Genomic DNA, 144,179 nt, shown 5'->3' with positions numbered 1-144,179 from the left:
GCCTAAGCACGATAACTGTCGAAGGGAATGAGATATTTAGATGAAACTCGGTGGGAGGATCCTTTGGGTCAAGGGAAAGGTCGAGTTCGTAAATGGGCTCTGTAGCCCTACATTTAGGGGTGGGGATTCAAATTAAGGGACGGACAAAATATTTTTAAACAGCTAATGAGACAGTCGATTATGGGGTAAGAAAACATGCTGAACACGGCAATGCAAACCATCTTGTTGCCGGACTAGTTGTTCGTCCGGAATCCGGCCAAAACCGGAAAGTTTGTTAAAAGTAAATGTTTTATTTGAAGTTGATAAGATGTTCGATTTTGGGGTAAGAGAGCATGCTGAAACCGTATATGACAATCGTTTTTTAGCCGGACATATATTTCGTCCGGAATCCGGCTGAAACCTGATAATTTGTTATACGTATATTTTTTATTTGAAGTTGAGTAGATGTTGGAAATAGGGGTAGGGAGATACGCTCAATTCGTTTCTGAGCTTCAATTTTTCGCCAGACAAGTAGCTCCGGAGTTTCGGCGAAACCAAAAATTGGCAGAAGGTAGGATCGTTAGTAGAAGGGCAATAATATCTCCCACAACTCACCCCTGCTGCCATCTACAATTTAGTCTAACGTTGACAGTACATAATTTATGGTTTTTGTCAGTGAGAATGAAAAAATGGGATTTTACTCACTTGAAAAAACAGGATTTTTGTCACTTTTATGGATGTTTCTTGGACGGTTATGAATATTGGTCAATTTAATTGATGTTTTTCATGGATGTCAACATCAATTTATGTCTGTTTTTATGGTTTTTGTCAGTGAGAATGAAAAAAACAGGATTTTTCTCACTTTGATGGATGTTTCTTGGATGGTTATGAGTGTTGGTCAATTTATTTGTTGTTTTTCTTGGATGTCAACAGCAAATTATGTCTGTTTTATGGTTTTTGTCAATTGATTACATAATATCTCCGACAAGTACAGCAATTTATGGATGTTCCAATGTCGATTTATTTGTTGTTGTTGTTTGGCCAATTGCACGCTAGGGGCGAACGTTAAGATCCAGGAATAGGAAACAGGATCACGTGTCTCCTTTTAGACCAATCAGAGACTCGGTTAAATCTCCTTCTAGACCAATCAGAGGCTCGCTTACATATGGTTTCCCCATTACATAACAATTCGCCCTTGGGATTTCGTATATAATCGATATGCATTGTGATGAAATTATCAGAAAGTATTCTGACACAATGGAAACAAGACTGAGTATTATTGATTAGCTAGAAGCCTTGGCAGCCTCAATTAGCAATGTGAGTTCTGTTTTAGTACATTTTCATTTTTTATTTTCAAAATAAAATTATTTTCCTTGGTCACCCTCCATTATATTTAGGTAAGTTCCCCCTCCCCCTCCCACTATAATCCAAACTCCTCCACCATGCTCTCGTTATGCTCGCTAGAAAACGTAAAATATCTTCTTTTTCCTACCTAACCCCCCTCAAAACCCCCCAATGTTTTTACAACGAAATTTCTCGCGATAGATATAATTCTCTTTTTTCGGTGAATTCTTACTTTTCTGTATTATGATCTTTTCTGTAACTGACTTCTGTCAATTCTTAGACATTATGCCACGATGTTTTGACGTAAGCTCTCCGCGCGAGGTTATAAATAATTTTGGCATCCCATTTTCCTGTTTTGTTTACATTAAGGCTTTTAGCCAATCTAGGTTTTCAACGCATTTGCGTAATTCTGTGTTGACTGAAATAGCGGAGAACAAATTGTCTGCAAAATTAATATTAATTGGCATTGGAATTCTATATTCTATGTAAGAGCGAAACAAGTTATACCCCCAAAAATAATTGCTAACAATATTTTTAGGGCATTGCTGAAAAGGGGGGGGAGGGGGCTTCTTAGTGATAAATGCTTTTCTAGACAAAATTATGGTTAGGTTATGAGTACTAATTTTCCTTCTGTAAAAAAGGGGGGAAATTATTTTGATACTATTTTTTTTTCTTCTTTTTCAAGGCAAATAGTGAAGAATGTATTGACCCCCCTCCATCGAAGAGAGCAAGAGAGGATGATGCAGCCCCTGCAAAGGTGACAGTTAAGCAATATGATCGCTTGCCGAAACCTCCCAAATAAGTGTTGACTGCCCAAGTCCTATCCACGCAGACTCCAATGAAGCCTGTTAGAAAATTAAAGAGCGAGTGGATGGCTGCTCTCCATGGACCTTTAATAGCTGCCCCACCTACGCTAGGTCAGGAGGTTGCCCTCCAGCATGCTATGCCAGGAGCATCTGGTACCCAACTACAGCCGGAATTTGCAAATGTGAGCATTTTCACCTGTAGTTTCTACCTATTTCTTCCATCTTTTTTAGAATTTTCTCTGTCATGCACTCAAATACAGCCGGAATTTGCAAATGAGAGTATTTTTTTTACATAACTTATAGAAATATCTAGCTCTTTTTTTTCTAATCTTTCCTATTTTCTCTGGCTCCCACTGTAGGCATTTTCGATATGTCATAATAATATTTTTTGTTAATTTCTAGCCTGAACTACTAATAGAAATAGATTCTTTTTAAATCAAAATGCTATTTTTCGCTAGAATATTATAGTTTATCGTATACAAGGAGGGGGGACGACCGCTGCGGCGGCCGGGAAGCTAAGCCTACACAACCTGTATTTGGAGGAGTGAAACGAGTTATTCCCCAAAAATAATTACTTAAAAATATTTTTAGGACATTGCTGAGAAGGGGGGGGGAAGGGGGCTTCTTAGTGATAAATGCTTTTCAAGACAAAATTATGGCTAGGTTATGGGCATACTAATTTTCCTTCTGTAAAAAAGGGGAAAATTATTTTGATACTAACATTTTTCTCTTCTTTTTAAGGCAAATTATGAAGAATGTTTTGCGGCCCCTCCATCGAAGAGAGCAAGGGAGGGTGAGGCAGCCCCACAGCACGCCAGCAACTGGTTGGAGAACCCTACTGCCACATCGGTAAAAGAATGTAACGCCGTCGGCCCGTTCACTCTCCATCATGCGTTGCCTTCAAGAGCTGCCCCACCTACACAAGGTCAGGAGGTCCAGCATGCTTCGCCAGGGCCTTCAGGCACTCAAATACAGCCGAAATTTGCAAATGTGAGCATTTTTTTTTTACATAACTTATAGAAATATATAACTCTTTTTTTCTCATCTTTGCTATTTTCTCTGGCCCCACTGTAGGCATTTTCGATATCTCTTCGATAATATTTTTCTTTAATTTCTAGCCTGAATTATTGATAGAACTAGATGCGGCCGGGAAGCGCCACGGGGCCCGGGAAGCTTCCGGGGAAGCGCCACGGGAAGCGCCGCGGTGGCCCGCTGGGCCGGCTCCGAGGGGGGCATTAAATACTGTAAATTGAGGGGGGGGGGAGTTGCTTAAACAAAATCAAAGTGCATTATATGTAAAGCGTTTAAGATCTTATTTCAGTTGGAACTTTCAGAATATCGATTGACTAGTGTATATGCTACTGCTATTAAGCGTGTTTTTAAATAATAATCCAATCTAAAAAAAAACAGTAGGGATGATTTAGATATTTTGAAAATAAGCTATTTTTCATTTATAGGTCGTTCTGGTTCCATGTTCGCCATTATCATCCTCTTCAGTCGGAGAAGGAGAGGACATGCCTATGGGGCTCTCCAAAAATTCACTATTAGATGATATCATTTTACATCAAATTCCAGATAATATTGATGAGTTTTTAACTCATATTATTTAATGTTGACTATAGCGCAGTTGAGCAGGGGGACTTACCTTTGCTGAGTCCAAACACCTTGCAGCTTTTAGATGATTTTACCCGGGAATTAACAGGGAATCCTCCTACTCTTCTAGCCCCCGATAACTTAATTCCACTTCAATCAAATGAAGTGGATTCCCATACCCCTATTATTGAACAATGTGGAGGGGGAGGGGGTGTTGATAATATACAAGATGGGGGGGGTGAGGAGGGGGGTACTGTTCAATTTACAAAATGTCTCGAATTTCAACTAACAAATACAATTTTAAATGCAATAGTTGTCTACACTGCAACTTTCGCGGACCCTTTTAATTCGCTTTTGTGTGGTAATTTTGTGTTTGACCCCGTAGAAATTGTGCATGACAATGTAGATGGAATTCGTGCACTGTTGGAGAACCAAATTCAATTATTCGGAGGGGGGAGGGATTCAAGTAAGGTTTCAATTGTTTTAAAGGTGTTCTATTTAAATAAGGGGAAAAGTGAAGATTACCACCGTTATGTACACTCTGAGATGCGTGTGATTTATACAAATTTAGAAAATTTTGAGGGTGCCTTTTCCGAGTGGATTGGTCATATTATTACGCATCTTGATAATTATAATGAAAATGGGAGCGGTTCTGTAGTTCTTTATGTTGAAAATTTAAGTGTGAATATTTGTAAATTTAAGAAAGATTTTATTTTAAGAGTGGGGACAGGTGGGTATGAAAGGGATACAGTTTTAAATTATAATCCAGATTTAGTAGGTTGTCGTGGTGTCCAGCGGATCTGTTTTGAAACAGGTCATAAATGTTTCAAGTACGCTTTCCTCATATCAGCATTCGAGCCTCTAGCACGTGACGCTACCAAGACGAATTTAGATCACTGGGCTGTACATGGGAAGGAAGGGTCCAATCTTCCCATTGTAGATGTTACTTGTTTAGAGGGAAAATACCCAGTAACACTAAGATCCATTGATATTTTTGAAAGGGCAAATGCCCATTTAAATATCGGCGTTACTGTGGTTCAGTATGAAACTGAATTTGAAGATGGGGTTCGTTTAAAAAAGAAGGGGGTGGTTTTCCCAGTAAGGGGCCCGTCGATTGAATTGGTCAAACACTGGGTTTGGTTGTTGTACACACCACCATCTAGTGACCTAGCCAATTCATTTGGCCATTTTAACCCAATTCCAGACCGCAGTAGAGGTCGGGGGGCGGGTAAAAAGGGGCGGGGGGTACGTTTCTACTGTCCGACATGCCTGTCTAGATTTCGTAGCTATATAAAACTACGGGATCATATGAAGCACTGTAGACGGCATGGCTACCAGTCAGTGGAAACGGTTTCAGGGGATAGGGTCATTTTACGTTTTAAAAATTTTCAAAACACTCTCCTTCAGTGCAACAAAATATCTTTAAACTGTGAGGCTAAGCTGGTGGAAGTGAACGATCCTAATTATCCAAACAAAATCAAACAACATCAAGCTATTGCACTGTCCTATGCCCATGCTCAAAGAGGCAGTTCTAACACCATGCGGCTGTTAGAAATAGTAGAAACGCTGTATGATGGAGAGTGCATGGTCAAAGCACTGACCAAACTAATTGGCACAGCTAATGGTGCTATTTCTCGTTTGAGAAATACGTATTATCCTATGGTGTTGTCTGCAGAGGATCGTCTCGGATTAAAAATCAAAAAATATGTTGGGTATGTAAGGGGGAGTTTGAAGAGGGGGATACGGGGACTAAAGGGAAAAGATGGGGGAGGGGGAAAGTCAGGGACCACAATCACTTGTGGCAGGAAATATCCTCTGGGGGTAGTAATTTTAGAGGGGTAGCGCATCAATCGTGTAACTTAAATGTTAGCCAGCAGTTTTTTATTCCAGTTTTTATTCACAATGCAAATTATGATTTAAAATTTATTTTACCGGCACTGGCACGTAGGCACAGGGAGGGGGGGAGTAGATAGTCCATGGGTAAATAAACCATTTACCTACAACATCAGTATCAAATCAGCCGAGAAGCTGTGTCTTCTCGAGATATAATGACAGGTGGTAAATATTGAACATACGTGTTTGAATTAAATTATTTTTTTAGCTTACTGTATTTTCCTTTCAAAGTCAGTGAGTCAATTGATTCAATTCCAGAAAATCGACAATTTTGATTGTTTTCCTTTGCTTAAACAGCACTTTCCAGACAGTGAAATGTATGACCTATTAACCTGTAAAGGTGTATACGCATACGACTATTACTGTTCTGGCGCTTGCTTATGCGAGGTGTAACTATCTCCAATTGAATCTTTTTACAATTCACTCACCAACAGTGAATACACAGCCGAGGATTATGAGTTTGCCAAGAAGGTGTGGCCTAAGGGGACTTGTAAAAATAGGTGGTAGTATTGTATACTGTACTTGGCCAGTGACGTTTTAACTCTGTTGGACATAGTCTGCAAGAACATAGACCAAATCTATTCAGAGTTCGGGCTAGATATAGGTTATTATTTTTCCACGCCACATTTGGTGATGGAATTGATTTTAAAAATTAGTAGGGAGGAAGTAGGCCTAATCACCGATGTAGATCAGCACCTTTTTGTAGAGCGTTCAATGAGGGGAAGGTATGTTTTTCATGGGGAGCGCGTCTTGTCAACCGATCCGAGCGGACAAAACACCGGTGCAAAGTCAAATGCAGTGTTCTTGGACATGAACTCATTGTACCCCTCGGCAATGTCTCACTACTCTTTGCCGTGTGGGAACTATCAATGGCTTGAGAATCCTTGGGAGTTCCCCGACATTACCACAGTCGAGGACAACGGGCCACAAGGATGGTTCTTTGAAATTGACGGGCACATTCCGTTGGAGCTTCATGATTCAGTCAGAGATTTTGTTTTTCCCTGTATCAATCGACCAGTGACCAGGGACTCACTGAGCCCCTAAAATCGATCATTGGTCGAGGATATGGGGATGCACTGGACCTCCTCTAAGCCAAAACTGATTGCTGATTTGGACCCTAAGAAGAATATCGTTTTTCACCATGTGCTTTTGCACTGGATGGTCAACAATGGTTTCAAGATCACCAAAACACATAGGGTCCTGCAATTCAATCAGAAACCTTATTTGAAAACGTTTATCGACACTTTTGTTGATAAACGTTCTAGGGCAAACTCCAAAGTAGAGAAGGAAATGTACAAACTCATTCTAAATTCAGCGTTTTGCAAAACGTTTGAAAGCGTACTCAACAGATCTCGCTGCGACGTAGTGACTGATTCTCTAGAGTGTGCACGAATTATTGCCAACCCCAATTTTACATCATTCTCGAGCATAGAGGCTGGCATGGTTCTTCTACACAGGAAAAAGAGAAATATGGTACTGAGCAAGAATATAGCAGGAGGTAGTTCAGTACTTGAAATTTCCAAAAAGCTCATGTTGTCGTTTTTTTACAATGTGTGCAAAGTGCAATGGCCACGGGAGGGGGAGGTTCAAGTTTACTATGGGGATACAGATTATCTGCTGTTAAAGGTAAAACCCGAGGATTTATTTGGTGATCTAGAAAAGGGGGAACACATCAGCTCGCGGATGGATTTCACCAAATGGAATCCGTCCCTCTACCCCGAGTTGGTGAAACGTCAAGCCCCCAACCAACTATTAATGTTAAAATCAGAGACGGGGAGTCATTGGATATCCAAGGGGGTGTTCCCGGGTCCCAAAGTTTATTGCGTTGAAACTCATAATGGGGATGAAAAGCAGGCGTGTAAAGGGGTGCCTAAACACTTTGTAAAGAGCAATTTCAACATGAGCGTATACAGAGACTTTGTAGAAAGTAGCCTAGTGCCGAGAGCACAAGTGCTTGCAATTCGCTCTCTACAGTATAGAAATTATACTGTGAGAGTGGAAAAGAATGCAATGTCGTGTATATCTGACAAAGTCTATGTGTTCGAAAATGGTGTAAGTGTGCTACCTCATGGCCACTACCTTATTTCAGATCGAGTTGAATGCATAGACTAGCGCAATCAACTTGGTCTGGATAAATTAACCTAACCAACTAACCCAACCACTAACCACCACCAACCGTTCATAAATTAACTAACCCAACCCTTTCATAAATTAACCTAAGCACTAACCCAACCTAGCCACCTTAACCCAACCTAACCTGTAGCAGCAGTGACGACAACTATTGTACTGTTTCTCCCCCGCGGCCCTGGGGGGCGTAGAGGGGGAATCCCGTCCGCGGCCGCCCCCGGGGAGTGGGGGGTCCCGCCCAAGGCTGGCCTTTGGCCCTGCGACCCTGGGGGGGACCCCTTTTAAATTCATAATGTTCAAATGTGCTATTTTTTTAAGTGTTTTTTTATTATTTTCAAGTGTTGTTTTACAAAAAAGTGTGCTACTGTACTAATGTACATAAAGTGCTCTTGTTGGACAAAAAGTGTTTTTTTAAGAGAATAAGTGTTTTTGTTCATGGTGTTCATGTTCATGTACAAAAGTGTTTTTTTTTATTTATGTTGTACATAAAGTGTCATTTTTATCGTTGTTCATGTTGAACAAATAGAGTTTTCATGTTGAATAAGTATCACTGTGTTTTTTTTGTTCTTGTTGAACAAGTGTCATTCTTATGTTGTTGTTGTACTTGTTGAGCAAATAGAGTTTTCATGTTGAATAAATGACCATGAATATATGTTTTTGTTGTTAACGACGTACTAGATAGATCTATGGGAAAATTACTACTACTACTTATTCACTGGACACGTATGATTTACAGTTAGTTGTAGTCCGACTGTTGTCAACAACAGCAGCAGCAGCATGTATCAATTTAAAACACCCTTCATCTAATGGGGGGGGGGGTTATGTGTAGAATAATTCTAATGGGGGGGGGGGTTTATGTGAAAGTTTCCAGTGGGGGTTTTGAATAAAATATTCTAATGAGGGTTTTGATGATAAGGTTACTTGTTCTTATTTCTTCATATGGGAAATTTCAATTAACTAGTTCAATGGGTAAAATATCAGTTAAACTCTTAGCTGACGGTTCGCGTGTGGCTTACCTGAGTGGAGGCGGAACTTTTTGTGTGGGGAGCTTAAATTAGCGGTTCAAATAGGGAGCTTATATTAACAGCCATACTGAGTCGAAATCAGATTGAAAAGTTTCAGGTTCCCTTGAGAGCGAGTGGAGCCACAAGGACTGACTATCTTGAGAAATGTTAACATAGAGAGAATAAAATAAGAAAGTAATGTGTTTTTTTTATTCACATAATCGTCACAGAGTTTGGTGGTAATATCAAAGACACTTTACAGTCAAATACACTTAGGCAAAATGGTTCACTTGGACAATACAAATAACGTTCAATAAAACTGTTTTTAGGTTTGCATAAACTTCACATAATAGACTGACAATAAGTCTGTAATAAAAACTGGCATAAAACTCTCCTAAGACTGAAAAAGACTGGAAAAGACTGCCGTGCAAATTGCTAAGTTCTGGCTATCTACTCTTTCCAACTTCGCCAGAGGTTACATTCGGGCGTTACTAACAAGTATAATTTACAGTTTCCATTGGTTCCACTATTTGTCCTATATTACTATTGGACGGGTATACACCAATGGGTTACTTGGGTTTAATTAAAGTTTATGACTTTTAGGATATCACTTTGGAATTTTTCTAACAAAGCAAAGTTCTACATTGTAACTTTAATTACAATTTATAACTTTTTATGATAACACTTTGGAATTTTTTCGGAGCGAACAAAGTTTTACACTGTAACATTTTGCTAGCAGGGTGTCGTTTAATTTTAAGAAGACTTATAATTTACTTATGTGAAAATTGGTATAGGATTATACGATTTAATTACATTGAGATACCTAGTTCTGAACCTAGTTTCCAGAACAATGCAACAAAGATATTTTGCATCTTGAGTGACTATTTTTTTTGTATAATAAATTTTACCCTCTTGATAGTTTGGTACATCAAGCTCTTAAGATTCAAATTACATTGTTCGTCGCCTGTCATATAAGATTTGGTCAAACTGATATTTATTGCATACATTGGCGACACAAGGGCGGATTTATTTATTAGGTTTTCTGCGGGAAATATTATTACAATGTATGTTTAAATTAGATACATTTGAAACGCTTGAGACTTGCTAAAAGATTCTTACAATGTATTGTTTAATTAGATACATTTGTTTCACTATTTTAAATTGAAACGCTTGGGACTTGCTCAATCTGTAGGTCACTTGAATTTTCAGATTCATATTTTTGGGTGGTTTTATTTTTTACTTGGGTAAATTTAATTGGGGAATTTTGATGTTTTTTTTAGAATTGATCCCATTACATTCAGATCGTTTCTGTGTGGTCCCTCAATGTCGGGGAAAACAACACTTTTAGCTGAAATAATTCAAAATTGTCAGAAAATGTTTTTGGAAAAACCAAAGAAAATTTATTATTGTTATTGTATTTGGCAGGAGTCCTGCGATCAAATAAAAGCTATTGCCACAACCATACCAATACAATTCATACAAGGACTTTATATTTTCAATAGTATTGAATCGAACTCGTGGCTGATTATTGATGATTTGGCTGAATCCATTGAACAGTTCTCACAGGAAATGCTACAACTGTTCACCGTTCGCTCCCACCATGAACACATTTCCATAACCCTAGTTCTACACAATCTGTTTCATCAGAGCCAATGCATGCGAACCCTTGCATTGAACTGCACCATCTATATTATCTATCGAATTGTTCGTGATTCTAGTTCGCTAATAACTCTCAATAAGCAAATATACCCCGGCGCCCCTAAATTTCTGTTGTCAGCGTACACTCAGGCGACTAATAAGCCCTACGGTTACATTTTGCTGGATCTTAATCAGAGCAAACCCGAGGATCTACGCGTAGTCACCGACATTTTCAACAAAGAAATTACAGTATATCTTCCGGTAAACAGTAGAAAAGGCTATTAGTTGCCATTATGACGCTGAAGAAACTACACGAACAACGGCATTTATTTTCCGTTTTAAGCACTTCAAAACCTCCACTCAGGAAGGCCATACTCAAACATGGTGTCGAGAATAATTTCATTAATCTAATATCTTAACTTTTTTTAAATTTAACCGAGGGCAATGTTCAACTGTCAGATGGTGTTAGACAACATACAAAGCAACATCGTTCCACTGTACGCACCTTGGATTTTAAAAACCTGGTAAAATTTTTTAGAAGAAAACATCTCCTTCAAGCGGGTGGTAGCTTTTTTTACACTTTTACTGCCAATAATTGCAGGACTTGTAAACAGTTTTCTCTAGAGAATGGCAAAACCGTATAAATTGACACCATTTTAACTTGTCCCCTCACCCGTCGAACATTTTGAAGACAATCTAAGCAAATTCATTAATGATGAGAATATTGCCGATGACAAAAACTGATTTTACTTCAAGATGCATTGCGACGTGTCGAAAACCATAGACTTTATCGTGAGAGACCCACCGCTGTTGCCGTCACCGATCCCTCCAAACAGGAAACATCTCCTCAAGATTCTGCAGCAGCAGTGCAATCAAAGGAGAAGGAATTGAATTCGATTGTATCGAAAATTGGAAACCTATTGCCAGTGACCTATCGAGAACAGAGTAAAAGAGTATTATCATATCTCATGTTGGAAACTGGTGATGAACATCAAGTTCAAGTCCACAGCACAGGGAAACGAATTATAATTCAGGGAAAAAGTTAGAATCTAGTTGATTTAATTCGTGATATGGTAACGAATCGTAAAGGACTTTTATCATTTGACAATCATCTATACACCTTTTTAAGTGTATCAAACTTCCCAAAAAGTCTTATTGGCAATAAGCAAATTCTTAAGAAACTAAAAGAATACAGTCCCCCAACACTGCCAGAGCCAACATCATTTAAAAAAGAAGAAGATTCAATATTTGAAAATACTATCAGCAGCAGCAGCAGCAATGATTTTACAACACCTGTGGCTGCTAGTCAAAAGCGAAGACGAATTGATTCATCCACCAATATGCAAAAGGAGAGTGAACATTACACTACTTGTTTACGTTCAAAATGGAGGAAGTTCTGTAAGTTGTCAACAAAAGTTTTGGTGAAGCAGGAAGTTTAAGTTTTCCAAAAACGCTTTCTAAGTTGCCTCTAGTACCACATTTAAAAAAGCAAAATAGTATCTAGAGAATGAACCGAGTTACACATTGTACCGGAATCACAAGCTTCGAGGCAAACAATATCAACAAACTTAAGCCTTTTTCCCTCTGCATATAATGCAAACGGATGTTTTAACTTTAGATACAATTTAACAGTGTCACAATGCATCAAACAAATATGGTTTGGTGGCAGTTAGTGTGTTTATTGGTTATGCCTATGCTATTCCAGTACAGTAAAAGAGAGGCGTTGAAATTACTCTGGTCATTTAAAGTGTTCTTGAGCAAGATGGCTATGGAAAAATTTAATCAGATCGTGGCAGTGAATTTGTTAATCCCCAAGTACAAAAGGTTATATTGAAAAATAATGCAACACTTTATCATAGTCACAGCCCGATAAAGGCTGCATTGGCTGAACGATTAATAAGAACGATTCGTTTATTAATTTCAAGATATTGTACAATGAAAAATATATCGGCTTTTATTCATGATTTAGATAAAATCATGCGGATATACAACCATCGACCTCATCGATCTCTGTCCAACTCAAGCCCTCAGGAATTTCATTACAGTGAAAATACATTTGATGCTTTTCGAAAGCAATACTCGAATGGTGAAAAAGAAAAAAAAATATGAAGAAGAAATTCATTGTTGGCGATACTCTTCGAGTTAATAGAACCACCAATATTTTGTAAAAGAGGAATTATTTGTGAAGCACAAAACTTTTTAAAGCGTCCAAAATCCTAGACGCCGAACCAACGAAATATCAACTGTGAGAGGACAAAGATGACAAGATTTTTAGCGGTTCTTATGAATACGAATTACGAAAGGTTAGAAACGCTAGTGAAATTTATCAAATTGAAAAGATATTAAAGAGACGTACTCGTAGGGTCAAGAAACAGTTGCTTGTTCGCTGGCTAGGATACAACTCAGATTTTGATTTTTGGGTCAGTGCTGAAGATATTAACAATGCCAAATTATTTCTATGTGATTTTCATGTCCAATAATTCGGATCCTCTCTACAATGATCTGAATAGAACAAGTGATTTTTGGACAAAACTCTCTCCCACTATAAAATTCGATGGAAATTCTGAAGTTGCTCTTGTCGATTGTATTCTCAAAAATACTTGCGATATCCTTAGAAAAGATCATAAATATGATATAAAAATTAGACCCTATGATTGACCGTTCATTAGCGATCAATCTGATGATTGGCTACTCGTTAACGATCGAGAAAAAATTGAAAAGATCAATTCATTTGAATATCCATATGTTGTATTACCCTACGAGGAACTCACCTGTATGAATGATTTATGTCTTACTATCAATAAAAGAATTTCCGATCGTAAAAAAGGAGCTTTTCATTTCAACTATTCAAAGGAGGAGGGCAAGATCTACATTAGTTCACCTATTGCCAATGAAAAGATTATTCTCAATGATAATCTAAAGGATGTTCTTGGCTTTAAGCTCAATATAGTCAATGGTAAAAGTGCCGGAAACACTAATTTCATTTTTGCTGACTATCCACCTGCCTTCTCCACGGACACTTGTATATTTCTCTACGCTTCATTTGTGGAAACATCTCGGGTTGGTAATTCAAATGCTCCCCTCCTACGAGTTCTTGAACGAAAAACCAATCAAGAACATATTCACCACTACAATATAAAGCATCTTCAGTATATTCCCTTAAACACTTCCTATTTGGAACTCTGTCAGTTAACACTAAGAACTGAAATAGGTGATCCTATAGCAATTTCAAAAGGTTTGGCTGTGATTACATGCCATTTTCGGCCCATCGTTCAACAAGATGTCTAATAAAAAAGTGGTATTCACTTGTCCTGATATTGACTGCTATGTTAATACTCTTGGCCCATGACAACAGGGCCATGGAATTGACTATTACAAAGGTCGCTCGTCAATGTCTGGATATGGTCTTGGCAGCTGGTTTGCTAAGCTGTTTCGCTTTTCACTACCACTGGCTAGAAAATATCTTGTACCGGCTGCGACAGATTTTGCATCCTCTACACTATACGATTGGGGCTCTGGCAAGGATTTTAAAAAAAGCGCTACAGAAAATCTTAGGTCCAGTGCACGAACCCTTGGTGAGAGATTAAAACAAAATGGTAAAGGTTTAAAAAGGTCGAGAAACAATGCATCGCTCATCAGTCTCCACTCAGGTCGGAAACAAAAGACATCATCACTCTTGTCAAAGAAAAGAAGGAAAAAGCCGACACGTACTGTAAACAGAAGAAGAAGCCCCAGGAAGAGAATTGTTAGATCGAAGCTAGATTTCTTTTCAGAAGATGTCCTACTTACCGCATAAGGATTCTCAACCTTCAATCACCGCCTCATTGAATCTATTCCATGCTGAAAATGTTGATGTGAGTGTCAAGCATGGATACTATGAACAATTTTATCCTCAACAACCCCTCTCCGATAATATTCACTTTCAAATTTATTCCAATGAAGACTACTTTATGGACATGTCTTCGACATTTATAGATTTACAAATGAAAGTCCGGAAATCCGATTATACAATGCCAATTCCGGGCGATGGAATATCCTATGAATATTGTATACTACACAATTTATTTCGTCAAATCAGTGTCTACATCAGTGGCACGCTGGTGAGCACAAGCAATAATCTCTCAAATTATACAAGCTATATGAAATTCATGTTGATGACACCCAAGTCAAACAAGGAATTGAGAGGCACCTCCAATGGATATGAATATATTACTAATACTGATAGTACAGATGCACTTAAAAATGCTACAACTAGTCAATTACATCTAGTCGGAAAAATATATCATGAAATATTTAATATACCCCAATGGCTACCACCCAATGTTAAAGTGGATATAAAACTAACGCTTGCACCATCCAATTTCATATTGAGAAAAGAACTTGCTGCCAATCCCGATGTAAGTCTCTTCCTCACCTCGGCAATACTTCATGTACGGAAACAACAGGTTATGAGTTCTGTTGCTTTGGCCGTGGAAAAACTGAGAGCCAATGGCAACAATATTAAACTACTTGTTCCTCATACAATCACCAATCAACGTCATATTGCCACGGGCTCTCGTAGCTATAGCGATTCATCCTTTATCAATGGTGAAATTCCGTCAAAACTCGCTTTGGCATTTGTAAAGAGTGCTAGTGCAATAGGATCATGGACTGAATGCCCACATAAATTCGAGATGTTTGGACTTTCATCTCTTGTGTGCAAAGTAAACGGCATCCCACTCTACAATCTATCTTTTGATAAATCCTATAGAACATTGTACGAGTTGACCATGCAAACCCTAGATCATGATTCGCAACTATTTGAAAATGGTATAACCGAAGATATGTTTGCTAAAACACATGGTATCATTGTACTGGATTTGTCTGGCACGCAGGATATGAGTATAGTACATACGGAGAGTGTGCGTTTAGAGTGTACATTTGCCGACCCATTGGCTGAGAGTATTGCACTAATCTCCCTAAATCAATATGAAACCTATTGGGAAATCACCCCCGAAGGCAGTGTTCTGCTAGACTTGGCACAATGAACACCAGTCAAATAATCAATGTATTTAATATGGATCCCTACATGTCCCAGTACAAATCCTATTGTCTGACCTCGCACTTTCTTGGAAAAATTCATAGTGCGAACAATACCTTGGTTACTGTTAATAGCAGTCCGTCGACTATGCTGACGGGTCATTGGCTGTGCACATTTCAATCAATGAAGACGATTGAATTTTTTGATCCTCTTGGTCTACCCTATACATTTTACACACCCCACATCAGCAACTATATTGAGAGCAGTGGGAAAACTATTATTCAAAATCGGAAGAGAGTGCAGGATCTAACGACTAAAAGCTGTGGCTTCCATGCACTACTATATTTTGTGTTCCGATGTCGCGGCTATAATTACAAGCAGTTTCTCCACATTTATGGTGACAATCCACGTCTGAACGACTTTCTAGTGGAAAATATTTTCTCACACCTGTACAGTATAAATTCCAGTGCCCTAAGAGTAAAGTGCTTAAAAAATGTTTGTGAATTTGTTTATTAATAAAATGCATATATATATATATACAACAATGTCTTTAAATCTTCACTTTAGATTTCTTCTTCTTCGGTGTATAGGCAACTGTCATGAACCATTAATGCTGGTAAATCATTTGGATTCACTGTATATTGATCATGATTGCCTGCAAAGTCAGGGTCACATTTTCTATAATATAATGTAACTTCACTCCTGTCATATCTCTTTGTATAGTCAATGATACTATTTGCATTCATATTATGAAGTTCACGACTTTCAATCTGACTATTTGAAGCAATATCACATACAATATTTTCAAATGGTGAATCACATTCGGTAACTGCAAAATAAAAATCACTTGGTTTATAGTCATAATAGGCAGTGTTGTCACAACGATGACATAGAAACCAAATTGTCTTGTTATCCCAACAGTTGAATCGTAGACCAGATTCCTCTTCCCAGAATAATTTAAATCCACGACGACACTAATCTCGTAGAAATAAACTAAAATCACGTTTGGGATTCTTTCCAATCATAGCAGGGTAAGTATTCTCCCACTGATCACATTTGTCATAGTGACAATTGGAGCACAGGTGTCCTCTAGGGTGAGAGTCACAAATCTCCTCAAGACATGAATTACATCCTTTAATTTGTACTGCATAGCCTCTATGTAATTTACAAGGATTACATAATTTACACTTTTCACTATATTCATCAATGATTGTACAATTCTCACATTGAGTTCAACTGCAAAGAGTGTACATGCATAATGGAATTTTATAGAACATTTTTTTGGTTTCCAATGTCAAGTCTCTCACATCTAAAACGAAACTGATCCTCGTTCGATAAATTCAGTGAGGGGAATGGGAAGAGGAGTAACTCTGTGACGTCACCTCTTTCGAAGGAGAAGCCATCTACATTGAATCCATTGGAAATGTTTTCAAAAGTGTATCCACGATATGATTCTGCTTTGTTCCAATTAATATATCAATAAATTGAGTATAAGCACTTGAGTCACATCGACAAAGATTCATACAATAGTCCAATGGGGGAGAATCAGTTTTCATTATATAGTCTAGTGTTTCCCGAGAGAATATTCTGCGTTCAAGAGATAACTCAAGAAAATCATCATCCAAAATCAAATGTTTTTCCATAAACACTAGATTTGATCTAATTCTCTCTTTCTCAAATTTATTCATTTTTTAATCCTTTCACTCTGACTGCTGATTCTAGACTGACCCTGAATCGTTAGCCCTAGCATTCTAACCTGACCAGAAAAAAAAAGGGGACATTTTCGATTTCGAAACAATTTTATTGAATAATTACAACAACAACAATAATACTAAGCATGTACAATTAGAATAGAGTTTATTGTCTTCGATTAGTTTCACTAATGCACTTAAAGCACATTGAAGTCTATTCACGTGTGCTATATCAACTTTAGCAGCGAAGCATAATTGATCCTCCATTTTAAATTTGCTCAAGGAAATCACATATCTTGCATTTACTTCATCCCATTCCAGACAAAGCCGTGATCCTCTCGTGATTTCCCCCGCAATGTTTTGGCGCTCTTGTATTATTAACATCAGCTCCACTATCACCTTCTAATAGGGTAAACATTCCACTCGCCATCAACACACACAAATATATATCCAAATGAGTAAAGTCAAACTGTTCTTCTCACTCCTTTGAATTCTATTCACAGACTAATAAAAACTATACCAAAAATCCTTTTCTTATATTCTCTGCAATCCTCCACCGCTAATATGTAAGCGAGCCTCTGATTGGCTTAGAATGAGATGTAACCAGCCCTCTGATTGGTTTAGAAGGAGACACGTGATCCTGTTTCCTATTTCTGGATCATAACATTCTCCCCTAGCGTACACTTGGACGAACAATAACAACAACACCAAATAAATCGCCCTTGAAACATCCATCAATGTGAGAAAAATCCTGTTTTTTTCATTCTCACTGACAAAAACCATAAAACAGACATAAATTGATGTTGACATCCATGAAAAACATCAAATAAATTGACCGACACTCATAACCATCCAAGAAAATTCCATCAAAGTGAGAAAAATCCTGTTTTTTTCATTCTCACTGACAAAAACCATAAAAACAGACATAAATTGATGTTAACATCCATGAAAAACATCAAATAGATTGACTGATACTCATAGCCGTCCAAGAAACATCCATAAAAGTGAGAAAAATCCTGTTTTTTCAAGTGAGTAAAAATCCCGTTTTTTCATTCTCACTGACAAAAACCCTAAATTATGTACTGTCAACGTTAGACTAAATTGTAGATGGCAGCAGGGGTGAGTTGTGGGAGATATTATGACCCTTCTACTATCGTTTCGATCGGTATCATCTAAATAGATATGACTTATAGAGGTAAACACACATGCTGAATCCAAATCTGAACTTAGTTTTCTCAGAGGATTAGCCATTTGCCCTAATCTGTTTCTAGATCTTTAAGAGTAAAAATGTTCATGGAGTCTGGCGAAGACTGGATTTAGCGAAGAAATAACCCAATGTCTGGATTAGATATTGAATCTTTGGGATCCCATAGAACCTATGGTCTTGCTTTTCACTTTCACAGAGGCACATTCAGTTATCATATATAATACGTCCAGCCAGCCGCGTCGGAGAGTAGAAAAGCTGGACTCAGTCGACAAGTGCTAACAAGGAAATTGATAATTTTGAAAAAAAATTATATTTCTTAGCTGTTTCATCATCGTAATTTTGATGATCTCTTCTAGTGAGAATCTGGCTTTCAAAACTTTCGGTAAGAACTACACCTCTCGTTGATACCATATGATGAATTCGAATTTTGAAATGATGAAGTAACGAACTGGCAACTAGTTAAAACACGCATTTTGGTAAACAGAAAACAGATCATAGAAGCAGCCCACCCCCTAGGATAGGCCAGTACTTTTTGGCTCAATAAACTCTTTCTGACCTGATTACATTCAGAGCCATAACAACTAGGCGGGAGCCCCCCCCCCACCCCTAAATATTGTCTGCCAGTCGTTAAAAAGTAGTCGAGTCAACGCGCAGCGCCGCTATTTTTCGTAAAAACAGTCAATTTTTTATTTGTAAACAGTAGATTTTTCTTAAAAACAGTCGGTTTCTTATTGAAAATGGTTCTTTTTCTTAAAATCAGCCGAATCTTTGTCAAGACAGTCGTTTTTTCTCAATAATATTCGTTTTTGTCTGCATAAAACAGTCGGCAAAAATGACCAGCCAGTCGATAAATACACCCCCCCCCCCACATTTTAGCTAACAACGGTTCTTACGACACCTAGGCTACTTAAATATAGTTACTACTTACCATCAATACCATCAGACAATCCTGTGAAATAAGACAAGTCTGTCTGTCCTTATTGCTAACTTGAAAACACTTGGGCAGAGCTGACAATGGTCATTAAGTCATGAGATGAACTGAGAAACTCAAACGTCAAAGTTTCGTCAAACCTGCAAAGATGACTCAACCCCCCGTCGAACACACTGGCCTCCCAGGTGACAAGCTTCCGACCGCCGACGGGTTATTAATTAAGGTCCGTAGTTGACTTCCACGATATGAGTCGGGCGCGTCTTTGAAATTCTCATTTTATGCAACAAAATCATTTGCGATAGATAAGAAACTTTAAGTTGGACAAATTTTTACATACGGGAACAAATGCGGTATAAAAAGCCATTTCGTGGCATAATCGCGGCGTGCGGCATGATCAAAGTTTTATGCGGCATTTCTCTCAGAATCGCGGCGTAATGCCGCGAAATGCGGTATAAGTGGCAACACAGGTTTGTACACAAGCCCGGCGTTCCAGCTCTGGGTTTGCATTGTGTTTTACCCTTGGTTTCTACTGCTGCCTTTCTAGGCTAATACGGCAATTTTTGGCTTAATCCATCTAACTTCATCCATTCTTTGCGGCGGGCTTATGTATGATAATGATTGAACAGTCACTTTGAAATATTTGTACTGATCCATTAAAGATTACACTTAAATTCGAACCTTTTTTTTACTGAATAATGGAAATAACTAAGAAACTAGTCTTATTTGTCAGAAGCAGTCCGTTAATGTATGGCAAAGTATATAGGCCTAAGGGCCATTAAAAAAATATTTATTACTCAAGACCTGGGAGAAAATTTACAGGGAAATGAACATAGAAGTAAAGAATAATATTACGGATTGAGCAGATCTAAACTAGGCTATTCTTTCAAGTGTTTTTTATTGGCTTCTAGAAATTAATTATATCGTATTTCTACGCTATTTCAATATCAATTACAAATATTTGTACTTCTTCGAACCTTTTCTGTGTGAATATCTTCACAATTATTCTGCAACCACTACACGTGATCCAATTTGCCCTGAAATAAATGGCATCAGTTTGAATGAAGGGTTAAGTGTGTTCGGAACAAATTGTTCTCAGATTCTTTGTGTTCGTCCCAGCGAAGCTTCAAAATGCTTAAATCTACGGGCTCCAAACGTTCTGGACACAGGTTCTGGTGATGAAAAACTTACACAAGGATTTTGCCCTCTGTCTGCAATGGTGGCTGAAATAAAAGAGTTACATCATTGCCTTTTAATCTAATCTAAAGCATTTGTCAAACCAGGACTCAAACTTTTTTCCTAACGAACATATCATTACAGCTCCTGCGTACCATCCACTCGGGTATATTGGCACCTGGTTAACGGGCTCTTTAAAATTGCAAAATTCCAGAATATCATTTTCAGGACATCCTGCGTACAACACAAAATTAGACATGAATTGTACATATTATTGTTTTGAGTAAAGGGGCTCAGATATATTAGAAACCGTGATCAACCATACTCTTCTGGTCAATAATGGTGCCTAAAAACGGGACTCATATTAAAGTCCCGTTAGGAAGTACCGGGGTTAAAGTAGGTTCAATAAAAATTATATTCAGGTTATCTGTGTTCAATCAAGTGAAACTTTAAAGCGTTTTTATCTCACGGGTTCCAACCCTATGGACATGGGTTTTTAAAAATTAGAATATGCCAGCATAGCATAATAAAACATGGGCTTTGAAAGACCGTAACACAAGTAATCAAAACAGTAATCTGCACAAACTGTATCCGACCCTGTCTTGGATGTAAAGTAGCCTGAACATGGAGCTTAGTATAGCTGAACACAGATTCCACGAGACCCAAACATAGATATCCAAAACAATAATCTGTACCTGTTTAGAATCCAGTAAATACGAGGGAAAGACCGCATCAAAATCTCAAAGATGCTGCATGAAAAATAGGTTTTCGCTGCCTAATGAGGTATTGCTCATTTCGTGACAAAGATTTAAACTTTAAATGTTCGGGGTCGAAGAGGCAAAAAGGGTACCTAGGTTAGGTTAGGTTGGGTTAGGTTACGTATTTAATATATGCAATGCTTTATCCCCCACTCCCGACCCTGATGTGCAAATATATAGCGCAAATTTGTTTCTAATCTATTATATTTTCATCCTGTTTTGTTTTATTGTATTAGCATTAAACAAACTTCACTTATCGCGTGTTTACTCCATTCTAAACAAGTATTCAGTAATCTTTACATATTCAACTCTAATTTGAAGTGGAGTAACCTGAAAACAGGCTAAAAAGTTCCTTAATCTTTGCCTAGGTGTTTCCCGGCTGTTTTAAGGCAAGCTAGCTTGGAATCATTTGTTTATAAAACATGTTGCATATTATATTTTTTTTATCTTCGTGACACATGCTCTACGTTATTCTTTTCCTATTCGTGAAGCTATTTACATATTGATTTTTATTGGTCATGAAACATGTTATAAGTTGATGATTTCTTCATGAAACCTATTGCATGTTAATTTTTTCTTCGTGAAAATTCTTGTGCATTTAGTTCTTCTGGGTGAAACTCGTTGTACGTTGATTTTTTCTTTCATGAAACTTATTTTATCTTGATATTTTTCTTTGTGAAACATGTTGCATGTTGTTTTTTTATCGTGAAACTTGTTGCTTGCTGTTTTACTGTTCGTAAGAGATAGCATAAGCGGATTTTTTGCATATTATTTTTTTCTTCGTCAAATATGATGCATTTGAATTATTTTTTCAGAAAACTTAATGTATCTTGATTTACGTCTTCAAGAAACTAGTTACATTTTTTTCTTCTTCGTGAAACTTGTTGCATTTCAATTTTTCTCTTCATGAGCCTTGTACATTATTTTTTTTTCTCCCAGTGAAACCGGTTTTGTTCATGGAACTTGTTGCAAGCTGATTTTTTGTTCAAGAAACTGAATTTACCTTGATATTTTTCTTTGTGAAACTGATTGTATGCAAGTTTATTCTTTCGTGTAACTTAATTTACCATGATATTTCTTCTTCGTGAAACTAGTTGCATGTTGTTGTTTTTTTCCTAGTGAAATACGACGCATGCTAATTTTTTATTCGTGAAACTTGTGGCATGTGGATTATTTCTTTAAGAAACTTAATGCATCCTGATTTATGTCTTCGAAAGACATTATATTGTTATTATTTCTTCTTTATGAAGCTTATTGCATGAAGATTTTTTCTTTGTGAGAATCGTACAATGATCTTTCTTCTCGTGAAACTTGTTTTGTTCGTGGAACTTGTTTTTTGTTGATTTTTGTTCCTGAAATTTAATTTACTTTAATATAATGTCTTCGTGGAATTAGTTTTATGATGATTTATTCTTTCTTGAAACTTAATATATCATGAAATTTATCTTACTGAAACTTGTGTCATGTCGCGTTTTTTTCTTTATGAAACATGACTCCTGCTTATTTTTGTTCAAAAACTTAATGCATCTTGATCTATGTCTTCGAGAAACTTGACATATTTTTATTTATTCTTCATGAAACTTGTTGAATGATGTTTTTTTCTTTTAGTCAAACATGTACATTGATTTTTTTTTTCTCGTGAAGCCGGAGATTATGTTAGGTTAGATGGCGTGCGATCTAACCTAATCTAACCTACCGTGTGTAGGTTTATTCGAAAGATCAATGCAAAAGTTTAATGAAGGGAAAAATCAACATGCAAAAAGTTTCTTGAAGAAGAATAATAATATAACAAGTTTCTTGAAGACATAAATCAAAGTAAATTAAGTTTCCTGAAGGAATAATCCACATTAAACCAGTTTCACGAACAAAAATCAACATGCATCATGTTGATCAACCAACAGGCATTAAGTTTCACAAAGAAAATATCATGATAAATTAAGTTTTACGAAAGAATAAATCATCTTACAACAAATTTTACGAAAAAAAAAATATTAAGATAAATTAAGTTTCACTAACAATAATCAGCAAGTAACAAGTTCCGTGAACAAAATCGGTTTTGTGAAAAGTAAAATCAACGTTCACGTTTCACGAAGAGCAAAATCATCATACAACAAGTTTCATGAAGAAGAAATAAAGATATAGCATGTTTCTCGAAGACGAAAATCGGAATACAGTAAGTTTCTTGAAGAAATACTCCATATGCAGCCAGTTTCACGAAAAAAAAATCAACATGCATAATGTTTCAAGAAGCAAAAACAATATACAACCATTTTCACGATGAAAAAATAATCATGGTAAATTAAGTTTCACGAAACAATAAATCAACATCGAATACGTTTCGCGAAAGAATATATCAAGATAAATAAGCTTTCACGAACAAAAATCAGCTTGCAACAAGTTCCATGAACCAAACCGGTTTCACTAAAAGAAAAAAATTAATTTTTATGTCTCACGAAGAGATTAATCAACATGCAATAAGTTTCATGAAGAAGAAATAAAAATATAACTAGTGTCTGGACGACTTAAATTAAGATATATCAGCTTTCCTGAAGAAACAATCCACATGCATCATATTTCAGGAAAAATTATAACAAGTTTCTCGAAGACATAAATCAAGATACATTAAGTTTCTTCAAGAAATAATCCACATGCAACAAGTTTCACGAACAAAAATAAACATGCGTCATGTTCCACGGAGAAAAAACTAACATACAACAAGTTTCACGAAGAATTATATCATGATAAATTAAGTTTCACGAAAGAATAAATCTCATCCAACAAGTTTCACGAAGAAAATATGAAGATTAATTAAGTTTCGCGAGCAATAATCAACACGTAACAAGTTACACGAACAAAACTGGTTTTGCGAGTGAGAAAAATCAATTTACAAGTTTGATGAAGGATAAAATAATCATACAAAAGTTACACGAAGAAGAAATAAGAATATAACTAGTTTCTGGACGACGATACATCAGCTTTCCTGAAGAAACAATCCACATGCATCATATTTCAGGAAAAAAAATATAACAAGTTTGTCGAAAATATAAATCAAGAAACATTAAGTTTCCTGAAGGAATAATCAACATGAAACTAGTTTCACGAACAAAAATAAACATGCATCATGTTCCACGGACCAAAAACTAACATGCAACAAGTTTCACGAAGAATAACATCGTGATAAATTAAGTTTCACGAAATAAAAAAATCATCATACAACAAATTTCACGAAGAAAATAGGAAGAATAATTAAGTTTCGCAAGCAATAATCAACACTTAACAAGTTACACGAGCAAAAATGGTTTTGCGAGTGAGAAAAATCAATTTACAAGTTTCATGAAGGATAAAATAATCATACAAAAGTTACACGAAGAAGAAATAAGAATATAGCAAGTTTCCCGAAGACATAAATCAGGATACATTAAGTTTTTTTGAAGAAATAATCCACATGAAACAAGTTTCATGAACAAAAAATCTAAGTTTCATGAAAGAATAAACCATCATACAACAAATATCACGAAGAAAATTATGAACATAAATGAAGTTTATATGAACATAAGCAATAATCAGCACGTAACAAAGTCCATGAATAAACCCGGTTTCGCGAAGAGAAAATCGATGTATAAGTTCCACGAAGAGAAATGTCATTATACAACAAGTTTCATGAAGAATAAATAAAAATATATCAAGTTTTCCGAAGACACAAATCAGGATATATTGCTACATTGCTGCATGTGGAACTAATCCACATGCAGCAAGCTCCACGAACTAAAAATTAGCATGCGTCATGTTTCACTAAGAAGAAAAAACCAACATGCAACAAGTTTCACGAAGAAAAATATTCATGGTAAATTAAGTTTCACGAAGAATAAATCATCATCGAATAAGTTTCATGAAGAAAAATATCAAGATAAATAAGGTTTCACGGACAAAAAATCAGCTTGTAACAAGTTCCATGAACAATACTGGTTTCACTAGGAGAAAAAAATTAATGTACCTGTCTCATGAAGAGAAAAAACGAGACTCAATAAGTTTCTTGAAGCAGAAATAAGTATATAACTAGTTTCTGCAAGACATAAATCAAGATATATTGAGTTTCCTGAAGAAAATAATCCACATTCATCACACTTCAGTAAAAAATTTGAAATAAATCAGCATGCAACAAATTTCACGAAGAAAACATAAACATACGTTATGTTTCACGAATAGCAAATCAGCGTGCAACAAGCTTCACGAACAAAAAGACAACAACTTGCAATATGTTTCACGAAGAAAAATACCAAGATAAAATAAGTTTCATGAAAGAAAGAATCAGTGTACAACGAGTTACACGAAATGGAACTAAAAGTACAAGAAGTTTCATGAGGAAAAAATTAGCATGCAACAGGTTTCACGAAGAAATCAGCAACACATAACAAGTTCCATGACCAATAAAAATCAATCTGTAACTAGCTTCACGAAGAGAAAAAAATTATCGTAGAGCAAGAATCGAGAAGAGAAAAAATATAATATAATACATGTTTCACGAGGGAAACATAAAACAACTTTCATGAATATAAAATAAAAGTACAAAAAGTTTCACGAGGAAAAAAATAGCAAACAATAAGCTTCACAAAAAAATTGACATACATAGGTCTTTTTTGAAAATTCTGAGATAGTAAATTGGTTCGAAAAACTTTACACATATTGAGCCTCCTGTTGCAGAGGCAGCAATGGTAGTCCTAAAAAATAAGGGTTAACATGGACGTCCATTTTAGTCAAACAGACAGTTCCACAGCAATGCGGCGTTTTCAACCATTTTTGGGTGTAAAACGAGAACTCTACCCAAAAGAAGGCCAAGAAAGCTATTGTGTGAAAATTCTGAGGAAGTTAATTGATTCGAAAATCTATACCCATACTGAGACTCGAGTTTCATAAATATTAATGCCGTACAGTAGCACATTGGTTTTTAAGGGTGCAGGTATCCCTACAAAACAACGGTTAACACAGACATTTATTTTAGCCAAAAAGTCTGTCCCCCATGAAAGCAGCGTTTTAAGCCATTTTTTATGAAAAACAAGAATTCTAGCCAAAAGAAGGGCATAAAGCTATTGTGTGAAAATTCTGGGATAGTTAATTGATTCGAAAATCTATACCCATATTGAACCTCGAGTTTCAGAAGCAGTAATGACGTACGGTATTACATTGGTTTTTAAAGGTGCAGGTAGCCCTACAAAATAAACAGTTAACATAGACATTTATTTCAGCTGAAATATCTGTCCCCCAGCAAAGTGGCGTTTTCTGTCATTTCAGGGTGCAAAACGAGAATTCTAGCCAAAAAAAGTAAAGAAAATTATTGCGTGAAAATTCTGAGATAGTTAATTGATGCGCAAATCTTTACCCATATTAAGCCTCGAGTTTCAGAGGCAGTAATGTGGTACGCTAGCGCCTTGATTTTTAAAGGCGCGGGTAGTCTTATAAAATAAGGGTTAACATAGACATCTTTTTTAACCAAAAAGTCTCTCCCCCAGGAGAGCGGCGGTGCAACATAGCAATTCTAGCCAAAAGAAATCCAAAATCTCTTCTCTTCTGAATTTTCTCAAAGAAGAGAAAAAAGTTACAGTTCAATTCTAAATTTGTCCAAAGAGAAAAAAAGTTCCACTTCAGTTCTGAGTTTTGTTACAGAAGAGAAACAATTTTAACTTTTGTTCTTAAATTTTCCTTAGAACATAATAAAAGTAATACTTCAATTCTGAATTTTCCCCCAAGAAGAGAAAAAGTTTCAATTTAATTCTGAGTTTTTCCAAAGAAGTGAAGAAAAGTTCAGGTTCTCTTCTGAATTTTTGTCAAAGAAGAGAAAAAATTCCACTTTAAATCCGAGTTTTCTCAATGAATTGAAGACAAGTTAAGGTTCTCTTCTGAATTTTTCCCCAAGAGAGGAAAAGGTCCCACTTTTAATTCTGAGTTTTCTCAAAGAAGTGAAGAAAAGTTCAGGTTCTCTTCTGAATTTTCTCAAAGAAGAGAAAAAAAGTTACAGCTCCATTCTGAATTTTTCTAAAGAAAAAATAGTTCTAGTTTAATTCTGAATTTTCTTAAAGTTTTGTTCTGAATTTTTCCGTAGAAGATAATAAAAGCTATGGTTCAATTCTGAATTTTTCCCCAAAAGTACAAAAAGTTTCCCTTTAATTCTGAGTTTTCTCAAAGAAGTGACGAAAAGTTCGTTCTCTTCGGAATTTTTTCAAAGAAGAGAAAAAAAGTTACAGTTCAATTCTAAAATTTATCCAAAGAGAAAAAAGTTCCACGTCAGTTCTGATTTTTTTTAAAGAAAAGAAAAAATTTCAAGTTCTGTTCTGAATATTTCCGTAGAAGATAATAAAAGCTATGGTTCAATTCTGAATTTTCCCTCCGAAAAGAGAAAAAAGTTCCACTTTAATTCTGATTTTTCTCAAAGAAGTGAAGAAAAGTTCGTTCTCTTCTAAATTTTATTAAAGGGTAGAAAAAATTATAGTTCGATTCTAAATTTTTCCAAAGAAGAAAAAAAGTTCCACTTCAGTTCTGAATTTTCTCAAAGAAGAGAAAATAATTTCAAGTTCCGTTCTGGATTTTTCCGTAAAAGGGAAAAAGTTCCACTTTAATTCTGGATTTTCTCATTGAGGTGAAGAAATGTAAAGTGAAGATGGAAGAAGTTATGCTTCGATTCTGAAGTTTTCCCCCAGAAGAGAAAAAGTTCCACTTTCATTCTGAGTTTTCTCAAATAAGTGTAGAAATGTTCAAGTTCTCTTCTGAATTATATTAAAGTAGAGAAAAAAAGTTAGTTCAATTCTGAATTTTTTGAAAAGATGTAAAGAAATGTTCAGGTTCCACTTCAGTTCTTAATTTTGCCAAAGACGAGAAAAAATTTAAAGTTTTGTTCTGAACTTTTCCGTAGATGATAGAGAAATTATGCTTCGAATCTGAATTTTTCCCCAAGAAGAGAAAAAGATCCACTTAAATTCTGAGTTTTCTCAAAGAAGTGACGAAATATTCTTGTTCTCTTCTGAATTTTCTTAAAGAAAAAAAAAAGTTAGTTTAACTCTGAATTTTTCCAAAGAAGATAAAAAATTTCCACTTCAGTCCGAGTTTTTTCAAAGACGAGAAAAAGTTCAGGTTTTGCTCTGAATTTTTCCATGGAAGATAGAAAAAGTTAAATTTCGATTGTGAATTTTTCCCCAAGAAGAGAAAAAGTTCCACTTAAATCCTGAGTTTTCACAAAGAAGTGAAGAAAAGATCCTGTTCTATTCTGCACTTTCCCCAAGAAGAGAAAATGTCTAGCTTGACTGTGGTCGCTATAATAGACAAGTACCGTAAGATGAAGCCAAAGAGGATCACTTAGTCAACTCTACACATTAGATAATTAATTAAAATATATCTGCATAGTAGTTTATTTCACTGAGACTAAACTAATTATCTCTGAATACAGACACAGAATGAATACTATGATTATAGTATTCATAGTATTCATATATATCATAGAATACTATGATACTACCTAGATAAGTGAAGCTGTCAATCTGATCGATGTTTTCGTTACCAAGCATCACCTTCACTTATCCCTAGTTTTAACGACTTGCATTTCTACCATTAATTTTTAAACCTATTGTTGCATCTTAAATGATTCACTGCATCCAATTCTTGCATCCAAGAAATCACTCACTTTCACAGGCGCCCATAAGCTGAATTCCAGGGGCGCAAACCTCGTCTAATTGGCACTTTTAATGCTACATAATTGAAATCTCAGAACAAGAATATAAAAATAAGGCAGCATCATTCAGCCAGGGGGCGTGCCCTCCTGCCCCCCCCTCCCCTTATGGGCACCCATGTTCACTTTACCATCAATTTTATCCAAGATGCACAAATCATCAGCAAAATCTAAGTCTAAGAGATTTTTTACTCCCCCAGTTGATTTCATGTTCTCTATTCGCATTTCCTAAGCTCCTTAAGACGAGTTCATGAAAATGATCCATTAAAAAATAGATATAATGCAACCCTGTTTAACTCCTGGTTTAATGCCAAAATAGCTGAGAACCTCATTTCCCGGTCCAACCGTAGCAATCTTTTTGTCATACATAGCACTATTCACTTTAATGTGATTACCTTCCCTAAAGCTCTTCATCGATTGAATGAAACGCTTGTCCACTATCTATAAAGGTGAAAACTAAAGAGATTTAATGAATCGGGAACTTCTCATTTAGGTTACTATAAGCATGAGAATCTGGTTTACACATCCTCTCCAATACCTAAAACCACGCTTCTCTTCTCTTAAAAAGTTGTCGACAGCATCTTTAAGTCTAAAATATATCATCATTCTAGGTTACTCGTTTCATACATAACCCAATTTAGTGCCTCTATAATTATTCAACTCACTCTTATCACCTTTATTACAGAGGGGTTTATTTATAGGTTTTTCCCCCTTCTCTAAGACTATATTTACAATCTTTAGTAATTTAGCTTTAACTTCACAACCACCATATTTAAAAGACTCATTTACCCCATTATCCCTAACTGGGGTCTTACTATTTCTTAATCCTTTTAGTAGCCTACTGTCACTAATTCTTCCTCATGAAATAATTTTTTTTTACTTCCAAAATGTTGCAAAAATTTTTATTCTTTTTACATAGTTTCCTGTATCTTTGCCACAGTTTAGCACAATCTCAAAATTTTATGCTCATCTCTCTTCAACACTTTTCTTATCAATAATGTTGGAACTTTCCTATCTATAACTGGCACAAGTCCAGATTAACTATTCCTTCTTAACTTTTAACATGCAAATGCAATATTTTTCTTTCAGGCCGTCCGATTGCTTCTTCCAGACCTTCAACAATTTTATCCAAGGCCTCCTTTTCAGACCTCTTTAATTCACATTCTACAGCTTTCTCCACTCTCCTTATATTCACTTTATTTTCAAATGAATCATTCCGTTAAATAGTTCTTGGGTAAAAACCTCTTCCTTTCTACCAAACATTAATTAGTATCTGCAGTATTCCTAGCTATTTTATAGCTTTCCTTCCTTTGACACCATCAGCAACTTCGCAAACTATTTTAATAAAACTGATCCATCCTTCTTCTACATTGTCAAATTTTAAACTCTCCATTTTTAAATTCAACGGTTCCTGGAAAGTTTCTCTCAAAGTCTCATCCTGGAGCCCATCACCGTCATAACTTCCTGGGAGATAGTCACCCTTCCTAAATTTTAGCTTAAGATTAGCCCTAGAAACTATTAGATGAAAATACTTTTAACATAAATAAAGTCGTTCCTATGTACCCAATTATCTTGTGTAAATCCTACAAGTCTTCGATGTATGATAACGTAATAAGGTTAGCTGTCTCACTATCATGTAAATTCTATCTTAACTTATGGGCCCTTTTATGGCCCATGCATAGGTACATATTGTATATTGGATCTTTTGTGCTGGATATTCACTGAAAGTTGTCAGAAAATACAGAAAATAGCAAGGAATTTCAAATATCGCTGTCGAAACGTTTCAGTTCAATACTGATATTGTGACCGAAATGTCGATACATCGAAATCGCTTTCAAATATCGCCCAACACTACTTTGGACTAGCAATTCCAACCAGAAAATGGAAAATCTGTCGTCATCGGTCGAGAATCCTAGAATATCTATGCATAATCCGACATTTTCTTGGCAATCGCAAGCTGTCTCGATTTATTTCCTTGCAACTGAGGCGTATTTTGGGAGAAGGGAGGAAATTAGGGGGTTTGAACCCCCACTAGAAATTATTGCTCAGCTCGTAAAAACATATAAAAGATTCGTCTAAACAAGGTTTTTGTTACCCCCTCCCCTCCCTGAAAAACATCCCGGCTAAGGTCTTGGTAACATCTGCTTATTTTCGAATATTGCCTGACCTTTTAAACCAAATCTGGTCGTCAGATTGTTGAAAGAATATAACTAACTGGCATTTTTGTCATTTCAACGCCAGGAAAAGTAAAAAGTGATCAATTCCTTTTGGCACAAAATGAAAATGGAAAAATCCCATTTATTCTGTTAGTAATAAAAAAAAATTGCCTGGCAAATTTGTTGTTTTTGACCCCATTTAAAGGGAACAGGCTAATAAAAGTAGTATCATTAGATTTCTTATTTTGGACTCCTTCCAAATATCACTATTAATTTACTTACAATGTACCACAACGCTCTTTTATAGTCCAGATACAGGTCCAGCAAAAAAAACATTATTCATGGAAAGAGCACAAAATAAGGAGTCTAACGATACTGTTTTTATTGTATTAGCAAGTTCCCTTTAGATATTGTCAATCACTACACTTTTAGCATTTACACCCCCCCCCCCGCAAATGACAAATATATTCACCCCTTCCCCTCAAATATGTTCAACCAATGACAAATGTATTCATTTCGTGTTTAGCCTAACTGGTTAAACACGTATAGATGAGGAATCCCCGCTTTTAAAGCCAAAGCTTATGAAACCTACTATCTCACTCATTTCAAATTAAAACTTTCAAAGACGTGTAGCCTAGTCTAAAGTTATTTAGCTCAACTAGTTAGCTTATATGATTCAAGCAAGAGTGCATCTCTTCTCGAGTGGTCTTGCATGCCTGCCAAAGAAACATGTTAGCCAACATGAGCTTATTAAGAGTTCTTTGTCTCTTGTTGGCCTTGGATGGCTGCCAATGAATCCATTAGCTAAAATAGGGCTAAGTAAGAATGCAATGCTCCCAGGAGGTGGGCTTGGAAAACTCTCAAGGTACCAAAGACATCCTCCTCCAGAGACGGTTTAGAATAAACGGATTAAACACGTATAGTGAACTTCAACCAGATACCTCAACCTGTTAGCTAATACGGGTCCTGTAATTATACAATTGTCTATTGCTGACCTTTGATAGGGAGCACTGATCATCTCTAAGAAATGCTCTTCACTCCTAGTAGCAACCAAAAACAAAAACAGATAAAAAAGGAAAAAGAGAACGCATTAGTGCTACCCATGCAGACTGTAATTTTCCTTATTGTTCAAGGCTGGAACTATGAGTTTTTTAATAAGGGTTTTCAACAGCAGTGATTCCAATCACGTAATTTTTGCTTCGATATGACGTCAGTTCAGAGGCAATGCTGTAGCGTTGCCTATAGTAAAGGCCTTAAGGCTTCAATAATTACTACTACTATTAATTTTTTTTTCTCAGAGGCACTTCCTATGGTAAGGGTGGTCGTATGAATTTCAGAGAGGGCTCATTTGATTGGGAATCGAATGTTTTAATGCTCCTTTTAAGAGTCAAAAGGGATCTGTGGGCAACAAGCTCCCCCCTTCCCCTTTGCCCTTCTTTCCCCAAATGTATATGACAAAATTTTAAAATATCTATTTTGTTGGAAATAGCTCAAAGAACAGATAACAGAACTGTAAAGTCGATACAACCCCCTAGATCCTCGGGGCAAAGGTTGTAAATTATGCCCCGGGGCACATATGGTTTTTATGGAAGGGGTGCTCGTATAAAATTCGGAAGAGGTTTATTCAATTTGAAATCAGAAGTTCTAGTGCCAAATTTATCCCCCCTCCCCCCATGACCTCTTTTCTCCAAATACCTCAGATAAAATTTTGAGATAGCCTTTTTGTTCAAAATAGTTCAAAGGTTAGATAGCAAAAATTCCGGCTTCAACAAAACCACCAAAACCCGGGCACGTGTTGAAAGTTATGCCCCGGGGGTATAAAGGGTTCTTATGAAAAGGGTGTCGCATAAACTTCGGAGAGGGCTCCTTTGATTGCAAATTGAAAGTTCAAGTTCTCTTTATAAGATTAAAAAGTGATCAGAGGGCACCTACCCCCCCCCCCCCCCCACGCCTTCTTTCCCCGAATTGGCTCACTGGATTGGAAATTGAAAGTTTCGGTTCCATTTTTAAAAGTCAAAAGTAATCGGAGGGCATCTAGCCCCCCATGCCTTTTTTATTTCAATGCATCCTATCATAAAGTTTAGATAGTCATTTTGTTCAAAATAGTTCGTGTCTGATATATCATCGTCTGTGTGGTTGACAAAGCCCCTCAAAGCCTGGGGACAAGGATTATAAGTTATGCCCCGGTGTCATATAAGATTCTTATGGAAGGGGTGATCGTATATTCTTTTGAGGAGGCTCATTTGATTCGAAATCGAAAGTTCTAGTTTCTTTTTACGAGTTATAAGTGATCAGAGGGCAAAGAGCCAACTACACCTTCTTTTCCTCAAATGTATCCGATCAAAATTTTGAGATAGCCATTTTTTTTAAAATAGTCCAAGGTTCATATAACAATGCCTCCAGGGTTGACAAAATCTCCAACCTCCAAGATCCATTGGGCCTGGGTTGTAAGTTATATCCAGCGGCATATACGGTTTTAGTGGAAAGAATAGTCGTATAAATTTAACCAGCATCCCCCCCCTACACCCTTCAAAAATTTCAGATAATTGTAACACATTTACCATTTTGCTATAAATAGTTTATTAGCACACGCAAGCTAGATATACCAATTTCGCTTGTTACAGATGTTTTCACAAATTGTATTTATAGAATAAAAAGCTGGACAAAATTTCTTTATCTTTGAGGGGGGGGGGGCTAAAACAAGGTTATGTTTGGTCGAACCCATACCCTTTATAGTATGTAATTAAAGCCTTTCCCCAAAAATGTTTTCTTGTTACAAAATAATTTCCCCGATATTTATTTTTAAGAGAGAAATAATCCTTGGTTTGTTATTACGGACTAATTTGACATAATGTTCAGTAATAAAATTTGGAGCCAATGATATAATTAAAAACTAACTTACGTTTGTCCTACATCAACTATAATAAAGGAATAGCTATGAAAGTCATAAATGAAATAAGTTTTCAATTACTATAATTGTTCTCAAATCTGGAGTTAATCTTATTCATTAGTTATTCTTTCAATTATTCCTGAACATAGGTAATTTTTCACTTCCTCCGTTCATTCATTGATTTTAAATACTTCATTTATCAGATTATCATTTATTTATTTACCAACATTTTGGAGCAGAATGGTCAAAAAGCCAAATAACTATGCCTCCAGGGATGACAAAAACCCCCACAACACCAGGGGCAAGTGCTTTACGGTATATAAGTTTCCCGTTGTTTATATGTAAGGTTGGGTATTGGTGCAGGCGGCACCAATATTGAAGCAGCTAAATTATGATTTTAGTGATCTATTTTCGTTATTTAAAGTCTTTTGAAAAATCTACTGAATTATTTCGCTGCGCAACGCTGGTCCACTTCAAAATTATTTACGAAAACGTATCTTCATCACTATCATAATAAAATACTAAAGAAATTCTTCCAAATTTCTGAATCATGGCTGTAGGAAAAAATAAGGGACTGGCCAAATCTGGTAAAAAAGGATTGAAAAAGAAAATGTAAGTTATATCGAAGGATTTTCTCCATATCAGCATTGTCTTAATGACGATGGAAAAGGATAACTGATTCTCTAAATCAATGTACCTATCGGTTTGTTAATAGATAGCCTATATCTTCTTACTACCAAAGATAAGGCTTATTTTGTTGCTCTAGACAATTAGGCATGAACCAGGAAGTAATGAAATTAGCTTTAACCTATTTAAAATAAATCAGGGTTTGTTGTGTCAATAGTTGAGCAGATAGACTAGGTGTAAATTTCCAAAATTAAATTTTGCTTATTTGGTAAAACTTTAGATGAGATACTTTTGTCTATCTTGAAAAAAGGTCAATAAAGTTAATGAAGCTCAGGAATGATTCTAGGTAAAGTTATACGAAATCATATTATTGAGTTAGAACTAAAGTGAATATGGTTATATTCAACAAAATCATATTATTGAGTTAGGACTAAAGTGAATACACCATTTGATGCCTTTTTTTATGGTGTTTAAAAATATAATAAGTATTTTTATCAGAATTGAATTTCAGCCCCCCCCCCCCTATATAGGCTAGCCTATACCTAACTGGTCAATATCTACGAAATCATATTATTGAGTTAGCGACAAAAGTGAATACACCATTCAATGCCTATTTTTAAGCTGATTACGAATATAATAAGCATTTCTATCAGAGATGAGTTTCAGCCCCCCCCCCCTATATAGGCCAATTCAGGGGTGGGTTTGGTTTGGTAAAGCCTATATAGGGGGGGGCTGAAATTCATTTCTGATAGAAATGCTTATTATATTCATAATTGGCATAAAAAAAGGCATCAAATGGTGTATTCACTTTATTCCTATCTCAATAATATGATTTTGTAGATATTGACCACCTACCTGAATTGGCATATATAAGGGGGGGGGGGTCTGAAATTCATTTCTGACAGAAATGCTTATTATAGCCTATTTGTAATCTTTATAAAAAAAAAAGGCATCAAATGGTGTATTCACTTTAGTCCTTACTCAGTAATATGATTTTGTATAACTTTAGCTGATTCTACAGCCTCAATGTTCCCTTGGGAAGGGATACCACCAGATGGCTAATTTGTCAGTGTATATATAGGGTAAGACACCCAGTAGTTGGCCACCTGCCTATTTTCAGACAGAATCTTTTATACTATTTTAATAACCAATTTACAATGAGCTGTTTGTATGTCCAAGTTAAGGCAGAATTGTCACTTGTTAGTAAATTCAAAAATAGAAGGTGCTATACAAGTGAAACTATTTGAATTAGTAACCTACTTGTTTAGAAATTCTTCAGAAATTTTTTGATATAAAAATTAAGTTTCTAGGTGGTATAATACAGTAATTAGAGTAGTTTAAATGTCAAAAAGTTTTCAAAGTGATTAAAGTGTCTGACTACTGGGTGTCTTACCCTACACAAGTCTTTGAATTAGCCAACCAACCAACCTGTATTTTAAGCCTAGGAGTCCAGCTGGACATAAGGAAACATTAAGAAAACATTTCTTGCTTGATAATAGCCTATGCAGAATAATCCTAGGCCTAGTTACCACATATAGTAGGGGGAGAGCCTTAATCTTCACTTCTATCTTTGTTTTTCCAGTTTTTTTAAGAAATTCATGAATTATTTAGAACCTATGTATTCACAATATATACCCTCACCCCCCTAATGTGCAAAGATATACCCAGAATTGCATCCTGAATCTAAACATAACATTCATTTGCATCACAAATGAACTTTACTCCCATATTAGCCATGTGGTGGATGTCCCTTGGGAAGGTATTTTGAGAAGCATAACTCCACACCTTTCCCTCTCCAAAAGACTTCACTGTCATGATTTATAGTCTTTGGGTTATGAAAAATAAAACTTTGAGAAACAGGTGTACCACTCATATGGGACAAAGAGGAAAGTGTTGTGAGCCTTATACCTTTGCTGAATTCTGATCTGCAAGGTTTTAAAGATTAATCTATTCCTCAGATACAGGACAAGATGTCTTGATATGTCTTAAGATTGTGCTAAATTAAGTATAGGCATATCATCTATTTATGCAATCTTCTAGGCCCTGAAGATAGAGTATAAGGTAGAAACTTGTGCGGTAAATATCTACCAAATCATATTATGGACTTACGCATAAAGTGAATATACCACTTGATGCCTTTTTTATGCTGATTACAAATATAATAATCATTTCTATCGGAAATGAATTTCAGCCCCCCCCCGCTATATATATGCCAATTCAGGGTATATATTTCTACATTAGGGGGGGTAGGGGTAAAGTTTAAACTTACCTCCCATTTACATCAGAAACAAAATTTGCTCCCCCCCCCCCCTAATGTAGAAATATATACCCTGAATTGGCATATATAGGGGGGCTGAAATTCATTTCTGAAAGAAATGATTGTTATATTCCTAATCAGCATAAAAAAAGACATCAAGTGGTATATTCACTTTATGCATAAGTCAATAATATGATTTGGTAGATATTTACCACATATACTTCTACTGGCACCATGGCTGGTTGTTCTTCTGCCTTGGGTAAAATTCTACTTTAGCTACTTCTGGCTATCTTGCAAAGGGGTTAGGAAAATGAAACTGTCTGGGATAGGTCTACTGGCTAAAGTACATTATGGCAAGGTATTTTGAAGTACCTACTTCTGCTCCCTCTCCCTCTAGATGTTCCTGACCTTTGATGACCTTTAAAAAATCTGTGTCTTGTAAAAGTGAAATCTTGCAAATTAGATCTTCTGCTTAAATGAAGTACAACAAAATTGTTTTCAGCTTCACAGCTTTGCTCAATCCTAATTTATAAGGTTTTAAAGATAAGCAAATACATTTCCCAAATTTGGAAAAAAGACATTGATATTGCTTAAAAATTCTACTGAAATGACAGGAATTGCACTTTCAGAACTAAAACCAGAGAAAAAGAAAGTGATAACTGAAAATTAAGGTAAAATGTTGTTATGCCAAAATTTCAATAGGTATAGGACCTATCATGTAAGTTAATTTCAGCACTCTAGAGAGAGAAGGATTTGGAGGTAATTGCTTCAAAATTCCTCCCTGTGGCATACTTTAGCCTGTAGACCCATCCCTGAAAGTTTTATTTTCCTAACCTAACCCCTTTCAAAGATATCTAAAGTAGAAATTTACCCTGCCTTTCATGACATCTGCTATTCAGATGTTAATTGGAATAGAGTGGGGGTAGTAGATTGATAACACCTTGCCAGGTATATTTTAGGCCCTTGATTCATCATGAAAGTTTCATTCACTTAACTCAGCTATTTTCCAAGATAGTAAGAAGCCCCTCAACTAGAACTATAACTTCTGTTCTGAAGGAAACGCTATAAACCCCTGAAAACTATTTTTTAGGAGTTTAATGTTTACATATCTTTCTCCTAAAGTTTACATTAGAAACCATTTTCTAACAAGGAGCAAGTTGTCAAATTAAAGGTCCATGGCTAAAAGTAAAATTTTCAAATGAAGCAGTTAGCATATCTGGATAGAACAGAAAACTAATGCATCCAATGGTATGTTCATTCACTATGTTGTTAAATAATAGAAAAAACTCAAAATTTATCATGTTTTGTATTGTTCTAAAGTAGTAGAATTTTATAGTATTTCCTTTAGAACAGAGCAATATTTATCCTGCTGATCTACACAAAGCATCAAAATATTGAACTTCTTTTAGCTGGCAAGTGACTTTAAGAGGATTTTAATTTGCTTTTTTCTGTATTAAAGCAAGTGGTTAAGATATCAATAGCTAGGAGAAACTCTGTTTTGATATTATTATAAATAATATGAACAATTTTACTACAGCTTTGTCCCTAATAGTGTACAAGACATAAATTACCACTTGGTAACTTACCCAGTAATGGTAAAGTTTTAGGTCAAACTTACTGGTAAGTTTACATTTTTCATGAACAAAAATGCTCTCAGTTGAAACAAGCCCATCCCTAAGAGAGCTGCCACTTTGCTAAAATCTATTGTACAAGAATTTCCATCATCAGATTCAATGCATGAGTCATACCCCTTTGAGCTTATGCTGATATTGCTCTGTCAGGCTACCCCTTTGTCATTTTCTGCCTGAGTAAAAATAGGGGGGATATGCAATTAGTCAGTCAGTCTTAATAAATAAGATGTTCATAACAGAGGTCAATTTTATTTGGTGAGTTTTTGACTTTTGACTGGCTATCTTTAACTATAGAATAGATTATCAGTGAATTATATATTACCTTACCTTAAATTACCTTAAATCGCACTTGCTAGCGATAGGATGCTATAATGTGGGTAGTATAGGCCTATTAATACAAAAATTCCCATCCAATCTCTTCTAATCTAGCATTGCAATGGTGACACAGCAGCAACTAGTGCCCAAACATAAATCTTTCCCATCGTCCTACTAGATTCTTAATTGTTTCTGGATGAAGCATCATTATAAGGAGGTTTCCACAAAATCAAATTGAATCTTTTCTTTGGAATCTTGGTTTTCAAATGGATACTTTTGCTGGCTTTTGTCAATGTTTTGACTTTTTATCTTATTTTATGATCTTAGCCAAGTCTGCCTCAATGTATTTAGTTGTTTTCCATGCTCTCTATCCATCCATCACTGCATATGTTTATCAAACACCTTTCATTATTTATTGTATTTTTTAGTATTGGGTAAAGAAAAACGCACATTGGATGTTTGATTCGTTAAAATGCTATTGTTACCAGCTTTTATTTTGCTTGGTGCAAGGTAGTCTAGAAAAGTTTTCTTTTTTGTTGTTTTTATTATTTAAGTTTTACTTCTATAAGACTGCAATTATGGTATCAACAAGGAAGGTTTGGTATATAGGGTTTTATGAATGTAAAATTATTGCAATTTTTTCTTAAAGGTAAGATTATATGATGGGTTATACCATGTGGTTTCAAATAAATTGCACAGTGTATTGCATGGATTTGAGCCAGAAAAAAGTGGAGCAAACCAAACTTATGTGTATCCAAAAAGTGACCATAGAACAACAGGAAGTCTGCAACAAAGCTTGGGTTCATGCATTTTATGCATGAACAAAATGTGCATATAATAAAATAGAGATCCAGTGCATAAATAATAAACTCCTATATACCAAATTGTTCAGAAAAGTAATCTATCAAAAGATTGACTGGAAAACAAAATGTCTAACCATTCCCCAGATTTAGGGTACTTCAGTTACATCCAGTCTTGCCATCTATTACCTAGAGCTCCTCAAGCTAGTTTAAACTGGATAGGGAGTGCTCTGAACAGGTTTTTCTTCTTCAGCATGTGATTTGTAGTGACACCATAATCATCATTGTTTATATAAACAAAATAACAAAAATAGGTTATATTCAAATTGCCTACCAAATTGAGTCTACATAATAAACCAATTTGTTGACAACTGGCTAAGGTTTGTTGTTTTTATATTTTGAACAGTTTCATTTGCTGAGTTAGTTGAATATATAATGTCCAGCAAGGCTAAGCAAAAACACGTAAGCCCAATTAAAGGTCATGATAGATGTGCTACCTGTTTTACAGAATTGGATGAGGGGTCCTCTGCCATAGAGTGTGATATTTATGAGAAGTGGATCTGTGGTGAATGTCTGGACCTGTCTTTTGGAGAATATAAATTATTAAGGAAGGTGCTGCAATCCCTTACTTGTTCCTGGTCATATCCAACCTGCAAAGTTAACCCTCCTCCTCCCCCTCTAGTGAGCAAGCTATGATAAATAGACTAGCATCAGTTATGGAAAATTCCTTGAAATCTTTCAGGGAAGATCTTAAGAAGGGGTTTGCCACCACTAGTCAGTTGACCCAAACAGTTTTCCAACTGAGAACTGACATTAAAAGTGACATTTCTGCCCAGGTTAGTGATATTGCAAACAGGGTTTGCAATATCAATTCACATATTGAAAATTCACTACAATCAGTTTGCTTGGTTTCAACCATTCAGGACCCAGTGGTTTCTACAGTGTCTTCTAAATTGTCTCAACATCCAGTAGCCCAATTAACTGAAACTGATAGTTTGTCAGATAGCCCATTCAGAGCCCCAGCGTTTTGAAAGATGTCTTAACATTGTTGCATATGGTATCCCTACCCAGACTGATGACGCAGTTTTACTGTAGGATTATCTGTTATGCAATTATGGTGTTGACATTGGTGCCCTCCCAGCCCAAGTAAAATGACTCAAATAGCCATCAACCATCTGGTAGCCACCCCCTCCTCTTCTCTTCTCTAGTAGTTAACATAATAATACTATTTCCCTGTTTGCTGCTGATATTTCTCTTGTTTCTTCAGCAACAACTTGCTTACCTGATGTCTCTTCTTTGTCATTTCATAGTGCTGTGTCCAACAACCTTACCAATCCTTTAGCTCCTGCATCCTCTCAGGGAATGAGGCTCCTTAGCTCCAATGTTTATAGCCTCCATAATAAGCTTTCTGAACTTTCCTTTTGTATGAAATCTGAAGGAGTGGACATTGCAGCAATTACAGAAGTTACACCAGAAAATACCTTGTCAGTCTTATTTCCTGATGAAATCAAAATCAATGGTTACCAACTATTTTCTAATCTGAATTCTCCACTTTGCCACAGAGGAGTGTGCCTTTATATAAGAGATGGACTAAATGTTAGTCTCATTCAATTCTTTGAATACAGATGGAATTGAGTCTGTGTGGATTAAAATACACGATTAAATAATTTCAATTGTAGTGGGTGTTGTTAATAGAAGCCCCAGTGCTCCATGTGTTTTGGACTCAGAATCTAATTTGGCTGCCGTGTTGTCACATGTGATGTCCAAATTTGCCAGCTATGGTCTTTTTGTTTATGGTCTATGGTCCGTTGATTTTGAATTGAAGTTATCAAGTATTTTGCAATAGGTTGCATCAAGACTGGGCTGGGTAATTGTAGACAGAGAAAAGCCAAGACAGATAGTCCAAGTAATTGAGAGGCAAATGTTTAAATGGCTGGGGTACGGGTAAATGGCAGGAGTATGAATGACTCTCTTATTGGACACATACTTGTCAGGTTAGTTTAACCTTCCTGAATTCCAATGGATTGATGGATCTGATTTTTGTAATAGATATTCTCCTTTTTTGTCTGCCCTCTCTGATAATTCCCTCTGTCAAATAATCTCACAACCAACTTGTTTCAGGGAAGGTCAAGTCCCCAACACTCTTGATCAGGTTATTCTCATTAACCCTGACCTTCATATTAAGAATGCAATAACCTGTTGGTAATAGTGACCATGTAGGGATTGTTTCAGAGTTATATCTGCCTACCAAACAACCTTCCTCTTAAGCAACAAGAATATGTAAACTACAAAATAGTCCCTGAAAAACTTGCCTAAGTCAACTGGAAAAAGATTATTATTGATAATATTGAAGAGAGTTGGTCAAATGTAAAAATGGAAATTCTAAATGTTTAAGTCATGCAGCAGAATTTTTCAGGCAAAAGGTTTACCTTTTTAACTACTAAAGTCAGCAAGCTAATCAATAGAAAACACACAGAGCATGGAATTGTTATAGAAAAAATAAGACCACAGAAAATTATCTAGTCTTCAAATCCTTTTGTAATCAAACAACAAACCAAATAAAGGAGTTGAAGAGGAGGTTTGAGGAAAAACTGGCTGAGGAAGTTAAGGATAACCCTAAATCTTTCTGGCATTATGCCACTCAAAATATTGCTCTAGACACACAATACCAGATATCCTGTACTATAGTAAATCAGTTGCTGATCTTGAGCTGAAAGTTAAAATTTTTATCCAATCTCTTCTGTTTTTCATCTAACTCCAGTTTTGTATATCCTACATCTCCTTTATATGATGTATCACATAAGATGGAACCAATTCTGATTACACAGATACTTTGGTTCTAAAGAAACTTACATCCTTCAAACTGAATAAATCTGCCAGTCCAGACAGCATTCACCCACATATCCTACATGAATGTTGTACAGTTTTGTGTCAACCTCTTTCCCTGCTGTTCAATTTATCTTTAAATCTTTCTAGACTACCTCAGGACTGGAAAACTGCACATATCATTCCTATTTTTAAAAAAAGGTATAAAGGACCTTGCTGAAAATTATCAACCCATCAGCATGACATCAGCAGTTGTTAAACACCTTGAAGCAAATAATGTTTAACTCAGTTCACAACATGGCTTTTGTTCTGGAAGATCTGTTGACACCAATCTCTTTTAATCATATGATCACATCACCAAGTTGCTTGATATTAGGATTCCTGCTGAAATGATTCTGCTTCGCTTTTCTAAAGCTTTGGACAAAGTGTGTTGCAAATCACTTGAAATTAAATTACATGCAGTAAAGCTTAAGATAAATCCCTGTTCTGGATCTTTGATTTTCTTTATTTGCAAAATCAATGTGTTTAGTTATTTGGTGACTGGTAATTGTATTAATTTCTTCCTCAACACGTGTTCTGAGTGGAGTTTGTCAGGGAAGTGTCTTGGGTCCTACACTATTTAATATCTTCATCAATGATGCTCCTTCCATAATCAGGAGTAAATCAACTCTTTATGAAGATGACCTGAAGCTTCTTGGACCAGCTTTGTCCTGTGAAGATCATGCCCTGCTACAAAATAATCTTAAACTGATGGGTCAATGGGCTCAGGCCTGGTTTCTTGAATTCAATGCCATATCATTCACTTTGGCTAACTGATTCCTTGCCACTGCACACAGTGGTAAGGGGGGTTTGCACACATTCCCCCCCTGCATAGATCTTGGTGTCACTATTGACAATGAACTAAAATTCAGCAATCATACTAAGAGGTCTGCTGCTTGGGCTAGTTTGACCTTGGGACTGATTAATTGTACTATTACCACTTGTTCCTCTAAAGTCATCAGTCTTCTTTATAAGGGACTTGTGTGTCATAAGCTTGAAGTTGGAATGTCTCTTGCCTCTCCATATTTTAAAAAAGACATAAAGGTTATTGAAGATGTGCGGAGACATGCTACTAAAGTGATATCTGGGATGCAAGATCTTTCCTACCCTCTAAGACTATCAAAGCTGAATCTCCCTACATTTGTTCACAGGAGAAATAGAGGGGATGCCGTTTTAGCCTTTAAGTTAATGAGGCCTGATATTTTCCCAGCATTATTCCTTACTGTTGGTACCAATTCAAGAACTAGAGGTCATCACCTGAAACTATTCAAGCAGTCTACAATATCTGTAGTCCATACTCAATTCTTTTCAGCATGTAGTGTCAACAGTTGGAACAAACTATCTAATGAAACAGTTCCTGCTGAATCCATTGATGTTTTTAAATGAAGGCTAGATGCTGACTGGTCCTCTAGAGAGTGTAAACTTAATTGGGATGCTACTGAAGATGGAACAGCACCTGGGTCACCAGTGAACCCTGCATACAACCAGTCATCATTCTGGAGCTCTACAAGACGAAATCCTTAGATTGTGCCTAGCTCCATTTTAAGGTAATACACCATTTGCTGTGGTCAAAAATGAAAATTTTTTGCTGTCAATAAGGCTACAAATCCAGCTATGAGGGAAATTTCATATCACAAAGTGTGAATCAAGTACCTGGATGAATGCTTTGTTGAAAGCATGCTTGACATTATACAGGAAATTCAGAACTGCAAAACAGCCAATAGTCTTTGTTTTGATGGATGGACAAAAATTAGATAGGAACCCATTGTTAACTATGTTGTTTTCACTGACAAAGTTCTTCCTTGAATCAGTAGAAACTTGCAACAAGCAGCACACTGCACTGTTTGTAGCTGATGAACTGGAGCAAGTTGCTAAAGTTTGGTGCCCTGCTATGACTGGAGACAGGAATTCAACAATAAGGATTGGTGCCATTTGCCTTGATAATCCTAGGCTAAATAAACTTGCTACCTTGTTATTGAAGCAAAAATATCCCCACCTTCGAACCATTGGGTGCATTGCTCACATTTTGAATCTATTTGTCCAAGAACTATGAAAAGCTTAGACCAGTGTGTCAAAAATATATTTAAGGTCATTACGTTTGTCAGGTCTTGTTGCAAGGCTCAAGTTGTCCTTAACAAAAAGCAGATTGCAGTTCTTGACAAAACTATCAGCCCAGAACTACCTATCAAAGCTTGCTGGGGATCTATCTACCAATCAATGTGCTTCATGAAAGAGATGTGGGAACCTTTACAGTCTGTGTCAATTGATAGAAGGTGTGATACAAATGATAGCATTCAGGATATCAGAAAAGTGTTTTTTGATGATGTGAAACTGGATCAATTAACAACCTGTCTGAAATTCTTGAAGCCAATTTCACTTGGTTGCCATTTCTTTGAAGAAGATAAAGCTGATTAGTGTGTCATCCCATACTTCAATTTGCTACAGTAGCATTTCCAGGAGACTGTACTGTTTTTGCTAGTCTAAAAGTCTGAGGAAAGAAAATCCACAAGTATGTAGGAAATAGGAGGATATTTGCATATGATCCCACCCTGGCTGCAGCTACTTTACTTGATCTGCTTTTTGTGCAAACTCACTGACACAGGATGTGTTTATGGATGCAGTAAGTTGTATCAATGAGCTTACTAATTTTGGAAGGATGGTGATTCATTTAACAAAAGATCTGAAGCTGACTTTGTTGGAATCTTGAAAAGAGAACTCTGTAGCTACATCTCCAAAACTGACCCATTTTCCAAATCATTGTACTTTGAGATTGCAAAAGCTGTAAAATTGGAAGCTTGTGGGAGTTTTTCTTCTTCTTTTTTTTTTTTTTTTTTTTTTTGGTTGTTATGGGAGTGGCTGTAAAAATCTCAATAGTTTGTGTTACCGAAACCTCTTGCAATGGACTCTGGCCAGATTATGGACTAATACATACCCACCATAGAAACCACATCAAGAATGAAACAGCAAACAAAATTTTAATGATCCATCAGTCACTTAATAGCCAAAAACTGAGCATTGCCATGCAGCTTCAAAAATGCCTGGAAATTGTTGTGAAAGGCTGGAAGGGATTTTCACACTGCCATCATGTCTTTGTATCAATAGTTCACTACAACATGATAGTGGAGATAGTTTGGTGGAAGATGATCTGCCAGACATAGCATTTGAAGATGCATCAGATAAGAAGGAGCAGCTGCAGGAGCTCTTGCTTATCTCTTATTATCTCAAAGAATTATCTGGTAATCAAGTTTATTGTGGTAGAATTGCACAATTATATCTTACATAATAATGGACCTTTGAGGATGTTTGGAGTTAAAGTTGCTCCCGATTATACCTACGCGCAAAGGGAAGCCAGTAGGCATTTAAGGCCATTGTTTGATAGGGCTGAAGCAGAAGGAAGAAATGCTAACCTCAGAGGCACCAAGTTGTTCATTGAAGGGCAAACATTTATGTATGATTTGGCAGTTGGAAAAGTTTTAGATAGCATCATAAACCAGGCTTCTCAGGCTAAAAATGCTAGTGTTGGTCAAGCTCCTAGTAGAGCGGCACCACCCTCGCTATCTGTTGCAGTAAATCAGCCCTACTTTGAAAGTTTGGGGGGAGAAAATTCCAGCAGTGAAAACAGCAATACTGGTACAGTTGTGGATGTGCAAGCTATGCCCTAGCAACCAAGAGTGCATAGGATTGCAGAAATAATCAGTCCTGATGATCTTCTGAGGAATCATCCAAAAAATGTTTGTGGTGGCTGGGGAAGAAGTGATACTAGTGGTGGTACTCTGTACCATGGTAATATAGGAAGATCAACATATAACACAGGTAAAGAGTACTACAGGATGGATTTCAGTGAATCACAGAGAATTCCTCCAGAGACACCATTCAATCTTGCAGCTGATCAAAGTATAAACACAAATTAGAGGTATGCAGGCCATATGCAAGATAACGTGGTCAAGTTTGTGTCTTGGAATGTTCAAGGACTAAGGAATAAAAAAAGTGAACTGGAACTTGAAATAACAAAATTTGATTTTGTTGTGTTAGTAGAGTCGTGGCACAGTGGTGATGAAGTGCCATCTTTTTGTAGTTTCATAACCAAATATGTTGCCCGTTCTGTGTCAAGGAACTCCTGGCATTATGGTGGTATCTTAGTGCTTTTAAAGAATAATTCTTTTTTGTCTTTTAATAAGGTGAAAGGTGAATCAGAAAATCTTGTTTGGATTAGATTGGTATGTCACTCAGGTCTGAAGTTGTGGGTTTGTGCAGCTTATGTCCTACTACTATCTAGCTCATATACTGCAGAGGATACATGCTCTATATTAGGAAAAGAAGCTACACTTTTTTGTAGTAAATTTATGTCCCATAAAATATTGCTGTTAGGAGACTTGATGCTTATGCAGATGATTTGGTTGAGCTGCCTATTGTTGATTTACCGGCTGTTTATGATGTTGTTCCTCATATGTATAGAATCCCAAGAAAGAGCATGGATGATAAAAGGAAAGTTAATGCTTGGGGTAGAAAACTCCTGGCACTTTGTTTGGAGGTTGGAGTTGGGATTGGAAATAGGTTTGGGGTGGATAAGTCAAGGGTGATTATACTTGCATTTTGGGTCTGAGGCCTAGTATTTTTGATTATCTTTTTGTTGACCTTTGTTTGGATTTGGAATCACTGAATGTTGAAGTTTTGAATATTCAGTTGTCTGACCTCCTACCAATTAAGTTACACTTAGGCCTTGAGTGTAGAGTTTATGAATATAGTTCTTTCAGTTTATGTATACTTCACCAAGTAGGTAGCTAAAGAGAGAGTGGCGTCAGAGCAAGCAGAATGCATTAAGTGCTATATTTAGGAAAGAGCAGGTTTGTTGGAGACTAGAGCAGCTAAGGTTAAGTAGTGATTCTGATGATGAATTAGAAGCTAATTTTAATACATTATTACTAGAGATATCAGTGCCAGTATTGTTCATTAAAACCAGTTAGTGAAAGTTTTTATGACCTTGATTGTTTAAGTAGTAAAAATTTGTTAGCAGAGGCCCTAAATTAGGTAAAGCAAGCTAGAAATGAGGTTGAGAAAGCAACACTATTGGTTAGGTATTGCAAGGTTAGGAGATGCCATAAGAGATTAATAAAAGTAAAGAAAAGAGATCAACACACGTAAGCAAACAATTGAGCAAATGAGCTGTTTTTAATTGGAGAGTAATATGGAAAGAATTTTGGAGAAGGGTAAACCAAAGACAAGGAAAAGCACCAGAGGGAATCCCAGATCCAAATATAGCTGGACAGAACATTTTGCACTCGTTTATATAAAAAGTTTCCCAGTTTATTTATGTCAATTTTTATGCTGCTGTTTAATAGTGTACTTTCATCAAGAATTTGTGTTTTAGGATGGAAGACATTTTTAATTTTACTGTTATTTAAAAAAGGGGATCCGAGGTTGCATTGTATTGAAGGTCTTAGAATGAAGGTCTTGATCCAACAGGCAATCCAGAGGAAATTTATTGGAAATGCTAAAACATGTTAAGGAAGATCAAGAGATCCAACTCTGGCATGAACAGATTTGAAAATCTGAAACCTTGCGCCAGCATTCTAAGATAAAAGAGTCTTTTGGACTAGAATATTATTTTAAGCTGAATTTGCCACCAGAAAACTTGCATCTGTGGTTCCAGGTCAGAGCAAATGGTTTGCCCTTAAAAACTAGATTAAAAGTATTTGAAAGAAATGCTCAAGGCCCAAGATCATGTTATACTTGCTCTTTATGTGGTATGGAGGGAGAAAATTTTGCTCCATTTTTTGAGGGTGTGCCAGGGGCTTTCAGATTTGAGATTGAAGTATATAGGTGATGGGGAGTGTTTTTTCCTGGGATCCTTAAATCTTCATCCCAGGAGATGATTATAGAAGTGACTGGATTTATAAAAGAGAGTTTAAAAAGATATAAATAATGGGTTTCAGGTTTTTGTTTGTTGTTAGTAGTTATACCATTTATTTAAGCGTATGCTGGCTGTTGTCTTATATTGTAATGTTTGTGTATGGCCTAGTGGCTGAATAAATTATCTATCTATCTATCTGAAGCCTAAAGTGCTTTTTTTTATAATTTTTTTCCCCATGTCAATGAAATAGGAAATACGCAAATAAAAAAGATGCGAGAACAATATTTTTTCTTATCAATCTGTCAGAGAAGAGAGAATACTTTCTTTTGAATTCATGAGTATTTGAAACTTACCAATTCTGAGGTAACATACCAAAGTTACTGGTAACTTATTTGGTAAGAGTAAGTTTCAAATTTTACTGGTAAATCTTGCACACTAGTCCCCATTGAGTAGGAGTTATCACCTTTTCCTCCTTTTAGTGTCCTTTAAATTTCTAATGATATCAAAATAAAAACATTTTTAACCCACTACACATATTTTGGGTGTATTCATACCTGAAAACTAGTTTTCTAAGATTTTTATTTCTTCTGGTTGCCTCATATCTAGGAAACTGTAGAGTACTATCACATTTTGTTATTGCTGTCCTGTTGAAGCATGCTTTTTTGTCCATATAAATTCAAACATTAGCAATATACTTTTTCCTAGGGGTAGCAACACAAAGGAAAGTTACACCTGAAGCTGTCCATGTTTTTTCTTCTTCTTTTTTTATTCAGTGCTTGCTACTACCAAAAACTGCAACTACATATGGAGGTCTGTTTTTTTCCCATTATAAATTGAAAGTCTAATTCTTCTTAATCTGGTATTTATTATCTAGAACACACTCAAGAAGTGAAGTGAGGTAAATCATAATGAAATATACCAAAATCTGACGAATATATAATACTTTAGTGACAAAATTATGGAAACTACAACAAAGAATCATGGAAACCAGGCTGCCCAGAATGCATTATGTTAGATACCTAACCACCTACATGTTAAATATTTAATTAAAATATACCTGCATTGTAGTTTATTTTACAAAATTTTGTGAAATTTTATTCCACAGAACAAGGTAATTATAACCAAATGTAAGAGAAAAACTGTTTTACTCACATCAAACTTCCTGTTCAAAATCCAGAATGGACCTGACAAAGCTGTATACAGTCTCAGGAAGACAGACCAAGAGCAGCTGGTGATAGTCCATTGCAAATAGCAACGAAGACCACACTGCCTTTCCATCATAAACAATAAGTAGAACAACAGGGAAATTTTTATACAAGACAGAGGAATGCAACTTTAAATGATTATTTCGACCCTATATCCAAGGTCGTCCTCAGCATAAGAAATGAAGAGAATAAAAAACAATATAAAAGAAACTTACATTAAAATTCAATCATTAAAACTGATAGGTTTTTAAAAAAATGTTTTAAAACATCCCTTATATCATTGCTTCAAGGAAGTTCAACCAGGACTCCTGGTTGAACTTCCTTGAAGTTCAACATAAATGTTTTTACTTTTATAACTTTAATAAATCAAATAATAAGATTTTGACTACTAAATATCAGTAAATGTATATTAAACTGACAATGCACATTCATTTGTAGTTTTCTCAGTAAAGTGCAAATTATGTTCTGGCCTTGAGAAGGCATAGGGGTTTTGAGCCCAACTTCTGTTAATTCCTGCTTGTTTTGAGTTTGACTCGGTTAATTATTGTAATTTCTGTTCTTTTTGGGTTTCATTCATTTATTGATGCTGATTTGTGGTAGTTTAATGCTTGGTAGATTATTTTATTTTTGCTCATTTTTGTTTTGATGAAGTTCTTTGCTTCTCTTTGAAAAACTTATTTTGTGGAAAAAGTTTTTTAATTTATTTCAGTTCGTTTTATATTTACATAGTCTTTTCAGGGATAAAGATAATAATACTTTAAATCTTTTTGTTTTTTTAAGAATTTATAGTTTGGCCTGCTATTTGTATGCTCAAGAAAAATTTTCAGCAATTTTTAACTACATACACCCTCTTAAAAATCTGGACACAAATAGTAGTGTTTAATTTAGTTTCATACCTCCTCCAGTTGACCAGAAATAGAAAACTTGATACCATTTGCAAAAAAATCTGTTTACTTTCTTTGATAGCTTGGATACACTTACACTATTTTGATTTCGTTAAATTTTAAAAGCAGAAGCAGTTCCAAAAGTTTGAAGATAATACCCTCAGTTGTTCTTGGGATACTGCTGAGATGCCTTATTGGGAATTAGCATTAACACAGTGCATTTTGATTTAATCTACTGGCAACATTTAGTTTTTAAACATAAAGTCAAATGGGAGGGTGGGCGTGGGAGGGAGATTAGTTTCCCTCCAATCACTTTCGACTATTAAAAAGGGCATCAGCCCTTTCTATTTTCAATCAAATGAGCCCTTTTCGAAGTTTCTACAACAACTCCTTTGATACAAAGTGCCCTGGTCTAAACAACAACAACAAAATAATACATTATATCCACATCGATCTTTGCTATAAAAATGTCAAGCCTTCGAATTACTTTTGACTGTTAAAAAAGGCACTAGGCCTTTCTAATTCCAATTGAATGAGCCTTTTTCGAGTTTCTACAACAACACTTCCTATAAACACCTTATATGCCCCCAGGGCATAAATTGCAACTCTTACCCTAAGGGCTGTGAGGGTGGTTGTCATCCTCTAAGACCTAATTTCCAGAACTTTCAACTATGTTACACAAAATGGCTATCTCAAAATTTTGATTGGATGTGTCTGGGAAAATCGTGGGCGTGAGAGGGGCGTTAGTCTTTCTCCAATCACTTTCAACTATTAAAAAAGGTACTAGCCCTTTCAAATTCCAATCAAATGAGCCCTTTTGAAGTTTCTACGACAACGCTTTCAATAAAAACCTTATATGTCTCCAGGGGATAACTTACAGCCCTCGCCCTGAGGGCTGGGTGGGGGGTTGTCATCCTCACAGACCTAATTTCCAGGATTTTCTACTATGTTGAACAAAATGCCTATCTGAAAATTTTGATTGGATGTGTTTGGGGGAATGGTGGGCATGAGAGAGGGGTTAGTTACCAATCACTTTCAAATATTAAAAAGGGCACTATCTCTCTCAATTTCCAATTGAATGAGCCCCTTATGAAGTTTTTACAACAACTCTATCATTAAAAACCTTATATGCCCCCTGGGCATAACTTACAACCTTTACCCTAGGGACTCTCGGGGGTTTGTCATCCTTAAATACATAATTTCCAGAATTTTCAACTACATTGAACAAAATGGCTATCTCTACGCTTTGATTGGATGTGTTTGGGGAAATGGAGGGCGTGAGAGGGAGGTTAATTACTCTCCACTCACGTCGACTATTAAAAAGGTTAATTTCAATTTCCAATCAAAAGAGCCCTTTTTGAAATTTCTACAACAACTTTCTATATAAACCTTATATACCCCCAGGGCAAAAATTGCAACCCTTGCACTGAAAGCTCTGATGGGTTTTTTGTCCTAAAAGACCTAATTTCCAGAACTTTTGACTACGTTGAACAAATGGATATCTCAAAATTTTGATTGGATCAGTTTGGGGAAATGCTGGGCGTGAGAGGGGGGTTAGTTGCCCATTTCAATAAAAAACCTTATATGCCCCCAGGGCATAAATTATAACCCTTGTCCTGAAGACTGTGGGGAGAGTGTCCTGCTCAAAGGTATAATTTCCTGAACTTTAAACTCCGTGGAACAAAATGGCTATCAAGAAATTTTGATTGGATATGTTTGGGGAAATGGAGGGCGTGGAAGGGGTGTTAGTTGCCTTCCAATCACTTTCGACTATTAAAAAGGGTACTACCCATTTCAATTTCCAATTGAATGACTCATTTTTGAAGTTTCTACGACGACGCGTTCAGTAAAAGCATTATATGCCCCCAGGGCATAACTTACAACCCTTGCCCTGAGGGCTGTGGGGGAATGTCCTCCTCAAAAACATAATTTCTCTCTGGAAATCAAAAACACTGAATAAAATGGCTATCTAAAAATTTTGGTTGGATGTGTTTGGGGAAAAGGTGGGTGAGAGAGGGGGGCTTCTTGCCCTCAAATCTCTTTCAACTATTAAAAAGGGCACTAGACCTTTGAATATCCAATCGAATGAGCCCTTTTTCAAGTTTCTACGACAAAGATTTCAATAAAAAAAAACATGTATGCCCCCAGGGCATAACTTATAACTCTTGCTCTGAAGACTGTGGGGGGAGTGTCCTGCTCAAATGTATAATTTCCTGAACTTTAACTGCATGGAACAAAAGGACTATCTCAAAATTTTGATTGGATGTATTTGGGGAAATAGTGGGCATGGCAGGGGTGTTAGTTGCCTTCCAATAACTTTCGACTATTAAAAAGGGCACTAGCCATTTCAATTTCTAATCAAATGAGCCCTTTTTGAAGTTTCTACGACAACGCGTTCTATAAAAACTTTCTATGCCCCCAGGGGCGTGGGGGGGCTAGTTGCCCTCCAATAGCCTTTGACTATTAAAAAGGGCACAAGCCCTTTGAATTTCCAATCGAATGAGCCTGTTTTTAAGTTTCTACGACAACGCCGTCTATAAAAAAAACCTTATATGCCCCCAGGGCATAACTTAAAACCCTTGCCCTGAGGGACGTGGGGGAGTGTCCTCCTCAAAAACATATTTTCTATCGGGAAATCAACTATGCTGAACAAAATGGCTATCTCAAAATTTTGATTGGATGTATTTGGGGGGAATGGTGGGCGTGGGAGGGATGGGGTAGTTGCCCTCCAATCACTTTTGACTATTAAAAAAGGCACTAGCCACTCCAATTTCCAATCGAATGAGCCCTTTTCGAAGTTTCTACGACAACTCTTTCAATACAAAGTGCCTGGGTGGAGAAAAAAAACACATTGTGCACACATTGTCCTTTGCTTAGGTAGTGCTAGCGCACTGCCCATGACTTTGGACAGACTTCAGTCAGTACAACCAGATCATATTTTTTTGAGTAAACGACTGATTTCAGCTCGTTTAGTTTGTTAGTAAGCTGGTCAATGTTAGTGATGAGAGCAGAAAAATCTGTACTTACTCTTCTTTTTGGCCTTTTTTTTCTCAGGGGTTTGTCTGGTATTTGAGGTTTTCTACATTGTCCTGTAGTGAGGCAAATGTTTGTGTATCCTTTTTGGAGTTTGCAGTCCAAAAACTTTCCAATTCTGTTCCAATTCTGTTTCCAATTGAGTTAAATGTGCACTATTTACAGTTGAAAGTTCTTCAAGAGATGTAATACTGAATATCTACACAATCTGAAGTTTGAAGTTCTACACCTGCATTTGGGTCTGTCCTATCAGTGGCCTGTTTGTTTGTAACAATCTTAAAATCATGTATGGCAAGGTTTTATTCAGCAGCTGCATTTTGTTCCTTCAACTGTTCAAAAGCTGTTAATATTTATCACAGTCCTGCTTTGAGCAGTCATGGCAGTCATGCCATCCTTTTTTCTATCAAATGATTCTTTCAGGATTTGTTTCTTGAGTTGGAAAGAAGACACTGTAAATAAAAGTGATGGGGAGTGTTTGGTTATTTGCTTGTTCCACTCTGCACATTTAGACATTGGACATTTCTAATAGGGCCACATGCAATCCTGTACTTGCTTGAAAGGAAATTTTCGAGAGCACTGGCATCATTGTTTGATGTTTTAATACCATCAGTAACAATGTTGTTTTCAGCACAAACAGTTTGATGACCATCTGTCTCAAGTGACTGCTGGAAATACATACTCAAAGCCCTCACCTCTTCCTGTAAAATTTGCTTAGTTTCAGCAGCGCTGCACTTAGATGATAGGGCTGTCTCTACATTGTCTGCCTTGTCTCTTATAGCGTGCTTCTGTCCTAAGCGTGCTTTCAGATTGTACAATTGTATTTACCAGGCTTGCTTTCAAGCTGGACATAGTTTGGGAAATCACCTTTGTAATGTCCTTAATGGTGGCTGCAGGCTGGACAGGAGCTGGAAGTACAGGTGCAGATACCTTGCACAGAAGACAAGTCCACTTCAAGCCACTTTTATCTTCCATCTTGTTTAGTAGAACATACTCATTATTGCTTATACTTAGGCAACGGCAACACATCCATTTGTCACAATTTAGTACACTAGTATCTTCATCAAGGTCTAGGCTACATAACATGCTTTTATCCACATTTTTCTTTGGAGTTTCTCTCTGGCGTTTAGCACTGCTGTGGCATCACCAGAGAGAAAAAATAATATAAAAAAGTATTATTTTTTTTTCACCTGGCTCACACCACCCTATTATTAATTGTCTTAGTTAGAAATTTTATGATTGGAATTAAGGCATCTTTGCAAAGTCTTTTATATAGAACCTAGATTTCAGTCTTCAGCGTCCCTTATTAGATGCCTTGGCTAAGTGTATTATTATCATACTAAGAGAGGATCCCTTACAAGTCCTGTGATATGCTCAAACACATTTGTGATTCTTCAAATTATCAATGACAAAAACCATGTGGCTTGGTAGTAGCAGTTTATTACTATTCAGATGCTCAGTAATGCCTTACTTAACACTCAAGTAGTAATCTGGCAGCTAAATATTCAAAATAATGTATCTTAAAGCAAAATTTGATTTAAAAAACTTGTATATAAATGTTAAAATTAATGTACCTATGATGTTTCATGAGTGTGATTTACTTATGAAAATAAACTAATTTGTGCAACGAAAAAGCTTAGGGCTTAGCAAGTTTGGCATTTGGTGTCTGGAGGGGGATATTAGAAGTCTGGGAATGCTTGAAACATGAAGTGTTGTTTGAGGCCAAACTTATTAAATTTGCAGAGGATTTCTATTGGAATGAACTTCCTAATTTTTGTGTGCCATTATGTAATGAAGAATAGTCTTACATGGATAAAATTCACAGATTTGCCAATACTTAGCATAGGCATCCAAGTCAAAACAGACTTAGTTAATTTTGCTCCTTTTAAATTTCGTTTTAGACATTTGAACATTTTGCACTATGTCATGTTTTCAATTTAAAACAGGAAACAAATTTTGGAAGTTTTCTAAAAAAAAAAATTAATTTTAGATTTGTTGTTTTTTTTTTTTTTTTTTTTTTTTTTTTTTTTTTTTTTTTTTTTTACTATTATATAGACATTCCAATGTTTTAACTGCTTTTTCTTTTTAGTGTTGATCCATTCACTCGTAAAGACTGGTATGATGTGAAAGCCCCATCTCTTTTCACCAATAGGGATATTGGTAAAACTTTAGTCAACCGAACTGCAGGGACAAGTAAGTTACTTTTCTTGCTTTAAATGTAATCTGATGTAGGAATACTGTTCACAAAATGGCAAATGGCTGTTGTTTTTCCTTGATGCTGGGCAATCATATAAGAAGGAAACCTCATTCAAGTATATGTTTTTGTTGATACAAAAATAGGGAGCAAGAATATTCTTTTTTATGTTATTTCCCTTCTTTTTTTCTACTAACCATAGTTCTCATTTTTATTTTTCTAGTTAAATTTTCATAATAAGCATCCTTAATAAATATAAGGAGAATTTCATTTAGAATTGTAGCCATTTAAATACAAACTATGTTGTTAGGGATAATGCATAGTCGCCAGTGTATATAAGTCAATTCTTCTGAACCCTAATTTGAGTAAAATGGACCAAGAAAAATTTTTTAGTGGCTGTCTTAATGAGCATGCCTGCATGAAGGAGGAAGAGATGCCAAATGTCACCTACTAGCAATTGTCCAAGTCAAACAAAATTAGCTACAAGCATACAGATGGAAAATAAGCAAAGAGAGTGTGGACTAACTATTGTAGGAACTTATACTTTTTACTAATGTGGAAACTTATACTTTTGACCAGTCATGGGGGATTTACCCCCTACTTCCATGATTGCAGATGTACTAACTACTATATAGTTCAAAACTAATTTTGGATGCCAACATAGGATTGCAAGTCCAAGTCTTTCTTTGAAATAGCAACTTTCTAAGCAAGACACCTGTTCCTGTGTATGATTTTTCCTTTACAAACTTAGAAGAAAATTGGCCAACCATCATAGGTTGGCTAGTAAGTTATGTGTTTGTTTTTATTATAAATGACTATTGAAGGACCCCATGAGCAGCCTAGCTATAAAAGAAAAAACTGCTTTCCTTGCAGCTCCCTCTGATTGTTATGAATTGTTTATGTTTGTTTATGCCATTACATTTTTTTTCTAGAAATTGCCTCTGATAGCTTGAAGGGGCGAGTATTTGAAGTGTCCCTTGCTGATCTCCAGGGTGAATCTGAAGCTGAAAGGTCTTTCAGGAAATTCAGACTTATTGCTGAAGAAGTGCAAGTAAGTTGATGTTTGATTATGTTTTAATTCAAAATTGTTACAGAATTGTGCTTATATTGTGAATTCTCTTAGATATATATATATATATATATATATATATATATATATATATATATATATATTTTACAAATTTCCTCGACCCCTCCACTACATATAGGTAGCAAGAAGGTAATAAAGGTAAGTTTAGCATGGACTTAAACAGAAGTTTTTAGCAGTCAATGGAAATTTTCTGGGTGTGTATTTGATTCTGATTTCCCAGGGGTTTGCTCATAACCATGAGCAAGTTGAGAGTTGAGCAAATAATTTGATATGAAAGCCTAAAAGAAGTTGACATATACTATTCTTCATTCTATAAAAATTTCCTATATATTCTATAAACATGCAATATACAAGTTGTTATGCCTAAATGGCAAGGTCTTTTCTCCTTTTTTAACGAGAACAGTTTCTCTAGTTTATCTTTGTCTGCTGATTAAAGTTTTAGAGGTATATTTTTTTGAATTGTCTCTAGAATAATTCTAATGGTTCTGGAGATTTTTCTAAAATTACATTGGAATCAAGACATTTCTCCAGATTCTCAAAATAATTTCTGTCTAATTCCGTTTTTGAAGTAAAAGAAACTTGTATCTAAGGTAAAGACAAGGTAATACTTATGTCTCAAAGATTGTTACAAGTTCTTGTTACTTCTTGTGCAAATTGAAAAGAAAAGTGGAAAAAACAACAACTATAGATGAACCTTAAAAACGAAATGTTTCATATGTAAAAAAATGCATTTAGAAATTGGTTTGAAAATTTTATTGGGGTGAACGTTGTAGGCAGTATAAGGGAGGCAAGGTTTCGATTTATGATCAGACTCCCCTGTATGTGGATTTTATCATGTATCTGATTGAAGGTAATCTAATTTTCATAAAGTGTTTTCTGAATTAATCTTAATCTCCTTCATAGTTCCTTTCTTTTTTTATATGAATGAAGTCAATTCTGCCTAAATTGTCATAGTTTTTTCCATTTGTTGACTTTTGTAATACAAAAAAATTGGTGTTGTGGGCGGCGTTTAAGCTGCAATGCCAAATTCCCCATTTTGAAGAAAAAGAAGCTTTTGATTTGGGTCTGAGACTGGTTTACTGCATGGGCCTAGTTTTTTTTTTTCAAGATAATGTTTATTTTGTAGTTCATAAAGTTAACATTAAAAAAAAAAAATTATTTCACATAACCAGCCTAGGTGCGTTTTCTTTAATCTTTCAAAATAGACCTTGATTTTAATATAAGCATGTGCTGAACATTAACCATGTATACAGAGCTTTCTCTATGGAGGGTGCGACGCCGGGAAACCCACAGAAAATTGGCAAATTAAATAGTAAATGTGGAGAAAATTAATTCAATCCAAAAATCTTTCGAAGATCTGGGCTTGAAAGAATCATTGCGTATATGTGCGTGTATATACGTTTGCCAACTAACTAAAAATCTCTGCTGTAATTTTCTAAGAACAGTGAATTGAAATTTGATTGTTTGAATTCGTTAGTGGAAGTTTACATAATAATATATGTCTTAAGAACTAGAAAAAATTTGAGAGTAGTTGTTAGTAGTAGTGGTCTCCGCATTAAAATAAAAAGAAACCTGAGTAAAAAAAAAAAAATCAGGAAATAAAAGGCTGAAATATTTGGCATCAGATAACTGAAGAAAGTGTAGATTTCCTTTGAAGGTTTTGTTGTTTTGGGAATTATCAGATTGTTAATCTCTGAATTGTTATGAACGAATAGCATTGTCAAATTTAATTAGTTTTGCCTTTGTATTTTTATGGTTGAACCTGGCAACAGAAAAAAAATCATGGTTTCATGAATAAGTAGACCCAATACTAGTCCAAGGGTAAAAAAGTTTTTATTTTTGATGTCCTTGTTACTAAGGGGCAAAGTATGTTAGATTACGCTAAGAGCAGCTTACTATCACACTTTTAATTGCAAGTTTTATGAGATTTGAGCTCTTTTATTGTGCTGCTTTCAGTGTGAAATGGAATTTCCCGTACATGAGAATCTGAGTATTTGGGTATATATATATATATATATATATATATATATATATATATATATATATATATATATATATATATATATATATATATAAATACAATATTCTGAGAGGAAATGATTATTTTTTCCTTGTTTATTGATTAGAAGAACAAAAAAAAATTTATCTGTTAAAAACTTGGATTTTAAACATAAAATAAAGAACAATAAAATTAACCAAAAGTTAACTGTTAATAGTGGGGCTAATTTGCATTGATAATTTAGAACAGTCACTTTGATAAAGAATGGGTGGTCGTATGAGGATGATGCTCCTAAGAAAGTTTAATATATCTGGTGTGATTGGAAAATTTCAAGACTAGGCTTGTCACTTCAAATGTAACAGTACTTATAGGCTAGTATGATTTGTATCCTTCAAAGTAGTCTATGCTGAATGGAAACAATAATTAGGATGCTGTCTTGATTTTTGGAAGTTTTTGAAAATTGTCTCTCATAAGGGTGTAAGGAAGTCTACATATGTGCGTGGATGTCAGCAATTGAGTCAAATCGCTTCCCTTATCGAAACAATTTTAATTTGGGAAACATGTGAAAGTTAGCAGAGACAAACCAGGGGAATAGTGGATTACAAAAACATATGAATGTCAAATTTGGCGAAAAAAATCCTGGATTGAGGATGCACAATGTACAAGTGCATTGTCATTATGAAGGATCAAATTTTTCTTTACAAAGGACATGTCTTCTACTAAACGCTTGCATGGAAACGCAGATTGAAGCCTTTTTAGTACTCCTCCACTGTAACTTGTGATATTCCCACTATGAATTTAGTCATACTACTACTATTAACAACTCACCGCAGCACCAAGCCGCCTGAAGCCAACACAGCTACGCACGCTCCTCCTCCATCCCAATCTATTAAAAGCCTCCCTTTTTACACCCTCCCAGGGAGTTCCCATTTCCTTTAAATCTTTCTTTATGATGTCCTCCCACTCCAGACGAGAACGACCTGCTTTCCGTTTAGCCCTAGACGGTTGGCCGAAAAGGACAATCTTCGGCAATCTGTCATCCTTCGTCTGCACAACGTACCCTAGTCACCTCAACCTTTCCTTCATTATAGCCCTAGAAAGCGGTATTGAACCCCATTTTTCGTACAGCCTACTGTTTGAAATATCGTCAGTCAGCTGGATATCCAGAACAATCCATAAGCAATTTCTCTGGAAAATATCTAGCAAATCTTCATCCGCTTTTCGGAGCGCCCATGCTTCAGAGCCATATTGGGGGCAATTTAGTCATAGTAGGGGAGTATCAGAGGATTTTCTGATGGGGAGAGTTATTCTTCAGATCAGTCATAGTGGAATTTATCCCCTGAACTATCCCTTATTTCCATAAGTGCATATATGCTAACTATTATATATTACAAAATTGATTTGCTCCCCTCCCCCGCACATAGTATTTTTGGGAATTTTATGTTTGACCTAAGAGAGATATCAATGGACTTAATTAACAAAGAATAGGTTTAGAACACACCATTTCATCTAACTGTAATAACCACTCTTTCATCTAACTATAATAACTTTTCCTTACCAGGTAAGGTTACGTAATCAGAAAATGGTTACGTACAAGCTAATGTCCCTACCTCTTCTGATTAACATTTGCTTTCAGATGGCAGGTGAGGCAGAAAACACCTGGCCTGGTTGACTGTCTGACCTATAGGGGCAAGTTGAATAGACACAATACCCATAGAATTTAAAAAGGCACCACCCACATTGTCTTTATATTTGACCAACTTTTTGCACTTTATTTTCATGGTGGATCTGGTCTCTCCCTTTAAAGGAGATTGCGTCATTGTTTCTAGGTTACTTTCAAAACCTACGTTTTGTCCCCTGTTTTTGCCCCATCAAGATTTCTGAGCTCATTTCTGGGTCTATTAAACAGTTCTTGTAATGCTTCAAGTTTGTAGTGTTTCTGATTGTCTATCAAATTTGAAAAAAATTCTATGAACACTTAACGCACGTTCAAAGCGTTAGCTAAAATTGACTTAACCACTCCAAGCGCAGTAAATTGCAAACTTCTGCGGTTCGTTTTTTTTTATGTAGAAGACTGGTTGGACTGGTGGTGCTCCTAGAGTGACTTGTGACCACCTTTTAACGTTAAACTAGATAAAAATGTCTGACCAGGTCAGTCCAAAGCTTTTTTTAGGATTTCGCAAAACTTAAAGGCAGATTTAAACAGTTAATAATTAGTCCGAGAACATACACGCCCGCATTCAGCAGGTTGACATGTTGTATTGAGGAAAGATATCTCAGTGCTTGTTTCAAAACATTTCAAGGACACACCAAGCCATCACTTCCGTGTAAACGGGGAATTATATCTATCCCTAAGCAGTGGTGCCACCTGTCTTAAAACATTTGAATCGTACATTGTATTATGTGCAATAATGACGACATGCTGTTTAGCTGCATTCTGTTATTTTTGTGGATTCCTCTTAACAAAATTTTTAGATAAAACTTCTTTTGCTAAAACAGTAATCACCTTATTTTTGCTCTTTATATTGTGAAAATGTTAGATATATCCATTAGTTTGGAATTCGACACTAAGTGTACTTTTAGGTCTTCTGTACGGCCGAGATAGGAAAATTTCGAGGTAATTACTGCCTAACCTGCCTGTAGGAAATTACGAGTCTAACCTGCGAGTGAGGTATGCTACACTAACACCGCTGAAATGTTCTTACGTTCGGCAAATTTTGGCGAGGCTATAAAGAGCAGTTCCATTACCATGTCCTTTACCCACTTTGGGAATGGCTCACTGAAACGGAGAGAATAAAAGTTACGTCCGCGTTAAGCCGGTATTTGAAGTTTTACTTGTATATTGCTGTTTGACAAAAATGCATCTGTTTAAATAAATATCAAATTCTTGATCTGTTTGAATAAAATCAAATTCCCGATCCTGTCTATATTGATGACAGCATCGCTTCTTGTGTTCAGTGTATCTAGTTTTAAACGCCCTGTAAATTTTGTCTATTCCAAGCGCCAGTACCCTTATCTGTTGATTTTTAAAATTGTTTTACAGTACTTTAGGAAAATTGATATCTCAATCGCCTGAAGATTAAGATATGAACAACCTCTTGGGTCACAAGAAAGCTGCACAAAGTTCAAAAGCTCTTGACCTGTAAAATCTCTTATAAAAAAATTTCAACTAATTAAGCTTGTGAATTTCATTAGCTTTTAATTAGCTTGTGAATTTTGGTACAGAAAAGTCAATTTTATTTTCATTGTGACTAATTTTTGTTTTAGGGTCGTTATCTTCTTACTAACTTCCATGGCATGGACTTCACCACCGACAAGCTTCGATCTCTTGTCAAAAAATGGCAGACATTGATTGAATGCAGTGTTGATGTCAAAACAACAGATAGCTACTTACTGAGAGTATTCTGCATTGGTTTCACACAAAAAGACCAGAGGTCACAAAGGAAGACCTGCTATGCTCAACATACTCAGGTTGGTTTAAAACCAGTGGCGGTCCTGGTCTCTCTTGTGTCCGGGGCGAAATCCTGCTTAGGACCCCCCCCCCCCGTCTCTCACAGAATTTTCAGGCCAAATTTTAACAAAATTTTTATTTATTAACAAGATGATTTTCAGCTAATTAATTAATTAATAGTTTGTTTTTAATTATTTCTGAAGTTATTATTTAATCGTTATTGATTATTTTAATTATTATTTCTAATTTATTTTATTAATTAATTAATTGTTTATTATTTGTTTTCATTTATCAACTGCGCTCTCTTCTTTATTTTAATAAAATTTTTAAAATTACAAAATGATTATAACAGTTAGATTGTTTATTTAACATTTTGCGCCCCATAAAATTTTACGCCCTATGCCCATTGTGCGGCCACTGTTTTGTTGCTTTTCATTTAGGTTAGGTTTTCTTTCTTCTTCTTTTTTTTTCTCTCTCTCTCTCTTTCTCCCCCCAAAAATTTAAGGTTTAAATGTTGTCTTTCTTACCTGCGATTTGGCGATAAGTCTACAGCTTCAATTGTTACGGGAAACACTGGATACGCAAATTATTGAGTTCATTATTTTCAAATCCATCCATTCACCAAACCAGAAACATTGGTTATTTTTTTAGAAAATGATGTAAACATCTTTAAGAAATAGGAAAATTTCCGTTTTTGTATTTTTCTGGTATATTTTTATATCTAAAATATTGCAAAGTAAATATTGGGAATTGTAATGTATTAGGTGGATAAATTTGAATCTCAGTGAAACCCGTCTTCTGTTGAAGCATTAAAACGGCATGACTTGAGATGAACACCATACTTGCACCAACTTGCATATGGAACAACCTCTAAGTCTGGCTTTTTCTTTTCTTTTTTTAGAAAGAAAGAGATATATATATTAAACCAAAAAGAAAAAAACATCCGTATCAAAATCCACCCTTAGAAGTAAAAACCTTGTCCGAGGGGGTAGACTTGGGGAACAGGGGGCAAAAGCATCTTATGTCTTGTTATTTAAGCCTCCTCTAAATCTAGTTAGCATTTCTTGACAAGATTTTGTACTCTAGGCGTATGGTCTTTTTAAGGTTTTTTATATTATGTGTGATTTATATTGCAATATAATGATCGTCTTTGCTTTAAATCCTATTTTGTTAATTGGCTGTTCGAGGGTAGCAAGCGCAGAATAATTCAGGATTTAAGGATTTCGTTGGAAGGTTGGACCTTTAACTTTTGCCTCGGCTTGTCTTTTGTCATTATGAAAGACATGTCGCCTATCCTTTGTTTCTTTTAATTGTTCAGGTGGTGGGACAAAAACTTTTTTTCTTCCAACGATTTATCTAGTCCAGGTTTTTGATTTTCAAAGGTATGGAAGGCATTGACGACCACCTTTGTTTCTTTTAATTGCTCAGGTGGTGAGACAAAAACTTTTTCTTTTGCTCTGGCTTGTCTTTTGTCATTATGAAAGACATATCGTCGAACTTTTATTTCTTTTAATTTTTCAGGTGGTGGGACAAACACTTCTTTTTCTTCCTACGATTTATCTAGTCCATATTTTGATTTTCAAAGGTATGGTAGGCCTTGATGACCTTATCCATGTCAAAATCCAAAACCCAATCATTATCGCTATCATTTTCAATTTGTTTGGTTTGTTTTACCTAAGCTTATCTTTCGTCATTATGAAATACATATCGCCGAACCTTTGTTTTTTGTTTTTTTTTACAAAGGTATGGTAGGCGTTGATGACCTTATCCATGTCCAAATCCCAAACCCAATCATCGCCGCTATCATTTTCAATTTTGACACGTTTTGATTCTCGCTGTCCAGGTGATTTTTATTGATTTGCTCACATTTTTATTGATTTGCGTCATTATGAAATTTTCATTTTTGACAAGCCGACGCTGTTCTTCTAACTGCGTGTGTATTTGCTCTTCATTTATTTTTGACACGCCGCCGCTTTTCTCCTAACCGTGTGTGTCTTCGCTTTTCATTTTGACTCGTTCACTTGCTCGGTGGCTTATGTCTTCTAACCGCGTGTATCTTTGCTGTTCATTTTCATTTTTAACATGTTCTAATTGTCGTTTTCGCATATCTTCTAACCACGCGTGTCTTTGCTGTTCATTTTCGACACGTTTTTTGGTTTTGATTACTTCAGATACTTCAGCGATGGCCTTTTCTTTAGCTGCCCGTCTTGGTGTTGTCGCAACTGATGGTCCAGGTTGTCGATTTTCACATCTTATCTCGTTTGATAGTTCAGGTATTGGTTCCACAGAATCATCATTTATAGTAACTGCAACTGCAAATTCGTTTTTTGGGTCTTCCTTTAGATATTGTACTGGATAAATAACTGATTGTGTTAGATAAATATAACTGACTACATTTGGAAACATACGTGGCTTATATAAGAGGAATTACGTCATAACATGTCTTGATGTCATGACTTACATGACGCCATTGTATTTTTTTTTACGGGCATAACGTCATTGTAATCTTTCTACATAAAGTCATTTGCAAAAACCAAACTCAAGGCTCTTAACGATTTTTCTCAAACTTCTAACCTTTCTAGATCGTTTTTTTTTTTGCGAAGGGCAAAAGTAAGGACAATCCTGCCCTTACAATGTATATATTTGTATAAATCTTTAACCAATTTTGTGTTGTTACCTTTGTACATTGCCTTATCAAAGGGCTTAGGAAAGTAGGCTAATGCTCAAAATAGGCTAATGATTTGAAAAGTAGGCTAATACTCAGCTTTCGTAATAATTTAAGTGCTTGAAAAATTAGGATGATGCCTGCCTGTATTTATAGGATCATCAGAGAATACTCTTCAAATGTCTTTTAATTTGTACCACTTCATTTACTTAGAAGTGGGTATTCTTTCTAGCTTCAAGAGTTTAATACTAATTAAGTTAGTTCAACCTTATTTATACTAATGATGTTACAAACTAATTAAAATTAGATAATACTAATCAAGTTTATTTGGTCTATTTTCTGTTTTAACCATTGTGTACTGTCTAATTAGAGAATATAAGATAATGTTTAAAATAATATTACTCAGCTTTCTTAAGATAAGTTCAGATTTATTCATAAATAATTAATCAAACAATGAATAAATTCTTCTTTTCTCCCAAAGGCTCCTAGGCCAGTAAAAGAGGGGGAATACATACGTATCAATTAAACACTAAATTCATGGAAGAAAAAAAGTTAAACTCATTAAATATAATTAAATTGATTTAAAAAACTCCAATCAAGGCTACACAAAAAATAAGTCTTTTGAAGGTTTCAAACATGCTGAATTCTCGAGTTGAATCAGCAAGGGTATTCCATGTATAATGACTCGCAACGAGAGGATTAAAATCAGATTTATGTGATTTTCTTGAGTGTTTTAAGTTATTGTTATTCGAAATTAAGGCTGCTCGCATTTATAGAATCAGCAGATAACACTCTTCTTATGTCTAAGGATTTGTACCAATTCGTGTAGAAGTGGATATTTGTTCTGTTTTCAAAATTAAATAATGCTTTATTGCTTTAACTCAAGCTAATTTATACTAATGAAGTTAATACTAATTAAAATTAAGTAGTACTAATTAATTTAATATGAAAACTGGTGTTTAACCGATTCTTATACAACTTTCTTGTAATTTTAGGTTCGTGCTATTCGCAAGAAGATGACGGAAATTATTACTAAGGAAATCTCTTCTGGGGATTTGAAGGAGGCTGTGAGCAAATTGATTCCTGATTCAATCGCCAAAGATATTGAAAAGTCCTGCCACAGTATCTACCCCATCCATGAAGTTTATATTAGAAAGGCGAGTTCTCTTCTCTTTTTCTCTATCTTATTCACACCCATGTTTATTTGTGTTCTTCTATTAGTCATGTATGGGATGTCCAACTGGCCACTTGACGTTTCATCAGTATAAATTTGTTGTATATGAAACAATTGCTAATATCTGAAAATTATCTGTATAATAAGTAGTCTGGTTGTGAATTTGAGGTTGTGAAATCCAGTTTGTGAATTTGAAGCATTCAGTCCTAGTTCAAACTTACTAGTACCGACACCTGATAAAAAAAAAACGCGAAAGTGTTCTAACTCCGAACTCGATGAATCGATATTAGACAGCATTAAAAGTGTAGCTAAATATATGGGGGGGGGGGTCTCTTGAGCTTGCTATGAAGGACCCCCTGAAAAATGAGGAAATAGTCTAAAAATTCGTTATCTCTTATTTTAGGGATCCTATAGTGTTGGGCTTTTATAAAACACAGAATCTTATCTCTGAGGAGCTTTGATCAAGATTATATATCCCATTTGGATTACCATGAAATTTTTACCAAGTTCGGGGTCTTATCAAGATGTATATGAAATTTTCAGTTTTGGTTGAAATTTCAAATTCAGGCATATTAAGCGTGACTTGGAATAAGACTAAAAAAAGGTCCAATTGTAATTAGATATAAATCGAATGGTGGAGTGTCGGAACCCTACCTATAAAAGTGGGGTGTCTGGAATCTGTTATGAATGTATTTACCGGAAGGGGTTATTGGATCTTTGTTAATTTGTTAGGAACTAAGAGTAAATGTCAGAGTTATACCTTTTGCAAGCACTCTGTGAAACAAGGGGACAGCTACAAAAGTACAAAAGTTTCACATCAGAGGAAACAAACTCTTAATGGTTGAATTTTCGATTCATAACGAAAACGGTTAAATGAAAGGAAAAAGAAAATTACTTTAAAAGATGTCACATGTCAACATTGACACAACGTTGAACGCAACAGCAGGCACAATCCATTCAATACTTTCGAGCAAGCATGGTCCTTTTTGGATTTAATTAAAACTATGTTGTGAAATGCTACGTCGTTGGGTTGCTCGCCTAGCAACAAAAAGACGCATTTAAACGAAAAAAATGAGTGATTGCAGTTTTGTGTGCAATAAGGAAACAACTAAAGGAGGGCAAGCACTGTTTGAAGACTGAATTAGTGATGATAAGGAAATGGATAAGTGAAACAAAAAATTGAAAAATAAGGAATGCGTCAACATTATAGCATACAACACTTAAGAACGGGTCTCCCTTTTTGGGTTTAAATGTGTACAATTCAGTTTATCATTTTGGGTTATTTATTCCATTTTTAGTTTGAATTATCTAGTTTCAATTTATTATTACTTTTTTTTTTGTTCTATTTTCAGAAGAAAAGGAGAAGCCTGGCACAATTCAAAATGAATAAAAAATAATATCATTCACTTGATGACTTCATTGTAAATTGCACTCTTGGAATAATAGTTCTAAAAATCGTTTCATCTAAAAAATCATCTTGAATAAAACCAAATCTTGGTTCTTCCCTTCATTTTTTGCACCACTCAAGGGGACTTGATAAACAATATAAGGAGAACCCCTTCACTCATTTCCCTAAAATTGACACAAGGGGTATGTATGACATGACTATTATTACTTTTTATTTAAATTATTTAGTAGGTATAATAGACTTAGAAATCTTAGTGTTTAAGGAGAAAGCAACATAAACACCAAAGTATAATCACCTACGGAACAAGTACTGACAAAACCTATCCTCTCCACACAAAAAAGTGGCCCTTTGTCCGCGTCTCCAGAGACGATTCCATACCTATGCGAACCTGGCAATTAAATACCGTAGTTACACAATTCAATACAACTTAGGAGAAAATTGGCTCGGAGCGATTAAGTAGTACAGCATTTTGCGTCTAGAGGCGCTGAGGTACGCGGGGTCACTTTTAGAGAGTTTTGTCAGTACTTGACCGTAGGTGATTATACTTTGATAAACACTAGTGTTGTTGCTGCTCAAGAATCTTGAAGAAAATTGACTGAGCAAAACTGGTTGTAAATTATGAAAATGGGTTAACAACTTCTGAAAAAAAAAAAAACAAGAAGGCCGGTTGTGTACCGAATAAAAAAATTGAATGTTGGAATTTTTTGTTTTCTCGAGTTCCTTTATTTTCTTTGTATCTGTTACCGTGTTTGAAGTACCAAGGACATCAAAATGCCATCTTTTTTGCCCCCATGATCCATCTTAGGTCTTATCATTTCATAAAACCCTGATTTTCTTATATTTTCCTTTTTGGTTGTTAAAAAAAAATTATTTTACAAACCCAAAATTGTCAGGGTAATACTGCATTTTCATTATTTTTGCCGTGTTGAATTATGGAAATAGATAAGTAAAAATAATTCGTTAGATTTCACAGCCCTTTTTGTCTCTGAAAATCCAAAAACGAATAGAATTTGATTTCAAAGACAATTATACCTTCAGAGGGTTGCTATACCTCCTCTTAAGCTGGTTGATGCCACATATTTTAGCTTCTTTTTTCACCAACGTTTCTTTTCTTCTTTAATCTGATTCCCGCTAATTACTAAAAACTGTATAATTGAATGTCATCAAAAATTGGGATCTCGATTATTCCTGATTTTTTAACGTGTATATGGTTGTGAAAGTTTCCACTTAACCAGTCCAAACAATTAGATTTCCTTTTAACTGTTCTTGTTACTTTAAAGTTTCAATTAAATGAATAGCTGATAAGTACTTCTGCTTATTTGTTAAGTATTTTAAATTTTTAACTGGATCCTTCTAGTCCCTTCAAATAAGCATGTCTTTGCCCTGCAAACTTTTTTCCCATTATCTTAAATTGAAATTAATAATGGCAGTGTGTATGGTCATGGCATGGTCACCTCAAACATATAGAATATCTACTTCATTAAACTGAGATTCTATTCGAGTTTCCGATTTGTCAATCGGAGGCATTTCAATCTGTCTAAATAGAGAACGAATAACCTAACCATAATCGGGGCTGCCTAAATTTCATCCATTCGGAAAGGTCGCAGATTGTGTTATCTACCTATTTTTTTAGGTTTTTGGGATTGTGGCTATGTCACTTCTTTTTAGGGGGGGGGGGAAACTTATGCTTCCCCTAGATATCAATGAAAAATGCCTTTTTCGTATTTTTCATTGGAAAATTGTCCTAAAGATAAATTTGCTGCCTTCCTAGGTTTTGAAAAATGTATTTCGTCCCCCTCCCCCAAAATTGACGCCATTAGACTCGAGAGCTAGATTTTTTTTTTTTTTTTTTTTTTTTTTTTTTTTTTTGCAGCCCTGGCAACAGAATAACCGCAATCTCTGCATTCTATGCTGTATGAAATAATTTAAGATTTATCTTCCGGCGTCGTAGCTTGATTTGTTTGTTTGTAGTCCTTAAAATGAATTGAAATTTGTATTTTACAGGTCAAGGTGTTGAAAAAACCCAAGTTCGATATGGGTAAGCTTCTAGATATGCATGGTGAAGGTATTGCTACAAAGAGGGTTACCACTGAAGACGGAACCGGTGTCGTCATCTCTCGCCCTGAAGGATATGAACCACCTATCCAAGAATCTGTTTAAGAAGTTCTTTTTCCTCCCTTGTTTTTGCTGAAAAACTTGGATGGTCCAAATAAAAAAAAAACTATCAATGTCTTGATTCGATGTGTTTTTGTTTTTTTTTTTGTTAGAGGGAAAGGAAACAAACTTCTTGTTTTATTTTTTTATCTGGAAGTTTTTTTAATTCTATTGAGACTTAGCATACAGGCGTTTTCTAGTATTTGAGAGGCTAGAAACACTAGAAAATGACAATTTAGAAGGAAGGACCTTTTATCCTCTTTTTGTGTACTGCTTGCCTCATTGCCTCAGCCATCCACACACTTTTTCTACATACTACTTACTCCGCCTTTTCAGTTCGTGCAATTTACATATTTTAGATGTGTTTTTTATAACACTTATTTCTAATGCCTGAACAAAACCTCAGTTTTAAATTTAGTTTACAGAAAGATAAAAAAAAATGTTAGATGCAGGGACGTACCCGTAAGGTCGTATACTCGCCTTCTTTTCTTGAATTACAAAGTTGATCTAAATCGAACCAAAGTTTAACCTAAAGAACAACATAATCTTATCGTTGTTACAAGAAGACAAGTCATTAGCTGAATGCTAAGACAAGTCACTTAATAAAAAAGAGAAGTCTGACATGTCGCACAATAGACACAATAGATTGTTGTCAAGTGGGTTTCTAGAAGAAACCCGCTTGACAACAATCGTTGGAAGATGTCTGTGTAAACGACTGTAGTGCTGCACTGTTTCATGTCAACTATCTTCTAGAAACCCGAAACAACAATCTAGAAACGCTTGACAACAATCGTTGGAAGATGTCTGTGTAAACGACTGCAGTGCTACACTGTTTCATGTCAACTATCTTCTAGAAACCCGAAACAACAATCTAGAAACCCGCTTGACAACAATCGTTGTAAGATGTCTGTTTAAACGACTGTAGTGCTACACTGTTTCATGTCAACTATCTTCTAGAAACCCGAAACAACAATCTAGAAACCCGCTTGACAACAATCGTTGGAAGATGTCTGTGTAAACGACTAGTGCTACACTGTTTCATGTAAACTATCTTCTAGAAACCCGAAACAACAATCTAGAAACCCGCTTGACAACAATCGTTGGAAGATGTCTGTGTAAACGACTGTAGTGCTATACTGTTTGATGTCAACTGTCTTACACGGTTTTAAATTATTAAATCATTTGACTTATTATTCACACTCAAGTACACAAAATTTGAATCATTCTTTGATAGTTTTCAAAATTATGTTATTTATCGTCACTTAGCATTCTAAGTAATTTTTTTTTAATTAAAACTGGGTTTATTTAAAAAAAAAAAAGATATACATCATCGATTCATTGAAGCAAGCTTGTACGGAATTATTTATAATAGACACAGTGCCGAAATGCGTTCCTTATTTCTGAGAAGAAATGAAGTATATTGGAAAAATAGCCAAAAAATTTACTCAGCTTGCCAGGGTTAAGTAGGGCATCGATTATATAATGAATGGTAAAATACGAACCTTTATTAACCAGAAAAAAGAACTAGATATATATATATATATATATAAACAAATTCAAATTGGGCTCTTGCATGAAACACCGAAGAAAAAAACTAGATTTGTAGTCACCCCTAAGGGTTGTCTTTCATCTTTACATAGATTGCGCTCTTTACTGAAAACACATTCCATTGTGTTAGAAATTTTGACATATGGCCTCGATTTAAACATTTTTCTGTGTACTTCGCACCCTCAAATAAAACCGTGTGTGGTAATCCCATGCTTGAGTTTTGTAATCGGGCATATTCAATTATTAAATGTTTATTTAATTTTCTGTATTACGGATTTGAATAGATTGGTCAATATATCCTTCTGAAAACAGGACTTACGATAAAAAAATATATACATATGAGTATAACACTGATTAGAATGTATTTGCTAAATAACATCGCGTTAAAAAAATCAATTGGTAGTGAAATAGCATGTGTTCTACGCTTCTAATGTTCTATAAAGGCACGAATATAATATATGAAAGGTCAACAATCAGGCTTGAAGATTAAATTTATTTTCTGTCATGGATGCCATCTACGATATCCTGAAAGATAGCCTTTGGGTTCTATTGCTTAGTTTTTATCTTGGGCATATTTCTGTGCCTTGTTATTTTGAATCTCGCTATTTACCTGAGCTAAGAATATTCATTTATTTTTTAATTTAATTCCTGCTCGTCTCTTCTTTATTTTACCAGAAATATTCATGGATACGTAAGTATAAATGTATAATGGAATAGTATTTAAGCATGTATTTTAGAGAGCATGAAACTACCAGATGAAAGCGGAAAAGCCAGTATTCATTTTCTTAGGATTACAATACCTAAAAAATACCATTTTCGTGGTATTTTTTAGATAAAAAGTGGTGAATTAAACCTATTTATCCTCGAGGGATCTAGGCGAATACCCCCCCCCCCCCCCCCAAAAAAAAAAAAAAGAAACCGTGGAAAATAAGGCTTTCCAAATTTGTGAATTTTATTTGAGTTTAAAATAAGGCTTTTCAAATTTGAGAATTTTATTTGAGTTTTTTTTTTATTTCCGTAGGGGGATGGAATTTTGGTACTTGTGTATAATGCGCCACTCACTCAAGTTTACTCTGTGTAAAATTCGAGAACACACCGATTTTTTTTTTTTAGTTTCTTCGTTACTTTAGAAATAAATTTGCGCTATAGATTTGCACATTAGGGGGGGGGGGTAAGCATAATGGGTATGCATGCAAAATGTCTTTGGTACAATTATTGTGCATATTAGATAGATAGACAAATAAGTGTATTTTAAAGCCAAATATACGGACATGAACACAGCAAAATAACATAAATGAATATAGTTAATAGGGGGGAGGGGTTGTTTAACCCCCCAGAAAATGCCCTCCCCCGCTGAGGAAAATAAGGTTTCTAAATTTGAACCTTATTTGAGTTTTTTTAAAAAGCGCGAAGGAACGGGAAAAAGAGGAATTTACACACCAGAAGTGTCTTAAAACCTTAGAAAAAAAAACACAAATCCATTTTTGTTAAAAAGGCTTCCATACGATTTTCTGCAATTTTTGGCAGAAGCGGGGGTTCAAAAGAAAAATTGTTTTAAGTTTTTACCGACGAAAGCGTTGTCAAATTCTACGATTTTGTTTGCCTTATCTTCCAGGTATAAAACTACCACAAATCACCATTAACAAACAAATGAACCGAAAACTAATAGAAATTATAATAGATAGCCTAGTCAAGCTCAAAACGAGTAAAAAGTAAAAGGAGTATGGCTGACAACACCCATGTCTTCTTCAGACCAGAAAATAATGTGCACTTTACTTTAAAAAAAACGTGTATTGTCAGTTTGATATACATATTGTGATATCTATTCCTTATAGCCTTAATACTTCTCTCTATTTGTTGAAGTCAAAAAAGGGAAAACATTTAAAATGTATTTTGTTTTCAGTAGTGCAAATTACTTTTTGGTCTCGAGGAGGTGTGGGGGTTGTCAGCTCTACTCATGCTTATTGTTGCTATTTTGAGTTTGAATAGGCTATTTACTGTAATTCCTGTTCGTTTTGGGTTCTATCTATCTAATATCCATAATAATTGTACCAAACACATTTTGCATGCAAACCCGCTATGCTTACCCCCCCCCCCTAATGTGCGAATCTATAGCGCAAATTTATTTATAAAGTAACGAAGAAACTAACAAAAAAAAAACGGTGTGTTCTCGAATTTGGAGTGAGTGGCGCATAATACACAAGTAACAAAATTCCACCCCCCTACGGAAATAAAAAAAATTAAAATTCTCAAATTTGAAAAACCTTAATTTCCACAGGGGTATTTTCCGGGAGAGTAAACGCCGGCCACCATACTGGAGCTAGGAGACGTTTAATGGTGAAATCATTAAGAAAAGGAGAATCTAATTTCAAAGCTAAAATTAAGCACTGAAACAACAAACACATCTTTGTCTAGTATGGCGCTATTGTGTTCTTGGACAAGAAACAAACAACGTAAGCACGAATAGAAGACAAACTGAAGTAGGGACGGTACCTTAAATAATTCTTTACCTTATCTCTTACACGTTATTAAGGCTCGTTCATTATACCAAGATCTAGCTAACATCACTTCTATCATGGGCGCCCATAAGCTGAATTCCAGGGGGGGCAAACTTCGTCTAATTGCTACTTTTAATGCTATATAATAGAAATCTCAGAACAAAAATATAAAAATAAGGCAGCATCATTCAGCCAGGGGGCAAGAGCCCCCCCCGCCCCCCCATATGGGCGCCCATGACTTCTATACATAATGAGATTCATGACATTGGCTAGTGGAGAAAGAAAGCGTTCACTATATGGTTATAATTCCTATATAGTCTACTTGGGGGAAGCTGAAAAGCCAGTATTTTAATCCCCGCAGTAACTGAGATCCCACATTACCAGGGAGAGATCAATCCCACTGTACTGCCACACCGTTCCACCTTTTGCTTTTTCTTCTAGTTTGAGTTGTTGCGGAGAGGCTTTCACATAATCGTGATCAAATTCCTGGCCCTGCAGCAGTTTTGTTGCAGCTGAGCTAAAACTCCGAGTCGCATTTTATCAAGCCAATATCAATCCCACTGCGCCACTACGAGACTCACCATATCGTTTTTTTTCTTCCTCTTACACCGCTGCAGGGTCTGGAATTTGATTCCGATGGTGAGATTATGCGAAAGATTCTCCATGGCAATTCAAATTAGAAGAAGAGTCCTCAGAGTTTTTCTATACAGCTAAGGATTAACAATCTTTAAAATGATAACACTATTGAATAAGCTCTCGGTTTGGTTGGTCTTAGTTAAATCCCATGAAAATGTTCAGATGAACTGAACTTTCAAAAACTAACACATAAGTATTTGTCCAATAAGAGAGTCATACTTACTCCCGCCATTTACCTGTGCCATTTAAACATTTTTGTCTCTGAATTACTCGGACTATCTGTCTTGGCTTTTGGAAGCTACTTGGAATCGGTATATTGAAAATCGGCATTGAGTCGGAGCCGATTATAACCTATAACTGACTATAACCGACTCCACATCCTGATTTAAACGTCAAAGGGGTCTTTTAAAAGATACCTCACCAAAGTTCTAGGCAGTTCTAACTTAGAAATTGAGCCACGTATGTGCCTTCTTTCTGTCGTAGATTGTATACGGTCACAAACGACAAGCTTGGAGAGTTCTAATAACGACGGAATATTTTCTACTGTATCGACAAGTAGTTCTAGAAAATCTAAGGACATTTTTGTAAACAGCTGCTCGTTTTCGTCAATAATTTTCCTGGTAGGTCTATAGCCGCTTCTAAGAATTAAAATTGCTGTTTTGTTCGATCCATGCAACACTGACCAATAAAACACATCTCTGCCTAACTTGTCTTTACATTTTGAACGGAATCCAGCCATGATCAGTTTTTCCGCAATTGTTTCTCTTGTTTTGGAGCTTGTTTCCATTTCCTTAGTTGTTGCATATAAAGGACACTCGGACCAAAGTGAAGAAGTTCTAGGCCCTGCTCCATTTTCAAGAAGTAAATCAATAATTTCAATGTACAAATGCTTGCAGGCTATCCACAAAGCAGTATGTCCATAAAAATCTGTAGCGTTGATATCAGCCGACCAAACGAGCAGTAGTTGGACTATCTGCAAATGCAAGATAACTATCAGTTAAAGCAAAGTAAGTATCAGCAAATGCTAGAAGCCTGGAAACTTTTCCTGCATTCTCTAAATAATAAATATTCTGTGTTGTTATAGCCTACCTGAAAAGGCTGAACATTACAAATGAAATAAACTTTTAATAAAATAGTTGCAATCGTTTTTTAAAGAGTTCATGGAAACGACCTGCAAGTAAGGAGCGACCTGGCCCAATAGTATCCGAAACTCTAAAAAAAGGAATTTTCATAGCAATATATACATAAAAAGAATTAACATTTTATGCTGATTCTAAATATATAAACTTCATTAAGTTTAATGTTACCAATGAAAAGCTACGACCCTGAGAAAATGTGTTTGATTTTTGAAAAAAGGGGGGAAACACCCCCAAAGAGTTGCGGAATCTTAATGGAAATCACACCGTCAGATACAGCGTATCAAAGAACATCACGGCTGCATGTTTATTTTTATTTATTGAATTTTTTCTTTGTTCTTATCAGGAGGGTCGTATCGAACAAACCTTCCTAGAAGATCAAGAAAGGTTTCAATGGACGGAAATGAAAAATTCTAGTGCCCTTTTTAAGTCATCGAAAATATTGGAGGGCAACTATCCCCCCTCCCACGCTCTTTGTTCCTCAAATTCTTCTGATTAAAATCTTGAGATAACCATTTTGTTCAGCATAGTTGCAAGGTTTAATAATTATGCTTTTGGGGGTCACGTGAACCCCACAGTCTCCCGGGGAAGGGATGTAGTTTGTGAAGTTTGCCCGTTGTTTTCATATGATATCCGTTATTGGGTAGTATAGACATTTTTCGGTGTATTTTTCCATTAGAAGGGAAATTTCCTGGTGTGAACATACCAGGTGAAATTTTACACGGGGGAACTTTCCAGAATTCATACATGGGATTTAATTTATTTGTCTTACTTTATCGTTTGCGACTCCATTTAAGATGTGTAGATTTTCTGAAGGAATTGTACGGAGGAAATTTTCAGCGAAGTTGGAATTCTCTGGGGGATTTTTACGCGGAGGGGATTTTCCCCGGAGAAATTCTCTCCGGGGAAAATCACCATGAGAAATTGTCCATGTGGAAATTTATTCTTCGGAAGAGACTATATAAAATTTTGTAGGCATTGTGTGTTATCAAATGTGTAAACAGCTTATCTTTGAAGCAATGGCCTTAGACAAAATGCAGCGAATTTGTAAAATCGGAATTACAAAAAAGGAAAGTCAAAGAAGGAATTTGATTTGGGCAAAATTAATGCCAGTTCCAATTCTTAGAATATCATCAGGATTTTTGGTATCTATCTACCAAAAATATAACTCATACGGAATTTGCTGCTCATGTAAATTTTAGCGTAAGAGAGCGAGGCGTTGAGGAGGGGACAGCCCCTTTCAAATACAGAATAATTACTGTTCGTTTTAAGTTTGAATGTCGCTCCTCTTACTTTCAGTTAAAAAAACTTGTTTTTTTCAGTTTAATTTCTGAACGTTTTTGAATTAATGCAGGTTTTGATTTTAGATTACCGTACTCGAATAATTAAAACAAAATTTGCCTATTAGTTTTACCTTTTTTGGCTAAATGGATTTTTCAAATTCTTTATCGGACGATTTTGAGAAAAAGGGGCAGGGGAGTGGGCCTAGTTGCCCTCCAATTTTTTTCATTACTTAAAAAGGGCACTAGATTTTATTAGGGCAGTTTTAATTTTATTTATGAACGTTCTTATTAGTAATAAATATACTTATATTACGTAAGAAACTTCTATATTCGTATATTGCGTATATGAGGGGGTTTGCCCCCTCGTCAATACCTCGGTCTTTACGCTAAAGTTTGCAACAATTCTTTGAGAATGACCCCTGAATCACAAAGGGTTTAATTAGAATAAATAACTCTTATGAAAGTACTAAAAAACTTTAGCGTAAAGAGCGAGGTATTGACGAGGTGGCGACCCCCCCCTCATATACGTAATAATTTCTGTTCGTTTTAAGTTTTAATGTTGCTCCTTACTTTAAGTTGAAAAAAACTTGTTTTTCATTTAATTTCTGATCTTTTTTTAAACAATGCTAAGAAATCCGGTCCCCCCTTCATGGAAAATGTCCGTTTTCCATGGCAAGATCTTCCCACGTAACCTTCTCCCCCCGACCCCTCCCCCTCACCAGAAGAAATATCCCCTGAAAATGTCTTTACACTTCCCAAGAACCAATGCTATATGCAAACAATGGCCAGAGTTCATATCTTGCAGCCCTTACCCTGGGGACTCTAGGAAATAAGTCATCCCCAAAGACATAGCTATTAGATTTGTTAACTATACTAAATAAAATGACTATCTCAAAATTTTGATCGGGTGACCTTAGGAAAAAGTTGACCGTGGGAGGGGGCCCAGTTGCCCTCCATTTTTTTGTCACTTAAAAAGGGAACTAGAACTTTTAATTTCCGTTCGAATGAGCTCTTTCGCGATATTGTAGGACCACTGGATCGATACGATCAACCCTGGGAAAAAATAAATAAACACACATCCGTGATATTTCTTTCTGCTGCGTCACTGCTGAGTCATCTTTTCAGCAGATGCTTCCCCCAGGCCAATCAGCGCGTCCCGAGGTGGCGGATAGGGCAGCTTCCTACAAATATGTAGGGTACCTCCATTGTGTAGGGGGCGTGGACCAAGGGGGAACCCAGTCCTTGGGGGTCCTAAATTTCATAGTAAGGAGGAGGTGAGTCTTACTGAGTCTTTCGTCTTACTGATTCTCAAGATATATCTGAATTTCTGTGTCCTTATTTTCCAAATGAAGGAAAAAGACTTTGCGATCAAACGCGGGCTAAACTACGCACATCTGCGAGTTTTGGATCTGTTGTTGAAAGACAGCCTGCAAGTCAGAATTCCTTTGAGTTTGCAAGATATTCGGAACGGGAAGTGGCACGATTCCTGGCTACGATGAAGTCAAGCTTTAGGGGGATGAATGAGTTTTCACTGAAACTCATAAAAGCCGCAAAAACGAGTGTCTTACCTGTCTTGACGGACCTCATCAACCTTTCTCTAGATCTTGGAGTCTTCCCGGAAGCACTAAAGATTGCAAGAGTGGTTCCTCTTCATAAAGGAGGTAAAAAAGATGACCTATCGAATTGAAGACCTATATCTATTCTCCCATTTTCCTCTAAGTTATATGAGAAAGTGGTACATGCCAGTTAAGTTATTATATCGAAAATAATAAAATTCTAATGAAAAATCAATTTGGGTTCAGAAAAGGGCTACCTACGGATATAGCAGTTCTGAAATTGACTGATTGGATTAGTGATGCATTTGAAGCTGGTCTCATACCCGCAGCTGTGTTTTTGGATATGAAAAAAGCGTTTGATAAGGTGGACCACTCAGAGCTTATTCAAGCTCTTGACTCGATTGGGGTGAAGGGTTCAAGCTTGGAGTGGTTTTCATCATATCTAAGCAAGCGGTATTAGGTAGCTCAGAACGGATCATTTTTATGTTCAAAAAACGAAATACAGTACGGGGATCCACAGGGGTCAATCCCGGGATCCCTACTTTTCATTATTTTCATTAATCGAGTGATGCATTACCTGTCAGAGGCTGGTGTCATCCTGTTTGCAGATGACACTTTGCTCTTTCTGGCAGCGCCTTCACTTGGTGTTTTGTATAATAAAATTCGTAATGCAGTTTCTAAATTCCTAACTTTTTCTCAACAAAATCTGTTAACACAAAAGTTTTCTAAAACTTTTTTCATGATATTTTCTAGAATTTTGTTTAGTGCTGGAAATGGCCATATCATGGTTCAAGTAAATATGATAAAGAGAGCAGTAACAACGAAGTATTTGGGGTTTTTAATTGATGAAAACCTGTCGTGGAAAAACCATTCAAGTACAATAGCTGAAAAATTAAGCAAAGGCCTTGGGGTGATGCGAAGAATTAAAAATCTAGTCCCAAAAAAGATCCTGAAAATGATTTATTTTTCTATATTTTACCCATATATTAGCTACGGATGCTCTATATGGGCAAGTAATTTTGTAACATGTTTCAAAAGAGTACAAAAACTTCAGAAAAGAGCTGTAAAATTATTATCAGAATTTGATGATTCTGATGAGGTTCCTGTTCATGAGCATTTTAAAAAGAATAAGTTAATGGATGTATCCCGAATTCGAGATTACCAAGTCACGATTTTCTCGTATTAATATTTGAATCAGCTGCTCACCTCTGCTTTTAAAAATCTTTTTACTTTTAATAGAGACCATCATGATCATAATACAAGAAAAGCTGATAACTTAACTCATGAGTTTAGGAGCACCACTCGGGCATCTTTTGCGATTTGCCAGTATGGTCCCCGTGTTTGGAATATATTGCCCGAGGGTGTGAAAAATGCGCCTAGTCTTCCGGCTTTCAAGTCACGGGCAAAGAAGTTTATTTTATCTCGTGAGTGAATTTGGTGTCAAGCCCACTCCAGGTTGTCATTGTATTTAAAATATTTCCCCGATTTACTTTGCTGTTATTTTTTTTCTATCTACTTCTTGTCTTTTCCCCTTTCGCTCTTTTTTTCCTTTAATCCTTCATCAGATGAGTTTCTTGTATGTTGAGCAGCAAGTTATGAATGTTATTATAGTTAGCTGAGAGCGATAAAATCGCTTTTCCTCTCAAGCTTTCTTTCTTTCTTGGCAGGCGAATAGTGTTTGTTTTCTTTTTTAATAAATGTATATCTCGTATATCTCATATTAAAATAAATCGAAACACACTGTGCCCACAAAGGTTGTCAAGAGGACGTATCATCAAAGCTTCAGGACCGGATGATGGTGTTAAGTTAAAAGTTTCATAGTGAGTTGAAGGGGATGTTGAAAAAAAAGATGCTATGTGCATACTGCTACTAATGCCACTACTGATAAGTACAACTATTGCTACTACTCAAGTTAGGGGTATTAATGTGAACCTTTCAAAGAATGTTTAGGCAAATGCTGAACTAAATCAAAACGAACTATGAGCATTTAGATTGCCAACAGGGTGACAAAGCAATATCATAATAACGGCTTACATTATTAAGTTAGACCTTTCAGGGTAAATTGTGACAGATTTTGAACTAGCCAGAAGACACTATGTATATACTTTTGATACTACTTATACGGTTACTGTGACTAATGACACTTAAGGGCATTAAGTTGAAAAGTTTAGGGGGGGTCAATTAAACGAAAGAAAGACACGTATGCAAGTATTAAAAGGCCATACAGTCAATATCATAAGCAGCGCTGCTCTATCATATCAAGTAATATCATTGATATTTTAAAGGAGCCAATTTGGTTGGAAATTCAAAGCTCTAGTACCCTTTTTAAGAGTCAAAGTGATTGGAGGGTAATCAGCCCTCCTCTTTAGCTCATAATTTTCCAAACACTTCCAATCAAAATTTAAGACAGCTATTTTGTTTAGCATAGCTGAACGGTCTTGTAACTGTATCTCTAGTGCTAATGTGCAGGTCAACCCCCCACAGTTATGCAATTTGCCCACTATGTTTAAAAACTAAATGTTGCCTTAAGATTAAATCAAAATGCACTGTGTTAATTCTAATTGCCAATAAGGCATCTCAGCAGTATCCCAAGAAAGACTGAGGGTATTATGTTCAAATTTTCGGGGCTACTTCCATTATTACTTCTGCTCTTAAAATTTAACTAAACCAAAAGAGTGTAAGTGTATCCAAGCTGTTAAAGAGCTTAGATAGATTGTTTTGTGAATGGTATTAAGTTTTCTATTTCAGGTCAACTATTAAAACATCCATTAAAACAAAATGAGCGAAAATAAAATCAAATAATCTACCAAGCGTAAAACTACCACAAGTCAGCATCGATAAATAAATGAAACCCAAAACGAACAGAAATTGCAATAAATAACCGAGTCAAACCCAAAACGAGCAGAAATTATCGTGATTAGGGCTCAAGACCCCTATGCCTTTCCAATGCCAGAACCTAATTTTTACTCTACTGAATTTTTCTTTTTTTAATGTTTTCACTTTTATAACTTCAATAAATCAAATATTATTAACATTTTAAGGAAAAAATATTAGCATATGCATATGAAATTGACAATGCACATTCATTTGTATTTTTTCAGTAAAGGGCAAATTATGCTCTATCCTTGGGAAGGCATATGGGTTTCGAGCCCTGCTCATGATAATTTCTGCTTTTTTGGGGTTTGAATCTGTTATTTATTGTAATTTCTGTTCGTTTTGGGTTGTTTTTATTTATCGATGCTGACTTGTGGTTGTTTTACGCTTGACAGATTATTTGATTTTATTTTTTTTCATTTTTGGTTTAATGGAGTTCTTTACTTTTCTTTGAAAAACTTATTTTGTGGAAAAAGTTTTTATAAGTAATAAAAGTAAAGGACAATTTAGAAACAGAGTTTAAACAGATTCTTCATCGCCGTAGATCAATGGCAGAAAACATAGGCTTAAAAATAACACTTCCTAGGCTGATCAAAAGACTATAGCAATCGGAAAATTTACATTCACAGATGTAAAAGGTCAAAGAGTTTTATTGTCGAACTCTTTTTCTTCCTTGGTTAGACTGCCTAACCAACAGTCTAAAAAATAGGTTTATCAGACACAAAGACATACTCTGTAGTCTTTGAAGCCTTTTACCGACTGGTAAACCTCTTTCTCCAGAAGATTTAAAAAGTTTCAAAAAGCTTGTTGAGTTTTATCAATCTGATTTTCCCAAAATTGAGTGGAACAGTTTAACAGCAGAATTGGAACTTTGGTCCAACAGCTTTCAGATTAGAGCTGGGTCAAGCTCAAGTACTGTGGAACAGTGGAACCCAGTCCATAAAATGAAACTTTCCTAAAAATACAAAAGATACCCTAATGCATGCGACAGTAGCTTTTTCCCCAATGAACATATGCTATTGAAAATTTTTGCTACATTGCCAGATTTTACCAGCACAGCTGAAAGCAGTTTTTTCCACGTTAAGAAGAGTGAAAACATACCTAAAGAATTCAGCGACAGAGACTCGTCTCAATCGCCTTGTAAGTTTAAATATTCACAGAGATGTTTCCTGTGATGCAAAAAAGAGGTGAGATATTCTGGCAAAAAAAGGCCACGGAAACTAAATTTTCTTTAATGAAATAAAATCCTTGTATTTTTCACATCTTGTAATATATTATGTTTATTTTGTTTATATTAAATGCGTTTTTATAGCCAAATAAAATCCTTTATTGGTATATGTTCCAAAAAATTGTTGGATTTACAGTTTTGGTCTCGCTCGGTGGGTAGTTATAATCCTTTGTGTTTATGTAGAAAGCTGGTATCTTCAATACTATTTACGACCATTGGAATAAGCTCATAGTCTTGCACATCAAATGAAGCAACATAGATACAACTTCGGGCATATTCAAAGTTATTCATTGTGTTTTATAATATTATTCTATTCATCATGGTGGGTAAGCCTCTATGGATTGTTTCACAGGAACTTTAAATGAATTTGGGAGTTTGTTTCAATATTTTGTTTACAAAGCTATATGTATTATCCTCTTGGGAGTACTTTGAAGACACAATTCAAGAAACTTCCACCAGGAAGTGTTCAACCAATTACCTGTAAGACCACCGAGTCTGTTTGCGTTAATAACGGCCGTATTTTACCCTGCCCTTATCTTTTTGGCCAAGGCCAAAGTTAGAAGCAATTACTACCTCAGCTCAAATAAAGAAACGTCCTGAGTTGTCTAGAAATTAATGTCTGAATTTTCAAACAAAACCTAGTTCTTGATTAGCGTTTGGCCATAGATCTATGGTTAAGGTAATGATAAATACCATCTTATCTATTATTAACCTTTGATTTTTTGTAAGTCTAATTTTCCAGGGGGGATATCCTGGGATTAATTTTCTACGGAGAATTTTGTACGGGAGGAATTTCCCGGAATTCGTATACGAAATTTCTTTTTATTTGTCTTACCTTCTCGTTGGTGACCCTATTTTGCATGTGGGGGGGGGGGGGGCTTTGGGGGTACTGTCCGGGAAAAATTTTCAGCGGAGTTGGAATTCTCTGGGGGATTTTCCACGGAAAAAAACTGCATGGGGGAATTATCACCAAAAGAAATTTTATGCAGGAGAAAATTTACATTTCAGGGGGGGGGGGTATTTCTGGGAAACATATTCCACACATGTGGAGGGGGATTCCCCCATGACCTTGAAAAGGATCAGAAATTAAATAAGTTTTTTTCGAATGAAAGTGTGCTAAGGAGTATTTTTCAGGCGGAACCGTAAGCAAGAATTTTTCTGAGGGGAATTCGCAGCGACGATGAAATTGTCCGGGGATAATTTCCCAGCGGAAGAGTTTTATGCGGGAGGAACTTTCTATGAAATAATTTTTCTTGGGGAGGATTTTCTACAGAGGGAAGGGGGTGGATTTCTTGGATTTGTTTGAGAAGCGATCATGAATTAAATAAAATAAATCAGTTTTTTTCTACTGAAAGTAAGAAGCAATGTTAGAAATTAAGACGAGGAGAAGGTATGCCGTGCATGAGGTGGGCTGCCTCCTCAATATCCCGCTGTTTACGCTAAAGTTCGACGTTTGGTCTCAATTCTTTAAGAATGATTCCTGAAAGACAAGGGCTGTGTTAGCTAATAAGAATCAGAGCCTTTATTTAAAGTTTTTAGAAAACTTTAGCGTGCAGAGAGGGGTATTAATGAGAGGGTAGCCCCCTCATATACGGAATAACTTCTGTTCGTTTTAAATTTAATGCTGCTGCTTACTTTTAGTAGAAATAACTTGTTTTTTCAAATGTAATTATTAAAAAAGAACTGAACGAATTTGACGGGGGTCAGTGGCGTGACTCTGTAAGCTCAGCCAGAGTCGACCCGGCTCTAAATGGGTACCTGGAGAAACCTAGGGAAGTTAAGCAGGAAGGGTGTGCGAATGGCTAGCCCCCAACCCGCCATTGCACTTCATGGCTGACGGGCCACGAAACGGAGATCGGCACCGCCAGTTGGGAACTTGAGAGTCTAGTGCCTTCATACTTCCTATTTTGTCTCAAAGAACAGCAGTGAGTTCAATTAGAGGAAGGATATGTACCTTCCCCTGCAATTTTGTAAAATTAAGGCCAGATCCCAAATTTAGTCATTATTTCCAAGTCTACGAAGTCACGAGAGTAGAGATGACCCTATTGATCCGAACATGACCACGTGGTTTTTGGTTTTGTGAGTGGGAATGATAGAAAATGAATTTTATAACTTGAAAAACAAAGAAATTTTTAACATTTGTATATGTTTTTATGGTTTTTGTCAGTGAGAATTTGAAAAACAGGAACTTTCTCACATTTTTGTATGTTTTTATGGTTTTTGTCAGTGAGAATTTGAAAAACAGGAACTTTCTCAAAATTTTGTATGTTTTTATGGTTTTTGTCAGTGAGAATTTGAAAAAACAGGAACTTTCTCAAATTTTTTTATGTTTTTATGGTTTTTGTCAGTGATAATTTGAAAAAACAGGAACTTTCTCACTGAGAAAACCATAAACCACATGGTGCTGTCACGAGTCAGAGCACCTGTGCTGTCGACCTCAATTCACCTATCTTAAATCAATAATTCCCCTTAGAAACAACAAATTAATTTCCCTTTCTTGACAGATCAATCAATCAATGACATCATCTGTCAGACTTTAAAAATTTTCGCCTAGAAACATTTCTCCAGGAATAGATCCAAATCATTAATGTCTTTGCCTCGGGAACAGTTCTACTGGTCGAACTCCAAAGGTTATTAATAACCAAAGGCCATGGAAACAATTAAGCAAGAAACATCTTAGCGATGAATTGTTTTAGCGCGTGAAAAGGTTTCATATTAATTTGAAATGCGTTAGCGCAGAGATACCAATAACAAAGGAACACGCTGAATTTACGTTTAGGGATTATTTGGGCGAAACGGTTTTAGACAGGTTATGGAACTATTTCGGCGAAACAGATAGAGACATTTTAAAAGAAGATTTTTGAAGAGATTTTAGAAGAGAATTTGAGTGTGGTCGTTATAATACACAAGTTTCATTTGAACAGTGTTGTGAGGTCCTCTAACCCAACCCCAAAGGGTTCCAATCCTCCTACCCCAACCCCGAAGGAAGCCCCCGGTCCTCAAAGCCCCCCAAACTCCCAAAGGCCCTCCACCGGTCCCCCAAAGGCCCACCCAGACCCCCAAAGGCCATCCCCAGGCCCCAAATGTCCCCCAGGCTCCCAACTGTCCCCCCGGACACTCAAAGGCCCCCCAAGCTCCCAAAGGGCCACCGGCGCCCCAAAGGCCCACCCAGACCCCCAAATGCCATCCCTGGGCCCCCCAAAGGCACATCGAGCGCCCAAAGGACCAACGGGGTCCCAAAGGCCCACCACCGGTCCCCAAATGTCCCCCACGCACCCAAAGGCCCTCCCCGTGCCCCAAAGACCCACCCACAACCCCCAAAGCCATACCCCGACCCCAAAGCCCAAACCCCCGTCCCCCAATGTACCCCCGAGCTCCCCAAGGACCACCCACCCTCAAAGGGCCCCCACACCCTCAAAAGCTCACCCCCAGCACCCCTCGTTCGTTGATGTGTGTTGTCTGAAACCGATGATTTGGGATGTGTAGTTTGCTACTTCAGGCTTTTCTGAGCTAAGGTTTCCTAGTATTTCCTAGGTGAATGTTGTCTGAAACCAATAGTTTGGGATGAGTAGTTTGCTATTTCAGGCTTTTATGAGCTAGGTTTCTCAGCCTTTCGTTGATGTGTGTTGAGTGAAACTTATGATTTGGGATATGTAGTTTGTTATTTTTGACTTTTCTGAGTTGGATTTCTTAGTCTTTCATAGGTGAGTGGTGTCTGAAACCTATGATTTGGGATGTGTAGTTTGCTATTTTCGACTTTTCTGAGCTGGATTTCTTAGCCTTTCATAGGTATGCGTTGTCAGAAAATTATGATTTGGGATGTATAGTTTGCTGTTTCAGGCTTTTCTGAGCTAAGGGCAATATGGTAGCTGGCAGAAGCCTCCAAAACAAGTGCAATCATCTGTACAAGAATGTAACGCAGCCGGCCCGTCCAACTTCCATCATACAGTGCCTGGGCATTCAAGAGCTGCCCCACTTATGCACGGTCAGGAAGTGGCCCTCCAGCATGCACTACCTGGTCCTTCGGATGCCCAAGTGCAGCCGGGATATAAACCCGTCAGCATTTTTTCCTACCTTTCTATTTCTTACAATTTTTAGTCCTTTTCAATCCCCATATACACTTATCTCTGTGAGATATTAACCCCCCCCCAACCAGTGTTTTAAATTTATCTCCCTCGGAGATATCTAAATGTAATTTTTTGCAATGAAACCACTCGCTTCTCTGCTCCCCCCCTCCCTCAGAGATATTTAAATGTAATTTTTTGCAAAGAAACTGCTCTTTTCTAATCTTTACTATCGCTTCGATATCTCATCAGCTACTATTTTTAGGTAATTTCAATTAATATTCACCATGTGAAACTCAAAATCCCCATATTTTTCACAATTGATTATAACATAGTTTCAAGAGAAGAAACTGAGTGAGATTATTCACATTTATCTATTTGTCACATATGAATCCCGTACTTTGCGCAAGGATATTTCAAAATAACTTTCAATCTTACAAAGTCTTGCCAATATTTTAGTGATGGAGAGACATTCCTGAATAAGAATTAACGGTTCTCGAATTTAATTGTAGTTTCCCAGAGAATACGCTTGGAAACAGAGCAGACACGAGATTAAAAATAATCTAGGCTCATTTGGAGTCATAGACAACCTGTACGGGGAGTAGGCGAAACGACTTATGTCAACTAACAATACGGTTTTTTGGGACATTATGTAAATAACCGGAGCCCGGAATGCGTCGATGGGTCCGGGGAGTGCTGTGGGGGCAAGGTTAGGGAAGCGCCGGGGGAAGTGCCACGGGTCAGGGAAGTGCCACAGGGATGCGCCACGGGTCAGGGAAGTGCCACAGAGAGGCGCCACGGGCACGAGAAGCATCGCGGGACGCGATGCGGGGGCCCGAGAAGCGTCACGGGGATGCACTGTGGCTCCTAAAAGCTCCGAAAAAAAAAAGTTTTAGGAGGGGGAGAGTGAGCACTTTTAATAGTGAAAAAATAGAAATGAAAAGATAAGTGTTTCTTAATTCAGTGTCTAACCATTTCTCTTCGAAATTTAGCGATTTTAGCTATAACAATTTTCCTAAATTAAGGGGAGGGGCCGTGACTCCATGATTTTTGTTGGGGAGGGGGCTAGCACTTTTAATAGTGACAAAATAGAAATGAAATTTAATTTAAACACTTTTTTTTTCAGATATAATAATGTTTGGTGTGATTGACACAGAATATATTGGTCTGAAATATTCCGCAACTGGCATTATATTCGAAGCAGCTTTCTTACTCCTAGACAATCAACGACGTGAAATTCATTGCTATAAATGGAACATCAGATACAATATGTATAAGTACAAGAAAAACAGATGGAGTCCAACACTAAATTTTATAAATCAAAATGGCTTTTACGCTAAAACCATACGACCACATAATGAAAATGGCTATGAAATAAAACATGTACAACAGGAAATTCAGGAAATATGCAGTTTTTTCGGTGTGCAAACTGTTTATGTTAAGGGAAACGTGCCAACTGATAAACTCTTACTAGAAAAATGTGATAAAAACATAGCATTATTCAATTTAGAAGACTTCAAATGTGAGAAATACCTGCATTCAGTCCATGACCCAGAAGATGAAGTTAGATATTTCGCTAAATATATACCGGAAAAGATACCTGACATGGAAAAATGCATCAGATATCCAAAGTCCAAAACATGCTCCTCCTCATATCAAATGGATTAAGCTTCTTTTTTTTTTAAATATGTCATTATTTTTTTTAAAATTTTTTAAATATTTTTAAGCAATAAATATCTTAAGCCTCAACCGTTTTTATTATTTATAATAGTCCATCACCATGAAAATTATAATTTAAGATTCAAACTGCCAGGGAACACACTTTCAAGTTCAGCATGTTGGAGAACCCTAAATAGTAACCCCTAAACAGGTAAGTTAACACTAAAAGGTTAAAGAATTTTTCTTAAACTATCTTAAGGCTGAGAAGTTTTTATTCTTTATAATATTCCTTATCCACGAAAATTAGACTTTAATATTCAACATGCCATGGAACATACATTCAAGTTCAGCTTGTTGGAGAACCCTAAATAGTAACCCCTAAAAAGGTAAGTTAACACTAAAAGGTTAAAGAATTTTTCTGAAATTATCTTAAGCCTGAGACGTTTTTATTATTTAGAATAGTCCTTCTCCACGAAAATTATACTTTCAGATTCAACATGCCAGGGACCACACTTTCAAGTTCAGCATGTTGGAGAACCATAAATAGTCAAGCTTAAAAACGTAAGTTAACCCTTAAAAGGTTAAAGAATTTTTCTGAAATTATCTTAAGCCTGAGACGTTTTTATTATTTAGAATATTCCATCGCCACGAAAATTATACTGTAAAATTAAACATGACAGGGAACACATATTCAAGTTCAACATGTTGGAGAACCCTAAATGGTCATCCATAAAAAGGTAAGTTAACCCTAAAAGGTTAAAGAATTTTTCTGAAATTACACTTTCAGATCCAGTATGTCAGGGAACACACTTTCAGGTTCAGCATGTAGGAGAACCCTAAATGCTCACCCCTAAAAGGGAAGTTAACCCTAAATGGTTAAAGAATTTCTCTATTTATGTAGAGTTTCAACTAGCTATGGCTAAGTTTGTTAAAGACAAACTATTTTCTTGCGAAAACACAAAATCAGAAAAAATGTTCAATGTTCCTTTAGTACCTACGCAATTAGGCTTAAATGAAGATATTTATGCAGAGTTTCAACTAGCTATTGGTGAGTTTGCTAAAGACAAGCTATTTTCTTGCGAAAACACACAAAATCATAAAAAAATGATATCTGTTCCTTGAGTACATATGTACCTTGACTGAAACTGAAAGTATTTATGACTGGTTTCCACTAGCTCTTGCTAAGTTGGATAAAGACCTGCTGTTTTCTTGTGAAAACACACAAAATCATAAAAAATGTTCAATGTTCATTTAGTACATACGCAATTGTACCTAAAATGAAGATATATATGCAGAGTTTCAACTATCTATGTCTAAGTTTGATAAAGACAAGCTATTTTCTTGCGAAAACACACAAAATCAGAAAAAATGTTCAATGTTCCTTTAGTACCCACACAATTAGACTAAAAATGAAGATATTTATGCAGAGTTTCAACTAGCTATGGCTAAGTTTGCTAAAGACAAGCTATTTTCTCGCGAAAACACACAAAATCAGAAAAAATATTCAATGTTCCTTTAGTACCTACACAATTAGTCTAAAAATGAAGTTATTTATGCAGAGTTTCAACTAGCTATGGATAAGTTTGATAAAGACAAGGTATTTTCTTGCGAAAACACACAAAATCAGAAAAAATGTTCAATGTTCCTCTAGTACATACACAATTAGGCTAAAAATGAAGATATTTATGCAGAGTTTCAACTAGCTAGGGCTAAGTTTGCTAAAGACAAGCAATTTTCTTGCGAAAACAGACAAAATCAGAAAAATGTTCAATATTCCTCTAGTACCTAAACAATAAGACTAAAAATGAAGATATTTATGCAGAGTTTCAACTAGCTATGACTAAGTTTGCTAAAGACAAGCTATTTTCTTGCGAAAACACAAACAAAATCAGAAAAAATGTTCAATGTTCCTTTAGTACCCTCACAATTAGACTAAAAATGAAGATATTTATGCAGAGTTTCAACTAGCTATGGCTAAGTTTGATAAAGACAAGCTATTTTCTTGTGAAAACACACAAAATCAGAAAAAATGTTCAATGTTCCTTTAGTACATACGCAATTAGACTAAAAATGAAGATATCTATGCAGAGTTTCAACTAGCTATGGCTATGTTTGCTAAAGACAAGCTATTTTCTTGTGAAAACCCCCAAAATCAGAAAAAATATTCAATGTTCCTTTAGTACCTACGCAATTAGACTAAAAATGAAGATATTTATACAGAGTTTCAACTAGCTATGGCTAAGTTTGCTAAAGACAAGCTATTTTCTTGCGAAAACACACAAAATCAGAAAAAATGTTCAATGTTCCTTTAGTCCCCACAGAATTAGGCTAAAAATGAAGATATATATGCAGAGTTTCAACTAGCTATGGCTAAGTTTGCTAAAGACAAGCTATTTGTCTTGCAGAAAACACACAAAATCAGAAAAAATGTTCAATGTTCCTTTAGTACCTTCACAATTAGACTAAAAATGAAGATATCTATGCAGAGTTTCATCTATCTATGGCTAAGTTTGCTAAAGACAAACTAGTTTGTCTTGCGAAAACTACACAAACTCAGAAAAAACTCTGTATCAATGTCTCCATTTTTAGTACTAATCGCAATTAGGCTACTAAATGAAGATATTTATGCAGAGTTTTAACTAGCTATGGCTAAGTTTTCGCTAAGAAACATAGCTATGTTCTTTAGCGAAACTTAGCCATAGCTAGTTGAAACTCTGCAAAAAATATGTTCAATGTTCCTCTAGTAGCCTATGTAACTAAAGGAACATTGAACATGTTTTCTGATTTATGTAGAGTTTTCAACTAGAAAATAGCTATGTCTTTAGCAAACTTAGCCATAGCTAGTTGAAACTCTGCATAAATATCTTCATTTTTAGTCTAATTGCGAGGTACTAAAGGAACATTGAACTAGGTCTATGTGTTTGCTAAGATAATAGCTATGTCTTCAGCAAATAGCCATAGCTAGTTGAAACTCTGCATAATACTCATTGTTAGCTATTGGAGGTACTAAGGAACATTGAAATTTGTCTGATGTGTTTTCCAAGAAATAGTGCTTACAAATTAGCATAGAGTTGAAACTCTATAGTATCTTCAAGTTAATTGTGAAGGTACTAAAGGAACATTGAACATTTTTTCTGATTTTGTGTGTTTTCACAAGAAAATAGCTTGTCTTTAGCAAACTTAGCCATAGCTAGTTGAAACTCTGCATACAAATCTTCATTTAAGTCTAATTGTGTAGGTACTAAAGGAACATTGAACATTTTTTCTGATTTTGTGTGTTTTCGCAAGAAAATAGCTTGTCTTTAGCAAACTTAGCCATAGCTAGTTGAAACTCTGCATAACATAACTTCATTTTTAGCCTAATTGCGTAGGTACTAAAGGAACATTGAACATTTTTTCTGATTTTGTGTGTTTTCCAAGAAATAGCTTGTCTTTAGCAAACTTAGCCATAGCTAGTTGAAACTCTGCATAAACTATCTTCATTTTTAGTCTAATTGTGAGGTACCTAAAGTAACATTGAACATTTTTTCTGATTTTGTGTGTTTTCACAATAAAATAGCTTGTCTTTAGCAAACTTAGCCATAGCTAGTTGAAACTCTGCATAGATATCTTCATTTTCAGTCTAATTGCGTAGGTACTAAAGGAACGTTGAACATTTTTTTGTGAGTTTCTGTGTTTTCGCAAGAAAATAGCTTGTCTTTAGCAAACTTAGCAGTAGCTAGTTGAAACTCTGCATAAATATCTTCATTTAAGTCTATTTTCGTATGTACTAAAGGAACATTGAACATTTTTTCTGAGTTTGTGTGTTTTCGCAAGAAAATAGCTTGTCTTTAACAAACTTAGCCATAGCTAGTTGAAACTCTGCATAAATATCTTCATTTCAGTCTGATTGCGTAGGTACTAAAGGAACATTGAACATTTTTTCTGATTTTGTGTTTTCGCAAGAAAATAGTTTGTCTTTAACAAACTTAGCCATAGCTAGTTGAAACTCTACATAAATAGAGAAATTCTTTAACCATTTAGGGTTAACTTACCTTTTTAGGGGTGAGCATTTAGGGTTCTCCTACATGCTGAACCTGAAAGTGTGTTCCCTGACATACTGGATCTGAAAGTGTAATTTCAGAAAAATTCTTTAACCTTTTAGGGTTAACTTACCTTTTTATGGATGACTATTTAGGGTTCTCCAACATGTTGAACTTGAATGTGTGTTCCCTGGCTTGTTTAATTTTAAAGTCTAATTTTGGTGGCTTTGTAATATTCTAAACAATAAACACGTCTCAGGCTTAAGATAATTTCAGAAAAATTCTTTAACCTTTTCGGGTTAACTTAACTTTTTAGGCGTGACTATTTATGGTTCTCCAACATTATGACCTTTAAAGTGTGTTCCCTGGCATGTTTAATCTGAAAGTATAATTTTGTTGGCGATGGACTATTCTAAAGAATAAAAACGTCTCAGGCTTAAGATAATTTCAGAAAAATTCTTTAACCTTTTAGTGTTAACTTACCTTTTTAGGGGTGACTATTTATGGTTCTCCAACATGCTGAACTTGAAAGTGTGTTCCCTGGCATGTTGAATTTGAAAGTCTAATTTTCGTGGAGACGTTCTATTCTAAATAATAAAAACGTATCAGGCTTAAGATAGTTTCAGAAAAATTCTTTAACCTTTTAGTGTTAACTTACCTTTTTAGGGGTGACTATTTATGGGTTCTCCAACATGCTGAACTTGAAAGTGTGTTCCCTGGCATGTTGAATATGAAAGTATAATTTTCATGGTGATGGACTATTCTAAATAATAAAAACGGTTGAGGCTTAATATATTTATTGATTAAACATATTTAAAACATTTGAAAAAAAAAAATGATATATTTAAAAAAAAAAAAGCTTAATACATTTGATATGAGGAGGAGCAAGTTTAGGACTTTGGATATCTGATGCATTTTTCCATGTCAGTTATCTTTTCCGGTATCCATTTAGCGAAATATCTAACTTCATCTTCTGGGTCATGGACTGAATGCAGGTATTTCTCACATTTGAAGTCTTCTAAATTGAATAATGCTATGTTTTTATCACATTTTTCTAGTAAGAGTTTATCAGTTGGCACGTTTCCCTTAACATAAACAGCTTGCACACCAAAAAAACTGAATATTTCCTGAATTTCCTCTTGTATATGTTTTATTTCATAGCCATTTTCATTATGTGGTCGTATGGTTTTAGCGTAAAAGCCATTTCGATTTATAAAATTTAGTGTTGGACTCCATCTGTTTTTCTCGTACTTATACATATTGTATCTGATGTTCCATTTATAGCAATGAATTTCACGTCGTTGATTGTCTAGGAGTAAGAAAGCTGCTTCGAATATAATGCCAGTTGCGGAATATTTCAGACCAATATATTCTGTGTCAATCACACCAAAAATTATTATATCTTAAAAAAGAAGTGTTTAAGTTAAATTTCATTTATATTTTGTCACTATTAAAAGTGCTAACCCCCTAGCAAACAAAAATAATGGATTCATACCCCCCTCCCTAAATTAGGAAAATTGTTATAGCTAAAATCGCTAAATTTCGAAGAGAAATGGTTATACACTGAAGTAAGACACACGTATCTTTTAATGTCTATTTTGTCACTCTTAAAAGTGCTAACGCCCCCCCCTAATTTTTTTTTTCGGCGCTTTTCGGAGCCACAGCGCATCCCTGTGGCGCTTCTCGGGCCCCGCATCGCTTCCCGCGATGCTTCTCGTGCCCGTGGCGCATCCCTGTGGCACTTCCCTGACCCATGGCGCATCCCTGTGGCGCTTCCCTAACCCGTGGCGCATCCCCCGACGCTTCCCTAACCTTGCCCCCACAGCACTCCCCGGACCCATTGGTGCAGTCCGGGTTCTGGTTATTTACATAATGACCCGAAAAACCGTATTGTTAGGTAGCATAAGTCGTTTCGCCTACTCCCCGTACAGGTTGTCTATGACTCCAAATGATCCTAGATTATTTTTAATCTCGTGTCTGCTCTGTTTCCAAGCGTATTCTCTGGGAAAAGAGTACAATTAAATTCGAGAACCGTTAATTCTTATTCAGGAATGTCTCTCCATCACTAAAATATTGGCAAGACTTTGTAAGATTGAAAATTATTGTGAAATATCCTTGCGCAAATTACGGGATTCATATGTGACAAATAGATAAATGTGAATAATCTCACTCAGTTCCTTCTCTTGAAACTATGTGATAATCAATTGTGAAAAATATGGGGATTTTGAGTTTCAAATGGTGAGCATTAATAGAAATTACCTAAAAATATTAGCTTATGAGATATCGAAGCGATAGCAAAGATTAGAAAAGAGCGGTTTCTTTGTAAAAAATTACATTTAGATATCTCCGAGGGAGGGGGAGCAGAGAAAAGAGTGGTTTCATTGTAAAAAAAATTACATTTAGATATCTCCGAGGGAGATAAATTTAAAACAATGGTTGGGGGGGGGGGTTAATATCTCACATAGATAAGTTTATATTGGGATTGAAAAGGACTAAAAATTGGAAGAAATATAAAGGTAGGAAAAAATCCTTACGGGTTTATATCCCGGCTGCACTTGGGCATCCGAAGGACCATGTAGTGCATGCTGGAGGGCCACTTCCTGACCTTGCATAAGTGGGGCAGCTCTTGAAGGCCCAGGCACTGTATGATGGAAGGTGGACGGGCCGGCTGCGTTACATTCTTGTACAAATGATTGCACTTGTTTTGGAGGCTTCAGCCAGCTACCATATTGCCCTTAGCTCAGAAAAGCCTGAAATAGCAAACTATACATCCCAAATCATAATTTTCTGACAACGCATACCTATGAAAGGCTAAGAAATCCAGCTCAGAAAAGTCGAAAATAGCAAACTACACATCCCAAATCATAGGTTTCAGACACCACTCACCTATGAAAGACTAAGAAATCCAACTCAGAAAAGTCAAAAATAACAAACTACATATCCCAAATCATAAGTTTCACTCAACACACATCAACGAAAGGCTAAGAAACCTAGCTCATAAAAGCCTGAAATAGCAAACTACTCATCCCAAACTATTGGTTTCAGACAACATTCACCTAGGAAATACTAGGAAACCTTAGCTCAGAAAAGCCTGAAGTAGCAAACTACACATCCCAAATCATAGGTTTCAGACAACACACCTCAAGGAAAGAGGGGTGCGCGGGGAGAGCCTTGGAGGGTCGTTGGGCCCCTGGAGGGTGGGTGGTCCTTGGGGAGCTGGGCGGGACCTTGGGGGACGGCGGGTGGGGCTTGGGGGACCGGGGTTGGCATTGGGGGGGGGGGGGGGGCCTGGGGGGCGCCGGGGGGGCCTTTGGGTGCCTGGGGGACATTTGGGGACCGGTGGAGGGCCTTTGGGACCCCGTTGGTCCTTTGGGAGCTCGATGTGTCTTTGGGGGGCCAGGGGATGGGATTTGGGGGTCTGGGTGGGCCTTTGGGGCGCCGGTGGCCCTTTGGGAGCTTGGGGGGCCTTTGAGTGTCCGGGGGGACAGTTGGGAGCCTGGGGGACATTTGGGGCCTGGGGATGGCCTTTGGGGGTCTGGGTGGGCCTTTGGGGGACCGGTGGAGGGCCTTTGGGAGTTTGGGGGGCTTTGAGGACCGGGGGCTTCCTTCGGGGTTGGGGTAGGAGGATTGGAACCCTTTGGGGTTGGGTTAGAGGACCTCACAACACTGTTCAAATGAAACTTGTGTATTATAACGACCACACTCAAATTCTCTTCTAAAATCTCTTCAAAAATCTTCTTTTAAAATGTCTCTATCTGTTTCGCCGAAATAGTTCCATAACCTGTCTAAAACGGTTTCGCCCAAATAATCCCTAAACGTAAATTCAGCGTGTTCCTTTGTTATTGGCATCTCTGCGCTAACGCATTTCAAATTAATATGAAACCTTTTCGCGCGCTAAAACAATTCATCGCTAAGATGTTTCTTGCCTAATTGTTTCCATGGCCTTTGGTTATTAATATCCTTTGGAGTTCGACCAGTAGAACTGTTCCCGAGGCAAAGACATTAATGATTTGGATCTATTCCTGGAGAAATGTTTCTAGGCGAAAATTTTTAAAGTCTGACAGATGATGTCATTGATTGATTGATCTGTCAAGAAAGGGGAAATTAATTTGTTGTTTCTAAGGGGAATTATTGATTCACGACAGGTGAATTGAGGTCGATAGCACAGGTGTTCTGACTCGTGACAGCACCATGTGGTTTATGGTTTTCTCAGTGAGAAAGTTCCTGTTTTTTCAAATTCTCACTGACAAAAACCATAAAAACATACAAAAATGTGAGAAAGTTCCTGTTTTTTCAAATTCTCACTGACAAAAACCATAAAAACATACAAAAATGTAAGAAAGTTCCTGTTTTTCAAATTCTCACTGACAAAAACCATAAAAATATACAAAAATGTGAGAAAGTTCCTGTTTTTCAAATTCTCACTGACAAAAACCATAAAAACAGATATAAATGTGACAAAATTCATGGTTTTTCAAGTGAGAAAATTCCTGTTTTTTCATTCTCACTGAGAAAATCATAAACCACGTGGTCATGTTCGGATCAATAGGGTCATCTCTACTCACGAGAGAGAAAGATCTACGAAAGTGGGTCGGCCTCGATAATTCAAAAGATGGTATGCTACAGAAAATAAACTTTACAAGAGACCAAGAAAACTGAAAAAAAAGTTTTGGGTTTTTCAAATTGCTAATAACGAATGCTAAAATATTTATTCAAGAGATTCCTTTATCTAGCCATCAAGATAAAACAAAAAAAAATTGATATCGAAGATGAATCTTTCATTTCTTTTTTTTTGCAAAGGTATACTAAAAAATTAAAAAAGAAACTTTTAATTATCTTAAGGACCACATTAGGTACAGGAAAGCGGAACAAACCAATTAATCGAGCAAGTTTTTTTTCAAAAGGGAGGGCTGTAGTATTACTTTAAGAAAAAAAAACTGTCAAATACCGTGTTTTGAATTAATCCAGCCGAGATACCGACAATCTATTTGAAATAAGCTGGTGAGGAAAACAGTATTTCGTCTTTTTTTCCTCAGTGTTTAAAGCCAGGCTTAGGAAAACCTTGAGTGGATTAGCGTGGCAGAAATTTAAACTAAGCACCAGGTAATTTTCTGCAGACAAGTTCAATAAGACTATGGATTTGTTTTTGATTATTTCTCCTATTTCGTCAACAGCATTTGGGTCGATGGGGAGGGCAGTTGCCCCCCACCCCACCCAGCTTTATTTTTACCCCTTCCCTAGATTTGAAAAAAAACCTTTTTATTGGGTACTTTAATTGAAAAATATATTTTTGGTATTCTTTTAAAAGAACTGAAGAAATGTTAAATTTACCCCCCCCCCTAGATTCTGAAATTTACAGTTTTGCCCCTCCCAACCACATATTTTGAAAAATATGTATTAATTTTCGAGAATTCAAGTAACTGATCGCCAGTTATTACTTAATATTAAAATCTTACTCTGTCTTAGTAAGCAGGACAAGAACTTCCTGTAATGGATGATCGCTTGTTTATATTTTAGAAATAACATTTGTCCCACATAGAATGGAAAGTTATAAAAAAAAATACCTCGTCTATAAATGTGGTTGGGGATCCCTAGAATTATTTACACTACAAGAATCTTATGTACTGTGGGGATAACGAGGGGAAAAGGAATAATAGGGATTCGGCAGTGCTCCACTGGAACAGGAGCAGCAGTTAAAAACCCAATCTAATCCCAAAGCTAAAACATAGTATAAACTATTAACCCAATACATATAGAAACAGATAGATATACATTTTTAGAAACTGAATTTATTGCAACTACAGGTAGCTGCAGCAAAAGATATTAGATGCGAGATCCTAGAATAGATAATTGTAGGATTTTTTTCTAAGAAAAATTCACCAATAACCACACCAATGCACAAAAAAATTACCGTCGTGCGAAGAAAAAGCAACACTGCTTCTGGCAGAAGAATGTATTTTAAATTACTGAAAGATCAAATAACATGTATTTTTTAAACGGATTGGTAGATTATACTTAAATTATTTTATAGTCTAATTTTAGATATTTTGTATGAAAAAAAACAACAACAAAGAATTATTCAGAAACCGCTTCGCGTGTTTTGCCAATAGAAATAGCACATTGTACAACAGAAATGGCACATAGCTGCAATTATTAACGAAATGTCCAGCCTCCACACGTGTTTGTACTGACTGTAATAACATAAAAAAAGATTATATGAAGCTTTGCTGATCCACCAAACTAACTTTTGTTTTCTAAATATAATTCGAAAATTAGTGACTATCTATTATCACGATAAATAACAATTAACTTTGAAGCACGATTTCTCAGAAAAAAAGTATAATCGTAGATTTTTCATTAGGCGAAAAGTTTGCCCTTTTCAAAAACTGTGTACACCAGATGACAAACTCCAAACCACTGTATATATAATTAGTTGTATATTGTATATATAATATAATAAAACCTATTATATATACAGTGCTCCAAACATAGCGAGTGTTGCGTGAAGCATGTCACCCGTGATTGAAGAAGTTACACTCTCGTATGTACACCACATGGCGGATAAGGGCAATTTTTCGTGTTTGAGTCAGGGTCATGATTTGCTATGGAGCAGGGGGGGGGGGGTGTAAATTCCCCCAGACACCAGTTTGCTCCCTTAGTCTTCTTAGAGTCTTCAAAAATCTTGTCAAAACTAAGATTGTTTTGCATAATTAAAGCATCCACAGAAACTCAGTTTTCTATAGTATATTTTTGCCTTTATAGTACATAATGGCTCATTTTTCACTGTCGTTTTCACTTGACTTGGGAAAACTGAATCCAACTTTGCCTCCTCCATGGATTTTTACAAAATTACAACCCTGCTTTGAGTGGCTAAAATAAATATTTTTGACGTAACACCTTAAACTAGGTATCCTTTTCTCAGACCACACTACCTTTCTATGACGAACAAATAAATGTACAAATGGGGATAAATCTATTTGTTAGACAGTGAAAACTGGTACAAAAGTCTAGATGTTTCGATCACATATACAGTGATTGTCACCACGCACTGATGATGATCGCTGTTATATGTGATCAAAATATCTAGACTTTTGTACCTGTTTTCACTCTTTAAATAAATGGATTTATCCCAATTCGAACATTTATTTGTTTTTCTAAAATAAATAAAAAAAGAAAACCTCTATTACTACCCTCTATTACCTTAAAATTCCCTTTTCTACAAGCCGAAACAATTGGTGGTTCAAGTCTTCCACTGGGGTCTCTACTTCTCAGGTTAGGATTTGCCCCTCCTTCAAGAAGTATGTCAACAATTTCTACGTCATCAGATAGTATCGCTACCGAAAGAGCAGTCAAATCTCTGAACCGTGCATCAATATTGCATCCACTCTGAACAATGTCTCTTATAAGTTGATAATTTTTTGATTTAATTGCAAAATGTAATTCTGGTATTTTTGGGCCAGCCATTCAACTAAATAAAATCAAACCCAGACCAAATATATTCCAGAATAAATGTATTGCACCTATGTACTCAATCTACTGATATTGCCAGTAGCTCTTTTAAAACTCTGGAGAAATCTATTTTTAAACAGTAGCATCTCGTAACGGGAATTTCCTTTGCCTATTTTCCTATAAAATATTCATACACTCTTAATCATTGATTTCAATAAAAATTTATTACCTATAGTTGACTTTACTATTTGAGCAATAAACTGTGATAAGGTTTTAATGGCGAGAAGCCAGATTCTCGTCCTATTTGAAAATATCAGACGCCAAGAAAATTGAAAATTTTCTCGAGAGTGTGGCCAATTGGATGACGTATGGTGCGCTAAGGATAGAATATCAAGTTTACACAGCTATTTCGTCAAAGGTACTGTAATAAAATATGAAAATAAAAAATGGAAGAAGATGCTGTCTGCCAGCAGATACTTTGCAATAGGACCTTTAAACTAAACTCCTTTTATGACGGGTTGCTAAGAAAAGTTTTATGTACCAAATGGAGTGAAAATGAAATTTGACTGATTAAATTAGTTGATGGAACCTTACTTAGGCGTACAATACCTTAATAAATTAGGAAAAATCGAGAATTCAGTTTTTAGATAAAAAAAGACGGTATTTGCCTAGATAGCGACCTGGAGATAAAGATACATGTTAAAAAAAACAACTCTTATTTATAATATGCAAAATAATCATATTTAACATATTTTGCATTCAACCTCACTATACTTTACTCTGAACCCCCTAATGTCCAAATATATAGCCCAAATTATATAGGCCTATTTCCTATATTAAGAAAACAATTCTTACTTCATAACATTCAGAATTATCATAGTTAACACATTTTGCATGTAGCCTGCTTTACTTTGCTCCCAACCCCCCTTGAAATGCACATAAATAACCTAAATTGTTTCAGCCTATGTACCTGTAAGTTGAATCAACTGTGACGAAACAAGAACCAGTTTCGGAACAAGAAACGGTGCCAGAACACATTGAAAACATTATTTGGGCTATATTTTTGCACATTAGGGGGGGAAAAGTTAGGGGGGGAAAAGTGTTTGCACTGTGGGTAAAGTATAGCGAGGCTGCATGCAAAATGTGTTAACTATGATTATTCGGCATATTATAAAGTAAGGATAGTTTTCTGAACATGTTTCCTTATCTACAGGTAGCTATCTAGACAAATACCAAAAAGACTTCTTTACGTAGTTTTTGCTAGTAGCGAACGCCAAATTTAAATAAAGAAACGTGGTTAAAAAATCAAAAAAAAAATTGCTAAAAGTAAAGGACACGAAACAGCTTAAGAAAGTTTAGCATTCTTTTGAAGCTGAAGTTCTCTCTGGGAATCAATATACTGATATTATCTGAAACTCAGGAACAGAAACCGTTGTCAAAGTGAAACGGATTTACTTTTGCGTTTTCACAGTTCGTTGTGCTAACACCAGGGCTGTGAAATCAGAGTTTTAGTAATTTTTTTCTGAATGGAGTCGGAGTAACAGAAATAATATAAGACCCTTTGCAGTGAGAGATATGGAAACACAAAGGCTGGAGTCCAGCCAAATACTCTTAAATGCTAGGCCTACTAAAAAGTGGCAATAAAAAAACAAAATTAATATTGCAGGTTAATTATAGAATATAATTAGCCTACAATATTAATTTTATGCATTTCTCTCATGAGTTTCAGTAGTAAATTAGCAGGGATGTTGGAGTCGGAGTTCTTACTTCTCTGAAGTAAATATTAGGAGTCGGAGCAATTTTGTTTAAAGTTTCAGGAGTCGGTGGTAAAGTGGACCGACTCCACAGCCCTAGTAACACAGACGAAAATTTAGCTCTGCCTTAAGAACTCCACAATTAGAAACATGGATGGGTCCAGTGTTCCGCAAAAAGCCCAATTTTTGCGGTACTTGAATAGAAAAATTTCAAGATCTTTATAAAATATCCCAAGGAAGAAAATAAAAAGGCATTAAATTTAGTTGAGAATAATTTAAGGTTTAAATTCAGGGCTGTCCTACCACTTACACTGGCTGTTAAGTTTTTCTTTATTTGCCAACAGACTATAGAGCTTTTAGTAAATGTGCAAGCATCAATAAATAGGTAAGAAAATTAGAATTATCAATACATAGCCTAGCTCTATCAGGTCCTTCTTAAGGGTTGTCAGAAAAACCAACTTAAAGATGAAAAATCTTCTTTTTTCCACTCCTCTAAACAACTTTTAGAAAGATTTAGAAGGCAAGGTGTTTAAATACTAAATAAATTTTTTTCCTTCTCATTTTGTTGATACAGCACTGAAAGCTCTACATCTAATTACTTGACGAATTTAGGAAGCGACTGGTAAAAACCAGCGTAAGTCATGATACCATTACTGAGTTTGTTGCCATATAATACAATCATTGACATTATTCTCGATTCAGGCTTAAGTAAAGATTTAGGGCAGTCATTTGTGGGTAAATCCACAAATATCCATGATTCAAGCAGCCTAAGTCATTTTAACTTTAAGTTTCGACTGAGACTTCTTTTTCTTCTATGCGATACTTCAACGACTTTAGAAGGTCCTTAGAATTTGGCAATTTTCGAACATTCTTTCAGAAGGTACCACTATTGAATCGAGTGCCCAAAGGTAAAGTACGCATGTGCACTTTTCATTATTGAGCGAAATCATCGCTAAATACTTGAGCCAGTTTTAAGTTCGGATTAGGCCTACAGCGGAACTTGATACTCTGACTCAAGAAATGATTTAATAAATTTCAGCATGTTTTTCAGTATATTAGGTTTACCAATTTCCCATAGTCCGTTTTCGAGGAAACCAGAGTATTTCATGGAAAACAGCTGAGGCCCCGGGTTCATAAAGGGTCTAAAAAAATAATTAATATAATTTTGTTTCCTCATACATGCTCAAGGATTGAAGCAGCCATGGAAGGCACTATGGCACCAATTCACAAAATTTTAGGGAGGGGGCATGGATTTTCTCAAATGAAGATCCGCGACATAATTATTTATCAATCTAAAAGGGCACATCTTTCGTTTTTACAATTTTCTGATGAAAATATGGGGTGCAATCACCTTCTTGACAGTTCGAGCCCCTGTGCATACAAGAGGGGCTTTTTTCCGGCCTTAAAATAATTTTAAAGTAATAGTGGTCAAATGATTAGAGTAACTGAGGCGAGATGATGCAAGGAGTTGGATACGTACTCAATGGTTAATATTATACCGATAAAACATTATTAAAGCAAAACCTTATCGACATTGAGTGACAATTAGGAGAGCCCAAGTCACCGCTTAGACGGTTGAAGACAGGAAGGTCTAAAAACTTAATCCTAAGAAATGGCAAATCTTTTAGTGTATTTGAAGCGATAATCACATTATCTTTTTGTGTTAAACAACTCGATGCGTTACCTTCAATCCAACTCCGAGGAAGCAAGTTAGTGATTTCCTATCTTTAAGTAGCAATTATACTTCAAATTATGTGTCTATTTTCTGCGTCTATTTTTATCCCAATGAAATTTTCATTTAACTTTAAAAACTATTTTGCACCAAGATCTTCTTGTCAACAACATTTTAGTTATGCAAATGCACGTGGTTATCTGCAAGTGTCTTAAACATATTTTTGTTTTCTTTCATGGGACTAAGTGTCGTTGTTTTTACTGCAATTGCAGAAAACGTCATCACTTTTTTCTCAAACATTGCTGGTCTTGCCTTCTTTTTTTTTTGCCATGGGACAAAGCCCCATTGCTTTCATAAGCCACTTTTACAAATGGTCGAAAATGTTGATGAAACAAAAAACCATAACAAGAAATTTTTTGTGGTAAACTGCAACACTAAGGTAGAAGTGAATACTTCCAAAAGATACAAGAACCTAGATAAAACCGAATTAAAAATTTCCTCTAGTCAGTGTTATCCGAAATTGAGGTTCGTGTTGAACCTCAACCGAATTTAGTAGTATTTTACAACTGAAGGCTTTCAAAAGGGAGAAGTGTTATATTGTTTACTAATCGGGCTAGGATCTTCTTCTATAAACCATGAAGATGTCAGCATACGTATTGAAATTTCATGCCAATTTGTTTTAGGCAATTTTCTGGCGTAGATTAACGTTATTTTGGTACTTATGCGTTATACGGGTCCCACGAAAGAAGTCAAGTTTGGTTAATGCTAATGAAATAAAATAATATAGAATGAATATATAATAGTTTAGAAACAAATTTGGGCTATATATTTGCACATCAGGGGGGGGGGGGGGTAAAGCATAGCATATATTAAATACATAACCTAACCTAGGTACTCCCCCTAAACTCCAAAACACAATCGTTTAAATATTGTAAACTCGATAAGGAACCACGCTTTGCATTCCATTTACCTCTTGCAAATACCCGTTTGACGGGTCTCCATGTATGGTTTCCTATACAGTATATAGCGATGCCCGTACAATGCATAAGTACCATTATTTCTTTACAAATAACTAAGGACCTGATTAAACAGGGAATGTTAAGGGGAGGGGCGTATATTACAAAACTGTGTTTATGCTAGTACGTAGTTGGGCCCGACCGATATTATTGGACCGATATGAGGGTCAGTGTGATTATCGGATATCGGCCGCTATATTTTTTTGCGCAACTTGTCCAGAAGATGGCACCAGATTTCCTCAGGTAATTTTTGCTTGCCCAGTGCTTGGGGCAGAGCCACCAGGTAAGTCTGAATATGGTAGAGAGCAGCACAGGGGAGTCAAATGAAGTCGAAGTATATTTGTTGTCAATACACACTCGGTGCAGCTATGTCCTAAATGTATGGTGACTTCAAGAACGTAGTTTCTACCAAAACAACTAAAAAGACTACAATTAATCATACATTTTTGTTTGATGAATGTTCACTTGCGTGGGTGAAAGATCCAAGATTAAATTGGTTAAAATCATGATATCCATTCAGGGGCGCAGCTAAGGAGGAGAGGGGCGAGTTCAAAGGTGTCACCACTGCGAGTCAACCCCTTGGAAAATTAGCTTGTGTGTCCGCATTTGTCGGCATACTGGACGATTTTGTCGACGTTCTTTAAATCCCTCGCCTAAACTTAAAACTTCAACTGCACCCGTTTCCAGTATGCCTAGCATGGATTCGTTAGTAAGAGACCATGTCATACGAATGTAAAGTACAGTTTTCACATGAATGATTGATTAAAATTCAAAATCCCGCTAATGAAATATGGGTATTGAATAATCAATTTCAATAAATATCTTAGTTTCTTTTAATTAGATTTTCACGTACTTGTGTTTATGTGGCTAAACCGGCTTCTTTGATGAATTATTTTTCTTATTTGTGACTTACGCAAATATCCGCGATTTCGTTTGTGTTCTCATAAGCTTCTGATCCACTATTACTACTACTAACAACTCACCAAAGCACCAAGCCACCTGAGATCAATACAGCTACGCACGCTCCTCATCCATTCCAATCTATCCAAAGCCTCCCTCTTTACACCCTCCCAGGAAGTACCAATTTCCTTTAAATCTTTCTTTGACATCCTCCCACTCCAACCACGGACGACCTGCTTTCCGTTTAGCCCTAGACGGTTGGTCGTAAGGACAACTTTTGACAATCTGTCATCCTTCATCTGTAAAACATGCCTACAATTGAGTATGAATATGGGCAGAGAATGAGCGGTTTAAACTCTAGGTGAGATTTTTTTTTCCGAAGGGGAATTTATTGGCAGAAGATCAGAAACGGTAAATAAACCAAACAATTCTTGTAAATGGCTTAGTTTTTGGAATCCATTGAATTATTGAGGCTGTTCATTGGTGTGTAATATACCAGGAAGAAACAAGTGAGTATGAATATGGGCAGAAAATGGGGGTTTAAACTATAGGTAAGTTTTTTTTTCCGAAACGGAATTTATCGGCAAATTATATGGGCATCGTATCGGTACGCTATCAGATCCCAAAATCCATATCGGTCGGGCCCTAGTGTATAGGTTGTCCTATTTTGGATTTCAAAACCTTACACCCAAATTTCATTTTCACTCTTCATTAGTTCAAGTTGAAAAAGACCTTGACATCAACTTTAGGTACACAGATTAGGCGGGATTTTAAAATTTGATGCTAGATGTCTCACTTGTTGTAATTCAATCCCCTATTACATATTTTTCCAAGTGAACTAATGTTCATGAAATTGAATTGCAGGTTGACAGGGCTTTGAGGAGACTGCTATCGCAATTAACCTGGACCACAATACAAAGCCCAATATCCCCTTTTCGTCAATAATGGTTCATCTTGAAAGCTTCAACTCGATCCCCTAGTCATGAGACGAAACAGAATGGACTTACCAAAATTACATATACAAATTTGTCACTATTTTAATGAAATTTCCTAACTGATTAATGAGAATTACTTGTTAGCTTCAAGTAGCAGCTTTGTCACATGATTGTTTCGGGGCTAAAGGGTAGTTATTGAGCGTGAATTACTGACATAAATCAACTGGAGCAGAGGAAGTTCTGAATTAGCCTAAATGAACTACCCAACAAGAGTATGGGTGACTTATAAGACTGGAAACTGGCACGAGTCGACGAAAACAACTACTACCAATGCCATCAAGCGTTTGGCGACACTTGGCATTTTCTCAAGCCTCGCAATCGTTATCTTTACCAGGACTGATTCAGACACTAATTACTATCTTAATTTTACCAATACCACTAAATAAATTTATTATTCTTATTATTATAGTCGAAAACTGCCATATGTCGTCAAAAGCTAGACCGTGTTGACAGTTTCTTGTCACTAGCGCCAGTTCACACTTTTTTACATTACCCATATCCTCTGCCCTCAACAGCATACACTAAAAGAAGGAAATAAATTCTTATTTCGATAATTCCTTGGCGCAATGCATGTGAACAATTATTTCTATCATATTCTATTGTATAAGCGATACTAGGAATAAGAAAAAGCAAGCAAGGAATTACGACTTAACTTCCAGTTTGCAGAGATCAGGTTAACTTAAGTGGAGTTCAGCGTATAGATTCGTTCAAACTCGTCTAAACATGATTTTGACTAAACAAAAATTCAACGATGTCAAACTTCCCTACTTGACTTAAAACCAAGTCTAGTGACTGATCACGACAGTACTCCACATATATTAATCTAATTGTAGAATGTAAAGGAACAAGAAGCTAGCTTTTCAAGCTGTTTTCTGCTAGCTCCTGATCCCAGACAAAGGATATACCATACAGATCACAGTTTATATAATTAGCAGTATGATCTTTCCTTATCTCACCCATTATAAAAACCCGGACCGAGGTGCGAGTGCTCCAGAGAACGTATAAACATAAGCGGCATTAGATCTTTTCACGGGTAGATAAAGAATAATCACCTACGGAACAAGTACCGACAAAACCACTTGGCCGGCTCACAATAAGTGCACAAATAAGTGGGAGGAGCTTTTTGTTCGCACCGAGAATGAAGAGCCAGAAATCATCTGCGGTAAACTTACTGGATAATTATATAAACTGTGATACAGATGTACAACTAAGAATGTTTTGTGTCACGTAGTACTTGTGCTTGTCTTTCTTCCTTTTTATCTAAATTTGTTCTCCATAAATATTGCCTGGTAAAAGCAAACTTATTTGAAGCATTTTATCTTTACAAAAGGCTTAACTATAAGATTTGCCTGTTATTACATATATTTTTAGGACGTGTGTCCCCTGTGAAATAGTTATGCGACAAACCTACAGTGGTAACTTCCACCAAAAGATACTTATCCTTGAATTCGCTTACTTTAGACCTGAGCATCAACCGAGCCAGAATTTCTAAATTACTTGAGTTTTTCTTAGAAAATGACTTGAACTTAGTTAAAAAAAAGGATATGCCCCCTAATTTTGTGTTTTGTCAACCCTTTTCCATGTAATTTTTTTATACCAAAAAATGCAAAGCAAATTTAAAATTTAATTCGGTTAATCAATCAGCTATCGAAAGACAGTAAAATCGTGGTCTTGAGTGGAAACAATAAGACTATAGGACTAGACTGCATACCAAAGCTTGCACAGTAAACTTGAACCAGTAGATACACACATTTGTATATATATATATATATATATATATATATATATATATATATATATATATATATATATATATATATATATATGTGTGTATCTATACGGAAATAAAATTTCTCAATAAATAGAAAAAGGACGAAATAATTTTTCTATTTTTATTTATTTTGTCAGGCGTATATACAAAAATACATACACCAGTAAGGAATGCCAATGGCATTTTTAGAAGCAGCGTATGAACACTGCCAACAGCAACGAATTTTTACCAAAAGATGGTAGCAATTCTCACTAGTTATTCAATCTTCACACTATGTCACTGGTTCACGCACCAATCTTTCAATTTATACACAAATATTATTCTCATAAAATTCGTTCTAGTATCTAAATTTAACAGCATATTTCCTAACCAATAAACGCTTTAAGCTCGTCGTAGAAAACGAGGACAAGTGCGCCACCAGTGCCACGGAAGACGTTGGAAAGCGCGCCCTTGAAGAAAGCACCTCCTCCCTCACTCTTGTAGATTTTGGCCCAGCAATCAAGGGTGCCTTTGTACATCATGTCGCCTTTAGCACGACCAGACTGCATCATCATTCGCCTACGGACGGTGTCGAATGGGTATGAGACAATGCCAGAAACAGTGGTGACACACTGAGCAATGGCCCAGCTGATAAAGAGGTTCTGCTTAGGCGGCAGCATACCCCGGACTGTATCATAAAAACCAAAGTATGCAGCACGGTAGATGATGATACCTTGGACAGATACTCCAAAACCACGATAGAGACCAGCTAACCCATCACTTTTGAAGATCTTTACCAGACAGTTTCCAAGACCACTGAATTCACGCTCAGCAGCGCCCTTACCAGTATCGGCAGCCAACCTGTAATTAAAAGTAAATAAACAACGATACAAACAAATTGACACCACACAACTATCCACAATGATAATGTTTTGAATAACTCAATTTTTTTCTAGAGAAAGAAGAAGTAAGGAAAGGAATTAGGCTTTCATGAGCAAACCCGCAGTCCAAATTATAGGCCAAGAAGGCGTTTCAACAGCATATCTCCAACCCTTCACCATTTGTAAGGTTCTAAAGATTTGGAGGGCAGACAAATCTTGGAAAAGCAGTTAAGATTAGACTCGAGTTTTGAGATATTTTCTAATACTTATTCAAAGTTAAATCGATTCTCCTAAAATATTTCTAACTTAATAGGTAGGGATGAGGGGAAACGCGAGGTTGAAAATTCTTTCATACCCTAACTTATGCTGCTGATTCAACATTGAAAGTTCATTTCACCTACTTGAAGAACATGTCAAGTTAGAAAAATCTCCAAAAGTGCAACTTTACTAAGGTTGTAATAATCCAAAAGATTAGCCTTAATAGAACAGGTTTTTATCTACGTTTTTATCATTTATATGTATTTATATAAACAAGATCTTTTGATAAAAAACATCAAACAATATTTTCTTGCAGTTTTTCATCGTCAATTGTTAGCAAAGATCTAGTTTTATAACTTGGTTTTAACAAGGACTCTTCAAAAGTAATTTGTTTATTAAATTGTAAATAAATAGTATTACTGTAACTATCACATCTACCCAATTCTCGAATTGGGAGCATGACTATTTCCAAAGATTCTGGGTAGTCAAACTAATTTAATTGTAAAATTTATCAGATTTTATATATGAAAATGAAAAAAAAAAAAAAACATTCAGAGGCCAACTTGAAAAAAAAGGAACTAGTAACTGCTTTTGATTTAATGCATCTATCATCTATTGCTAAAATTTCGATGCATGCTTATGTAATTGTTACTTAGTGCTCGACTTCAATATATTCTGTCACAGGGATTCTTGTTTTTAGGCCATATCATGGCAAACATAGTAAATTGACAACATCAAGAAATTAGATATTAACTTAAAAATATAAAAAGGGGAGTTAATCAGTGTGGTTTCTGATCGTCTCGTATTATACTACTGCAACAGGAAAGAACACCAAGAATGGTTCCTAACAATGTCTATGATAAACCCTAGCCTTTTCTAAATAGTACAATACTGCACATGCACATCAAATGCAAATACACTTAAAAATGAGCAATCGAATACAGATACAGGTAAAACAAGTAAAGGAACAACTACAGCAAGTAAAAAAGCCAGAAAAACCTGACAAGAATTAACCCACGGCTACTTGTTCCCAAAAAAAATTAACCAAGACAGAAAATCTAGAATTGCTCATAATTAAGGTCTTATCTTTGAGCATTACTTTCTTAGTTTGCATTAGTTGGGTCCTTTCCATGGAAACAAAACTTTTGGAAATTCTTTGAGGATTAGAGATTTTACCAAGGTTAAAATTACTTAAATTTCATATTTTAAATTGCAATAAACAAATTTAATCTTGTGGCCAATCTAATTTCTAATTTTTTTTTTGGAATTTCAGGTAAACTGAAATTCCATCTTCCACGCTGTGATTTTTATAAATGAACACAGGAATATCGTAGGGTCCTTGTACTCTAGCGTTGGACGACTTATATTCATCACATTGTACATTATAGACAAGCCTAGAATAATGATTACTTCTATTTTATTTTTTGATGACACTTTTCATCCGATTCCAAGTGGATTCCTAAGAGCATAATTGATATTTATTAGGTTTGAATTATTAATTAATATTAGTGAGTAATGTTGAATCACTTGGGACAACTCCCTGAATAATCTTCATAGTGCTCCCATTTTGCAAATTATAAATAATTTTATCTTCCTGATTTCAATAAGGTGTAACATTTCCATCCATCTTTATGTTATGTTTCTTTGGATTGGACGTATTCCATATATCCACAATTCTTCAAATAGCAGAAATTATCTTGAATAACAACACCAAAAATAGTCTAGCTTCTAATTGAATCCTATCTGCAACTTAGATTTTGAGTAACAATCTTTGAATAATTGAGCCTGAAAGTAGGGAGGTGGCTTACTCATCCCTCCTCCTGTTGAGAAGCAAAAACGTGGAAGTCGGAAATACAACAGCTTATCTTAACAAATATCTTTTCAACTCCTCACCCCTCCCCTTAAGATATCTTCTGGTGTTGACCCAGAATCTCAGATAATTATCTTATTCAAAATCCCTGACGTAAATACGGTTCCCCAACCGAAGTGTTGACTGAACTTACCTGGTACGAGCAAAATCGAGGGGATAAACGAAGCACAGAGAGGTTGCACCAGCAGCACCACCAGATGCCAAGTTGGCACCAAACCACCTCCAGAATTGGGTCTTCTTGTCAACTCCAGACATAAAAATCTGCTTAAATACATCCTAAAAAATAATAATAAAAGGTTATTCACAAAACAACCAACATGTTAATTAATGATGTATAAGTTGCACTGCAGTTCAAGTTTTACCACTGTCGAATTTAATAAAATTTATCATGTTCATTAGTTCATTTTTAGGCATCTATTTTTCTTGAAGAGCAGAAGTTGAAATTTATTCCCTTTTTTACATATATTTTAAAATGATCTACCTGAAGGTGGGTCACGCCTATTACTACAACAGTAATATCTGCTTTATCTCTCGAAACAATAAGCCAAAAGGTCCAACATACTCTGTTTGAAAGACACTAGCAAAGGCCAAAATTCTGTCAGTAAACCCAAAATTGTATTTCTGATAATGCTCATTTGAAGACAATGCTAGTCCTCCCATATACAAACACAAAATAAATCAGTGCAATGAATCAGTTACCAGTGTGTTTTTTGTATGCATAAATTGTTCAATCTAGAAAAGGATTACCATTTTAGGTTAGGCTCTTTAAATTTCCACAATATTCATTTTTAAAAAAAAAGTTTTAATAAAAAGAAAACGACACGTTTTGTTCTGGAAATCGATTGAAATGAAAAAAGAAAAATGGGTACAACATTACGAAATTAAGGTTTGCATCAAAATTCAGAAACTAACCAAGAATATTAATGAATTTAGCAACATTTTTTTTTACTTTCAACTATTAAAAATTCTAAAAATGTTTCATAGATAAAGCCTTTCAAAACCCCTACAAATTGGATTCTCCAAGCTCTTTCTAGACACCTTTGAGTCATTATACTCTGTAACCTATGGAAAGTGACAATTCACGAAAATTTAGGCGGAAGGGCATAATGTATTTTCAAAATATATGGGGTAGTTATCTCCCTTTGATTGACGCTACTGATAGCTATCAAAGAAAATAATCAAGGAAACAAGATATAGTAAAGCCCAATATTTTATCTGAAAATTGCAGAGCTTCTGAAGGGTTAAATTTGTCAGGGGGCTCTTATTCTGGAAATTAACTCAAATGAAAACAGAATAATCCAAATAAGTCTGTTGGGCCAGATGGCATACATCCACGACTCTTAAAGGAAGCTCATTCCCAACTAGCAATGCCCCTCTCAAGACTCTTCCAAAAATCTATTGACGCCAAAGTCATACCAATGGACTAGAATGTTGCCCATATTTCGCCAATACACAAAGGAGGAGACAAGAGCAAAGCTTTCAATAATCGGCCAATCAGTATTACCTCTGCTGTTTGGAAAGTCCTAGAAGGTATTGTAAACACTGCCATTCTCAAACATTTGGTCACAAATAACCTTCTATCGAAACAACAACATGGTTTCCGACCAGGCAGATCAGTCGAAACCAATCTGATTGACTCGTATAATTACATAACTGAGCTCCTCGACCAAGGTCTCCCAGTGGATATGGTCTTGCTAGACTTTGCTAAAGCCTTCGATAAAGTCTGCCATCGAAGGCTTCATTTGAAACTGAAGGCAATTGGAAATCAAGAGGGAGTGGTGGACTGGATCACGTCTTTCCCAAAGAGAAGAAATCAGCAGGTCAGAGTTTTTGGTGAAGGTGGCAGAGCTTATTACTCCGAAATAGCTGAGGTCTTAAGCGGGGTTCCTCAAGGAACAGTTTTGGGACCTACACTCTTCAATGTATATATTAATGACGCTCCAAGAACCATTACATGCAAGCTTAGCCTGTATGTCGACAACTTGAAGCTCATTGGTCCTGCTGGAACTCAGCAAGGTGTTACCTCAATACAGTCAGATCTTGACAGCTTTGGCGAATGGGCCAAGATATGGAGGCTCGAGTTTAATGTCGAAAAGTGCAAGGTTCTCCATTTTGGAAGAAATAACCAACGATGTCAATACTTGATGTCAGCAAATGCTAGTGTGAGACAGCCACTCTCTGTGAGCCCCTCTGAAAGAGATCTTGGGGTTGGCGTAGATGAAGACCTTAATTTCAACTGCCACACCCGAGCTACAGTAGCAAAGGCGAACCAAACTCTTGGTCTCATCAAACGTACAATGACAAGTAGATCCCCTGCAATAATCATAAAACTTTACAAGAGCCTGGTGAGACCAAGATTAGAATTTGGAATGTGTGTCGCCACACCAATTAATAAAACAGACCAGATGGCTCTCGAGTCTGTCCAAAGACGGGTGTCAAAATGCGTAAAGGGGCTCAGAGACAAAGAGTATGAATACCGACTGCAGAGCCTCAAGCTACCAACTCTGACATACTGTCAGCGAAGAGGTGATATGATAATGACCTACAAACTGCTCAAGTCTGACGACAAGGACCTCTTTCAGCCTGCCCAGTTGTCAAGAACCAGGGTTCATTCAGCGAAGTTTTTTCAGAAGCGTGCTAATACAATGAAGAGGAACCATTTTTTCTCCTACCGCATCATAAGCCTCTGGAACAATCTGAGTGAAACGACAGTGAGTTCACCATCCGTTGACAGTTTCAAAGCCAATCTCGATAAGGAATGGGAAACCAAACTATGGCTCACGCAATGAGATGAAGCTGATGTCCCGCGGCCCTATCATCACTAACTGGCGTACACTGAACTCGTCCATATCGCTAGCAAGTGCGATTTAAGGTAATTTTTAAGGTAATAACTAAAAAGGTTTAATTGTACGAAATCTAGATTCGAACTGAAATTCAGTAGTCTTCAAATTTTCTTTATCAATTTTACAACAATAGGTTCTTTCCTTGGAATATTAATATATGTATTCAGTAAATTGTATAGGTATAAGCCCAGTAGACTAAAGGCCTCAAGGATTTGGGGGCTTCCATAAATTAAGATATCATCCAAGAAACTTGAGCCTTATTTTTCAGATTCCAGGTCAAATTATTTAAAATGTAAAAAGGAATAAAGCACACAAAATAAGTAAGAATTAAACTATAAAGAATGGACTTTTGGGATGACACTCCCTCCCCATATCCCCATTTTTTTGGCTGTTAATCCAACCTAGATGCTTCTGATCTACACTGATTCTACCTTTGAGAATAGCTTAGCAGATGGCTTTGGCAATAATCTCAGGACGTTTAGACATGGCAGTGACAATTCAAATTATTTATCCATAACAATTATAATATATGATACATTCTATAAAACAAGACAAAAAGCAGAGAAGAAAATGCACTGCTGATTTTGATAATATTTAACCAATTATCCAATGGCGCAAAATCATGAAAAAGGCGAATTCAGAAAAAGCAAACAACATCCAAATTTTTTTGGAAGACACTCTCCTGTCTAATGTTTGTCAGCACTGATATTGGCCAGTGAATCCAGTTTATGAGAATGGTGCATTTTTTTTCTTTTGTTCTATCCAAGTTCATAATTACTAATGAACAAGGAAGATACCAAATCAATTAAACATAAATCAAACGATATTAAATAATCCATCGTCATTTAGTGAGAAATCCTTGGATTGCTCCTAGCTGCAAATTAAGGTTATTTAAGGTAATATTTTAATAATAATAATAAATCTAAAATTTAAGCTTAGGCTCTTTACTAATATTACTCCTTTACAAGACAAGAAAATATTGAATGGGAAATTAAAAAAAAAAAAAAAAAAAAAAAAAAAAAAAAATAAATCAACAAGATTACCTTGAAGGCAAAGTTCAGAGCCTGGGTTGGGAAATATCGAATAACGTTAGCGAGGTTGCCTCTCCAGAAGCTAAGAAAACCCTGTTCTTTTGGGATTCTTACAAAGCAATCAATGATGCCTAAAATAAAAAAATTATAATCAATAATAAGTTTGCACATTTCCTTTTAATTACACAGATTTTTACCTAAAATGTCCAAAATGCACTAAGCAACACAACTGAAACAATTACAATTTGTGACAATTACTGAAACAATTACAATCTGTTTATAAATAAAAATACAATTCTTAGAGCAAATACAAATGAGGACTTAAAATAAGAAAATATTTAGGTTGGTTATAATATAGATCCTCACCTGTCAAAAATCAAAACATTTTAAAGCAAATCCCAACAACAATATTATTGGCTTGGCTATATCAAAACCTGGCATGTGGAAGATTCTAAGGCCCCTATTTTTCAATTTCTCCAGGTAATTCCTCCCAACCAATCTTAGAAGACCCCTATTTGATGAAGTGTTTTAGACAGGAGGGGGTTTGGAGGGAGGGTGACTAATGATTGGCCTACTGATATTCCATGAAAAGATTTCCTGAGTTGGAACATTACGAATTAATGAACTGAATGGACTTTTAATTCCCTATTTTTATCAATAATATTCATATATTGGCTGAAGTCTACTTCTGTTAATGTAGGCCTTTGCAAGGCAGTTCTCAATTCTGCCAGGTCTTGAATGAAGTTTCAGCTTTTGCCTACAGTTTAAAACTATTCTCCAAGAATATTTCAAACCTTACAAGATAAGGAGCCAGGGGCTTCAAGACTGTCAGTTAGGCTTGAGATCTATTTCTGCATGAATGGCATTTGGGGGAGGCAAGGGGGGTACCATCCCTGGCCCCAAACCAGAGGCATGACCAACAAGATTATTTAGTCACTGTTGGCACACACTTAAAATATATGTAGGGTATTTGCAAACTTTTTGGATCAATTATTCAGTTTTCGCATAGTCCCAGGTTAAATCATTTTTCAGAGACAAATAGGACCAAAATCATTAAATCAAGATATGTCAAAAATGACAAAACATCCGATTTTGAATCCCACTAAACCAAGTCAGATTTCTAAGCACTTTCACAGCTCAGTTAGGATGATAGGCAAATACAGATATGAAAAAAGTTCCAAAGCTGCTGGTATCAGAATTCAACAGAATTCCAACACTTTAGCAACGCAACTTGTGTTTTGACACTTTTCTTTGAGCAAAAATTGCTACTTGGCTGCAGTAGTTTTTGCATGGCAGGGCAAATATCTTGGTTATTTTATCAGTATTTTGGGAAAGCAAAGTCAATGGTGTCAATTAGATTTTTGGACAAATTTGCATTTCACTATGCGACAGTGATGGTTTTTGCGTACTTTAATTGAAAACATCTTTTTAGGTTCCTTTCTGAACATTTTACACCCCTGAACCCCAGCCCTAAATGTGTGAATAGAGCCCAAATTATATATTCCCCATGCATGTTACAATGCTTTACTCTGGTTTCAAATTAATACCCATAAATTGAATCAACACTGACAAAATAAATTAAAAAACAGAAAAATACATGTTTTGCATTTTTGAAGTAAGAATTGTTTTCTTATCAGAATAAGAAAACATTTTCTCTAAGAATTTTCTTATAGAAAATGTTTTGAAGCATCTACAGTGCCACCAAAGAAGAATACCTCTTCTGAAGGAAACACTAATAATAAAATAAGAGCACCATTAATTCTCCGAATGAGGAGAATGCTCTTTTCAAATCCAACATTTGCTACTCTAAGAAGAGCACAACTCCATCCTTTTAATGGTCCCTAGGCTATATACTAAAAGTAAAAGAAAACATACAAATAATTTTTTTATTTTACGGCATAAAGCAACTGCATTATTTATTTATTAATTGCGAAATGGGGCAATCCTTACCAAGCTTGATTTATCAGATTATTATCCTTTTTTCATGTGTGTCTGTTATAAAAACATCTTCAAATAATAAAATATATTTAACAATGGAATAATTTGGTACTCTTCCCAAATACAGGACACATGCAAGAGGTGAAGTTTGGTTAATGCTAATGAAATAAAACAAAATAGTATTATAATATAATTGTTTTTGTAATCTGGGCCATATATTTGTACCTAGGGGAGGAAGGGGGGGGGGGGTGTAAAGCATAGCATATATTGGATACGTCACCTAACCAAGCTTCCTTTTAATCCTCCTAAACCCCAAAAAACTAACATTTAAATCTTTGTCAGGGAGTGAGCAATATCTCACTATGCTGCAGAAACCTGTTTATCAATTCCATTTTTGAGATATTTATTTATTAATACCAAGATACGGTAAGCTTTAACAAGCTTGTCGCACAAAACAATTATAAAAAGTCTATAACAATGTCAATGACATAACAAAAACATACAGTAACTGAAAAACATTGGAAAAACAATATTACTGAAACATACAATAACATACCAACTTAACTGAAACATATCTGTTAATAATTGAAACCTACGAAAAAGTAAGCTTACAAAATAACTGTCACACTGTCACAAATCAGGTAATATAAAAGTAAAAATAATTTCAAAATGGATTGTGATAGGACCTAGTATAGAAATCTGTAGAGGCTAAACTACTTTCGAAAGACTGGAATGTGGTACTTACAACTATTTCTGATGGAAGTGAATTCTAAGTCGTCCACACTTAACTAGACAGAGTTCTGGCATTTTCTTTTCTGTGAACAGGGTCGATAAATTTTGTCTTGGTGTTGATGGGTGCTATTGTATTCTATAAAAGTGAAAAAGTGAGTTGGGGTGGTATTATCAATATTCCTAAGAATGCGAAATGTATTTATTACGTCGGCTCTATCACGTCTGAACTCGAGAGAAGGCAACTGTAGTCTTTGCATTTTCTGGTGGTAAGGTAGATGACTCAGGTATGATATGAGTTTGGTGATCCAACGTTGCACACCCTCAACCCTCTCTCTATCTCTCTTATTAAGGCAGTACCATACTGATGAGCAATACTCAAGTACTGGACGTACAGTGGATACATAAAGTGAGATCAGTGACCTTCAAGACCTTCAGTACCTTCAGAGAGGTGCGAATTTCATTTTGAAAACCAACATACATAGCTTTCATTTCACTACAGTGCTCATTAAGAGCTGACTTCAGCAGCTGGGTAAGTTCTTGTTGGGCTGAACCTCTAGATTTACACATGGGGCATACCCAGGTGCTACCAAGTCAGTCATTCATTTTTACAAAGATATCATATTCAGAGGAGGACATTGATAGGCATTGTGCACACAACCATTGGTCACATTTATCGCACTGTATAGCACAAGAACTGTTGTCAAGCAAACACCCTGCAACAGCACATTTATCAATACTTTTTTCAGGAGTAATTGGTTTCTGACATGTATTACTTTGTGGGAGCGGCATCACAATGGTAAATAGGCTACTAAACTGGCTATAATTCCAAAACTTCCAATAGGTGTGCAGATTATATATCAATAATCAAGTATACTGAGGCTACCAGGGCTGCTAAGGTGAGGGGTAACACATCAAAGCAGAAACATACACTTGTATAGTTAGTAGTACCCCACTGTCACAACTGTAGGCTACTAGTAAACATAGCCAGCAATAAATGAGTAGTAAAAATCCAAATAAGCTCACTCTATGGAACTAATCAAAATGTAGGAGAAGAAAAACAAACATTGGCCAATTACATGTGGTAGGCTGTTATTTTTATGCACAGGCTATTTCTGTTTTTAACTGCTTTTCTTATTTATACAATATGATGATTGTGGTGGCACACCACAATCATCATGTGGTGGCACACCACAATTTTTCTTTCATGTGTCCTGTATTTGAGAAAAGTACCAATAATTTTATACAGGACAACAAGGGCATAAAAAGAGTTGCACTGTTGCTAAAACTAGGCTAGGCTGTGCACAGTTGTTAAAAATATCAAACAAAAAATAATTTTATTACTTAAAAAAACTTAACATTATACTTGGGACCATTAAAATTTGGGCTTTTGTCCATCTTAGAAAATAGTTCAGGAAAGTTATTAGCTCACAGGAATAAATCCAGAACCTCTATGATCCCCTGGAGAGGTAACTATCTCCACCCCTTTTCTCTCAAATATACACTGGCATTTTAAACCTGCACATTATAGCAATGAAACCTTAAAAAATAAGCCTAAATGCACTGTTCAAATTAGTCAAAAAGAGAAATAGGTTTGTGCCTCATACATTTGCTCAAATGCCTTAAAATGATATAACATCTAACACGAGAAATAGAAAAGGGACTTAAATGGCTGACAATTCAACTGAAATAATAGGAGTTACTTTTCAGAACTAGAGCCAAAGATGGAATAGGCTAAATACCATAAATTCATCTACAGTAAAACATTCTTGTCAATATTGAGATATTACAATAGATTGACAATACCTTCCCAAGGAACAGTTTGGGCCCCTAGTTCATTACAGAAAGTTTTATTCCATCTACCTCATACAACAGGAAGTCCTAAATATATAAGCCTAGGCAATATCTAAGATTCTATTACTGATGATTACAAGATTAATACAACACTTGGTGGCTTTTTACACTCTTTCCACATATAGGCTAATAATTTTTTCAATCACAAATGAATTCTGGCACTTGTATGTTATAGCACCAATGTATATAGAATCTAATTGGAACAAGTTTTTACTGAGTTTGGGATCTGTATTGAAGGAGAATAGTGTCTGATCATGGATGTTAAAATGAAAATTTAAGATTTTCCAAAGACTGAAGAAGAAGCAATTAGATTTTTCCAGGATAAGGGATTGTTGCCCAAAACAAAACAGTGCATCAATGGACACAGCATGACTTTATACTCTTTCAATAAAAAGCCTGCATTCTACAAGGTCCTTCAGTGGTTTCCATAGTTTTGTTAATAAAGTATTAAATTTTCATCATATTTTGTGATATTTCATTAGGAGTGAGTGTCAGAGAAACCTGTTTCTATAGAGATAGCTTCTATAGGCCTATACATAGGGTCTATAACAGACAAGTAGGGTACCATAATCAATATCAGTGACTTTCTGAAATAAGTTTCTAGCATTAACAAAGCCTAAAGAAAATCTTGAGCTAGGCCATGCCTTGGGGTTGACCTAAATTCCAACAGAAGTCATTGGAAATGTGCTTTGAAAACTTGGAGACAAGAAAAGAAGACTAAAATCAAAACATAACAGGACATTTTTGCTCCCAATTTAGGACAGGTAGGCCTATGGACGGGTCTGAATTTTATCTTCTAAACAAATTAAAAATGTAGGTATATTAACTCAAAAACACCTTCCAAGCTAGGGTATAATTTAGGCTCTGAATAGGTCTACATTTCTGAAAGTTCTATTCTCCTAGAGTTAGGCTAACTGAAGTAGGGTAGGCATACTTTTCAAGAAAGCAAACAGTTTCTTGTGTGCAAAGCTACTGTGCTATGTTAATTCTCTTCTGATCTTTATGTCTTAGAAATAAGTCTACTTGACTGGTCTATAGCCTACCTAGGCCTATTGAAATTTAAACTAGAACAATATAGGTTACCTTAATTTTGTTTACAATTTTCTCTGATTTGGGTTTTAAAAATGCAACTCCTGTTATTTGAGTAAAATTCCACAGTAGCCTAAATATTTACCAAATCATATTATTGAGTTTCAAATAAAGTGAATATACCATTTGATGCCTTTTTTTATGCTGATTACAAATATAACAATCCTTTCTATTGGAATTGAATTTTAGCCCCCCCCTATATGTCAATTCAGGATAGGCCTATATATTTCCACATCTGGGGGTGGGGGTTAGGTTGGGGGGGGGGCGGAAAATCCTTTCTAATAGAAATGATTATCATGTTCTTAATCAGCCTAAAAAAGGCATCAAATGGTGTAGGCCTATTCACTTTATTCCTAACTCAATAATATGATCTGGTATATATTTACCAATTCCACTTTAGCTAGGCCATTTTTTGCTAGCCTATCTTGGAAAGGGGTTAGGTTAGGACAATTAAACTTTCAGAGATGGGTCTACATGCTAAAGTATGTCCCAGGAAGGTATTTTGAAGTACCAATTTCCAGGGGCAAATCTCCAGCATTTTTATTGGAGTCACTCTTTCTCCCTCTAGAGGGTACTGAGCTTTGATGACTTTTAAAAATCTGTGTGTTCTAAAAGTGAAACCTTGCAATAAATCTTCTAGGCTAGGCTACTTAAATGAAGTATGCTACAACAAAAATTGTTTTCAGCTTCACAATTTTGCTCAAACCCAGGTTATAGGCCTAATGTTTTAAAGAGATGGAAATACACTCCGAGATTTTGGAAGAAAAACATTGATATGGCATAAAATTTGGTAAATATTTCACAGCTCATTTTATTGACTTTGAAATAAAGTGAACATAGGCCTACCACTCAATACCTTTTTTTATGCTCTTTACAAATTTCGGCTGATAATCATTTTTATTGCAAATGAATTAGGGGGTGGGGGTAAAGTTTACTTAGGGTCTACCTCTCATTTGTATTGGAAATAAAATTTACACCCCCCCCCCCTAATGTGCAAATATATACCATATAAAGGTGAAGGTAAAATTCATTTACGATAAAAATGCTTATTAGGCTATATGGTAAAATTCTACTTTAGCTACTTTTGACTATCTTGAAAGGGGTTAGGTTAAGAAATTGAAACTTTCAGGGATGGTTCTACAGGCTAAGGTATGTCCCAGGAAGATATTTTGAAGTACTTACCTCCACTCCTCCTCCCTCTAGAGGATCCTGCCCTTTGATGACCTTTAAAAATCTGTGTGTTATAAAAGTGGAACCTTGCAAAATAAATCTACTGCTTAAATGAGGTACAACAAAATTGTTTTCAGTTTCACAACTTTGCTCAATTCTAATTTATAAGGTTTTAAAGATATGCAAATACATTTCCTAAATTTTTGACATAAACTATTTATATGGCTTAAAATTCTGCTCAAATAACTGAAATTGCATTTTCAGAGCTAAAGCCAGAGAAAAAGAAACTGATAACTGAAAATTAATGTAAAATGTTGTTTTGTCAAAATTTCAATGGGTATAGACCTGTCATGTAGCAAAATTTCAGGACCCTCTAGAGGGAGAAGGAGTGGAGGTAGGTACTTCAAAATACCTTCCCGGGACATACTTTAGCCTGTAGACCAATCCCTGAAAGTTTCATTTTTCTAACCTAACCCCATTCCAAGATAGCCAAAAGTAGCTAAAGTAGAATTTTACCGGCTATATTTGGAAAGAGCATAAAAAGGCATCAAGTGGTATGTTTCCTTTATTCGTAAGTCAATAACTGAACTACGAAATATTTACCTAAAGTTCTATTCAAATAACAAGAATTGTATTTTCAGAACTAAAGCCAGAGAAAAAGAAACTGATAACTGAAAGGTAAGGTTGTTTTGTCAAAGGCATCAAGTGGTATGGTTAGGCCTACTTTATTCGTAAGTCAATAATATGAACAACGAAAAATTTACCACTTTGCCTAGACTTGCTGTAATTAATTTACAAAATAGTTTTTACCTTTGTACTGTTTGTCAACTGCAATCTGTTTAGACACATGTTGGACTTGCAAAAGAAGCTTGACTCTTTCAATAGGTGCTACAGCAGTTTTAGAAACTGCAGCGGAAATACCACCGGCCATAAAATCCTTAAGAAAAGAGAGGGGATCCGCTTGCTTCTTGGTAGCCATTTTCAGTAATTTTTTGAAAATTAGTCCTACTACACCAATTGGACTTAGCCGACTGAGAAAGAATAATGGCGAATATTTTCTTCGATACAAGTTGATACGAGTATCGATCAAGTGCCAGAAGAAAATTTTCTTTTTAGAATTAAAAAAAAAAAGTAATTGTGTATTTTTTGTACTATTTCATACTTTAATGTGTTTAAAATGTTATTTTTATCATCATATGTTTTTGAAAAAATACTTAATAAATAAAAAACAGTAATATTTTGGTCTATGGTATCGATACTCGAAAAATAGCAATACACTGTCTGTCACATGACCGTTATATCGACCTGTTAAGTTACAAAATTATGCAATGGAGAAGTAACTCATTAGAACATGTAATCTTTGAGAAAAGATGACCTATTATGAGAGGATTTTAAGCGGTCGAGAAATAAAAAATTATAATGTGTATAACAAATTTAAACTGCATTACTTATTATGTTTAAGAGGTAATTACTTGGCAAAAGCAAAAAAAAAAAAAAAAAAAAAAAAAAAAAAAAAAAAAAAAAAAACTGTCGTCCTAATCCAGCAATTGAGACAAATGTGCACTTGAACGAGGCTCTCACCTTACACATCCACCCAACTACCTAGGATCAAACAGTATACCCAAACCATCAACCAAATAGAAAAGTCCAAATCCATGCAAAGTTGTCATCAATAAATGTAAGTCGTTGTAAAATTACCAGCAAAAGCACCTTAAATCTAGCAAAATATTTCCAAGTAAAACTTTCCATTTAGGGCTCATCAGAAGAAAAATCACCGGCCTTAACGGGTTTCGAGGCTTAACATTCTCTACCCAGCACGGTGGTGCCTCTACCATAAGATCTATATGGTAACCCTATGTAAGGTAAAACCTGTGAAATACATGCATACTAGTCAAGCTATTAAAAATTACATACAAAAAGTGTTTCAATGTTTCCATAGTAAAATCCCAGAGGTCACTGAAAGAGACCATTCTGGAACAAATGAAGACATGTCCAGATGTATCTTTTATTGGTATCTGGAACCAATTACAAATTTAAAGATCCTCAAGCTTGTTTGAAACCCCTAGAAACTAAAATATCCAAAAAAAAAAAGAAAAGCGCACGAGAAATTATATTAAAATATCATTCAGTATTTCATTATAATTTTTTGTATATTTACTTAAGAGTTCATGATACATGAAACTAAATTTTTTGAATTGCCAACTAATTTTTTTGGCAGAAAAACCCCTTAAGATCAGTTTTTTGCTCAGCTTTTTACATCTATTTTTAAAATCTGTATAATTACTGCATATTTTTGCATACCTAAATAATTGGGAATAATAAGCCGAATAAGTAATATTTGAATGTATATTACTTTCAAGATATGGAAAATTAATTACCTCAAAATTAAAATCATCCGTTTTATTATATAATTTAAAAACTAATTTATTATTATTTGAAATATTAATATTTAAATCTAAGAAATGGTCGGAGTGTCCCAACCCATAGCTAGGCTCAAGAATTAACTCTTGTGGATAAATATTTTTTGAAATCTCAATAAACTCTGCACAATTTATTACCAAGAGATCGTCCAGATATCTTTTATTATTTGAAAGATTATATTTTACGTTGCTTGGGCTATTTTTATTTATCATATATTCATATTCTAATTGACTTAAAAACAGGTCTGCTATGAATGGACTTGCATTCCCACCCATAGGAATACATACAGTTTGTTTATATAAATTCCCACTAAATCTTATAAATGTATTAAATAGAACAAATTCAAACAGATCACAGATCATATCCAATCTATAACATCTTGAATTAAGAGAACTTTTAAGGAGATACATCTTTTGGGCTTTTTTTATAAAAAGTATAAACTTTTAAAAATACGAGCTTGTACAAAACAAAATATTTCTTTATCACTACTTTAAATTTTTCTAATACAAACTTAAGTAACGAATTTGTATACATAGCATTAAAATCAAATGAATCGACTCTTTTAGCTGAAACATTCACCAAAGAATCTATCACTTGTAACGAGTTATTAACACTCCAATATGGGTTAAAGTTAGAAAATTTTTTAATTCCGGAGCAATATGCTTTAAATTTATTTTTAATTTCTGCTAAACTTAAAGATAGATCAGTAGCCGCAATTCTGGTTGGACACCTTGCTGCCCCAGCAATAAAACGTGGTTTTGGTGGATTTTTGTGAAATTTTATCGTCCAATATAAGAAAGGAAACTGTTTGTCATTATCATTTATTTTAATATTATTGATGCACAAAGAGCAGGGGCGTCACTGGTGGGGGGGGGGCAGTTGTCCCCCAATAAAGTGGAGAAAAAATTATATTATATCCCGTAGCCCCTTGAATATCCGAATATGAAACCCTCTTGTCCTCCCCCCCAATAAAAATGCTGGAGATTTGCCCATCACAAAGAGATAGAAGTTCTGAAGGAGAATAGACGAGCTCAATGCTAATTATTTCAAACCTAAGATTTGGCTCCAGAAGATCAAAACGAAAATGCTCATGGGTTTAGCTAGAAAGGTAGTACACCAGGAAAACTTAGGAAAAACGACTACTGAACCATGGGTGCCCATAAGGGGGGCGCCCGCCCCCCCCTGGCTGAATGATGCTGCCTTGTTTTTATATTTTTGTTCTGAGAGTTCTATTATATAGCATTAAAAGTGCCAATTAGACGAAGTTTGCCCCCCCCCTGGAATTCAGCTTATGGGCGCCCATGTACTGAACTTAATTTTCACCAGTGGTGCCATATCACGAAAAATGTCTGGGGTGAGGGATTTTGTTATTTAAGATAAAAAAGCAAATCCCGAATTTACAATTTAAAAATAAAAATATCGGAAGAACTTTTTTCAAAATCTAGAGCGGTCAATCTTCTCCAGCCCTCAACTTCCACTGGTGTCCCCGGTCCGCCCACTTTTCTTTCAGGAAAGTTGCCCCTCATAGGAAAATTATTACCTAAGCCCTGACAACACCCATAGTGTCCGTTCCGCAGATGGGGGCCTTCTGAACTGATCCTACCCCTTTTGGGAGACAGAGAAAAACATTTGAATGTATTTTGCTAAAAAAAAGGACTTTCTGGTTAAGTAAAAATTGTTCGTAGTTAGCCTCTCGTAGAAAAATTTTGTATCTTCAATAAATTTTCAAGCATCCTTGAAAAGACGGCATAACTTGAATAGCAAATCACGCATTTAGTTTTTTTTAATGAAAATATCAAAATAATATTTTTCAAAGCCTAAAGTGGTCAATGGAGTCTCATCCTTCAATTGCTTTCCAGGGTGTGAACCGAAAGAAGCCAAATCCTCCAATCTTCTTACAGTCAAATTGCCCCTCTAAGGAAAACTATTATTTAAGCACTTGACAGCACCCATTGGGTTTGGCCCACATCAGGGGCGTAATTTGCTATGGGACAGGAGGGCAACTGACCCTCTCAGACCTCGGCCTACCCAGACCCCAGTTTACCCCCCCCCCAGCTGAAATTTCGTTTCTGCAAAAATTTTGTCAAAATTATGATAAGACTGCATAATTCAAGTATCAATAGAAACGGATTAGTTTTCTTTAGATTATATTTACCTTTATAATACTATAAAGCAACTTTATAGTACTTTTACACTACTATATAGTACCTTTATGGTACCAAATGGCTCATTTTTCAGTTTTTACTGCCATTTTCACTTGATTTGGGAAAATTGGCTCCAACTTTGTCCACCCCCTCCAAGGATTTTGACGAAAATACGTCACTGCCCCAGCTATGAAGGCCTTCCAAATTGGCACCATCCCCTTTGGCAGGCCAAAAAAAATGTGAAGTCTTATTTTGGGGTAATTGAATACCTTTCTGGGAAAAAAAATTGTTCACAGTTAGCCTTTCCCAGGGAAATTTCGTATCTAAAGTAAATTTTCAGGTACCCTTGAAAGACGGAATAACTTAAATAGGCTAGCTCTATTTAGTAGTAATCAAACAGTTCGTGGTAACGAACTGTAAGTAAGGTGCGACCCGGCTCAATGGTAACCGAAACTCTAGAAAACGGGTTTTTGATACCAATAGATATATAAAAAGAATTAGATTTCAATGCTGATTTAAATTATATAACTTTCATCAAGTTTAGTGCTACCCATCAAAAGTTATGCGCCTGAGAAAATTTGGCTGATTTTCAAAAAAAGGGGGAAAAACCCCCTAAAAATTATAGAACCTTAATGAAAATCGCACTATCAGATTCAGCGTATCAGAAAACCCTACTGTAGAGGTTTCAAGCTCCTATCTACAAAAATGTGGAATTTTACATTTTTTGCCAGAAGAAAGATCACGGATGCGTGTTTATTTTTTTTTATTTTTTTATTTTTTTCCCCCAGGGGTGATCGTATCGACCCGGTGGTCCTAGAATATCGTGGAAGGGCTCATTGGAACGTAAATTAAAAGTTCTAGTGCCCTTTTTAAGTGACCGAAAAAAATGGAAGGCAACTAGGCCCCCTCCCACGCTTATTTTGTCCCAAAGTCACCCGATCAAAATTTTTAGATACCCATTTTGTTCAGCATGGTCGAAAATATGATAAATATGTCTTTTAGGATGACTTAATCCCCCGAAGTACCCAGAGGGAGGGCTAAAAGTTATGAACTTTACCCAATGTTAACATGTAGTATTGGTTATTGGTAAGTATACATATGTTTTCTGGTGTTTTTTTTGTGTTTGGGGGTGGTATGGGGGGGTCGGTGGTTATGTTGGAGGATCTTTTCATGAAGGAATTTTTCATGGGGGAAGGGAAATTGCCATGAAGGGGGCGCCGGACTTGCCAGCATTATTTATTGGTTATTGGGAAGTATACAACCATTTTCAGGAAGGATTTTTTTCTGGAGGGGGGGGGGGCTAGAGGAGGGGTTACTCTGGAGAATATTTCCGTGGAGGATGTTTCTTTGGGGTAAGGGACATTTCTATGAAGGGGCGCCGGATTTCCAAGCATTATTTAAAAAACGATCAGAAATTAAATATAAAAAAACAAGTTTTTTCAACTGAAAGTAAGAAGGAATATTAGAACTTAAAACGAACAGAAATTATAACGTTTGTGAGGGGGTTCTCCCCCAAGTCAATACCTCGCTCTTTACGTGCTTTCAAAACAGTTTTTTTTTTTAAGTGCTTTCAAAATACCTATCTCTTATAATTAAACGGCCGTGGTGATTCAGGGGTTTGTGAATCAAATTTTTTTTTAACTTTTAACGTAAAGAGCGTGTTATGGACTAAGGGGAGAACCCCCTCATATACGTAATAACATATACGTAATAAAAAAAAAACAAAAAAAAAACAAGCGATACGGCTCAATAGTAATCGAAACTTTTAAAAGCGGAATTTTGATGTCAATAAATGTATCAAAAGAATGTGTTTATAATGCTGATTCTAAATATATAAATTTTATTAAGTTTAGTATTACTCATCAAAAGCTACGAGCCTGAGAAAATTTACTCGATTTTTTAAAAAGGGGGAAATATCCCCTACAAGTGAAAGAATTTTAATGAAAATCACACCTTCAGATTCAGCGTATCAGAAAACCCTATTACATAGGTTTCAAGCTCATATCTGCAAAAATCTGCAACTTTGTATTTTTTGCCAGAAGAAAAATATATGAATATAGAAGTTAGTTACGTAAGTTAATTTGTAAAGACATCCATTTAGCAAAAGAAAAGTAAAATTTTTATGCAAATAAAAGCTGCATTAATTAAAAAACGATCAGAAATTAAATAAAAAAAAACAAGTTTTTTAAACTGAAAGTGAGGAGCGACATTAAAACTTAAAACAAACAGAAATTATTCCGTATTTGAAAGGGGCTGTCCCCTCCTCAACGCCTCGCTCTTTACGCTAAAGTTTGACTCTGACTAACAACTTTATTTTTTAAAACAATAAAAAACTTTAGCGTAAAGAGCGAGGCGTTGACAGCCCCTCTCATATACGGAATAATTTCTGTTCGTTTTAAGTTTTAATGTCGCTCCTTACTTTCAGTTTAAAAAACTTGTTTTTTTTTATTTAATACTACTAAGAGTAGATCAGTGCAGATCATTTGCGCTTTAATGAAAATAGGGGCGGCAATTCACGAAAATATACGGGGGCAAAGTGTTGTTTTCATAATCAGGCAGGGGGGGAGATATTTCTATTGTTTTTCCATTTTTTCAGAGATAATACATAATAAAGTTATTCTTTAAAATACCCTTCCACCAACTTGACACTCCAAAAAAACACCACCTCTAGCAATTGACACCCACACATGAAAACAAACAAGACTTTAAACATTGTTTTTCATTGTTTATAAAATAAAGAATGACAAAACTTTTCATGCTTCTTTTCATTAATTAAAAAATATTTTTGAAAAAGAAGTTTTTCTAAGTAAAGTAAAGAGCCGTATCAAACTTAAGTCTAGCAAAACTGAAGTCCTCTAACAACTCAAACTCAAAACGACTAGCAATTATAATTAATGCATAATTGAAACCCAAAAACGAACCGAAATAAAATAAATGATCGCATCAAACATAAAATAATAGATATTGATATAAGTAAATAAATCTTAAAACGAGTGAATATTTAAACTGAACAAGTCATGTTTTAGCGTAAAGAGTGGGAGTTTGAGCATGGGATATCTTTCTCACTTACATAATAATTCATTTTCATTTTTAATGTCGTCCTTTACTTTCACTTGAATACACTTTGGAATTGTGATGACAGTTGATACATGAAAAGAATTAGCTTTGTATTATGATTCCAAATACATGAAATTCTTCAGGTTTAACATCACCAATCAAAAGCTACGAGTCTGAGAAAATTTAAATGATTTTTAAAAAAGGGGTTAAGCCCCCCCAAGTAGAGTAAGAGGTACCATTTCCGTACCCTGTATAGCAATTTCAATGTTATTCTTGAGAAGCTCTACACCTTTTCAAAGAGAGTGAGTATCCTCTCACATGGCCTAATACTTCTACGAGACATATAGGTAAACATTTCTACAGGGCATTTACACCTTTTCAAAGAGACCGAGTATAACTTGATTGGTGATTGGGATTTGAATAAAATGAATAATTTGCTTTACAATTCATATTAGTAAGAAAATTGAATTCACAGAGAATAGTTTTTTTGCGAGGAAATTACTAGAGAAAAATGTGTGTTGCATTAACATTATTGGAGATAAGTCATGGAGCCGACTACAGCAGCAATGATATACGAGTACCCAATCTGGCTGTGAAAATAACCACTGGTTGTAGACTATGTCTTGAATGGAACACTGTGTATGCAAGATACATGATATCATTAAGCAAATTTAAACAGGAGGAGCAGCTATGTTTTGCTGGAAAAGTGAATATTCTCCATATAAATAATCTTCGATTAGCATTAGATGTCCTATCGAAATATATTGATGAGAACAATCTACCTCACTGATTATTATTATTGCTCATAAGCTAAATAAAATTTTTACTAACCAGATGGTATTTTTTTTCTTTCTACAGTATGTTCGAATATATTTTTTAGTGTAGAAAAAATTCTGGTTCTTCCGTTGGATGCTGTTTGAATGCCAGGAATCTAAAAAATGGATAGATTCGAGTAAGATCGAATAATGAGGAATCTAGTTCTTATGGACAAACATTTGATTCTAGATGACAATTTTCTAGAGCTATCTATTCAAAGAAAGATATTTTCTCGGGGAATGCTTGTCGATATAATGAAAACTGATTCTCCATCATTAGACTATTGTATGACGCTTCTACATCGTGGTCCAAATGCATTTACACAATTAATTGATATATCGATCACAACACGGACAAATGATATTGTGGATATGCTTTTAAACATTAGTTTAGAAATTTAGGACTTTTTTCATGAGAAAGATGGTGCTCAAGGATGATTTAATCCTCTCTGTCTCTCAGACAGTTTTTGTTGTTGCTAGCTCAGTTTCATTGTGGCAGTGAGAGTGGCAACACATGACAAAATGTTCCATACATGCACGTTATGTATGTACTCACTGGGTAGCTGGTCATCATGTGAGAGTTGCACAATGATTGATGAGTATGATAAATAGTGTAGATTATGCAATCTGTGTAAATTGCATAGAGTATATGCAGTACAAATTAAAGGTTGTAATTCCTGTCTTGAAGAAGTGTGTGACTCTCATCCGAGAGGTTACCTATGCTCCAATTGTCATTATGATAAATGTAATCAGTGGGAGAATACATATCCCGGTATGATTGGAAAGAATCCTAACCGTGATTTTAGTTTATTGCTACGAGATTGGTATCGTCGTGGTTTTAGATTATTCTGGGAGGAGGAACTGGGTCAACGATTTAACTGTTGGAACAACAAAAGAATATGGTTTCTACGTCATCGTTGTGAAGACAATGGGTGTTATGATAATAAGCCCACTGATTTTTATTTGGCTGTGACGGAATGTGATTCGACACTTGAGGACACTGTTTATGAAATTGCTTCAAATAAGCAAATTGAAACATGTGAATTCTATAGTACGAATGACAATAGTATAATTGACTATACAATGAGTTATGACAAGAGTGAAGTCACGCTCTACTGTAGAAAATGTGACCCTGACATTGCAGTACATCAGGATCAGTACACTGTGAATTCAGATAATCTACCTGCACTAGTTGCTGTCGACAAATACCTAGTAGTGGATGAAATCTAAAGACCAGAAAAAGTTGTTTTATCATGTATATAAATTTTTTTTTTATTAATAAACAATTTCACATACATCTTTAGAACATTTTATTCTTAGAGCACTAAAATCAATATTAAATACACTTGTAAGTATATTTTCCACTAGAAAGTCGTTCAATCGAGGTAAGTCAACGTAGATGTTGAGAAACTGCTTGTAGGTGTAGCCACGACATCTGAGCATGAAAAAGAGTAGTGCAAGAAAGCCACTTGTCTTAGTCGTTAAATCCTGTACTCTTCGTTGATTTTGAATAATGGTTTTCTCACAGCTTTCAATAAAGTTGCTGATGTATGGAGCGTAGAATTTATACGATAGGCCAAGAGGATAAAAAAATTCAATATTCTTCGCTGTTTGAAAGATGCATAGCCAATGACCAGTCTTCAAAGTCGATGGACTGCTATTAACAATGATTAGGGTATTGTTAACACATGGAATTTTTTCAATGAAGTCCAAAGGTATGCAATAGGACTTGTACTGGGACGTGTATGGATCCATACTAAATACATTGATTATTTGGTTTGTGTTCAAGGCGCTAGGTCTATTAGAACACTCCCGTCGGGTGTGATTTCCCCAATAGGTTTCAAATTGACTCAGTGATATTAGCTTGATACTGTCAGCCAGAACATTGGCTAATGTACACTCTGAAAGTTCATTCACTGTTCGTACTAAGCTCATATCCTGTGTGCCTGACAAGTCCAAAACAATAGCCCCATGACTTTTTGAAAACATCGAATCAGTTATTCCATTTTCAAATAGTTGAGAGTCATGATCTAGGTATTGCATGGTCAACTCATAGAGAGTTCTGTAGGATTTCTTATCAAATAATAATGTGTAAATTGGAATTCTATTAACTTTGAACCCAAGAGTAGATAGACCGAAAAAATATAAATCATGGGGGGATTCAGTCCAGGATCCAACGGCACTGCCACTCTTCACAAAGGCCAAAGAAAATTTTGATGGGATTTCTCCATTGATAAAAGATGAATCGGTACAGCTACGAGAGCCAGTGGCAACGTGACGTTGACTGGTGATTGTATGGGGGACAAGAAGTTTAATGTTGTTGCCATTGGCTCTTAGCTTTTCCACTGCCAATGCAACAGAGCTCATAACCTGTTTTTTCGGACATGGAGAATTGCCGATGTGATAATGACATTTGCATCAGGTGCTGCAGGAAGTGTTTTTCTCAAAATGAAATTCGATGGGGCCATCTGTAACTTTATGTCAATCTTGACACTGGGGGGTAGCCATTGGGATATATTGAATATCTCATGATTTAATTTTCCAACTAGATGATACTCCTGAGTCACTGCAGTAGTCAACTCACCTTCAGTATCAACACCTGATCGATATTCATAGCCCAATTATTGTCCTCTCAACTCCTTGTATGCCTTTGGTGTCATCATCATAAATTGTAATTAGGTTGCATATTTTGATAAATTGTTGCTCGTGCCCACAAATCTCCCCTTAGTAAAAACTTTAATTTGTTTGAATAAATTGTTTAGAATACAGTTTTCATAAGAGAGACCATCGCAGGCATTTGGAGTTGTATTATCTGACTTTTTTCTTCACCACAACATTTAAATGAATAAATGTAGACGACAAATCAATGAAATAGTCTTCATTGGAAAATATTTGAAAGTGGATATTTTCCGAGAGGGGTTGTTGGGGATGGAATTGTTCATAGTAGCCATACTTGACACTGACATCAACATTTTCAGCATTGAATAGATTCAATGAGGAACAGATTGATGGATATGATTCCTTGGGGGGAGATAAGTCATCTTAAGAGAAGAAATCCTTCTTTGATATAACAATCGTTTTCTTTGTCTTCTTCTGCTTATCAGTCTTCCTGGTTTTAAACGTCATAGTTCTTTTTGATGTCCCTTACCTCTCACTTGCTCGGAGACTGATGTGTGAATGACGCAAACGTATCCTTTTCAATCCCTCCACATTTTTTCGAGTTTTTAGTTGCTCACCAACGGCTCTTGCTGAAGATCTAATATTGTCCTTAACACTCTCATTGAAACTCTTGCCGGACCCCCAATCCTGTAGTGTGGAGGCAGCAAAATTTGACGTAGCAGGTACAAGATATTTTCTGGCAAGGGATAGTGCAGAACGAAATAGCCTAGCAAACCAGCTACCAAGACCATAGCCAGACATTGTAGTACGACCCTTTTAGTAGTCCAATCCATTGCCTATTTGACGTGGACTCAAAGCTCCAAGATAACAATCAATATAGGGGCAGACAAATGAAATTCTTCTATTGTTTATTTTAGGTGATTGTGCTTTCGTTGACAATGGGTTGAAAATGACATGTAATCACTGCTAAGCCTTTTGTTATTGCTAGAGGATCACCCAATTCACTTCTTAGTGTTAACTGACAGAGTTACAAATACGAAGTGTTTACAGGAACATACTGAAGATGCTTTATATTATAGTGATGAACAAGTTCATGAGTTGTTTTTCGTTCAAGAGCACGTAGGAGGGGGACATTTGAATTACTGACTCTCGACGTCTCCACAAAGGATGCATAGAGAAATATGCAAAAGTTCGAGGCGAAACCAGGTGCATAATCAGCGAAAATAACTTTATCCATCCCGTAAACGATGCCAGCATTTTTCCCACTGATCATATTCTGTTTAAAGCCAAGAACATCTCTCAGATTATCATTGAGAATAATTATTTCAGTGTCAATAGGTGAGCTAATTTAAATCCTATGATGTTCCAATGAATAATTAAAATTGAATGTACCATTCCTACGATACGAGATTTTTCTATTGATTGTACGACAAAAATCCCCCATATTATCATATTCAATATATTTCAATTTGGCATGTGGATAGTCACTAGGATTAAGTGCTTCAACCCATTCATAGTCGACATAGCTCAACCCATTCATTGTCCAATCAAATGGTAGAACTTTTATATCATACACACGAACCCTTCTCAGGATGTCGTAGGTATTTTTCAAATTACAGTCGACATGAGTAACTCCAAACGCACCGTCAAATTTGACGGCGGGGGAGCTTTTCGTCTGAAAATCACTTGTCGTATTCAAGTCGTTGTAGAGAGGATCGGAAACGTTGGACATGAAAGTTACATAGAAATCATTGGGCATTGTCAATATCTTCAACACCGATCCAAGAATGAAAATCAGAGTTGTATCCTAGCCACCGAACAAGTAACTGTTTCTTACCCCTGCGACTACGTGTCTTTAATATTTTTTAAATTTGATGGATTTCACTACATTTTGTAACTTTTTGCAGTTCGTAGTCATATTAGCCGCCGGGAATCTTGTTATTTTTTGTATCACGTAGATAAAAAGTTATAGGCTTTGTGTCTAGTATTATTGCCACTTTAAATAGTTAAGTGGACCACAAGTAATTCCCCTTTTTCAAAATTATTAGTTGTTCTATTAATTCGACCCGTATCACCAACATCTAATTGATTTTTCTTATGGACATTTAATTCATTGGATTATTCTTTAAGAAAGATGTCAATTTTATCAGGATCAGAATGATGAAATTCCATTGGCTTAGAGTTGGACGATGATCGATGAGGTCGATGTATATAAATCAACATGATTTTATCTAGATCATGAATAAAAGTCGATGTATTTTTCAATATACAATATCTTGAAATTAAAAGTCGAATAGTTCTTATCAATCGTTCGGCCAATGCAGCCTTTATAGGAATATGAGTATGATAGAGCAGTTTACTATATTTCTCTACTATCTTTGCAAAATGAGAATTAACAAATTCACTACCGCGGTCCGTTTGAATTTTTTTATACGCACCCTGTTCAAGAATACTTTCAATGGCCTGAGCAAATTCAACACCTCTCTTTGATTGCAATGGAATTGCATATCCATAGTGACTAAAAACACTGATTGCAAGTAGAATGTACTTGTACGGTGTATTGTGACGTCTTTGAAGCTCATCTAGAGTCAGGAGATCTGCTTGCATTATATGCAATGGGTAAAAGGCTTTAGTTTTTCGATATTGATTGGCACGAAGTCTATGATTTCTATGCAGAGTGTAACTTGATTCATTTTGTAGATAGTCTCGTACACTTTTAGTGCAAACACCAGTGACTTTGGAAAGAGTGGTGGGGGAACTTAAACTCCCCGCCTCACCAATATTTTCATAAACACCTTTCAGAACTTCAACCATTTTGAATGTAAACACGTTGTGTAATGTCCGCTACCCTTTTGTATACTGGCTGTTAGTTGTGGTGGTGGTAATGGTGACGTGATACGTCTTCGCTTTTGTCTAGCTATCAGTGGTGTGCTAGTATTTTCCAAAATTGATTTAAAATCTTCTTCTTCTTCATATTTTAATGGCTTCAATGTTGTTGATGATGATTATGATTCATGTTCATTTAATTTTTTTAGAATTTGTATATTGAAAATAAGAATTTTGTTTAAGTTTAATTTATTTAGAAATTTGTATATATGAGAGTAAAACGATAAAAGTCCTTTAAGATTTCTAACCATGTCTTATATTAAATCAAGTAGATTATAGCTCTTGCCCTGAATTATATTCCCTTCACCATTACTCTCAACTTGAATATGACCAATTTCAAAGAGATAAGATAAGACTCGGTGTTATTTTTTCAAGATATTAGTTGGGGATTAGATTTCCAAATTTAAAAACAATTGAATACAATTCCTCCTTTTTTAATTGTGTTCCAGCAGCAGCAGACTTTTGAGTAGATGATTCTTTTTTGCGATCAGCAGCAGCAGCAGTGGGCTTCGATCGATACGACTTGTTTTTGTCCACTCAGCGAAGTGCATCTTAAAGTAAAATCATTTTTTTATCATCCACAATATTTTCATTGTCAAGAAATTTACTCAGATTGTCCTCAATGTGTTCGACGGGTGAGAGAGTGAGTTCTATTGGAGTTAATTTATAGGGTTTTGCCATTCTCTAAAGAAAACTGTTTACAAGTCCAGCAATAATTCGCAGTAAAAGTGTGAAAAAGCTACAACCAGCCTGAAGAAGTCTTTTCTATTTAAAATACGTCACTTTGTTTTTTGAGGCCAATTTACGTACAACGGAACGAGATTGCTTTGCCTGCTTCTTAAAGAATTCTGACAGATGAAAATTAACCTCGATCAAATTTAAACAAAGTTCAGATATTAGATTAATGAAATCATTGTCAATACCATGTTTGAGTATGGCTTTCCTAAGCGGAGGTTTTGAAGTGCTTAGAACTGAAAACAAATGTCTATTTTCATGTAGTTTCTTCAGTGTCATGATAGCGACTAATAGGTCTTTTTAGTGTTCACAGGGAGATATACTGTAATTTCATTGTCGAAAATATCTGTGACTACACGTAAATCCTCGGGAGTATTTTGATTAAGATCTAATAGGATATAACCCTGGGGCATATTAGTTGCCTAATTGTATGCCGAAAGCAGAAAATTAGGGGCACCTGAATAGATTTGTTTATTGAGGGTTATTAGCGAGCTAGAATCACGAAAAACTCTGTAGATGATATAGTAGGTGCAGTTCAAAGCAAGTGTTTACATTCCTCTGCTCTGATGAAAGAGAGTGTGTAGTACCAGAGTAACGGAAATATGTTCATGATGAGGGGGAACAGTGATCAATTGCAGCATTTTCTGGTACCATATCTCAATATATTCTGCCAGATCGTCAATGATGAACCAAGAGTTTGGTTCAATAATGCTGAAAGCATCAAGTCCCTGTATGAATTGTATCTGCACCAAACCCGTGGTGGCAGCAATTGCTTTTATTTTATCGTATGACTCCTGCCAAATACTATAGCAATAGTAGATTTTTTTCGGCTTTTCCGCAAACATTTTATCGCAATTTTTAATTATTTTAGTTAAGAGTGTTGTTTCGCCCGACATTGAGGGCCCACACAGAAACGATCTGAATGGTGTTTTAAATTGATACATGTTCCCTTCAACAGTTCACCTGGACAACTAACTGTAGACCATAATTGTCTAATGACTAAATAATTTCCCTACTCTGTTCAAGAATAATAAGAATAAGAAAAAGACAAATAAAGAATCATATTTTCTTTTATTATTTGCATAAAAAAGTAACAATACTTAAAAAAAGCACATTAAACATGAAAAAATACACTTTTTTTTAAATTTATTTATAATAAAAAAAATACAGCATTTACATAGGCACATTGAGAGAAAAAACACTTAAATAAATACACTTTTTTTTTTGTTTATTTATAGAGAAAAAATACAACATTAGATTAAAGCATTTGAAATAATATCACTTTTTGAATGAAACATTTACAAAAAAATCTGCTCTAAGTCAAAAAGATAACTTTGATAGTGGATGTGCGCCCCCCTCTGGCGGCCGCCCCCCCCCCCGGCGTGAGGCCCCCACCCCTCCCAAAGGCCGCGAGGCCCCCCAAAGGTTTTAGGAAATAATTTACAGGACTTTATTCAAACCGAGACTTTCCCTATGGCTAACACATTCGGCCCGGTCTGAAGTTAAATAGTGTCCAAGGGGGAGGGTGGTCACACCGTCTTGACAAACATAGAGCTTGTCAGAAATTATACTCATGACAATTTTGTCTACATTTACAGTAAAGTTTCTGTGGTTGAGAAAATAAATTGCCAGCAATTTGGCTTGCGGAATTGTATTTTGAACAATACAATTCCTATAAATATCCATGTTCAAATTCTTATCCACATAGCGCGTAGGTACTCCCTTGCAACATTTCTTTATTTCCTCGTCGTGTGTTGGTATAAAGTACACCTTCAGACTTACAAACATACCACGGGAAATCATGTCGCTCCCAGTTTCTGATTTTAAAAATAAAAGCTGATTTGGTGCCCGACGTTTCACTAGCTCTGTGTAAAGACCACCCCAATTGGTGTAGTCCATCCGTGAGCTAATAATTTCACCATGCGCCAAATCATCAATTAGATTTGGGGTTTTTACTTTTAACAGTAGGGAATCCGTATCCCCTTAACAGACCTTTACTTGCCCCTTTTCAGGCCGCAATACCCTAGCCACATTGTAGTAGAATTCCAACATGAGCTTTTTTGAGATCTCCAAGATCGCACTGCCTGCAGCAATATTTTTATTCAAGACAATGCGTTATTTTTTTTCTATTCAATAGTACCATGTCCGGGCCAATGATTGTGAAGGAAGTGTAATTTGGATCGGCAATAATTCGAGCACATTGTTTGTGATCGGTCACGCCGTCACAACGATTCCTATTGCGAACACTCTCACACATTTTGCCGAAAGCGGAATTCAAAATGAGTTTATAAATTTCTTTTTCAGCCTTCGTCTGCGCTTCAGAACGTTTGTTGACAAAAGTGTCAACAAACCTTTTCAGATAGGGTTTTGGACTAAACTGGAGTTCTCTGTGAACCTTTGTGACGTTGAAACCATTGTTGCACATCCATTTTAAAGCTACATGATGTACAACTATGTTTTTTTTCGGCAGCAATAAGTTTTTGTTTTGAAGGTGACCAATGCAATCCGTCCACCTCGACTAAACGCCTATTGCGAGGGCTCAAAGAGTCCTTAGTCACAGGTCTATTGATGTACGGGAAAACAAAATCCTTTACTGAATCTTGAAGCTCGACAGGTATCTCCCCATCAATTTCAAAAAACCATCCAACCGGTCCATTCTCCTCAACACTGTTAATGTTGGGGAAATGGGGAGCTTGAGGGTCATTGAGCCATTTATAGTCACCACAAGGTAGCGCATAATGGGACATGGCCGAGCGGTAGAGAGAATTCATATCAAGGAAAACTGCATCCGATTTTGTCCCCGTCTTCTCTCCTGTTGGATCAGTTTCCAAGATACGATCCCCGTGAAAAACAAAACCACCCCTCATTGACCTTTCAATGAACAGATACTGATCAATGTCTGTGATTAGCCGAATTTTGTCCCCACTAATTTTTAGGATGAGGTCCATCACCTGATGAAGAGATGAAAAATAATAGCCCAAATCAAGATTAAATTCCTCATAGATTTTGTCCGTAGTTTTACACATAATGTCTAACAGAGTTAACACATCACTCGATAAATACAGCTTGCAATAGTCAAACCCATTTTTACACCCTCCCTCTGCCCAAACTTTTTTAGCAAAACTGTATTCATGGGGGGTGCAACTATGATTGTGTAGACTGTCGTAAAAAAATTCAATCAAAGGAAAAGTTGCCTCGGCGAATCTCGACACGGAACAATAATAATCATAAGGATATATTCCCTTGACCGTCAACAAATCATATAAATCATTTGGAAATTGTTGCTTGAGAAGGGGGAAAGCTTTGCAACCGTCATCGTTTTTCTGCACTTGAGTTAATTCGCTCTATGATTTGGGGAAAAAACTGTATGAATCTAAAAAGCGAATTTTATTCGTGTACTCAACGTCGGCTTCAACAAATTTCCACATAAATTCCAAAACAAGCAACTTTTCCGATGATTTAGGAATTATTTTGTAGGTAAAGCTGTCTATCACCTATTCATCATCCATTGTTCCATTTCTTTAAAGATATGCCAATGCTGGTAGCACATACTTCAGATCGTAATTAGAGTTATCTATAAAAACAGGAAGAAAAAGTTGCTGTTTAATTTTAAATTACATGAATTGTGAGCCCACCCCCGAAAGTTACTTTTTCCAGTTGAATTGGGATCAATAAGGTGATTATGATCCTGGACCGCGTCTTTTGGGGCAAGAACACCTCTACAAACCCAACAACTTGCCCCCTTTTCTAACGCCAGCTGCTCTTTATCTGAAAATGTCATTGGGTAGTTGATGTGACGTGATCGTGAAATTATGCCGTTTGCTGTTTTTATGAAGTATACCAATAGATTTTCCATACTACCCTCCTCGTCCATAGCCAAAAAAAACTCTTCCAACTGCATTTTATTGTTCGAATTGCAACGGGTGTGTGCGTAGGAACACGCAACTAGTTTGTGCTCTTTGACTATATTTGGCCTTGATGGGTCTGATACCTCAACCAGTCTTGTTTCACAGTCTAAAGACACTTTATCAACTTGTAGCAGGGAATTTTGGAAATTTTTAAATTGTAAAGTGTCTTTGCCTTGTGCCGGCATTTCAATTCTTTGATTCCCATGAATTTTACAATGGTTCATGTGATCTGAGAATGTTCGCTCAGATCTAAATGGGAAAAGGCACATGGGGCAATAAAGACGTTCCCCTTTCTGAATACCTTGGGATAGGAGTCGACTTAGTGCTGTAACGGGAAAAAATGACCAGGGGAATTTAGATCCTTAGGAGGTTCATAAATAGCCTATACCCAATTTTTAACACTATCTACCATCGATTTTCTAACTAATACAAAACCCCTTTTTTATTTGTTTTTTTCCTCAATCTAAAAATTCCGTGTCATACTGGAGAACAACCACCCCCACCCCCAGAATTTCATTTTCGTTCTAAAATATGCTTATTTATTTAAAGGACACCGGATACTTACCCTCTAAACAGTCAAAATTTACTTTAGGAAAATTTTTTCCACCATTACGAGCAAGTCCGTCGAGATTTTTTATTGTTGAATCTTTTTTTAATGTTTTATGGCCTGCTTCTAAAAAGGCGTACTTAAAACATTGTAGTCCTGTGTCAAATTTGAAACCTTGAAGTCCTCCAGTAGCCGAAAAATCGGGGTAGCATTTTATTTTTAGATTACCCGCTCCCCTTAAAATAAAGTTTTTTTTAAATCTACTGAGATTCAGATCCATGTATTCAATGTATAAAATGGTGGACCAACTTCCCCTCTCATTAAATGTGTCCAAAGTTGATATCAATTTATTCACCCAGTTGAAAAAGTTGTCCTCAAATTCGTTTAGACCTGGGTAAAAAGTCTGGTTGCCAGTTGAAAAATGAAAATAAAAAATATCCCCAGATGTTCCCTTTTGTAAATAAACTTTTTGATTCACTGATGCTTTAACTCCTCCTTGACCCCCCCAAATCTGAATCTCAAGTTGTGCTCGAATTCTGTCGATGTAGCGATGAATAACCTTCACCGGGTGAGTGAAAATAATGCTCCCGTCAACCCCGTTTTCCTCGGGAGGGTTAAAATCTACCATATGTTTATATGTGACTTAGAGCAGACTCTAACAAATAAAATTCACGTAATTCCGAGGACATAGCACTATTTTCATGTCCTGCACCTATTTGTACAGGATCCAATTCACTAATAGTAAAACTATTGTCAAAAGTGTCCCCGGAAGAATTAGGCCCAACAATTTGCATTGCTGTATCATTAAGCGAAATGGTGGGGGGTGACATAGAATTGCCAATACCCCCGGTCTGTTCAACTGCAGTGGTTGGAGATGGCGTGAGGTCCCCTAGTACATATTCAAAGGTGTTTGGAGACAATTGATCGAGCCAGCCTGTATTGTCCTGCGGCGTAATTTCTATATGGGAATCTGGTTCACTTGTACTAGCAACACCGTCTAAATGTTCATGCATAAATCTATCTACCCAGTCCGGATCCTCTATCATGTCAATATCACAAGTTCCATCGTCTAAGCTAGCTATTTCCCCAAAAATATCGTTAAGGAAACCCCCTTGTCATTCCATATTATCTACAATTAATGTAGGTTCGTCTCTGAACTCCATTGGTGGTGACAGAATTGGTCCTGTAAATTCTGTTGTTCCATCATTCAATAGCGATACTATTTCATTAATCTGTAGAAAAAAGGTTTTATTTTTATGTGAAATAACCATTATTTTTATAAGGTTAATAAACTATGTCAATTTCTCATAGTCACTGTCACATCACCTGAACAATTAAAAGAAGAAAAAAAAGTTACATTGGCATATTTCTTTCATAATGACAACTGAACATCTTAAAAATATATATTGTTTTAGTCAGGAAAATGAAGTCTTATTCTTAGAGGATAAGTTAGAACAAGAGAATGATATATAAAACTAATGGTTTTATTCCAAAAAAAAAATTTCAGAATAAAAATGCAAAATAGGGATCCAACTCTATTGCTTGACCCCCTTGAATATAACTCTCGATAAAATCCGACCATCGCTCAACCGATGCAGTATTTTCTATGAACCCTTGCTTTTCAGCTTTGGTTAACGGGCAAGAATCCCACACATTGGTTGCTGGTGTTGGTGTAAGTTTCTCGACAACCCGAATTTTCCTATGTCATTTGGCAACGGATTTGATTGAAGTGCTGGACGTAGTTAACCTGGACTAAATAAATCATTGTAAGAGAAGAACTTTTTTCTCCTTCCATATCAACAATTAATGTGCAATTAAATGCTGGATGGTCCCTTTTAGAGCCTCGGGGAGGATCTTTGGTGATCGGGAGCTTCTTTCAGGGATAGTTGGATCGAAGCCCTTTTAAGTTGGGATAGAGGACTTCACAACACTGTTCAAATAGAACTTGTGTATTATAACGACCCTAGAGTTTCAGCCTCAACATTTTTTTCGAAAAATATTCTAAAATCATCTTTTAAATGTCTCTAACTGTTTCGCCGAAATAATTGCCTAAAATGTCTAAAATTGTTTTCGCCCAAATAATGTTTTTTGATAACACCGCGTTGTCACATTTTAAATTATTAAGAATCCTTTTTTCTCGCGTGAATATCTCTTCATCTAAGATAAAAATAAACATCCGGTTATTTGAAACCCCACTTTGTAACGAGCGATTAAAATTCAAATTATACCTGTCGGATTAACATTCAGTCTCCCTGATGGGTTATTTTGATAAAAGGATTAAAATACGCACAAAAGCTAAGTGCAAAACACATCCCCAGTTTAAGAACGTTTGTTCAATTGTCAACTGTGAAATAGTGATTTGTTTATATATAGAAGTTGTTTAATGAAATAATCGGATTTTTGCATTAGAGAAACATCTTGCTTAAAAGAGAAATTACAGGTAATCTTTTTATAAAATCTATAGAAAATTATGATAAGCTATTTGCTACTTCAGTGTTACAAACACTCTTTTATATACTGCTAATTTGGTTAATGCTAATTAAAGAAAAATGAAATAAGATTATTATAGAATAGTTTAAAAACAAATTTAAGTTTTACTCATCAAAAGTTATGCGCTTGAAAAAATTTGCCTTATTTTTGAAAAATACGGAAAAGAAAAAAAAATATATACATTTACAAATTCTGACTGCGCTTGTACATCTGAAGTCCCTGGCAAGGCATGAAGAGGATTGTCCCCCCGATCTTGATTGGATGAGATTGATAAATTATGAGAATCTATCCATTCTCTCTTGAATTATCTGCCAGGTTGCATAAAGATTTGCGCAGAGCTGACACTGGCTTGAGAGGCTCCTGGCTGGTCCATCGAACTTGTATTGGAACTAGCATATCTGATGACTGATGGTCTTGCAGCCTGCATTGATGTGATATCATCCAATCTTGGTATCTTTTCGGAGGGAGGGTAATTGCATGAATCCACCTAAACATTCTTAAAAAAGAAGAAAAAATTTAGTAATGAAATAATAAAACCTCTTTTACAGATAAATTGCCCTCTAAAGTTTATTCTGGTGTTTGTAGCACTCTATGTCTTAACACTTTAGAAATATTAAAAAAGAAAAGCTTTTAAAGGAAAATTTTGGAAAATTTTGAGTTTGGAGGGAAGGGGAGGCTAAGTCCCCCCTGAAATTTGAATTTACTAGTAAAACGATTTTTTTTTTTAGCATTTTCAAAAGAGACAGCATATTAACGGAGGGCATTAGTCCTTCAATTCCATAGTATCAAACACGAAAAATTGACGATTATATTTTTTTTTATAAATATGCAGAGTTTTTTAAAACTTATACACCTAAATTACGAATATCACTGTACTAAACCATAAAAATTTGAAATAAAAAAATTACAAAATTTAATTGGCTAGCTCAATTCTTACTTATTGAGAATATTAAGGGAAGGCATTAAGCCTTCAATTCCATAGTATCAAACACGAAAAGTTGACAATTATATATTTTTTTTTATATATGCAAAGCTTTTTAAAACTTATATATCTAAATTACGAATATCACGGTACTAAACTCCCAAAATTTGAAAAAAAAAATGACGAAATTTAATTGGCTAGCTCAATACTTACTTATTCAGAATATTAACGGAGGGCATTGGACCTTCAATTCCATTGTATCAAACACGAAAAGTTGACAATTATATGCAAAGCTTTTAAAACTTATATACCTAAATTACGAAATACTTAAAATCACAGAAAAAAGGAAGAAAAAGATTCCTGGACATAGCCTAAACTAAAAATTATTAATTATACAAAAAATTCACC

At 35.8% G+C, this 144,179-nt stretch overlaps 3 protein-coding genes across 3 annotated transcripts; 1 reads left to right on the top strand and 2 right to left on the bottom strand.

The window, feature by feature from the left end:
• Window positions 1–34,391: 34,391 nt before the first annotated feature.
• Window positions 34,392–69,606, top strand: RpS3A (ribosomal protein S3A). Its single transcript, XM_089099354.1, has 6 exons — window positions 34,392–34,536; window positions 55,479–55,582; window positions 56,516–56,634; window positions 61,940–62,143; window positions 65,784–65,945; window positions 69,375–69,606. The coding sequence occupies exons 1-6, from the start codon at window positions 34,475–34,477 to the stop codon at window positions 69,528–69,530; spliced, it is 807 nt and encodes a 268-aa protein (XP_088955480.1). The 5' UTR covers window positions 34,392–34,474; the 3' UTR covers window positions 69,531–69,606.
• A 4,205-nt stretch (window positions 69,607–73,811) lies between these two features.
• Window positions 73,812–99,523, bottom strand: LOC148945086 (uncharacterized). Its single transcript, XM_089099134.1, has 2 exons — window positions 99,229–99,523; window positions 73,812–75,179 (listed from the first exon to the last, which is right to left on the bottom strand). Exons 1-2 carry the CDS (start codon window positions 99,490–99,492, stop codon window positions 74,592–74,594), a joined length of 852 nt encoding a protein of 283 aa, XP_088955260.1. The 5' UTR covers window positions 99,493–99,523; the 3' UTR covers window positions 73,812–74,591.
• An 8,169-nt stretch (window positions 99,524–107,692) lies between these two features.
• Window positions 107,693–122,264, bottom strand: sesB (stress-sensitive B). The gene is made up of 4 exons (XM_089099297.1): window positions 122,038–122,264; window positions 114,460–114,578; window positions 110,707–110,849; window positions 107,693–108,425 (listed from the first exon to the last, which is right to left on the bottom strand). Exons 1-4 carry the CDS (start codon window positions 122,204–122,206, stop codon window positions 107,951–107,953), a joined length of 906 nt encoding a protein of 301 aa, XP_088955423.1. The 5' UTR covers window positions 122,207–122,264; the 3' UTR covers window positions 107,693–107,950.
• Window positions 122,265–144,179: the final 21,915 nt, after the last annotated feature.

The sequence above is a fragment of the Artemia sp. Qi Xiang Cuo genome, chromosome 13 (assembly GCF_049724085.1).
Source record: "Artemia sp. Qi Xiang Cuo chromosome 13, ASM4972408v1, whole genome shotgun sequence".
NCBI lineage: Eukaryota > Metazoa > Arthropoda > Branchiopoda > Anostraca > Artemiidae > Artemia > Artemia sp. Qi Xiang Cuo.
The sequence above is the reverse complement of the archived record's forward strand: the minus strand, read 5'-3'. Positions and strand labels throughout refer to the sequence as shown.

What these genes read in the sequence shown, in the direction of transcription:
- LOC148945086 (XM_089099134.1), bottom strand. Translation starts at nt 99,492, where the DNA reads ATGGCTGGCCCAAAAATACCAGAATTACATTTTGCAATTAAATCAAAA. An exon ending in GTAGAAAAGGGAATTTTAAG is followed by an intron (nt 75,180 to 99,228) that starts GTAATAGAGGGT and finishes TTGCATTTGCAG; the next exon opens with ATAGTCCAACTACTGCTCGT.
- RpS3A (XM_089099354.1), top strand. Translation starts at nt 34,475, where the DNA reads ATGGCTGTAGGAAAAAATAAGGGACTGGCCAAATCTGGTAAAAAAGGA. An exon ending in AAAGGATTGAAAAAGAAAAT is followed by an intron (nt 34,537 to 55,478) that starts GTAAGTTATATC and finishes TTTTCTTTTTAG; the next exon opens with TGTTGATCCATTCACTCGTA. An exon ending in ATGAAGTTTATATTAGAAAG is followed by an intron (nt 65,946 to 69,374) that starts GCGAGTTCTCTT and finishes TGTATTTTACAG; the next exon opens with GTCAAGGTGTTGAAAAAACC.
- sesB (XM_089099297.1), bottom strand. Translation starts at nt 122,206, where the DNA reads ATGGCTACCAAGAAGCAAGCGGATCCCCTCTCTTTTCTTAAGGATTTT. An exon ending in AGTTGACAAACAGTACAAAG is followed by an intron (nt 114,579 to 122,037) that starts GTAAAAACTATT and finishes TTTTTATTTTAG; the next exon opens with GCATCATTGATTGCTTTGTA. An exon ending in CTCGATTTTGCTCGTACCAG is followed by an intron (nt 108,426 to 110,706) that starts GTAAGTTCAGTC and finishes TTTTAATTACAG; the next exon opens with GTTGGCTGCCGATACTGGTA.